Genomic DNA, 124,614 nt, shown 5'->3' with positions numbered 1-124,614 from the left:
TAATTTTCTAATTAAACATTAATTTTTTAATTAAATGTTTTGTCCTTTTTAAGGGTTTAATGATCTGATTAAATGTTTTGCATTTTTTTTAAACCGTTTAACATTCTTCTGGTTTAATTTTATTTTTTAAATGTTTAATGATGGAAAATACTTTATCTGTAATTTCTAATATTTGTATTTTAAAAATTTGGTTTAATTTCATAACAACATGTATTGTAGTTGTTGAATTATCTAATTCAAATATTTTGTCTGTATAATAGAGTTAAACATTAAATACAATTAAATTATATATACATATACCACCTTTAATGTTTATTTTTCTTTTAAATGCTTCATTGTATTTTTTGTTTAATTCCTATTTGAATTTTATTGTCTTTAAGATGTAATTTTCTAATTAAAACATTAATTTTTTAATTAAATGTTTTGTCCTTTAAGGTTTAATGATCTGATTAAATGTTTTGCATTTTTTAAACCGTTTAACATTCTTCTGGTTTAATTGTATTTTTTAAATGTTTAATGATGGAAAATACTTTATCTGTAATTTTCTAATATTTGTATTTTAAAAATTTTGTTTAATTTCATAACAACATGTATTGTATGTTGTTGAATTATCTAATTCAATATTTTGTCTGTATAATAGAGTTAAACATTAAATACAATTAAATTATATATACATATACCACCTTTTAATGTTATTTTTCTTTTTAAATGCTTCATTGTATTTTTTGTTTAATTCCTATTTGAAGTTTTATTGTCTTTAAGATGTAATTTTCTAATTAAACATTTAATTTTTTAATTAAATGTTTTGTCCTTTTAAGGTTTAATGATCTGATTAAATGTTTTGCATTTTTTAAACCGTTTAACATTCTCTGGTTTAATTGTATTTTTTAAATGTTTAATGATGGAAAATACTTTATCTGTAATTTCTAATATTTGTATTTTAAAAATTTGGTTTAATTTCATAACAACATGTATTGTATGTTGTTGAATTATCTAATTCAATATTTTGTCTGTATAATAGAGTTAAACATTAAATACAATTAAATTATATATACATATACCACCTTTTAATGTTTATTTTTCTTTTTAAATGCTTCATTGTATTTTTTGTTTAATTCCTATTTTGAAGTTTTATTGTCTTTAAGATGTAATTTTCTAATTAAACATTTAATTTTTTAATTAAATGTTTTGTCCTTTTAAGGGTTAATGATCTGATTAAATGTTTTGCATTTTTAAACCGTTTAACATTCTTCTGGTTTAATTGTATTTTTTAAATGTTTAATGATGGAAAATACTTTATCTGTAATTTCTAATATTTGTATTTTAAAAATTTTGTTAATTTCATAACAACATGTATTGTATGTTTGAATTTCTAATTCAATATTTTGTCTGTATAAAAAGTTAAACATTAAATACAATTAAATTATATATACATACCACCTTTTTAATGTTATTTTTTCTTTTTAAAATGCTTCATTGTATTTTTTGTTTAATTCCTATTTGAAGTTTTATTGTCTTTAAGATGTAATTTTCTAATTAAACATTTAATTTTTTAATTAAATGTTTTGTCCTTTTAAGGGTTTAATGATCTGATTAAATGTTTTGCATTTTTTAAACCGTTCAACATTCTTCTGGTTTAATTGTATTTTTTTAAATGTTTAATGATGGAAAATACTTTATCTGTAATTTCTAATATTTGTATTTTAAAAATTTTGTTTAATTCATAACGACATGTATTGTACGTTGTTGAATGATCTCATTCAATATTTTGTCTGTTTAATAGAGTTAAACATTAAATTACATTAAATTACATTAAACAGACAAATATTGAATGAGATCATTCAACAACGTACAATACATGTCGTTATGAAATTAAACAAAATTTTTAAAATACAAATATTAGAAATTACAGATAAAGTATTTTCCATCATTAAACATTTAAAAAATACAATTAAACCAGAAGAATGTTGAACGGTTTAAAAATGCAAAACATTTAATCAGATCATTAAACCCTTAAAAAGACAAAACATGGGCGCACATATAGCTCAACGGGTTAAGCGGGTGATCCATGTACAGGGGCTGGTCCTCGACGCAGCGTCCCGGGTTCGAGTCCCGCTAGTAGCCCTTTGCTGCAAGTCTTCTTCCGACTTTTCTCCCCCGTTTTCTGTCTCTCACTACACCTATCCAAAAAAGACAAAACATTTAATTAAAAAATTAAATGTTTTGTTAATAGAAAATTATATCTTAAAGACAATAAAAGTTCAAATAGGAATTACACTGAAAATACAATGAAGGATTTAAAAAGAAAATTAAACATTAAAAGGTGGTAAAACATTTAAAAAGAAAAACCTTAAAGATTAATCGAAACATTAACAGACTGTCTGAAGGTTCAAACTAACAGAGAACAACTCAAGAACATTTAAGATTTCAGTCCTCAGACTGTGGAAGTTCAAACTACTCAGAACTTAGAAGATATCAGTCCTGGACTGTCTGGAAGTTCAACCTAACAGAGAACTACTGTGGGACTTAGAAAATTTCAGCCCTCAGACTGTGTGAAAGCTCAGGTCCTGAGGACTCGGGAGGTGTGGAGGCTTTGGAAAGTCTTGGAACTGAGGGTTCAACCCTCCAGCACAAAGGCTAAAGTCCAGCCTCCTGAGAAAAAACGATCGAGTCGAGACTCAAGTTAAAAAAAACTCGAAAATGGCAAAAAAAATAAATGATAAATGCGCAAAAAAAAAAAAAAGTATCGCGCGCAGCTTAGAGGGAACAGTGGTCCCAAAACTGTTGATAAATTATTTCTCAATAAAACCTCATAACCAGTTACATAAGCAGACCCTCTTTACTGACCTCTTCACCAATAAACCCCAAGACATACTTTGCTAAAATCCATAATAATCCATAAAATCTTTATTTGAACCAGCCCCATGTAAAATGACATCAGTCCTGTATTTGTAGAGCATCTCATGAATGTAGCAGCACCGTTTAAATGTTTCATAACACAGAATATAAGCAAAGAGTATATAGGGATACAGACAACATGGGAAATAGAAACGTGCTCTTCAATAGTTATTGTCATTATTATTACTAGTAATATTATTTTTGTGTCCACTACAACCCATACAATCATCTAGTGTAGTCAAACAGCAATGTGTGCATGGCGAATCAAATCCAAAACAATCTATGAACCAACGACCACGTCTTGATTGCACTTCATATTATTGACCACTAGATGTCCTACTCGAGCACTGTGTGTCATTGAGGCCTCGAGTAATGAACCATGTTTTGAATGAAGTGTCGAAGCTTCAACAAAGCCTCGATCAGCCATCACTACATACAGCCCTTTCCGTGCAGCCTCCGGCTCTGCAGACACATACTATTGGAATATTTTGAGTGAAATCATCCTTTAAAACTGTAAGTTCTGCATTTAAATCGAAAGTTGTGCACTACAGTGACCATCTATTGTAGTAACTTTTAAAAAATGCTTGAAATGTGCGACCGGAATGTGCAGCCCTCTCAGTGCAGCCTCCGGCTCTGCGGACATAACCCTTCTCGTTTATAGAGCATGTTGCCAACTTGGAGACTTTCTCGCTAAATCTGGCGACTTTCCAAAGCGTCCTGGCGACTTTTTTGTCAAAAGCGACTAGAGACTTTTTCTGGCGTTTTTGGAGACACTGACACCCCCCCCCACCCCCCCCCCCCCGTGATCTGATTGGCCACCCCGTGAGCCAAATTTACATTACTGAAAGTCCCATTTCCGACGCTTCTGAACGCAACTTCGTCGTCCGACTGCAACTGAATGCACCGATGACGTTAGCTTGATCTTTTGATTGTATTTCGTTTGGATTTGAAGAAGCTTTGAAGACGTTTCCTGATGCCGAAGGAAAGACGAGCAGCTTTGTACCTTTGCGGTAAGAAGACTATGGCCGTTTCTCAGTACGTAACTGTCCGTACTTGCATTCTGACGTACACGTGAAACGTCATCATCGAGACTGTCGGACCAGACTACTGTGCATAGATATGAATGAGTAGATAGGACACGCCCCATTTGAGCTGCGTGCTACGGCGAGGCTAAGCTAGTGGGGGCAAAGTTTCAGTGCATTCCGTTGATGTAGACGCCGTGAAAACGGAAACAACAAGTATGCCGGCTCACTGTGCTGCATACAATTACACACTGCGTCGTACGATTGAGACAAGGAAACTCGGAATGACTTTTCATAGGTAAGAATAGTTTTTGGCTCTTTTTTCATCATTAAATCTTATTGAGAGCTTCCAGTCTATGAGAGCTAACTAGTTAGCCACTAGCAAAACGCTAAGGCGACCTAGCAGCTTGACAACCAAATACCAGACGATTAATAGTAGCTGTAGTATAGTTGTACAAGCAGTAGTAGTAATACTAAAAGTACAAGCATCAGTAGTAGTATAAACAGCTGTTAGAGTCGTAGAAGTAGTATCAGCATTTGTAATAGTATTCCAAGTTGTAGTAGCAGTGCCAGTATCAGCAGCAGTTAATGTACTACTAGTAGTAGTCACATTGCTATTAGTACCACCAATACTACCAATAGTAGTTATAAAGCCTAACTCATGTATATCCAGATTACCATCTATGTTCTTCCTCCAAACCCATTTTATGATTGGGATTACAGGCAGTTCTTTAGGACTGCTCTCAAATAATTGAAATGTTACTAAACAAGGTTATACCTATCAAATTAAAAAACTTTGGTCTCCAGTATATTGGCTAATTCGGTTCTTTGGACTTAATTTATTAGCATGATTTCTTTTTAAATATGTTGTATACAGACTTATTTACTTGTCTCTCTACTTTTCTTACTCTCACGCCATGTAGGTTTCCACTTTTCATTGTCCACTTTTAAAAGTTCAGCAGACAGGTGCTCTGCTTTGGAGTGTGACAATGTCGTTGGTGATGTGGAGAGTGAAGTTTCCGTTTCACCCACAGTGTGCTTCAGGGCACCCGGGTCGGACTTGACGTTTGAAATACTGACCGACAGCTCAGATTTAACTGTCTGTAGTTCCGTTTTGATGGATGTTAAATTTTCAGTCAAAGCCGCCAGGAGCTGGGTCTTTAAAATAACCGCTGTCTCGTTACAGAGTGAAAGTAGCAGTTCCTCCTGAAGGTCAGAGATTGCAGCATCTGAGGGCCTCTTCAAAAGAAGACGTAGTTGATGAAGGCCTTCTGGAGCAGGACCAGAAAGACCACGACCAAGCAGCCTTGAGATCTTAGACAGCGTCTCCCTCAGGTGGGTGTCAACGGTGTTCACGGTCAGGTCTGTGGTAATCCCATCAAAAAACAAAACTGAAAAAATCTAGATTATAAATCAACATGTAACCAAAGCACTCTGTGTATAACGCCATAGTATAGGATGTAGTTCAGAAAATGTCAAAGTATAGTATGCTTTACTCAAGAATAACATAGTATGGCCTGTAGTTCATAGTATAGCATGTCGGCAAAAAAACCCCACAGATAATTATGTGGTTCAAAAAGCGCAAAATGATAGGATGTTGCCTAAAATTGTCATGTATGATATGTGGTTCAAAAAATGTCATAGTGCAGTATATTGTCAAAATAGTATGTAATTCAAGAAAACATCAGAGTATAATATGTCATCTAAAAAATGCCATAGAATAATAATTTCATTGCACAAGTAAAAGTATAGTAATTTTAAAACTGTTCAATTCTTATATGTTGCTAAAAAAAACAAAAAAAACTAAAACAAAAAAACGTCACAGTAATATGTCAATTAAAAAAGCCTATAGTATAGCGTGTCGCCCAACAAACATCATAGTATAGCATGTCGCTCTAAAAACGTCATAGTATAGCCTTTAGTCCACAGCTGTCAGTAGGGTGAGGAGCAACACCAAAAACAGTCCAAACGCTGGTTTCCAGAGGGTTAGACGAGTATTTATTTGAAAGAGGAAGTTTACAACAACACAACATGTGAGGGGGTAAAAACAATTGGGTGTTTAGTAAAATAAAAATAAATAAACAGAACTAAAAGTGAACTTCATGTTGACATTGATGGGCATTCCAACCAGGAACAAAGTAAAAGATAATCAATACGAAAAAAAACTCTTCCTGTTCACCTCTTAAAACCCAAAAACACACCGCAGTAGCACCCTAAACTAAAACTACCAATGGGTTCCCTGTTTTCCTTTCTGAACAATTCAAAGGTCCCTCTCTATCTCCCCACACATCCACCAACCACTGGAACACATCTCCAAAGTTCTGCCAGGCCAGCTCAGCTTCCCCTCAGAAGAAGTGCTGCCACCTGCCAGATGAAGGAGCCTTTTGAGAGGCAGCTGGCATCGTGATTGGACTGTACTTTGGTCTGTTCCAATCCAGCTTCAGCTCCAGAGACGGCAGGCGGGACGAGTCAACGGAGGCCGGGTGGACGAAGGCATGCAGCTGAGTACAATCCAGAAAACAACAGAGGAGGAGTGCAGCAGCCCAGAGCCAGAACAACCAGAGTAGCATGGTATGTCTCTTAGAAAACATCATAGTAGAGCCTTTGGTATGAAAAAACGCCATCATATACATCGTAGATTGTACAAATAACAAGTCAAAGGAAAGAGACATACATTGTAGAATTGTAGTAATTGTGGGCTGACTGATTTACTGATTATCACTATTTTATTTTTTACTGATTTACGGTAATAAATACATTTAAAAATGGCGCTACTTTGGCTCTGAACTTTTATCTACCTGTGGTCGCTCTGTCTTCTGGAGTGATTTGATTGGTTATACGTCACGAATAAAACTCCTTTAACTTAACATCTGTAAACAAACAAAAACGTATCAACAAAGTTTTCTGTTAGAGTTTGTGTTCTTCTAAGTTTAACTCCAAGATTTTAAATACTTTCATTTACTGCAAATGAATATCTACTCCAAATGTCTCACTAATAATCATTATCAGCCTTAAAAACCCACAAAACACCCCTCTATACTCGACCACACTTAGTACAGTCCGGTTCCCCCTTCTATAAATCTGCTTGGAATCGTCCACTTCCTGTTTGTCAAAGTGGCCTTCTACCTGGACAGGTTTTGTTGGAGCTCATGCAACAAACATTTTGGGTAACTGCACTTTAATATGGATGGATGACACTGAATTAGAGTCTGTTTTAATGAGACTGAGTTAAGATGTGTAGCTCTGTCATTAAATAGGAAATTATTTCTCAGAATTCACAGAGAAAAGTCTGAAATGTTTGCTAGGTTAGCGTCCCCACATGTTCTTTGGCTCAGCTAAAGCCTAACTCTCTCCAACTTCTGGATCTCTTGAGTTGCTTCTTGTTAAAATATCTTGCTATAGGTGCTGAAGCTCAGAAAGTCTGAGATGTTTGTTCAAAATAAGCTCATTCTCAAGTCTTATCTGAACTGTCCTCTTTTGTTTGAACTTTCCCTAAACTTAGAGTTAATGACAGAGCAGCACATTCAGACTCAGTCTCATTTATGTAGAGATTAAACTTCAGTGTCATTCATTGATGTTAAAGTGCAGTTTTTCAAATGTTTGTTGCACATGCTCCTGAACAAACCAGTCCAGGTGGAAGACGATGTGAAGAGAAAACTCCAGAGGATGAATGTCACACATTTACATTGGAAATTAATGTCCTTTAATTAGACATTGTCATGCAAAAGTTGGATTTCCCTTTAATGATGTTCAAATCTTTGTTGAGTGTTTTGTTGATGTTGGTTTCTAAATGTTTTTTGACACTCAGCCCCAAAGATTAAAACCTTCTACGTCTCACAAGCTGCAACAATTCACACATTATCAACTATCTTTCTGACGAAACTAAGATAAAAAGTGAAAAACTGTCTGATTCCTGCATCATGAATGTAAATCCTTTTGGTTTTTATGACAGTAAACTGAATATATTTGGGTTTGACATTTTATAAACCAAAACAAGAAATGAATTACTGGAGGAAATGACAGATTAATGGACAAAGAAAATGTGTTTTCTAACATATATGGCTGAATTACTCCAACATTACAAGATACATACAATTTAAATTCTATTTTATTTATATAACGCCAGTTACAGGTCAAATTGTCTCAAGACTTTATTTTTATATTTTTTTGTCATACTTAAAATATGACAAAGGAAGAAATTTAAAGCTCTTGACTAACCCAATTTATTATTTGGTTTTTAAGAGATTAATTGACAATTAAAATAACTTTCTCCACTAAAACTAATAAACATGAGGTCAAATAGAAGGAAGAGTTTTAAATACTGCAGTCCCACGACGACAAGAATAAAGTTTGTCAACAAAAAGTAAATCTGCTGGTGGATTCCATTAAAGTCCTAATAAAGGATAATAAAGTGTGATACTAAAGGTTTGTGGTGCTAAAAATGTCCAAGTAAAGATATCAAGTTGAACATCTGGATGGAAGTTGACCTCCCTTCATTTCTCTGGAGCGACTCCATGGATTTTATGGATGGTGGTTAAAGACCTGCTCTTCTAGTCGTCTTCCTTCTAGTCGCTGTAAAAAGTCAGTCCATCCTGGCCGACTTCAACACCTCTTCATGACAACTTGTTCTGCCTCCGACCTGGTGGAAACTCCAGAAACTCGGGAAAACCCGTGGAGACTCGAAGAACTCGTGGAGACTCGAAAAACTCGTCGGGCGGGGGAAAGTGTAGGTGGGCGGTGGGGGGGAGGTGGGGGAGTAGAGGGGGGAGGCCGCCACCCACCTCCCCGCCTACTCTCCGCCCTGACTCCACCCAGGCCCCGCCTTGGCTCTGCCCATGTGGTCACTTCAAGAACTACGATGCCAAAGGGACGACGAATTTATTTCTTTTCATCTGATCTGTAGCTCAGTGAGTTAAGGATTTGCCTATGGAGCTGCAGGTCGCTGGTTCAAGACCAGACCCTTCTTAAAGTTTTTGAAAATCCTGACAAAGACAAAGAAAGAAAACTGCCACTGGTGGGTCTTGAACCTGCGACCCTCCGCTCTGTAGTCTCTCCTCTTATCCCCCTGAGCTACTCGCTCAGATAGTAATTCTTCTTTTTTTTGCGCATTTATCATCTATTTTTTGTCATTTTCGAGTTTTTTTTTTAACTCGAGTCTCGACTCGACCGTTTTTCTCAGGAGGTTGGACTTCAGCCTTTGTGCTGGAGGGTGGAACCCTCAGTTCCAAGACTTTCCAAAGCCTCCACACCTCCCGAGTCCTCAGGACCTGAGCTTTCACACAGTCTGAGGGCTGAAATTTTCTAAGTCCCACAGTAGTTCTCTGTTAGTTTGAACCTTCAGACAGTCTGAGAGCTGAAATCTTCCAAGTTACTGAGTAGTTCTCTGTTAGTTTGAACCTTCAGACAGTCCGAGGACTGAAATCCTATAAGTTCCTGAGTAGTTCTCTGTTAGTTTGAACCTTTAGACAGTCCAAGGACTGAAATCTTAAAAGTTTCTCAGTACTTCTCTGTTAGTTTGAACCTTTAGACAGTCTGAGGACTGAAATCTTAAAAGTTTTAGTACTTCTCTGTTAGTTTGAACTTTATGGTTAACAGAAGCCTTAAAACTTGTGACCATGAGTCTTGATTTCACATTTAGACCATCCATCTGAGTTCTTCTCAGACCTTCACCTGTGGGTTTTTTAGAAATCCTGAACAAACTTTGATTCACTTCACTGAACAGTAAAGTTTGTGGAGATCAGAAGGTAACATTAGTTTGATCAATGCCTTCAACTACTAGTAGACTTTATCTGGAAAGCAGTTTTCTTCAATGAGTTCTTAGTAAATCTGTCCACAATCAAACCAAGAACATAGAAAGAGGAAATGTTTGAAGAAACAACTTGTTTTCATTTCAGACTAGAAAACGCTTTAAGACCTTCATCTGTTTTTGCTCTTTTTGATCTGTTTTATTGTCTCCTCTGTTTAATTTGATCTTCTAAAGTCTAACTGGTGCCCTTTCAAAGGTTTTATCTTTAGTTTGATTCTTCTTGAATGTTTAGTTTTGCTCTTTTCTCACCTTTTATTCTGTTCTAATGTCTGATTTGATTTCCAAATGTTTTGTCTTTTTAATGTTTAATTGTTGTTTTTTCAAATGTTTTATCGGCTTGTTTGAAAATTTTCCTTTTCTTTCCCAATGTTTAATTTTTCGATTAAATCTTTAAGATTTTTCTTTTTAAATGTTACCACCTTTTAATGTTTAATTTTCTTTTTAAATGCTTCATTGTATTTCCTGTTTAATTTCTATTTAAAGTTTTATTGTCTTCAAGATTTAATTTTCTAATTAAACATTTAATTTTTAATTTATTGTTTTGTCTTTTTAAAGGTTTAATTATTGAATTAAATGTTTTGTATTTTTTTAATGTTTAATATTCTTCTTGTTTATTGTATTTTTTTTAAATGTTTAATTATCTAAAATATTTCATCTTTAATGTTTAATATTTTTGTTTATAACATTTTGTATAATTTCATAATTGCATGTTTTGCATCTTCTGTTTAATTATCTAATTAAACATTTTGTCTGTTTAATAGAATTTAATTGTATTTAATGTTTAATTTTCTTTTTAAAAGTTTTATTGTATTAAATGTTTTTTCCCTTTGATTTAATTGATTTTTTTAATGTCATTTATTTCTTTAACCTTTTTTTCTGTCAAGAATTTAACCCCAACCTTAAAAATGAAACAAACCTTTAAATCACAATGACAATACTGCTGTTGTCACAATCATAAGTTAGTCAATTGAGTTTATCAATTCAACTTTATTTGACACTTTTCACACAGATGACAAAACTAAACAAGCAAAGACAAAAAACTACGCTAAAACTATGATTAAAACTCAAACACATTAAAAAAAAAAAAAAAAAAAAAGATTTAACATGGTAATAAAATATGTTGTGTCCAGGGGATGGAGGGAGTTTATTGAAGTCTTCTTGGGCTCACATGTGAAATCATTTAAAATATAAACTTGATATTCAGTCTAAGGAAACTGCAGAGCGACAGAAGAACCAACAATATCTCCTGTTTTCTCCTTTAATGAGTCCACTCTTCTTGTGCTTTTAGACCAAAGAACTACAGACTCTTCACAACCTGCTCAAACTCTTGGTACAGGACCTCACCACACGGGTCAAGAAGGTTTCTGTCTCATTTCTACTCTGAAGCTCCCCTTCTCCTGCTCAAACTACTGACAAATGTTTCTGCTGCACTAAAGTCTGGTCTCCAGAACTTCCTAAAAACTCTCCAAGTCGCTTCTGCTGCAGGTTGCTTTGTAGAGCTGTTCCAGAAAACCTCACTAAACCACATGGAGGGGCCTCAAGATAGTCGTCCAAATGAAACCATACAAAAACCAAACTAGCACAACCAAAACGCTAAAGTCTCCTGCAGCCTACCAGAGAACCTCTGAGAACAGAGAATCAGGACAGGAACTCTTACCTTCTGGACAACCAACGCTGGTTCACAAACAAGAATACAGAATGTGTCTGACCAAAAACCTCTGAAGACTCACTACAGCCAAGATAAAGACACAACTCAGCTGTACCAAATCCACTAATCACTGCACACATTAGCACCATGTGCTAACTGTGGCTAAAGAACCACATTTACCAAGACAACTATCCAGTACCAAGCCCTAAAACACACCAAGAAACACATTAAAGACAATTTTACTGCTGGAAGCTGCAAGCCAACGCCTAAAGAACAAACTAAAGCAATGGAGCCAAACCCAGTTCATTGGTGAAGAGAATCAGAGGAAATGTTTGTCTGCAGCTAAATAAAGCAGGAAGACACTGAGCTGCTCAGGTGTTCCTGATAACACCAAGCAGCCACCTGGACAGCCAATAGGAACACAGCTTACTGGAAGTCCAGGGGGCTGGGTTAGTGAAGGAAATTTAGTTTAAAGTTGAAGCAGAAAGTTAACAAAGAAAGTTGAAAACCACCTTCTGATACCTGAAATCTCTGAGTTTTCACACAAAGAACACCTGAACATGTCAAACTGGTTCCACAGTAGAACCCTCATTGTAAAAACGTCATAGTATGGTGTGTTGCTCAAAAAACATTATGACCTGGCTGTCTAGGGTCGCCGAGGAGCAACACAAAAACAGGACAAACACTGGTTTCCAGGGGGTTAGGCGGGTATTTATTTGAAAGAGTAAGTTTACAACAACACATGTGAGCAGAAAAATCACAAAGTCTGTCTTTAGTTCACCTGAAAATATTAGTTTTTGTCTTTTTTTATTGACCAAACTTTTCAGGAAGTAGATGAAGAATAATTAAAGCTCTCATGTAGAAGTCCAACTTATTTTGGATCCTTGTGGAGAGTTTAATCTTAGAGTTTGTAAAGCTGTTGAGTTTTAGAGTCACATGGATTGTTTTGACATTTAATAACCGAGTCCTGAAATAAAATTACAGTTGTGGATTTCTGTCATTTAGTCTGGACTAAACAAATAACAGCAGCGTAAATCTCAAACGTCATCATGAGGAGTCTGGATTGAGGTTTCTCACTTGATAATGATCAAAACATGAAATTTAAGTTGGTTTAAAGGAATTTTCCACCTTAAATCTTTGAATGTTAACCTAAAAGGTTGGTTTCAGGAAGTATTCCACCTACAAGGTCCTCAAACATCCACCTTAGAGGAATATTCCACCAAAAATCCTTGGACATGCCCTTAAAATGTTGGTTTATCAGAGTATTCCATCCAAAATCCTCAAAGAGACCTGAGGGGCTGGTTGAAAGGAATATTCCACCTAAAACCTCAAATATAGACCCGAAAGGGTGGTTTAGAAAAAAATCCTTCAATGTGGACCAAAAAGGTTAGTATGGAGGAATATTCCACCTGAAATGTAGACCTGAGAAGTTGGTTTGGAAGAATATACCATCCTAAACATCCTTAAATGTAGACTAAAAGATGGTTTGGAACAAAATTCCACCTAAAATCCTCCAATGTAGACCTAAAAGGTGAGTTTAATGGTATATTCCACCTAAACTTCACTACTGTAGACCTTGGAGGTTGGTCTGATGGTATATTCCACCCAACATCCTTGAACATAAACTTAAAAAGTTCGTTCAAAGGAATATTCCACCTAAAATCCTTCAATGTAAACCAAAAAATCTTGGTGTAAAGGAGTATTCCACCTTAAATGTAGACCTAAAGGATGGTTTGGAGTAATCTACTCTAAAATCTTCCAATGTAGTGGTGCAACAGAATTATTTTGGAAAAATAAGCTCAAGAAACAGGCCTGGACAAAAATGATGGTACACTTAATATTTTGGTGCACAACCTTTTGAGGCAATCACTGCAATCAAATGATTTCTGTAACTGTCAATGAGACTTCTGCACCTCTCAGCAGGTATTCTGGTCCACTCCTCATCAGCAGACTGCTCCAGTTGTCTCAGGTTTGAAGGGTTCCTTCTCCAGACGACATGTTTCAGCTCCTTCCACAGATGTTCAATAGGATTTAGATCAGGGCTCATAGAAGGCCACTTCAGAATAGTCCAATGTTTTCCTCTTCGCCATTCTTGGCTGTTTTTAGCTGTGTGTTTTGGGTCATTATCCTGTTGCAAGACCCATGACCTGCAACTGAGACCAAGTTTTCTGACACTGGGCAGCACATTTCTCTCTAGAATACCTTGATAGTCATGAGATTTCATTGTAACCTGCACAGATTCCAGACACCCTGTGTCAGATGCAGCAAAGCAGCCCCAGAACATAACACAGCCTCCTCCATGTTTCACAGTAGGGACAGTGTTCTTTTCTTGATATGCTTCATTTTTGCGTCTGTGAACATAGAGCTGATGTGCCTTGCCAACAAGTTCCAGTTTTATCTCATCTGTCCATTGGACATTCTCCCAGAAGCTTTGTGGTTTGTCAACATGCAGTTTGGCAAATTCCAGTCTGGCGTTTTTAGGATTTGTTTTCAACAATGGTGTCCTCCTTGGTCGTCTCCCATGAAGTCCACTTTGGCTCAAAAGATGACGGATGGTGCGATCTGACACTGATGTACCTTGACCTTGGAGTTCACCTTTAATGTCTTTAGAGGTTGTTCTGGGCTCTTACCATTTGTTACCATTCGTATTATCCGTCTCTTCCATTTATCAATTTTATCAATATGTATCAATTTTCCTCCTGTGGCCACGTCCAGGGAGGTTGGCTACAGTCCCATGGATCTTAAATTTCTGAATAATATGTGCAACTGTAGTCACAGGAACATCAAGCTGCTTGGAGATGGTCTTCTAGCCTTTACCTTTAACACGCTTGTCTGTAATTTTCTTTCTACTCTCCTGAGACAACTCTCTCCTTGGCTTCCTCTGGTCCATGTTTAGTGTGGTACACACCATGTCACCAAACAGCACAGTGACTACTGTAACCCTATAAATAGGCCGACTGACTGATTACAAGTTTGTAGACACCTGTGATGCTAATTAGAGGACACACCTTGATTGAACATGTCTCTAAGGTCACATTATTTTCAGTCTTTTCTAAGGGTACCATCATTTTTGTCCAGGCCTGTTTCATGAGTTTATTTTTTTAAATAATTCTGTTCAACTACGGTTCAAAAGCAATGTCTGATTTTCATCGGTTAATTTTCATAGAATTTTTATTTATTATTACTTTTGTCAGATTCAAATTACCTCTGTGACCATTGTGGGTTTTTCTTTCATTAACCGAGGGGTACCAACAATTTTGTCCACGTGCGTATATTCTACCCAACATACTGGAACATTTACCTAAAAGGTTGGTTTAATGGTATATTCCCAGAAGAACCCTTGAACATTGGGCTTAATGATATATTCCACCCAAAATACTTGTACATATACCAAGAAGTCAGTGTAAAGGAAATGTAGACCTAAAAGGATTGTTTGAAGGAATATTTCAACGATTATTTTCATTATTTAATAATCTGTTATCAGTCAGAACCCTGGCAAACTTATTTTCATCAATTTTTTAGTGGAAGTCACAAATAAAGGAGCTCTTGGTTTTTCCTGGCGTTACTGAGTCAAAAGCTGCTGTTTCAACACAAACATGTTCACATGCATCCACAAACCTCTCTGCACTCAAACACCCACAGACAGGAGGCCAGCTGGACCGAGGCTCGGCGGCGTCCTCAGACCCACGAGTCGGGGAGTCGGTGAACTTGTTGGTCCAGTTTGAAGGCCTCCGTGTGGTCCAGTAGAAGTCCACGTAGTCGGTGTTGGCTTTGAACCACAGCGACTGGCCGCCATCAGGTGGACCGGCTCGTCCTCGTAGGACTCCTCCTGTAGCCTTAAGGGGACCACAGGAACATTCAGTAGCTGTTGGAGTTCTTCCTGTCAGGCTCGTGGTAGAACGGCTCTGAAGTATCTTTTACTTGTCTTATCTGGAACAATCTAACAGCCTAAACTGTTAACAACGGTGTAAAGAAGCAAACACACAGGCATAGATGAGGACTCAGACTAGATTTATGTTAGAAAACAAATCAGCTTAGAGGCATTTGTTCACACATGTGGCTGAATAGGAGGCCGTCCAATCAGATTTGAGGTCTTCACTCTGTAGGTTGTTTGTTGGGTGAGACTCTTGGACCTCCATCAGCTGACGTGGATGTTTGATGGTCTTCCTCTCTAGTGCCAGATGATTCATCCATGAATTCAGCAGCTACAGACTGAAATGAAGCTCATGCTGCCGTTATTGAATTCCTGTTCCAGGTCAAATGTTCAGAGTTCACCTTGAATGCAGCCGTCTGCTGTCTCAGGAAAAGAAAAACTTTTAGAAATATTTCATTTGTATAAGTACTTCTACACATATAGATTCCTCTTTCAAAGTTTGATTAAATCACGATAATTCTGTGTCCTGTTGTTCAATGTTTTCCCAACAGATGGCATTACCCTCATGAATGGAGCATCAACAAGTGATGTCTACAACACAACAGAAATGTCTGGAAGCCAGTGGCCACCACTTTGAGCACCTCTTGTAATTGTAGAGGCCAAAGATAACTTTTATTAATCTTGTGATGTCTGAATAAATTTGGTATTGAAATATTTATGCAAGTTTTTCTTTTCCTGATGTGTGTAAACATTATTTTGGCTGACTCTGTATGATGGGTTTCTGACAGGTCACCAGGCAACATCTATTTATAATAAAGACAAACATACCTGCATTCTACAGGAGTGATTTTCCTCATGTGCAGGTAAAGATGTGTGAGGAGCTTAGAGATGACAGGAGCAGGAGTCATCCTCACTAATTCAGCTTCCACCTAGAAACAGAAAGACCACAAACAAACACACTGATATATTCTCAAACATTCAACCTCACAGCCTCAAAATATCTGTTTAGGAAGTGTTGTGTTTCTAAATTCTGCTGAAAGCATTGACAGACATTCTCTTACAAGGTTGTGTAAAAAGCAGCCTGTCCTCTGAGCTACTGAGAAATCTTCCTGAACAAAGTTTCTATGTGTAAATCGGCTCAACAAAAACTAAAGTCTCAGTCAGAGATAACAGGTATCGCAAATTATAAACATCTTTCTTTGTTAACCCGGCGACATTGGGGGGACAGAGCCTTCGCCATTGCCGCGCCCACACTCTGGAACTCACTCCCCCATGCCCTCCGTGACTGCACCAACCTCACCACATTTAAATCCCTTTTAAAGACTCACCTTTTTAGATCTGCTTTCCTTAAGTGATTCTGTATTTTATCTTGAACTTGTTTTACTATTTATTGATTTTAATTAACTGTTTTGTTTTATCTTATTGTATTTTATGTACAGCGTCTTTGAGTTATTGGAGAAGCGCTTTATGAATAAATTTTTTTATTATTATTATTATTATTATTATTATTATTATTATTATTATTATAACTCAGACTTTCTGCTTCAACCTCACATAAAAAGGGGAGTTTAACTCGTCAGGTGACTGAAAATGAACGGCTTGTGCAGTTCTAGATCTAAAAGTAGGATGTTTCAACTCATGTTTTACTACAAATACATGCAGTAATAAATAAATACAATGGCTGATTGTTAGTTTATTCACTATTAATGTCATTTTATATACTGGATTGAACTTGAGCAGTGGAAGAGAGAAGGAATTTAATGAAATTATGGCGATTCAGAGAGGTAATGTGCAATGTTAAGTTAAGCGCAGTTTAATTCAAACCAGCTGAATGTTAAACTTCAGTGCAGCTGAACGGGTTTCAGTTAACCTTAAAGTAAAATAACTTTTTTAAAAGCTAAAATACACAGCAGAGAAATACAGGTTGAGAAGGTCATTCTAATAATGACGGACAGGCAGCAACTAACACAGGTGTTCAGAGGTAAGTTAGCCACCTGTGTTAATTAGCCCGCTAGCTAACTTAGCCGCTTAGCTAGCTAACGCGTCCGGACCAACTGCTCAAACACGACAAAACACAACTCTTCACAAGTCGCTGACTTAACGTACAACAAAACAACGCTACTGGTTAGAAGTATTTATCTTCTTACTGTGTTTTACTCCAAAAACAAGGTCAACAGCAGCCAGAGATGCTACCAGACGTGGCAACCATAAATATATATAGCAGACGAGATATGCTAGTGCGCTGTCTTCTATATTATCTATGGTCTGACCAGTCACTGCTCTCTGGTTCCGCCCTCTGAGAATCTTGTTGTCGTTTGACTCCACACTTGCTGATGACCACTTCCGGTCTCAGAAAATATAAAAACGGACCTTTTTCGTTTCTCTCTTACTGATTTTATTTTTTTTATTATTCTCAATACAAAATGAAAATCAAAGCATTTTTTAAAAAATGGTATATCCCTTTTTGATCATGAAATGGAAAAATGCCTTGTATTTCAATTTTAATTTTTGTATTTTAAAACGAAAATCAAATAACCACTCGTTTTTTGTTTTTCAATACCCGTTTCAGAATGGAAAATCCAATTATCAGATCCGTACACGGACCTGTCAACAGGTTTACTACAATATCTTTATAAATAAATTTCAGTTTCAATTTGACTCAACTGTATATATAATATTTAGAAGAATCTTTCTGTAAAAATGCCATGTGGTGTTTGGTTATAGGCAGCCATGTTGATTTTATGCCTGAAAACAGCAAAAATGTCAACTATGATACCTCTCAACTATGTTACAATATGTCCCGTAATTATATATTGACCCGGCTGCTGCAGGTGGAGCTTGTTTAAACTACTTCATATACAGATTTATATATAAGAACAACAGATAAATCGACTTATTTATTGTAATAATAACACAGAACATTAGCACGACTCCCCCTATGGTGTTTTGTGAAGCATCATAAACTTAGTTGAAGTCATACTTCCTGGAAGTTGCTTCACCTTCTATCAGGTCATCGCTCCTTCACCAGTGCATGTCAAACGCTGGTCAAACAATTCATAAAAATTGTTATTAACCTCAATCGTGAGGCAGCAGGAAGCTCCCATAGCTGCTGCTCTGATTCTGAAAGCCATTCATATGGGGCAAGATGATAGGCAAATAAAAATAAATCATCTATTTTAGTGGGTGGCAGATGTCAGCTTCCACACTGTGTCCTCACGTGTCTCTGTGTCTAAAAGTGGGCCGGAGGCAACTGTACAGACCTGTTTCTTTCACTCAACAGAACTTCTCTCACAGAACTTTGGAAAGTTAGAGATTTCAATTTTAGATTCTTACTAACGTTGAAAAAAAATGTTATGGGCGTTGCGTGTAAATTGGTGAGAAAGAATACCAGTTGTATCTTCTAAAATTCTATAATATTAAGTCTACAATGTAATAAAGTGTGCAAAAAGTGAAGGACTCTGAACTGGGACTGTTACTGCTTGATTATCTTGGCCAAAATGATTCAAGTAACAACATTATTAGGCTTTCTGTACAAACAAAAAACCTATTAGTTAAAATAATTTCTTATCTTTCAACAATCCTGTTCTGTTTTGTATTAATTTTATGTGGTTTTCTTGGTTCTTTCTTGCTTTTAGCACATATTCTTCTTGTTGCTTTTCTTATAATATGTACAGCATTTTGGTCAACTCTGGTTATTTTTAGTACATGCTATGTACAGTACAGCAAATAATTGTTCATATTCATCCCAAATTTTGAGTTATAGTGATTTTTTTCTGACCCATAGATTTTCTCCGTCTGAAAATGACATAAACAAGCATCAAAAAACAATAGCATTATTTTAACTATTTGTACTTTTTTCTAATATACTACAAACTGAAAACAGCTGATGAAGTACTTATACAGTCAATTTACGAGTCATTTTCTAAAACCAGCTTAGAGTTTAGTGAAGTTACTATTTCTTAAGGGTTTCTTAGGGTTCTTAACTAAGACATACTTACTCATTGTGGCTGATTACAAGACAGGGAAAGACTATAAAATCATATCCAAGTGTATCAGAAGTGCCACTGGCCACAGTTCAAAGTATCATTAAATAGTCTCAAGAGGCCAGAAGTGACACCTGCACTGGCAAGAATGATCCAAAGAGTCCAAAGGTCCAAGGTCATCCTGTCGAATCTGACAAATTCTAGCACCAATATGTCAAAGCAGACACACACTGCACAAGTAGGACTCGACTTCTCCATGACACACACACTAAAGCTCACCTGGCCTTTGCTAAACAGTCACCTGGACAAAGACGGAAGCTTATCAGGTCTGTGGATGGACAAGATGAAAATGGAAATGTTTGGACACAGTTCTTTGGATACACAGACGTTGCTTTGGTTTGGTAAAAGACAGGAAAAATATTCAACCTCAAAAGCATCATCCAAATGGTTGAAAATGGTGTTAGAAACGTAATACTTTCAGCGAAAGGATGGACAACCTTGTGAAAATAAACAGCTTCAACAGAGAAGAGGTCAACATTGAGGTCAGAAAGTCTGCAGAAAGACTTCCTTGTTCTTGGACAGCATTCGAACTTCCAACAAGACAATGATCTGAAACTTACAGCCAAAGTATTGAGAAAATGGTTTACTGAAAACAATATCAACCTGGTGGAATCACCCAGTCAGAGTTCAGACCTGAATCTATGGAGAATCTGTAAAGAAACTAAAGACCGGAGTACTGACAAGAAAGAATCCAAGACTTAGAGCTCATTACAAAACAGGAAAGACAGGAGATACACAGAAAAGTCCTGAGCAAAATTATGAACTTTTTTGATTGAGGTGGAGGCAAATAAAGGTTTTGAAGCTGATTACTGTGAGGGGGTTTGAATGATTTTAGGCATATCATTTTTAGTTCAAAAATATAAAGAATAAAACAGACATAGTTAAATGGCATCATTTACATCTCTTCTACATTGTCTTGCCCTTTTTTGTGACTTGTTTATGTCATTTGAACGCAGAAGAAACCCACTGATCATATAAAACTAAACTATAAAAAACAGTCAAAAAATCAAAATCTAAATTTGCCCTGGGTATGAATGATTATGAATAATTTGGGGCTTGACTAACAATAAACGTGGCTGATTGGATAAATAGATAAGTAAGAAATACGACCTCAGTTAATTCAACAATCAGTGCAGTGCTGTGATGTCTGGATTAGACTCTGATCGGAGTGGGCTAATAAAGACCCTCTGGAGGCGTGCTGTCATATATTTAGATGTGGTCCTGTTGCGCTCAGCAGTTCACAGGTGTCACTGAAGCCTCCATGTGACCGCGCTGCTCTCAAACCCCCACCATTGTTCGCCGACTACACAAAGAGCAATTTCCACTTTCCAGCATCATGTTCCGGCTTCACATACCAGCAATACCTCAATGGTGACAGCAGCCAGCAGCGAAACGTGATTTGTTCGTGCGCACTTCCAGCGTTTTCATGGCGCGTTCTGCGCTTCTGCGACAACTTTGTCATTCTTGGGCATCTATAACCGTGGAGCGTTCAGGAACATAACGCATGGGCTCTGTTTGGAAGTGTGGTCGACTGGTGTGATTTACCCACAGGAGGGTCTGGTGTCCCTCAGTGGTCGTCGGGAAGCTTGAGGGGATTTACGCACAAGCTGTTCTCGGATACTTCGGAGACATCAGTCGGGATGGCAGAAGAAATTCTCAACGATTCCCTCCCAGATTTAAAGGAGCTTGAAAATAAGATCGGCAGGAAAACACCGGAGAGTCTTCTGATCTGGATGAAAGATGCTGCGGATTGTGAAGATGAGGTGGCGGACAGAGGAGACCAGAGATCTGCTGACAGCTTTTCAGACAAAATCAACAACTTGAAGCAAGAGATGGTAAAGACTGCTCTTATTTCTCATATAAAACACACATTTGTGCATGTTTCTGAGTAGCCCAGACAGATTCTTTCTTGCTTTGTGGTGCAGCTACATTTTCCACGCTTGTCCAATACCTTAACTTGCACAACTTGTTTTAGCACTTCTGTGCTCCTCTGTTTATTCTGCTCACATGATTCTGCTCTGAGCTGCAGAAATGTCAAAACCTGATTTCCTTCCTGACACACTTCACCTGCTCATTTTTTATTTATAATGACAGACTCTGTCACCTTTCTCCTCACCACACCTGTCCCCTGTCTCCTCTCATTCACCTTTCACATTCTGACTTTTGCTCCTCCCTCATTCCTCTTCATTCCTCTTCATTCATGCATTGTAGTCAAATGAGAACCCAAGCCGGGGCCTCACTCCTCTCTCAGCTCTCCAAACACACATACCTGTTCATATTATTTACACCTGCATGGCATTTACCTGGCTTAACTAAATGCTGTCTCCCCTCAGAGGTGGCTCCGATCTGCCGATGTGAGGATTCTCCGTCAGCTGGTGGCCTTGCATGAAGGGATCGAGGCCATGCGTTGGCTCATGGAGGAGAGAGGAACCTTAGCCAGCCGAGGCAGCAGCTTAACAGGCAGCCTGAGCAGCCTGGCGACCGTGGAGGAGCACTGGCCCTCCATGTCTCCCTGCAGGTAGAGCTGTGAGTCTGTCAGCTGTGCAGGAGCCCACTAGACTGTATAAGTTGGATTCATAATATTTAGAGCTAAATATGAAGTCAGGCGGGGAATCTTCAGTATCTGTAGAGGTATTTGCATTGCAAAACAATAGTAGTATACACCCAATCAGGCATAACATTATGACTGCCTGCCTAATATTGTGTTGGACCCCTTTATGCTGCTAAAACTCCTCTGACCCACACTGTAAAATTGTTTTTTTTTTTTTTATGGCAGCTGTGGTTGCCAGAACACAACCGTAAAATTATGGTGAAACAATTTTCTGCATTTATGGTAAATAAATCTATTGAGACTTTACAGTTAAAAAACGTGCCTCATTCCATATTTTACTGTAAAAAAAAGTTTCAGCCTTTAAAAACTTGAAAATTTACGTGAAAATACCATAAAAAAAATAAAGTTTGTGAAACCTATTATAAACAGTACATAAATATTTCCATTATCAGCACAGCAGTTTGTGTATTTAACATTTAATATGTGTATTTTGAGCAACAATTGCGGTTAAAGCTGTCATAAATATGAAATAATTTGTCTATTATTAAGATAAAAGTACATTAATTTCACCGGTATAAATTGTATTCAATAATATAATATATATACAATATAAAAAAATTACACTTGTGTACTTGTTATGAATATTACAGCATGTTTCCATTACCAGCACAACTGTGAAAAACTATTCTTTTCAAGAAATAAATGCAAACATTACAGTGCTGATGTCATACTTATTATGGCATTTTTCCATTAAATAACTGTACAAGAGTAGGGAGCTGTATTTTTTCAAGAGACAAGAATATTTAAAATGCAACTTATTCACGGTGATTCAGTGTCATACAAACAGCATCAAACTGTTGCAGAGTTTACAGATTTTTACCGTCGTGGTTTTGACAGTTTTACAGTGCAGTGGGGGGCACAGACACAGGACCTCTGGGGATGTTCTGTAGCACCAGTGAATCCTTTGGGTCCTGTGGGTTGCAGGGTGGGACCTACCTAGATCAGGCTTATCCTGGCACATCCCACAGATGCTCAATAAGATTTGGATGTGGGGAGTGTGGAACCCGAGATAATAGCTTAGCTCCAAAATAACTTTTGGGTTGTTAATTTACAGAAAATTCCTTAGTAGTTTTGCAGACTACTCAATGCAATTACAAACAACTACAGTAAATATTTAGTTATTTTCTTTAAAAATTAGGATTTTTTTGACAGTATAGGGGTTTTGCTCCACATGTGGTTGATTATTTCTTCTATCACTCCCACAGAGAAAGCCCCAGTCCGACCTGCCTCCAGGAATTGACTGAAACCAGCAGCATTGAATCAGCAGACCAGCAGCCTCCATCACACACCGACTTTGGTAAGACGAACCGCATGAGTTACTTTGACGTCCTCCACTCAGAGTCCAGTGAAGCAAAACCTCCGAGAAGTTCTGATCAGGCATCATTAAATCCTGTCAACAGTTTGGTTTGTGCCAATGGACCGAAGTCAGAAGCGCTGCACTCGGACGCAGCAGCGCTACAGCACATTAAAGGTGGTGCAAACACCATCAGAAGAGCTCTGCAGAGATCCACCAAAAGAAAACCCAAAGTGGATGCTGCTACCTTTGCCTTCACTCAACGGTCAGAAGAGACAATTCACCAAACTGAGGAGGATTTCTCACAGTCTAACAAGGAGGCAGAGGAAGAGAGTGCAGCCAGTAAAGAGAAAGCTTTGCTGGGTTATGATGCCCAGTGGTGCTGGGTGGAGTCGCAGGACGATGTGACATTTTTATGATCTTCTATAAAACAGTTAAGATTGATGATCTTTGTGTTGAAGCTATTATCTAAAACGGTGAACTGCCAGCGATACAATGGAGTTTAAAATGCACTTTGACTCTCTGTGTGTCAGAATAAGATTGATGCTCACTGACTAATGTGATAAATGTTTGTCACTGTGTCATTCTGACGGCACTTTTGTTTAGGACGTGTTTGATAACTTTTTAATTTGACTGCATATTTTAGGAGTTTTAAAGGAAAATTAGCTAAATCCTTTTATTATGAATGAAAAATGAGACATATGGTTTAGCTCTGAAAACATGCACAGCACTGTATGATGTGATCCATGTTTCACATTTCAGGTTTAAAGATTTTGAACATCAGATTTTCTGGAGGTTTGTGTTCGTATTTTGTATTGTTGTAGTTTTAAATCAGTAGCTCTTTTTTATTTTTTATTTGATTGCAATTAATATCATTTGACTGTCTTTTATAAAGCAACAATACTAGTCAGTGTATTCCTGTGCTTATTTTTACCTCTCATTTAGATCAAATTATGGATACAAACTAACAGAAATTTGTTAGGATTTTAAATATGTTGCCATTTTTTAAATCTTTTTTTATTCAAATACAGATAATAAATATAAAAATCACATTAAAAAGCATTATTTTACATGGTAACTGAAAAAAAGACCAAAGCAAAATAATAGTCACATTAATTTTTATTTTTTTTTTACAAATGGCAACTCATTCTTTTGCAACGTTTGACTGTCGATATTATTGCTATTTTTTACTGTCTTTAAATAAAAATATTGTCAGTTTACAGATATTTGCCATTATTTAAAAGATAAATTGTGTAGTTTAAAGGTTGAATATTGGGAAAGAACCCTTAAACTGTTATTTTACAGATTTGTTTTCTTTTTTGTTAAAGAAAATGTTCTGTAAAATTACAGAAAAAAACATATTAAACTACATGCTGGCCATACCCAGAATTGATTAGTTTGATTGTTAAAAAAAAAAGAAAAGAAAAGAAAATCATATTTTACAAACTTTTGCTGTTATTTTCACAGTTTTCTCGCACCTTTGATGGCAGATTTTTAATCTTGTTTTTCCCAATATTTTTTGTTGTGTTTTTTACAGTGTACGTGAGCTGATGCGCTGAGTTGCAGCGAGTGGTGGATGGGGAGGGAGGCTGGGATGACAAGCAACAGAGTACAGTTGCTTCTAAGATTTTAATTCTAATTTTAAGGCAGAAATCTTAATAAGTAACTGATACACAGAGATGAACTTATTGATCTTAATCAGTGACTGGAGAGGCACTTCAAGTAATATTATGAAGTATTTCATTTTATCTAATCCATAATTGAACATTATTTTTATTTTATTCATAAATAAGTCATTGTTTACGTAGGTTAAATGACATTTACTGTTAAAATGCCCCAGATCTGACTGATAATAATAATGCTGACAGGCCTGAAGGAGGCGCTTCTCAAATGTCGTGACGTCACATGTTTTGACCGAAACCAGGAAGTGAAATGCAGGTTGTAATCTGATTACAAACCAGTCAAACGGTCGTACAACAACATGAAGTGTGATTGAAGTGATTAATTTCTATCCTGTGGAGGGCAGTAATAGTTCTTGTAGCGTCCTCGGCGCCTCAGAGGAGAAGAAGAAGAAGAAGAAGAAGAAGGAAAAAGAAGTCTGTGTGTTCATATGTACGATGGTCCGTTGTGACCGTTAGACAGGTGAGACATTACAGGTGGACTCTGGGCGATGGAGACAGTCTGACAGTCCGACAGGAAACATGGAAGTTAGTTTTTTACGAGGTCTGCTTCTTGTCTTCCTGACGGCTTGGACTTCAGCAGACGGTGAGTGTTTTCCAGCGGAGAGGACGGAGTCAGAGGAGGCTGTTAGCATGTTAGTCTGTTAGCTAAGAGTCGCAGGTTGTTTAAGTTACCTTAACGTCAAAGAGACACACTGGTCAACCTGTACTCTGTAAAATCCAAATCAAATACTTGATGAGAATATTACTTGGGGTGGGGGAGGAGGTCTTGACTAATCAGTAGTTCCAACCAGATGCTCCAACATTAGATGATTGGTATAAAATTGTACATGACATTTACATTATGGAATGACTGACGTTTGCTATGAAGATGCAATCAGAGAAATTTCTGAGGTGGTGAACAAAATCGGTCAAGTAAATAGGTCCACAGAGACCAGACTTACTTTAATAGAGATAGATTGTGTTGTGAGTGTGTCTTTATGAATAGATGAGTGACAATGACAGCTTCCTTGTTCATTTGTTTGAGGAATGCATGCATTTGCTTAAAGTGTAATTGAAAGGACGAGCAGTAGCTGAAACGTGTCTTAGACTATTGCGTGATATTGTGTGAATATAGATATGCGTAATATTTGAATGATTTGAACTTGAAATGAATGTTAGACTATGTATGATCTCCCTGATAAAAATAAAATTAAAATATATATGTATGAAGAGAAGGATACCAAGATACAAAATGCGCATTAATTAACTTGTTTTAAGGTGGACTTTTGTAGTCACTGGTCAAAGTAGTGTTTCTATGCTGATCATTGTTCTTTAATATCACATGAGGAGGGTGTGGATTAAGTTAATCGTCCAAAATGTGTTACTACTTGAACAACACAAAAATTTTTAGCGCACAATTGACTAAATGTAGCTCTTTAATAATTCAGTATGGTAGCGTTATCTCTAAGTCAGAAAAGATGATCTTTTACATGCAAGTGCAGCCTGTTACAGTAACTCCTGTTGATCATTGGTGTTTTTTTTGTACACTCATTGCATTACTTGCACATGACATGTTACACTGCTGTTTAAAGGACTTTGATCCTCTAATTCACTGTATATTTGTATTATTAGCATTTGACACTATATGATGAATTTTCGAAATTAATACTTTTTTTCCACAGTATACGCATCAACTGTATGCGTCGCAGATATGCTTTGCGTGAAAACAAAAAATGCTTATTCCTCCATCTTCTAAAGAATGTGTGGGATGTTACATTTTGCGTTCATATTTTTTGTTCAGTAGATAGAGGTGGTAGACAGTAAACAGCTGTAGCTGAGCAATGTCTTTGGCAACAGTAGGAGAAATGTAAGAAATGCTCTTGCAGAACAACCGTGTGCCCAAACCAGTTAGGATGAGGGTGGGAGCTTTACGAGGCCAATAATTACAGATCAGAAAGCAGCTCCAGAACAAAAGGTACCTATAGAGAGGACAAAACTACAGTAGAGAATTTGTAACATACAATAGGTGTGTATAAATGTATGGAAAGGGAAAGAGAGTAAAGTAAAGGAGAGGTTCTCAGTGTATGATGGGAAGTCAACCAGCAGCCTGGGCTGATTCAGGGTCACTGGACTTTCATACATATATATATATATATATATATATATATATATATATATATATATATATATATATATATATATATATATATATATAAATAAAACAAAGTGTCCTATAGCAGCATAAAATGTAGAAACACCCTAACATCCAATTTCCATAGTTTTCTTTCTCTTTCATGGCATATTACAAATACCAAATGGAAATCAGTAATCAGTGCTGTAACCAATAATTATTTTCAATGCTGATTAATCTGTCAATTACTTTTGTAATTTTACTTTTGTTTGGCCTTTAAAATGGTGAGAAATGCTGATCATTATTTCACACAGCATAAGATGAAGTACTTTAATGTCTTGTTTTGTCCAGAACGCAAAGATATTCAGTTTACCATCAAAAAGAAGGAAAGAAATAGAAAATGTTCATATTTGACAAGCTAGAATCAGAGAATTTGGACTTTTTTTCTTTAAAAAATGACTGAAACTGATTTTTAAAATTGTTAGCAATCAATAGTTGATAGGTAATCAATTCATCATTGCAGCTCTAATGGAAATGACAGTAAATAACGCTTAACAGTTTCTACATCAACATGTGGAACCATAAAAACTACAAATATATGGTATCTGATTTTGTATGATTTCCAGATTAATCCCTAAGATGCATCTTACATGGTGACGGTTCGTTTTCTGTGACCTGTATCTACCGTTTGAGACTAACTTTACAACAGCAGGGAGAAAAACTGTGTTTGTGCATCTTTTTTTGATGAAAGCCTTTCCTCTTCCAGACGGACAGGTGACCTTCGTATCCGAGCTTTCGTCCAAACCTGCTCAGAAGTTATCTAAGTATGGTTGGTACGGCAGCGTGAGGCTGCAGAGGTTCCACATACCGGAGGAGACGGCCATCGCTCGCTGGCTCTTCTCTGTGACGAAGGGCCACAACTTCAACTGTGGTCAGCACAACGTCACCATGTAAGATATTAAGTTGTCCATCATGGAAATGTCTATACATTTTCCTTGCAAGTCAGTTTTGAAAATACACTTCCTTATCTGTCTCGTGACAATTGTTTTGGAACACTGTATGAGCTCTTTTTATGTTCAGCTCATCCAGCTAACGTAACACCTCTCTCTATCTCTTCCAGACATATCCGATGGGGTTCCCCTCCAGTCATAAACCCAGTAGCGTCTGTGTTTCCCAATTCAACCCTTTGGAGCCCCTGCTTGTCTCTGACTCTACCGGTAACGTCACAGAGCTCCATGACTTTTAACATCTCGGATCCTGCTCCAGGCGACTGGTACGTTGCTGCTCACTTGCCTGAAGATGATGGACGCATAGAGCAGAAGGTTCGTATAGAGCTGGATGTGGTACAAGCTTGTTTGTTAGTGTTAGTTAGTCTTTCTGTTCATTTGTGTGATGATTTTTCTGTTCTAATCCAATTGTGCTGCAGCTGTCATGAAGAGCATTTCAATGAATTTAACTGTAGTTGTTTCAGATTGTTGTGGTTTAGATTTGATAAAGTGTGTATAACTATCATTAATGCCTCAAGATAATGTTGAGACGTCCAAGATAAATTGTCAGCTCTAGTTGTACATTTAGCCTTTTGCCCCAACCTGTTCCACAGGAGCAGAGGGGAGGCGGGTTGTTCAATTTGTAATGTAGCTGAACCACATTCCAGTGCTTCCTCATTTTCTTTGGCTTTGTTCGTTGTTGCTGGTAGTGTTGTCCTAGTTAGCAATATCTGTGTTTTGAAAGAGATTTTCTACTCACATTTCATCTCAAATGTCTATATATTTTTGTTTTGTGTATGCATTAATGTATCTTTTTCAATTTACGTTTATTTATATAGCACCAATTCACTAATTGAGCCATCTCAGGGTACTTTACATCGTAAGGTATTATAGAGAGAAATCCAACAATTCTCTTTGAGCAAGCACTTGGTGACAGTTTCTCATTGTTTTACTGTTCAGCTTTTGCATGGATTTCTATTCAAATCAATCTGTATTAGTAGAACTGTGCACCAGAATATCTCTAGAATATTAATCTTTTTCTTCCTCATTTCTCTTAGGGCTTTCCGTCCTGCTCCTATTTCTTCCAGCCTCAGTTATCAGTCATTAGAGCCGTAGATACACCTGTTTTACAGCAGGGCACATTCCTAACACAGACTGCAGCCCCTGACAGACCTGCACGCCTTAAGTAAGAAGTGTTTACGCACACGTGGTCACCTTTCATTTCCTGTTCTTCCATTCCTTGTATTGTTGTAGCTATGTTTCTTTGTATCAGTCAACATTAAGTCCATTGACTGTATCTGTGTGTGTCTTAGGTTGTATGTTCCAGAGTTTGTCTCGTCTCTCTCGGTCTCCGTGGCCGACTGTTCATCAGAGGGAGCAGAGAGTGGAAACTGTTCACTGGTCCTCAGGCTCGGCTCTGCTTCTCTGCAGCAGGGCCCAGTAACAGTGAACTGCTCAGGGATCGGCTGCTCTGCTGCTCTGACTGACCCTCCATGGCACACATGGTTACGCATCGTCGTGGAGAGCAGCCAAGTCAACCGTACTTTGACCTTTAATATTGTCTCAAACTACACAGGTAAACCCTGAAACGCACACACCTTAAATTGAAGTTTCACTCTCTGTGTTTCTACTGCAACCCACAATCCTCAGTCTGTGTGTTTACCTCAGTGGGATGTAAGCCAAAAAGCGTAGGCCTTAAAGCGGATGATGACATCAGCAGGCTCCGTGGCAACAGCAGCGATACCAACTCAACGTCGACGGGCAACAGCTCCGTGGTTACAGATGCAGCCACCTTTAGCAACGAATCTGCATCACTGATAGCACCGTTGTCGATGTGTCTGTGGAGCATCCCAGTGCTGTATGAGGAGGTGGATGTTCTGTCCATCAGGTTCATGCCCGTAAACGGACCAAGCGTCAGCGTTACAAACACACACCCCACACTGCTCACCTACCCCCTGCACACACAAGCCACCGGTGGTACCCTCAACCTGCAGCTCACACTCAACTCTGTAAGTAACACTGAATCACTGCACTCTGATGTAGTTAGATTTGGGACTCTCCGAGTGAAGCTTTCCTGCTGTTATGCTTTGATACATGTGTTGTCTTTTATACATGTGGGCGTGTGATGTATTTGTAGACTAATGCAACCTTGGGGACCAGCAGCAGTGTGGTGGCTTGCCTCTCTCCCTGGGCTCCAGTCACTGAACTGAACCACCCTCAACCCTGTCGCACAGGTGCAGTAGCACTGATTCAGATTCACACATGGGAATTAATACATTAAACACCCCAAAACAACAGCTGGGACTTAATTAATTACTAAACATAACAGATAAATAAGATAAGAAATAACCCAGACAGGTGATATTTGTGTTCACATTATCTTTACAAAATGCAAAAAAAGAAGTTTAGATGCAATTAGATTTTATATTTTTGTGCCCTTTTGTTTCCTCTACCAGAAGCTTGTTTGGATTAGTTAAAAATAGATGTTTTCCCACTTCTTTTAATTGTTAAAAAATTAAGCCAAAATATCTCAGTATATCAATAACTTTGTTAAGTCACTACTGTGCAGAGTCTGGTTGCCAGTGGCATCATTAGTGCATGATAGCAGCACCCACTTCCAAGATATTTTGGCTTTCTTCTTAATTTGGATCCCCATTAGATACTCACAAAACAACAAACGCTTTTGTTTAACTGTTGTGTTGTCCCTCTTTATATACAGGCTATATTTTCAGCTCTGATAGTTCTTTATCATGGGACAAAACTCTAACCATGTATGAGGAAATACAGTGACTTCAGAAAGTGTTCAGACCCAATAATATTAATTCACACTGTCCACTAGTCAGCCAAAACATTAAAACCACTGACAGGTGAAGTGAATAACTAATGACTGAGATTTTTGGTGGAATGTATTGGGCAGCAAGTGAACAGTCAGTTCTTGAAGTTGATGTATTGGAAGCTGAAAAAAGTCATTATAGGTTATTAGGTATATATTGATAAGAGAAATCTAATTTTATCCGTTGAGATAAGAGAAATCCAATTTTATCCGTTGAGAATTAAATCTACAACACAACAAAAGGAAGTAGTCTGAATATTTTCTGAAGTGCCTGGAGGCCTTATGTTAGATGAGAATGTACGTTGTAGACCAAAAAAATAACACAATCTTTGATTCATTGACAGCTTTGTTCGGAGGACACGGTGTTGCTGTAAATGCCAGCGTTAATAAATCTGTGCTCAGGCTGCCTTTCCCTCAGTCAGCAACATGGTACCTCACCTTACAGCTGGTATGCAACAGGTAACACGCACACATACTGCAGTACTGTACATGCAGGATGTTTTTTTTATTTCTGCACATTTTGGATCATTCTGTTTTTACTATGCTTCTACTCTTAGTATATATGTGTGTTAACTGTGTAAATTGCCGCTTTTCTGTGTAGTAAAAGCAACAATCTTGGGTTAGACGTACTTAAACACAGTGACTTTAAGTGCCTCAACTTTATTGTACACAGAACATTAAAATGATCAAATTTGCTGATGCAATTTCTTGTCCATTTTTCTGTGAGAGCCTGAAAGCTTTCCTACATTCGAAGATTGTTAGTCTCCATTCAGACATCTCACAGTTTTGCAACCTGGAGTTTGCTGAGGTGTGGTCATTGCTTTGTGTGTTTATTGCTCAACTGTGTGTGTGCTCTGTGTGTGTTTCTGCGTTTCCTGCAGCAGTAACTGTGGTAATACATCGGTGGTGTCTGTGCTGCCGGAGGTGTTTATCAGTGCCTGTGTGGAAGACTGTGGGACGTATGGTGAATGTAGACTCCTGAGATCCTACAGCTACCTGTATGCTGCCTGCGTCTGCAAGGCTGGTACGACACACCAACAGAAATGCATTCACACTGTCTCTCAACTTAAGCTCACCCCTCGATTAGTAGTGTTAAAATCACCGAAGCCTGCATTTCACGTCAACTAAAGTAAAACATGTCCTCCTTCTGTCGTTTGCTGTTATTGCAGTCATGCATTCATTTAGTGTCACTTTGTGTCTTCATGTCTGTGTGTGCAGGCTGGAGTGGTTGGGGCTGCACCGATGACTCCACAGCTCAGTCGTCCAGCCACCAGTTGACATCAACTTTGCTGCTCACGCTCAGCAACCTGTTTTTCCTGCCTGCCATCGTGGTGGCCGTCAAACGCTGCTACATCACCGAGGCGTCCGTCTACCTCTTCACCATGTTCTTCTCCACGGTAACGCACTCAAACACACATGCACTAGTGCATACATATGGAAACACATTTAGACAGACAGACACTATTAATCCTAGGGTTGGCCCAAATAGCAATTTCTGGGCTCCGGATATTCGGCCCCGATTAATGACGAATATCTGAATATTTGGATCGGAGGAGGAGGGGGAGAGAGAGGGCAGGGGCTATGGGGGGTTCCAAATATTTGGATCTCAGAATAAATATTCGGGTATCACCGTAACAACCGAATATTTGGATATTCGGGTCCAGCCCTAATTAATCCCGAGGGAAATTCACAGTTTTCAGCAGCTTACGTACAACACCATAACAAAGACAGGACAGGCAGGTGAGGTTACAGTAACATTAAAGGTTAGTATATACTCTGACAAAAACTTGCTGTACAATCAAATTAAAAGCACTTCTAATTTTAAAATCTATTGAACAAAACAATATTTACACATTTCAAGGCACAGTGATTTTAAAGTGATTTAAAGTGGCTTTGACAGGTAGCAGGAAAACAGTTGTATCAAACTACTTAAGGTGCATCGATATTCTATAATAATCACGTTGGTCCTAATGTGATTATGACTGCCCCCCCCCGACCACTCAGTGATGAGTTGTACAGTTGTAGTTGTACATTTAATGTTAGAGGTGTGTTTCTGACAAAAGTGATTGATATTTGTAGTGTAAGAGGGACGTTTCAGAAAATGGAAGCACAGGTGTCTCCTAAGTGTACATTCTTTGACCATAAGCTCCAACGAAGCCAGTGTTTGCTTGGGTCATTCTATTTTTAAACTTTAATAACATAGTTGGTGTGGTATAGATGTGTGTGCCATGTAATCATCTCATAATAAGGAACAAAAAGTGCAGTGAAGCAATAAATTACACTGTAGTGCTATTAATAGATTTTATTAGGCCCTTTGTGTTAGATATCCTGTTTGTGTAAGGTGTCTAACAATGCAAGGAAAGCAAGCAGACTGAACATTAATGTCTGGTTGTTCTGACTGAAGAGCAGTTATGAAGCATTCTGTGATCCGTGTTTTTTTTCCTTGTCTGATTTTTACAGTTCTACCATGCATGTGACCAGCCAGGTGTAGCAGTATTGTGTATTATGGACTATGATACCCTACAATACTGTGACTTCCTGGGTTCAATCTGTGCTATCTGGGTCACCATCCTGTGCATGGCTCGCATCAAAGACACATTCAAATATGTAAGACACTGACTACTGTCTCTTCTTCTATTATACTGTTGTCCGACTTTGCTATGAATTGACATATTGCAAGAGATTAACATTAATATTCTTGTCTGTTTAGACTCTGTTCATGCTCGGGGCTCTGCTGATAGCCATGTCGATGCAACTAGACCGCAAAGGCCTGTGGAACCTACTGGGTCCAATCCTCTGTGCCATACTGTTCATGGTCATCGTCTGGGTATGAGTCACACCAGGAACCTAAAGATTTCTGTGTAGTTAAACATTGTGTCTCGGATGTACAGTGGTGCCACGTGTATCACGGGGTTTACGTTACAGACCTCCCCGACCATATTTATTTCATTATTTATATATATTTTAAAACTTTATTAACCCTCTCCACACACCACACATCACCGCAGAGTAACATTATGTGCAACAATCAGACGTCTATGTGAAACGGACAAGATGCTGAATGCTGCTACACACAGGAGACAGAGGAGACTGATGCTACAGTTGGATAGACAGACAGACAGACCGACCGTCCGTCCATCCATCCTTCCTTCCTTCCTTCCTTCCTTCCTTCCTTCCTTCCTTCCTTCCTTCCTTCCTTCCTTCCTTCCTTCCTTCCTTCCTTCCTTCCTTTATTGTCCCCAAGAGGATATTTGTTGTCACAGGCACATAAAAAATGCACATATCATGAACAGTTAGACACAGGACAATAGGACAACACACATGCTGGTGAGGGATGGGTGGGAAACATACTACAGGTGATTAAGAGCAGCAATGGCGGAGAGGACAAAGCTTTTGCTGAAGTGCCATCCATGTCCACGTCCATGGTGGGCAGATTAATAATTTTGGATGCTATATGTGTGATCTTAGTGAGTCTATTTCTGTTGGAGACAGAGAGCATGCTGAAGTAGCAGGGAAAGCAGTATAAAAGGATGGGTTGTATGATGCTGGTGTACAATAGTAACAGGAGGTGTGGGGCGACAGAGAGTCAAGTTGCTGAGTCAATCAGCATTTTATTGCGATTAAATGTGTTTTTTTATATGTTTTAATTATTATTTTTTAAAATTTTTTTATATTGTTTTCAATGTTTTAGTCTAGAAAATGCTTATTTTACAGCAAAAATAATTAATATAGCGATCGCAGAGCTGGTCGCTATGACTGAACTGTTGTGCTGCAATGCACCGTGGGAGTTCGGAGTGTTGGGGTTTAAATGTCATTATTGTGGTTTTTGTTACTGTTCCAGTGTTATTAGTGTTTGTGTTTTATTGGTTTAGTAAGTCTAGTTAGTTTGGTTAAGTGTTGTGTTGTCAGGACCGTGAGTGTGTTTGATAAATTTCTGTCACATTTTCTATAGTACTGATTTCTGTGTGTGTCAAAGGAAAAGCATCTGCTAGTTGCAGTGTATAAAAAGCAGATATTCTGTCTCCAGCGTCGTTCTTAAACGCAGCTCGCCGCAAAAATAAATATATAAAAATAGCTATATACCGCAAAATCCTGCGCTATAACAGTCCGCAATACAGTGAGACCGCGAAAAGTGAACTGCGATATGGTGAGGGATCATTGAAATACTGATATTAAAACTTCTTGCTACTCTTCTGTTTACAGGTGTATCGAGGGGTCCGTCGGCGACATTGTTACCCACCTTCTTGGCAGCGCTGGGTCTTCTACCTGATCCCAGGAGGACTCTGCGCCCTAATCGGGGTGTGTTTGTACATTTTTGCCGAGACGGAGGACAACTACTATTACACACACTCGCTGTGGCACATCTTGGTGGCCAGCTGTGTGGTGTTCCTGCTGCCGCCGAAGGAGAAGCACAAGGAGTCGCTGGGCTGGAGCAGAGGCTGGAGCTGGAACTGGAGCTGGAGCTGGAGACCCCGGGTGTGTGGATATACACTCTGTCAGAGCGACAAGGACGAACTCTACACCGTCACATAGTAGATCAGGAGATTTGTCGAGGTATTGATTGTTAGATGCACTATGAAACATTCACATACCTTTAGAAATACAAGATACAATCAAAAAATACAGTGTGTGCCTACTGAAACCCAAAAAATAGAGCTGATAACTGGCTGCCATTCCTTTCAGTTTAATCACTTGTGTAGCGACACGTTTGAAATGCTCTTCCACCATGTGAAGAAGAGGTAGAAGTTGCAGGGAAGCAAAACTGGCCAGTAGAACAGGTGGAGAGCAATGATTGTGTTGGTGAATCAAAAAACAAAACACAACAAATCGTCTTTGATGGAGCGCCCAAATGGCTTCATCGTGCCACAGGTCACCAAATGTTTTCCCTCAGATGCCTCCAGACGTTACAGTAGAACTCTGCATCAACAGTCTGACCATGAGGCACAACTTACTGGTGCATTACCATTTGAATGTGGAACTAAACAAAGAGCATCCTCACGGTTTGCTCCTGACCTTTTCAGTCTTTGTGCTCTTCATTGCACAGACGACTGTTTGGTCTCTGGATCGCAGCCGCACGCCAACCTCTGTGGCCACACAAACGTTCATCCCGATGTCCTCACTGAAGATTCCCCGTATCGGTTGTATTTACATGACCACTTCGCGCTGCATTCCTGCGCAACAGGAGCAGAATCTAATCTTTTCGCTCGCACCTTGTACACAAGCACAAGGTGCCTGCTGGTGTTGACGAAGTTTTCTTTAAGAATTAGACTCTTCAAAGTTTCCTAACGTCTTTAATAATGGATTTTAAAATCAAAGTCAGCCCTGTATTCTCATAGGTCTGCCGTTTCTATTTATACATTAAGTACGAAGCTGTTAACATATTGGGATACGTTTTCTAAAAGTCTTAAATTGAGATTAAAACTTGCAGACATGCTGAAATGCAAACCCGAACTGAACCCGCTGAAACCTCCACGGTGGTCCACTGTACCAGCTTAGGTGTGAACATCAGAACCTTCAGGAAACAGACCGCCTGACCTTTGACCTCACGACCAGTAGTTTGTGCATATTGTGTATGTACATATTTAACTAGAGTAGGAAATGAATGTTTGAAATATTTATAATGAATAGCACTTTGTGGAACTCTTAAATCTTTATATTCAGTCTATCATTGAGTCTACTGATAAAATATGTCGTATTTACAGCTGATGTAAACACTCCTCCCTCTCGTATTTTCCTTTGTGTTTTTTTTTTCTATCGCAGATTGGGGAAAAATTTGAAAGTGGTTCAAACTTTTTGATTCATTTATAATGTGCTTGATTTTTAACTGCCAGATACTTTGAACATTCTTTAAAGTACTTTGAGTGCTTGCTTTTTCCAGAGTTTTTACACTCTGTATTGTGGTCTTCCCTGCTGAATGCAGAATAGAAATATTTAAAACCCACACACCACTCCTTTGCCAAAGTCACATTGATCATGCCTTCACATAAAGTCATTTACAGCGTCTGCATTTCTAGAACACTGTTGGACTCATGATTGACAGTATTTATATGAAATCCTATTTCTTGGCACCCATATGACCAATGCAACACTGGCAGTTCACTCACAGACTCTGGGTGAGTTTTGCTCGTGAAATCATTATTATTATTATTATCATTATTAGCAGAGACGAGGACCAGGCTTCAGAAGTCTTTACTACTCCACACCGTCAACTGATACTGACTTACTTTAGGCAGTTTATCATATTTTGCTCAGTTCACTTTGGAGCCACGAGAGACTTTCAACTACTTTTAAACTGATTTTTGATGTGTAGAATCAGTGTAATTCCCCTTTAACTTTCTCCTGTGTTTCTGTGCAGCACACTTTATAGCCACTAGCCAGCTGTAATTCAGGGTCTTTAAGTTAATTGTGGATGTAAACAGGTAGAGAAACTAAATTGTGTGGTCATCTATAATGCAAGATGCCTCTTCACAAAAGCTAAAAAAGTCTGTCTTTTATTGTCTTTTCCTGTCTGCTGTTTGAATGTCGTCTTCACTGTTTACTTCCTCAGTCTAAAGCATTACCAGTTTGTCTGTCTTACTCATTCTGAAGCACTTTTATGATTAGAAAGCTGTTTCCACATTGTAATGTACATAGTCTGTGTGTGTATGAATCAGCACTTTATGAATGTATATCCAGACTACTGTTTAGTGCCTCCTGTTTTATCTGTGTCTGTGAGTGCACTCTATATCCTGTATTATTGTGTGTGAATGTGCCTGTTTTGTCACTTTCCATTCTTTATTTTGTGTAAGACGTTCACTGTAGTTCACTATGGTGTGTGATTTTATTTGGTCCATTCTGTGGGGATTTTTTTTTTTTAATTGTTGTGATTTTGCACATGTTGACATTGAATTTTTCTGACTGTCACGCTCGCCCAGCCTTCTTTTCATTGTTGCAATGTGTACCGTTTTGAATCGCTTCATCTTGTTATCACATTTTAGTATGAAAAGTCGTTCTACCGCTGCAGCAGACTGTTGCTCTTATTATCTACAAGGGAGAATGAATGCAATGTTCAATGTATGGGATGGTTACTTTTCAACCTGTTTAAAAAATCAAATCAGCATTTAGTCTACCAAAAAATAAATCCGTTATATGAGGAGGAATGTTTGATTTCATTTGTTTTTTAATGCTTTTTGTGTTGACATAGTTTCAGTCTCCGGCACGCAAACACTCACACTTTCACACCAGGGAGAGATAAAGGAGAACAGAGGGAAGCAGATTATCATAATCCTCGGAAATGTAGAAAGTGCTTGTGTTGAAACGCACATCTCTGTGTATGTGTGAAAGTAGTGTGTTTGCCTGTGTTCCCGTATACAGCTGACCTCCATTAGTAAATTTGATGTTTCTACTAAGCTCACAGATCACACAACATCAGGCTGAGCTGCTTTGGTGGCATGTGAGGAGAAAAAAGTGTTTACTGATCAGCCACAATGTTCAAACCACTGACAGGTGAAGTGAAAAATATTAATCATCTGGTTACAATACAATGTTCTGCTGGGAATTGTGGACTCCATTTGACATGTATCATCCGTTCTATTACACCAGCTTCCAGATGACAGCAGCAGACGATGTGCTCCAGGTGGTTTTAAAGTTGCAGCTGATCCGTTGTATGTCGGCTTGTTTTTCTTCTCCTGTGAGCAGTGTCATAAATTAGGGAACTTGCAAGACAGATTAGAAGGCCAATTATCAAAATCAGGCCTTAGGTTTTAGATTCTGATAGGAGTTAGGCTTCAGAATCCTGTGGGTCAATATATAAGTGCAGGACTTTTGTATCATGGTTGACATTTTTGCTGTTTTCAGGCCTAAAATCAATATGGCCGCCTATAACCAAACACCACATGGCATTTTTACAGAAAGATTCTTCTAAATATTGAGTAAAATTTCAGTTGAAGGTTATTTCTAAAGATATTGTAGTAAACCTGTTAACATGCCATAAATCCACACTTGACTCACACACTACTTTATATTAAATAACTCAGAAAGCCTTGGAGTCTTGCCAGTCTTTTCTTCAGGAGGAAATGACATCATGTGGAGCAGGTCATGTGATCTGGAATTAACACATTTCCTTGAGAGGTGTTTTTGTAACGGGTGACTTAGTTGAAAGTGATTTCTTGGACACAGATACAATTTGTTCTTTTCCACATAAAATTTGATGTATTGCCAAAAAAGAAATATCTGTCATGATTATCTCAACCTAACAAAAAGAACACAATCAAAACAATTATTAAATAAGCTCATTTTATTATTGTTTAGCTAATTAGAAGGTGGTTGTTAATAAATTCGGACACTTATTTAGTTGACATTTTAGTGATATCCAGTCATTTTTATTAATAAATGATTGTTTCCATAATAAATAATGATGGAGTTTGTAAAGACATGATCATAATGAACATAAAAAATTTTTTTACCTTTAATAAAAATGTATGCAAGACATATCCCACAGACTTCAAAAGTCCCTCAATTATATATTGACCCCTGTAATTCCCATAATTTCAAAACCTGATGACATTGTCACTGTCCTTTTGTCAAACTTTAGAAATCTTTGTTCAGATTTAAAGTCTTCACACAGCTGGTTTCACAGGCTGAATTGTGCAAATATAATGTGACTTTTTTGAAGAGTTTACTGTTAGTTTACTGATTTTCCCTGTTTTGGTAAATTACAGATAATAATTACTTTCAAAAATACTGGTAAAAAAGTATTAATTTATATGTGAACTGTGTAAAATGAGGTCGAAACTGTAAACAGTGTCCACATCAAAAATCAGTATTTTTACAAATGGTAATTTGTGACCATAAAATTACACCATTTTTGCTGTATTGAAATCATAATGATAAATATAGAATAAAAATATAGAAATATTTCCCGTTATTTTTTGTTTGTTTGACTCTTATTTTACAGATATTTCCTGTTTCTTTAAATATAAATATCTAGTAAAAAAAAAAAAACAAAAAAACAGACCAAAACTGTAAATAATGTTTTCACATCAAAAGTCCATATTTTTGCAAATGGTAAATTGTTATTTTAAAATATAGGACCATAAAATTACACTGTATTTAAATGTGTTGAAAATCTATTTTACAGATATTTGCCATCATTTTCTCCGTTTTTTTTTTTTAATTGTTTTTTTTTTTTCTTTTTGGTTGTTAACAGATATGTTTTTCTGGCACCCTTCATGTGGAGTATGATCACTACATGTATCCAGCAGAGGGAGCTAGTCCAGCAAAATAAACTGCAACTTCCACATGACCAGCAGGTAAGAACGGTAGAAAAAACTGCAAGGTTATTATTTCACAAAGGAAAAATACAATAACACGAAGTAGAGGAGAAAAAGAGCTGCATGCATAGACAAATGCAGCTGTAAATTACTAATAGGTCATTATTTTTGTTTTGTTTTCTGGACATAACCTCTAGAAGTAGCAATGGTTGAATTACCATAGTATCAATTTGGTATTAAATTGATTTGTTGAAAGCAGTTTATGAGGCACAGAAGCTTAGTGAGTCCTGAAACAGACCATTAGAATGATGTGTGATGTATAGTAAAGCCTAAAAACACGAAAGAAAAAGATACAAAAGTTGAAAAAGTAGATTCAAAGCATTCACAGCATGCAGAGTTGAAGACACAACACAACATTTGTGATATTTTATTGGGATAAACACGTGCTTGAGCAAAATTAACAGCAACAACAATCACAGTGTGAAGCCCCGGCATGGAATGAACCAGACAATAATCACACACATGCTGACTAAATACATCTCTACTGTCCATTCACAACCTAAACCTTCTACCTAAACCTGCTCTTAACAAACAGAGGGAAAGGAGGATTTGTCATAAGGGACGATGTCCAAAAGAATTCCACATCCTTTTTGGACTGAGACAGAATGCAGGGATAGGATGGAGATGCAGCAATAAAAGCTGGAACAGTGGCACTAACAGCTCCGCTCGTGCTTTAGCTGCTGAGGTTTGCAGTAACACCTGTTCTCTGAAATCCTAAACTCTAGTGATGTTGCAGCGGTGAAAGAAAAGCTCCGGTGTTCAAAAGAAACGAGCAGAAGAGACGTCCTCGGGTGGTTGCTGTGACTGAGGCGATGACTGAGTCTGGTGCTTTTTGGTTTTGTTGGGCTTTTCTTTGTGCGTCATCAGACATCAGAGTTGGTACCTGCTGGCCCCGCCCCCTTGCCCCGCCCATCTTCCTCCGTTGCCTGGGCAGCGGCCTGAGCAGGGGAGGGGCTGGAGTGCCGCTGGCGCCTCATGAAGGGAAACACGCTGAGAGGGGAGAGGGATGCGCTGAATAAATACACGTTTTTAATCTGAAAGGAGAAAAAAGTGGTAATGAAAATTAAATGTCACCTTTTCTTGGTCTCCTGGGGGATGATAGCTTTGGCCAGCATGTTTTTGTACAGGTCAGACTTCAGATATCTTGGGTAAGAATCCTGAAAATATACACACAACAAATGTTAGTTCATGGACAAGAAAAGAAGAGTATTGAGTCAGTGATTGTCAGTGCAGTCACCAGCTAACTAAAGCCAACTAATGCAGGACTTCTAGATCTACCGACCCAATGACACCACATTCACACAGGACAAGAGGGAGTTTCACTTGTTTGAAAAATATAACTTAAGCCCTTTTTTGGACATAGGCTTAGACTGACTTTATTAAAGTACAGTTGTTACAGCAGCTGGTTATTCAACACAGGGGTCAACAATAAGACAACACAGAATATTAGGGTAGGGTATAAAGTGAAGGTAAACTAAAATAAGATTGAATGAAGTAAAATAAAATAAAGATATAGAAAATATAAAATAGAAAGAAAACTCAAAATATACATGTGATATAAAACTTCATATTGGTTAAAGTGACATCATTCAGACATAGATTTCTTTTACATTGATACTCCTCAGTGCTAAATTCCGACATAAATACCACAGTGAAGCAGAGAGTCACAGTACGATTTAATTTCAACAGTCTGAAGTGTAAGAAAGTAGACGATGTGACTCACTTTTAGATCCTAACAGATCCTGTCTCCATCTTAGAGATGATTTATTTATTCATTTTAATTCTTTATTTATCAGTTTTAACTATTTTTAGTGATGGGTACAATTCACGTGTGCCAGCATGTGCACAATATTATCATTGTTCTTTTTTTCCAGAAACAATTTCCCATCAAAAAATAAATACATAAAAAATAAAATAAACAGAAACGCGAACATCTATAAGAACATTATGGAGTGACCATTACATTGTCTTTAAATTTTCAGACTCAAAATTAAACTGGGCTTTTTAATTTTTATATCCGTAACCCATTTTTCACAACATGCAACAAACCAGTCTTGTTTTTGATTCATAAATGCTGTTATCTCTTCCAATTAATAAATATCCAGTGTTATATCCAACCATGCTGACATGGTGGGAGGATCCTGCCATAGCCATTTCTTAGTTATAGATTGGCTGCGAACTGTCTTTTGGGCTTTTTTGACAGACCAGTGATGCTGAAATGTGGAAAAAAGCCTTTCTCAACTTGCTTCACACATCGAGTAATTTTTGTCCAATTAAAGATGACAAAAGCATGTTTTCATCCCGAGTGTGAATTTGCCCACTGCTGTTACAAAATAGCGAATCACAAATGAATTCTCCCTAAAGACAAATGCCAGACATGATCGTAAACAAGTCCTAAAAATAATCTAATCAGAATAAGGCTTTGGAGGAGGGCAAAGAAACTGTCTGACTTAAGAAAAAATGTGCAGTACTCCGCTTTCTTGCTGAGTGTAAGAAGAGAAGACTGATTCACTCTCAAATGTCTCCTGCAATCTGAAGTTGGAGCCAGGAGCTATTCAGCTTAGCTTAGCGTAAAGACTGAAAACAGGAGGAAACAGCTAACTTGGCTCTGTCTGAAGATGAAGCAGCATTTCCAAAGCTCACTGACATAAGAGTAGTATCGATCTTCTCATTTAACTCTCTGTAGGGAAGCAAATTTCCCAAAATGTCAAAGCAGTCCTTTAAGGTTGGACTCAGCTTAAAGGACCATAACATGTTTTTACCGTCTTTAATTTACTAAGTAAAAAATGTCACATTTCTGCTAAGTTTGATATTTTCTTATATATACATTTCTGTGACATTTGGTGTGAAAGTCAGTTCGCAGATTCAAGAAACTTCACAAGATAGTTGATGTGAAAAAATGATTGAGAACAAGGGTTGGATGCTATCTTTAGGGTTGTGTGAAAAGACAGAAGGAAGATACGCTTTCAGTATTCTAATTGCATTCAGCAGAACTGACAGGCTGTACACATTGTATGTCTATAATGCAACCTTAATGCCTAAAGCTCGAAGTGCAAAGGATAGAATTAATCACTTCCTGTCTGGAAAGCTTTCTGTTTTTATTTCTACAGCTATACAGTTTAAGTGCAGACTGATTTAAAAAGTCTCCAAGTGTAACTGGTTTGTAGTAAATTGGCTTAAATATGCAAAAAGAAAAGCACGTCTTTGGTCCTTTCATGTGCGTATGAAGTGTGAAACTGCTGTGTGTGACTCAGAGGTCAGACCTTCTTCATCAGGAAGTAGATGTGCATCTGTGCATCATCCATGACGAAGCGATGCGGCCGTTTGATCCCCTCCAAGGTTTTATCCATCGTCTTGCTGTCAATGTTGACCCAGCGGGCGGCGCCGGGAGCCAGGAAATTTCTGGGGTCACACAAAAGAGTGTCAGCCATCTGATGATCCAAAATGAAAGCGTGTTTAAATGCTTTTCCGCTTACTTGTAGACCTCCTCCACTTTCTCTGCGATCTTGGAACTTTCTCCATGTCTAATATCCTCACACGCCTGCCAGAAACACAGATTCTCCCCTGAGGGCGGAGAGATAAACAGTGAAGATATGTGGGCATAAAACAACAATGACGCAAGAAAAAATATGACACACGGTGAGACTTTTTATAGAACGGATGGCCTCTGTTAAAAACCTTGGCCTCTGGCAAACATGGATGAAAAAATCCTTTTTTTTCTTTGACTTCCTCTACTGTATATCTCACTCTTTAATCTGTCTCAGATTCCTTCTCCTGCTCTACTAATCTTCTCATGTCATGAAATTAAACTTCCGTTCCACTACCTTGTCTTTTCCATCTCTCCCTACTGGGATTGGAAAATGTCATCAGGGAAGATAATGAGATTCTGAAAGCTAATAAGAATACAAATCCGTTAAAAGACACTATGAATAGCAATTAAATTGATTTTTCTGTACTGTACTAATCTAGAGCACATGAATCTGATTGAAACTGTGAAATAGAGGTGTATCTATCTCACTAATCAGACATTTCTGTCACTCTTTCTCACCGCTGAACTCTTTTTCCAGGTAGGTCATGAACTCTTTCCTCCCCATAACATCTTTGAGAAGCTCCATGAAGCTGAAGCTCCAGCATTCCACTCGGAGACGTGTCGGCGTGGGCACCCTGAAACAAGGCACCAAACTCAACAAGGTACATCCAGGCACACTGAGGGGCTTAATGCTGTGTTAACTTTGAACTAAAATATGAACCGACACCTTAACCCTCCTGTTGTCTTCCTGTACGGGCACCAAAAAAATATTGTTTCCTTGTCTGAAAAAAATCCCAAAATTCAGTAAAAAAATTCCCCAAATTTCAGAAAATTTGCAAAACCTCGAGGAAGAAAATTCCAATAATTCCTTAAAAGTTTTATTTTTTAAAAATCCCCAAAATTGGCAAGAAGATTAAGAAAATGAGTAAAAATCTTCCAAAAAATCCTAAAAATATCTAAAGTGGTTACATATATATCAGTAAAACTTCTAATACTTTCTTTAAGAACATTCACAAAATTTTGTGACAAAGGTTTTGAGCGTCCGGCGTTCTAACGTGTGTTTATGCTTTTTCCTCACATTTCTGCGTTCATCGTCCAATGTGCAGTGTCATCAGAGATCCAGGGGTTACTGGGAAGGCAGCCTTGCATAATGGGATCGTGGTTCTGGTACTGCTCGCTGTACTTCACAAAACTGCACCCACAGATGTAGCGGCATGCACACACACACACACACAAGAAAGCACACGCAGTATTATTGTATTAGTGCAGCAGATCATAAGAGTTAATGGCCACTAATTCCAACTTGCCTCAGGAAGCATCCATTAGTGGCTCTTATAGTGGGAGCACTAAGCTTTATGTGTGTGTGTGTGGGTCAAGCAATGTCCATTAGAGCTTATGTGTATCTGTACATGTACGTGTGTGTGTCTGTATGTGAGCCCTTCATCACACTGACACGTACCCTTCTAGGCAGATGGATGACTTTACACGGTTTCTTCCTAAGGCTCGTCTGCAGGTCTCAATCTGTAAACAAAGGCAGAGAGCAACACATGTATACACACTCAGTGGACTTAAAGTGATGGCATGTAAATAATATATGATATTTACCTCTCTTTTGTAGTAGTCACTGTTCTAGTTCTGCAAAGAGAAACACAGCATCATCACAGAACTGCGTCATTTGTGACATATTCAGTACACACACTCACAATCTGAATTTTCTTTGTATTTCTAGATAAAGTTAACATGTACTACTACTACTGAATATATAGTAATACTTTTCTCATAGATCTGGGATGGCGTTTCTGCCATTAAGGGTTGTATGCTGGATATATAGTAGAAGCAATAAGAAAATCAAAGATAAGCACAGTTCATGGTATATTTGTGTCGTTATATAGAGCCTGTATTGAACAAACTGTAATGGTCTCTTATGAGACAATTTTGTAAACTGGGAAATGGAGTGAAAACCAGTTTAAATATTTATAAGTATCAGTAGTAGATGAAAATTTAAAGATAAAAAATACACATTATGTTATGAGCAGTGTATAATCTCATACTGTATATTCCTCATATGTCAAACTATATCTAAAAAACTATTAATATACATTATAAAAGTATAAAAATACAGATGTTACATATGTTTTTATAAGAACACATAACTTAAAATGTAGCTACCTCAAATATTAATAATAATTCATGCATATCCTGTCCTGTACCCTCGCTAAAATGTTGCACGTTCATTGTAAGTCAGAAAATGTTGGCATATTTAGACGGTTTAACTGTATTTGCCTTACAGCAGTCTGTCATAAGTGTAAGCCACTCCGTAAAGAGTTGTGGTAAAGGTGCACAAGCAACACAAATGACCGTAGCTTTGAGAGAAATGGCAAGAAATGTTGATGTAAGAACTTGGGAGAGCTTAAAGAGCTACTGCATAATGCCCTTTTCATGTAATAATATATGATGTATATGAAAGTTTACCCTTTTGTATTGAATATGGGAAAAAATAACTGAGATGCACTAGTTTATATTTAATTATCATCACAGATGGATGTTTTTGTGGACTGTTGCTGATTTGAAATGGTTTTAAACAGTTAATATTTAATGTGGGAATAGAGATGTTGCCATATTTGGTGTTAATAATAACTGTAATACTTAATCATATAGAAACCAATACAACACCACCAGTAACAATATATAGCATGATACATTTGATACATTATTTTTATAAATGGCACAGTATTATCTTTATTATGATATTTTTTGGCCACAATATCTTAGACTACATGTACTATCATGTCAGGGCCTGAATTTTTTTTAACCTTGATGTTAAAAATATTATATTATACTATAACTGTCCGTGGTATAGTGGAGCTCACTTGTACACTTACATTGAAACAATCCCAGCAGCAAGAAAAAAGCAAAGCAATAAAACACGGAGAGCAGAATTACAAACTAGACATGTCATTACATTTAATTTGTCAGAGGGGAATTAAAAACAGGAAGTAAATAAAGTCACTGACCAGTGTAACTCGCAAACTGAAGTTATTTGGTCGCTCTAGACCCATGTCCAACACATTACCCACCCCAGGCTGAAAAAAACACACACACAGTCATATCCAAGTATAGCAAGTTTGTCATATGTGTATAAGGTTTGTGTTTGTGTGTGTGTGTGTCTGTGTGTGATGAGACTGTGTGAGCACTTATCCTTCCTTGAGCTTTCCACTCCACTAGCTCTGACTTTTATCCCCAGGTTTCTTTCTTTTTCTCCAAGCCGTCGTCCCTAATTCATAAGGTCAAGACAAGATGGAGTCCCTCCTCCAAACCCTTGTCTTCTGATTCACCCTCTTCTCTCCCCCGCTTCATCACTTTCCTCCCTCCTCACCCATAGTTCTTCCTTCCCCTTTGATATTTCTCTCTGTCTGTCTCTGTCTAAAAATAAAGTCATATTTGAGTAACACATAAAGGACGTAGAATGGGAAGATTTTCGTTCTCTCTCTGTTCCTCCCTATCCTCCCCCCTCTCTCTCCCCCTCTGCCATTCTCTCAGTTTCTCCGTATCCCCCCCCCCTTCTGTTTCTCCAGTTGTCAGCTGAGGCTTTTACCAGATCGGTTGAATATTTCATGCAGGAGGCAGAAGGGACTGTGGGTGAACATTAATGGGACCTCTGGCTTTTTATATATGGCCACACAGTACTTCAATAGTTATATAATGCATTATTTATATACTTAAATTGTTATGCTATCACATTGTATAATGTATAGTATAAAATATAGTGTGGCATTATAAATAGTATATACTATATATTATATTATATTATATTATATTATATTATATTATATTATATTATATTATATTATATTATATTATAGTTTATTATATTATATTATATTATATTATATTATATTATATTATAGTATAGTATAGTATAGTATAGTTGGCAAAGTGTAGTATAGTAGATATTACAGTACTGTGCAATATAATGTAGTATAGTGTAATATAACAGTGTAGTGTAGTGTAGTGTAGTGTAGTGTAGTGTAGTGTAGTGTAGCGTAGTATAGTATAGTATAGTATAGTATATTGCATTATTTATATACTTAAATTGTTATGCTATCACATTGTATAATGTATAGTATAAAATATAGTGTGGCATTATAAATAGTATATACTATATATTATATTATATTATATTATATTATATTATATTATATTATATTATATTATATTATATTATATTATATTATATTATAGTATAGTATAGTATAGTATAGTATAGTTGGCAAAGTGTAGTATAGTAGATATTACAGTACTGTGCAATATAATGTAGTATAGTGTAATATAACAGTGTAGTGTAGTATAGTATAGTATAGTATAGTATAGTATAGTATAGTATAGTATAGTATAGTATAGTATAGTATAGTATAGTATAGTATAGTATAGCAGCTATTACAGTACTGCGCAGTATAATGTAGTATAGTGTAATATAACCGTATAGTATAGTATATTATAGTAGAGTATAATAAATAGTATAGTGCAGCCGCACACAGTATTGTATAATATAGCATAGTGTAGTATATTAAACAGTATAGTGTTGTATAATATACTATAGTATATAGTATACAGTGCAGTGTAGAACAGTAGTATTGAACATACCGGGGGTCTGTTGATGAGCCAGTAAGCCTGCTCCTGACATTCTAGCACAATGCGGTCAGCCTTCCGCCTCTGTTTGGACGCTCTGAACATAAATCACAGTGTAAGTTGGTGTGCACGTGTCACTGTGTGTGGGGGCATGTGTGCACGTGAGTTTACCTGAGTTGCTCTCTGGCTTGCATCACCACAAAGTCCCAGGTGTGGTTGATCCTCTTGTGCAACACACTGTACCTCTCCTAAAAAGGAAAAGGAAAGGAAGGAAGGAGGAGGAACGATGACACAGGCCACTTGCCCCAATTTTCCTATTGCATAATTCATATTATTCACAAACACATTCTCTGTCTCTGAGACACACAGACACACACTTCCCTCACCTTTTCATATTCCATCAGTTCTCCCTGTTTTCTTATGTTCTTTTTAGCCAAATAGATTGCTGATGAGATGTAAGAAGAAAGACAAAAACAGGTTAAGATATTTGTGCTCTGATCTAGATCATCTGTGTCACTTAATGTCTCTTTAAATGCTTATTATGATGCTTGTTAAAAGTTATACATGAAATGGAATCTTTTCTTGCATGGAATTACACACGAGCAATATGGTTGGTTTATATAATACATATAATGAGTGAAAAATGGTTGTTTTCCCACATAGCTCAATGTAAATTATATAAAAAGGTTAGATCCTTTTTTACCCGTTTCTACCCCCATGTTTTCTTACCATAGTCCAGCTCTGAGGCAGGCCACCGGGTACTAGTCCAGAAGTAAGGAGTCTGAGAAAAACAAGCAACATGTTTATTTATTTTTTTGATTGATGTTAAAGCGGGTGATGAAAAAGTGGCAGCAGAGAGTGGCAGATGGATGAAGGATTAGGAGGAGGGCTAATGGAGTGAGAGTGAAAAAGGCAGACAGACACTGACAGAGAGAAGGTGACAGTTTAGTCAAAGGGAGCTGGAGGACGGGCAGGTTTTTAAAAGCAGGTACAATGAACATAGTGTGGGAGGGATGATCGTCTGACCTGGAAGCGGTAGGGCGTCTCGTCAGGGTGTAACACGATGGACCTGGGCTCTTTGAGAGGGTAAATATATCCATATTTCAGCAACATACCGCCAAGGTGCAGAGCCTCTGTTAAATACCACAAAAGAGGTGTCAAACTTCAGGGTAGACACGCTGTAACTTTTTAGCTGAGCTCACACAATTTTGACCTCATGAGGTGTTTTCATAAGATATGTTTTGTGTGAAGGAGGGCCACTAAGACACCTATGACTCCTATAAAGGAGTTAAAAGCCTCAGCAACTGATATGGAGAGACTGTGGATACAACAACTTTACGGTAGAGTGGCAAAAAGACAGCCACTATTGAAAAAGCTCATATTAAATCCAGACTAGTGTTGGCCAGAGAACATGTGGGAGACTTTGAAGTCATCTGAGGGAAGGTTATTTGATCCGATTATACCAAAATTGAGCTTTTTCGCCATTACTAAACATTATGTTTGGCTGATACCAAACACCACATAACACCTCAAACACACCATCCCCAAGGTGAAGCATGGTGGTGGCAGCATCATGATGTGGGGATGCTGCTCGGAAGCAGCCTGCACCCAAAAAAAATCTTTTAAGAAATATCTATGCCATAGGACATGTGATGAGCACTAGAAACACCATGACACCATTGTAAAGTCAGTACCTTTATCATATGGCTTATTCTTACTGAAGCACGGTGGTGGCGGCATCATGATGTCATGGTATCATATATGGTAAATTAATATTCTATGCACTATGTTTTAAAGTTGAACTTATTGCTCAGTTTTGCATTTTTTTTTATAGATGTCTAACTGCATTGTGACGTCTCGGGACTTTTTAGACAAATAAGTTTAATCTAATCTAATCAAACTTGAAACATTTCTGTAGAACCGAAGCTCTCAAACTCAACTTGATGTGGGAAATAAATAATCATTATTGGCAAAATGCTGGTAGCCCGGCTCGTTGTGCTCAGTTTTTTAAAACTTTTTTTCTGTCAAACACATGCATACTGTCAGCAATCTCTCTCAAATCAAGGCTTTGTTCCAGTGATGAAATGCCTCATCAATCTTCAGTCCCTCCTCATTTGTTAAAGAGCCCTACTTTTATGACTGACAGCTACCAAAAAAGCTGTGCGCTGCATTTTAATCAGCTCTTACCACTCTCTCTCTCTCCCCCTCCCTTGCTCACTGACTCGGCTTTCTCCTCCTTTAGTCTGCTCGGAAGCAAAAGGGACCAGAGGGCTACTCTGTTTTTTCCAACCTCTAATTTAGTTCAGGCACAGTGGAACCTCCTGGGGCGAACAGCCTCCACGGGGACACTAATCAAACCAGGATCATCAGGTGAGTTAATCAAACTTGCACCCACTGGGGCTCACCCTATTCTTGTTTACTGGAAACAGCAACCCCCCCCCCTCCACCACCACCACAATAAATCGCCACCACGTCAGCTTGAGAGAAAACACCATATCCTGGCAACACACTAGCAACGACACACAACAAGCCAGCTACACTGAGTCACAACTCATCCTTCACACACAAACACACAATATATGTATAAATGCACGTACCCTCCTCACAGATACTGTACTTCTGGATCAGCCAGGTAATTATATCATGACCTGCAAAACAACACAGAGAGACGGAATGTGTTTTCAGGTTGAACTTCTTCCCTCCGCTCTGCAAAGCACACAGTATTCTCCAAAAATTCCCTGCTGCATTATGCATGACGGCTGGGACAAAGACAAGCTGCAATGTGCCCTGTCCACACATGCACACACATAGACCTAAATGCACACTGACATCAGGGGACACACTTCTACACACACACCTGTCATGGCGTGTGGAATGACAGTGATGAGGAGCCTCTGGTTTCTCATCTTCATGCCCATGTCAGGGTCCTGCATGGCCACGATCACTTTCTCCATCTGTCAGGCACGAGATGCACACACACAAACACACACACAAACACACACACAAACACACACACAAACACACACACACGTGAATATGCAGCAGCACACACCAAGACTTCACACACATAAATAAGTCAGAATTTAGCCAAAATTCTGCTCTTATTGTATGTTCTACTTTGTTTTACACTCCTTTGCTTTTCATTTATGGAGCCAACAGATGAAGTGTGTTGGCTGTTCTCGAATTCATACTTGCATCTACAACATCCCATAATATGTCACCAAAATCATAACAAACCCAAACAACACAGACTCACATGCAATCTTACCTTCTGAAAGCATGTCATTTGCTCCCGGTGCCACCCCCCTTTAGCCAGGGTGTTGATGGTCATCCTGCGGGCTGCCTGGCTTCTCTCGACGGGACGGCAAAGTGGAGGACCGAAGTGCTGCCTGCCCGGGAGCGCGCAGCAGAGAACGTGCACCGCTGTTTCCCCTTTTACCCATCAGGCGGTCCCGTGCGTGCCGGGCGCGCCCCCGTGTAGATTAGAAGGGATTACAGTATGATAAAGTGATTTTCAATATGTTATGTAGTTTCCTGCCAGAAGCGAAAACAACTCTTTAAGTGTTTTTTTTTTTGTTTTTTGTTTTTAAATCTCTGTCAGTGATAGAGTAAACACCCACTGAAAAGGAAACACGAAAAATTTTCAAAATATACAGTGCCTATAAAAAGTAATCACCCCACTGGGAAATGTCCACCTTTTTTCAATTTTGAATCACTGATAATTTAATTAATTAATTAATTAATTAATTAGTTAAATCGCTTTTATTTTTTTCGAAAAAAAGTACAAAATAAAATTTGTTTTTATTATTGTTAATAATAATAAATTCATAGTAGTAGTAACAATAACAAAATAATTTAGATAATAAAAATAACAGCAACAATATTTATAACAATATAAATATAATAAAATATAATAAATATAATAATCCCATATTAGCCATTGTCCTATTATTATATTTATTGGTTACTGCTTATCCCAAATAATTAAAAGAAATCTAAAATGCAAGCCCAACCACAGCTCAGGTCTTAGGAGGCTAAAAATATGTGTATGAAATGTTAAATAAGTGATTGCATATTGATTTAGCCCCACCCCACCACCACGACCAACCTTAAATTTCAGCTTTTTTAGTCATCAAACTAGATGTTAGGTTTGGCGGACACAAAATATTGCACTTCATAGCAAACAAACACACTGTTCCCACTGTTAAGCATGGTGGTGGCAGCATCATGATGTGGGGATGTTTCTTGGCAGCAGGTTATAGAGGGCTTGTAAAGATAAATGGTAAAATACATACAGGAAAGTATAGTGAAATTCAAGAGGGTGAACTAATGAAGTTTACTAGCCCTGTGGTTGGTATTTGTTGTCACTTTAATTTATTTTACCAGGGAGCATTTCCTATAGATATTCTTCAAGGTTACAGAACTGATGTGTGTAGCGATAACATATGCATTTACTTTTAAACAACATTCCCAGCAAACAGCAAAACAAACTCACAGGAACTTTGACAGGACATCCTCTGAAGGTTATTTTTGACACCTTTAGGGAACATTCCTAGATTATTCCCTGAAGGTCACAGAGCAGAAGCACAAAGGGAAAATGAATGCATTTAGCTTTAAACAATATTTCTAGCAAGCACTGAAATCAGGGAACATTCCCTTACAGTTTCCTGAAAGTTGCATAGAAGAAGTGTATAAGAATGATGAATACATTTATATTTAAACAACATTCCCTGCAATCAGCAAAATAACTTTGAGGGACCCTATAGAAAATACTTCCAGAACGTTATTTAAAAATAGATCAATTAGAAAGCCTTTAGGGAACATTCCCTCATATATTTTTTTAAGTCTTCACGAAACATTTCCAGAACATACCCCGAACGTTACAGAGGTGCTTAGAGTAGTATTAATAATAAATATAATGAAATTTCCTTTGAACAAGATTGCCCTGTGAAGTCATGTTTGTGTTGGACTAAAAATAATTAAAGTGTCTAAACTGAAATACTTATGGTCTTTCCTTGATAAAATAACTGACAGTAAACGTACGATACACTGTTTTTGGACAAATTGACATTCGCTCGTCAACAATGAGTCAAACTGTCGCTGACGAGACAAATGTCAATGGCAGCGATTTTGTCCCACTCAGGCTTCCGTAGTTTCAGGAAGCGGTCCGTCGTCGTTGCGAGACCTTTCACTGGTCTCGTCTTTGTGTCATTTATTAAGTGAATTGAGGGCTTTTTGCAGAGGTAAGAACTTAAAACGTGTTTTTAATGCTGTGGGGTTAACGAACATAAGTGAGCTGGGCTACGGAGGAGAACAACAGCCTGTTTAGCTAACATTGCTAACACTAGCTGTAGCAGGATGGTGGACCGACTCAATGCGGAGCTCCTCCACTCGAGAAGTGCTGAATAGCAGCTGCCACCTACAACCAGCCACACTAATAGATGGAGTACAACGTTAAAACTATATTTTATTGTTCGTCTTCTTGTATTCGTGTTGATTGGACAGTCGTTTTCTTGTCTTGTGTGTGTTTGTGTATGAACAATGAAGACATAAAGAGAAACTGTGCATTGTTGTGTTGTAGCTGCATGTATTTTGCTTATTGTTGTTCTTCCACTCTGTAGTATATTTTATTCGAACAGCCAAACCCACAACATCATTCCCACCCTTAATTTGAAAGTTGTAAATCATAGTTATCTGTTCATTCACAGCCATTTAATTGCTTGCTGGGAAGCAATTAAATACAATATCACTCTAAACCTCCCAATAAGACAATTTAAATGCAATGATGGTGCTTTGATATTAAAATATGTTTTAATATATAGCAAAATTTTGTATGGGTTTCTGCAAGGTTGTGATGGGTGACATTCGTCAGTCATTGCTCCCTCGGGATGTTCTCAGTGCAGCCAAGGAGCTGCTGTATCACCTGGACATTTACATCTGTAACCTGGTGCAGTCCGGGAGGCAGCCTCCACAGGTCGACTCTAAAACCCTGGAGCTGGTCGAGGAGTTCATTCTGCATGCACCCAAGGACAGAAACACCTCAGCCAGGGTAAGACATGACCCAGAAATGCACAATATGCAAATAAAAGTGGACAGTGAATAAAGTGTATCTGTGTTTTTCTTTCAGAGGATGAGTGCTCTCCAGGAGCTCCAGCTGTTGGAGATCATGTGCAGCTGTTTCCAGGAGCAGAGCCGCGACACTGTTCGTCAGCTTATGTTCTCTGCTCTCTTCAATCTGCAAGGCAACCAGGCAGATGAGAGTCGCATGGCACTGTTAGGCAAGCTGGTTTCCATGGCAATCGCTGTGGGCAGAGTTCCTATCTTGGAATGTGCTGCTAACTGGTTACAGGTGGGAATTCGCATGTGCACATATACAGGGTGTCCCAAAAAACTTGACATCATTTGAGATGTCCATATCGGAGTGACTGCATGGTCAGGAGAATTGATACTTAATACAATTTATTTTGGACATAAAATGTTTTATTCTACAAATTTTAAATGAAATATTCTGGGGGATGGTAGTTTTATAATGTTCCCCTCTTTAATTTTATAATGTTTACCATCTCTTCTGAAACTGCCGGCCGTCCAGATCCTTTTTTCCGACACAAACAGCCTTGCTCTTGAAACTTCTTATGACACATCCAGATCTGCTTTCCTGTTGGCGCTTGTTTATGAAATTTCCTAACAAATTCACATTGCGCAGTCACATTTGACTGAGTGCGGGCGTACTTCAATACACAGAACACCTTTTCTGTTGCAGTAAATGGCATGTCTATTCCTGAAAGAAGAAAAATAATAATGATTACACTTTTCTGAGCAAAGAGAGCAAAACAATTTTAAACAAATTATTAGGTGATGAAATGATGTCACAGTTTTTTGGGACACCCTGTATTTAAACGCTCGTTGAAGGATGTCCTCTTGTAGTCTGTATATGAGGACAATTGTGCAGTTTTTGTGACCATTTAATTACTCGGTACTGATCATGCGGCTCTGGTTGTGTTTGTGACATGCAGAGAACCCATCGTGTGTACTGCGTACGCCTGGCACAGGTGCTGGTAGATGATTACTGTAGTATGGTACCAGGCTCTGTGCCCACCCTGCAGAATATCCACAGCGCCAGTCCACGCTTCTGCTGCCAGTTTATCACTGCTGTCACCACCCTCTACGACCTCACCTCAGGTATTTCGGATACCACAAAAGTGCAACACACATAAACACTGGGACCTCCATAAAAAAATGGATGTGACCTCTGGAAAAATGGTTGAATTTTGGCTCTAAGCATGCGACAATAACGTGAACATCTTTGTGTGTGTTTCCAGAGGAGCTCACCCCTCCACTAGAGCTGCTCCAGATGATTGTCTCGTGGATCCAAGATGACCCTCGTCTAGTCCTGATCACCTTCCTGAACACCCCCCTCTCTGGCAGCCAGCCAATCAGCTCCCTTGATGTCACACCGTTAGGGGGGTTAGTACGCTGGTGCATCAAAGCACCGCTGGCCTACAGGAAAGACAAGAAGCAGGCACTGACCAACGGAAGCTCTGAGAGTGAGCCAGAAGCAGGACCTCTCTTCTCTGCTCTCCATTTAAGTGTTCTGCAGGTAAGCGTGTGTGTGGTGTGTGTTTCGATACACAGAAATCCTCCAATGTGCAGAGTTAATGTTTAATCGCTTTACATCTTTTGATGCTTCTAGGTTTTCATGCTTTTGCCCAACATACTCAATGAGAAGGGGCTTTACGGTCGCCTGGCGCTGCTTCAGATGGAGTCTTTGGCCGCTCTGACCTCCGATCTTTCCCGATTGTTGGACCAGGCTGACAAACACACACACACATCATCTGCTGATACACATGTATTGCCCCAGCTGGCCCTCGACCGGCTGGCACAGGCTCTGCAGGTGGCCATGGCCAGTGGAGCCCTACTCTGCTCAAGAGGTAAGAGTGTGGAAAGGTACAAGTGGTACAGAAGCCGAGGTAGAAAAAAAAAAAGGCAGAGTAATTAGATTCATATTGTTGGCGAAATTATTGCCCTGTTAGTTTGCCTCAAAGGCCACAGTAGGCGCATTTCTCTGCCAAAGATTGGAAATGACTGGTTAAATAATCAGCATTTCAAATCCAGCTACAAGTATGCTCTTTATCTTCCTCTGTCCTGCCAGAGAAACTATAAACTGTGATGTCGGCTAAAGACAACAAAAGCATGATAGCTTACAAAACTCACTTCCAACAACAGACAGGTTGTCTTTTTTGTTGGAGATCTTTGATGACTGAAATCGACCCTTCTCTTCAACCAATCGATTGCTCACAAGGGAAAGAAAAAAATCGATGGCATCTCTAAATTAGCTAAATCAGCCACAGAGCACTGAGTGCATGCTACCCGCTCTCCTTATTAACCAAAATTAGATATAAATAAATATAAAAGCTAAAATCATAAAAGCTTGCAGCATATTAAATAGTTTTAACCTCATCAAAATGATCATCAAATAGAATTTTATCAACTGGTGATCCTGCATAAGAACTACTGAGGAATATAGACAAGTTAGTCTGTTTTTAGAGGATCTATCATGTTGGTTGTTTAGCAGCAATATGCAAACTGTGGTTTGCAAAGTTTACACGTGACTCTTGGTAATCCAGTGCAGTCACACCAACACATTTTTTGACGTGGTGTCGGTTTGGAGTCATCTCAGAATAAACTATCTGTAAAAGTTACATAAGTTAGACCTACTAGTTCCCAGCAAGTGTTCACATGTAGTCTGTTTTTCCTGCTGTCAAAAATATTGGATTCATCCTGGAAGGCTTTTTATGCGATGCTTTTCTCCTTATGAAATTAACCAAAGTGACTGTCCAAACAATGACACATGAACACCAATCCAAGTAGGTACAAATAAGCTCATGCCCAGACTTTTGTAAATGCCACAGTTACTCTTTATTTCTGTCTTTTATGTTCACAAAGTAAACGTTTCAGTGCAGTAATATTTGAACACAAGCTAGTTTTTAATGTCTGTTTCCAGACTTTTGCATCCAGTTCTATACTTACAGTTACACATTTTACACCAAGTCTGGTTACTCAAGTGCCAGGACAAGTAGCATCACAGTGCCTCAGGTAGTTTTAATAGGGACAGACACTCAAATGAAGACTATGCTTTTAGATAACTTTAAAGAAAGTTACAGATTTCAGTTTTTTTTTGTCACTGAAGTAATTCACTGATTAATTGGTTATACATTGTGTTATTGTGATTTGGCTTATTACATGTGATATTGTCTTTACAGAGGACCTGAGAGCCATCTGTTCCCGCCTCCCCCACAACAAGTGAGTGTTCATTGCCTTTAGCACATTATTTCCATTGGTGACTTTGTTTATATCCAGAATTGTACACTACACTTCAGGGGTTTATTTGAAAAACGCCATAAATTTACCACTTTTTAATCAGTATCCTCACGTGGAGAGCAAACCTGACTGTGGCTTGTTCTACTACAATGTACAATATGTGTAGCTGATTAAAGATGGCAAGTGATATTGAACAGAAATCTAGTGTGATTTCTGATGCAGAGATGAGTTGTCATTACAGGCTCATTTGCCTGTAAAAATGAAGATATTCTCAGTTGGTTTAGTTTTAGAAGGACTGCATTTGGACACATTTAGAACACCATATTCACAGTAAGCACCTAAACATTCCCCACAATTATTAATTCCTCACACACATACTTTCACTTTTTAAGGTACTAGACCTATTGCATATAAACTCACGTTTACTGTTAATTGTGATTTTGATGGTGTCTCCTTGTAGTATACCAACTGTCAGCTTTTTTGTGACAGACATGTACGTAAACATTACTTTTTGTGTGTATTTGTGTTTACAGTTTGCTCCAGTTGGTGTTGTCCGGCCCGGTGATGTACTACAACAACATACACACCCCTCCGCTGGCCTTCAGCCCGCACGCCGCCCACTCGCCCATTGCGTCACACCCCACGCTCCCCACACATCCCACACATCCCACGCTCCCCACACATCCCACACTCCCTACACATCCCACGCTCCCCACACATCCCACGCTCCCCACACACACCCCACACACCCCTCTGGCCGCCCATCCCTCCTCTCACCCTCAGTACTCCACTCAGCCTTTCATGACAGGGATGCCGTTCCCCTTCCGGCCCACCCACTAAAAAAAAAAAAAGAAACGAAAAATCTGCTCCAGTTGTCTGCAGATTTGAAGCTGTGTGTGGATGTTGTGTACTGAGTGCTGTTGTGTGTTTGTTGGTGTGCATGAATTAATATGTGCGACTGATTTATTATGTGTTATGACATTAGCACATTTGCTTCTGAGAAAGTCTGTGTGGCTCATGTTTATCCAATAAATATTTTTTTACTTCATCCTCGGTGCCGTTCATTATATCAACCACTTGTGGTCGCTGTTGTCTTCTGTTCAGCTGCAAGCAAATATAAGGAGAAGCCTGTATTTCTGGGTATTTTAATTAGAATTTTTGCAAAGTACAAGATGGCATGGAGAAAAAACTTGGCTGTAGGCTTAAATATTCTTCATACAAATGTGCAATAGTTTATTTTTTACAGTAAAAAAAGTAGTGGAATGTTCCAGTGTGAGAAATTATTGTTGGTTTAGTTTGATATTGAATTATCGCTAGTGGAATAAGCAAAACTGTTGTCAAAACCAAGCAAGGCTCTTGAATTCAAAAAGCACATGTGCCACCAGAAGCAACTTGACTCATGCTGAGTACAAATGGAGGGGAATCTAAAGGTAGACTGTTCACCTCTGTCCCAAAACTCCTTGATTACATAACTAGTAGATGTCATGGTCTCTGAGCCAAGCCCCGCATGCATAACTTTAGCCCTGTTTTAAGACAGATAACGTATCATTCAACTGCAGCAGCTCACCCATGCATCTGCGCTCATTTAGGATAAGAATTGCATCATCCGCAACGATCTCTGTAGTATGAGTGATGGCTGCCTTTTATTTCCTCATGTTGGCACAATACACACTTTTCAGGATGAACTGAATAATATGAGCGGTTAGGATTCAAATTGGGTTGTACACCCTCCCTTTTTTTTTACATCCTCATAACCTTTTATCATGCATGACAGTGTGCTGAGAAGGAAATACAGATTGTGAAATGCCATTGTGTGCTGCTGCTCGGTATTGTTGCCAATAATAGCCATTGTGTTTTTACTGTCTAGTTTTACTCGCACTGTCTGACAATGGTGTACGTGTGTTTTCTTTAAAACTTCCTGGAGCAAGTTTATCAAGACACCAAGTCTTGGAGCCTCTTCAGGAGAGCAATTACATGCACAGTAGCAGCATTGTGGTTTCTGATCACATTGTCTCCTGCTGAGGGCTGATTGTAATATGTCCACATAATGTAGATTGCACTCTTTTGAGGTTTTCCACCCTTGCATAGCTCATGGGTGGGACAGCGATAAGGATATCTCTTCTGAGAAATTGATGCATTACTGTTGGGCCCGTTGAAGGTGACACATGAAGATACCATTCGAGTGAAAAAGGCGGGATAGTAGAGTGAATGTGCTAAAGAGAGTGTGTGAGTTTTGTTTCTATAAGTCACGTCAGAGCTGTTTGGTGTCACTTTTAGAGAATCAGCTTAAAAGAGCACATTTTAAAATAATTTTTATTTCAACTTAATATTCCTTAAAGTTTTATGATCAGATGTGGTTTTGACTGCATGAAGAAAACTCATAGTGTGTCTTGTGTTTCCACCAAACCTAACAAAAATCTGCTGTCAGCAAACATGCTGGTCCTAGCTGGTTCTGTCTGTGTACTTTTTCATGGAGAATTTTCCATGGGTCTTGGAGGAAATCAGTCTAGTTCGCCCTTGCAGGTGTGCGTTTATGAAGGAGTGTCTGTGTTAACAGCTGCAGAGTCATGGTTTCCTGGAGAGGAAAGAGACCACACAAAAAGACACGCACCAAATCTGACACCAAGCTCCCCATAAACCAGACGGTGGAACTTTAATCCTGCGTCAAACTGAACCCAACCGTGTCAGTCATTAACCAGTAAACATCTGCACTGGTTGGCTGTTTATCCAATGAATGCCATAAAGAGTTTTCAAGCTTCTAGTGTGAAACCCAAAAGCTGATTCTATGCTGATGCTGTGGAGAAATAGAGAAGATCATAGAACAGATTTTAACTTCCATCCTCTCTGTATTTTGTTTTTGCATGAACATAATACAGGTGTTCATTTGTACTTCCTCTGTGGTAAATACAATTCAGTACAACACAACAGCCCGAAAATCACCTGCAGTTTCAGAATCAACTCATTGCCCGGAGAGTTGAAAACAAACTTTCACCTAACTTTTGCAAATCCTGTACTTGACAGTATTGTGAGTGAGTGTATATGTGGCATAAGGTATCATTAACAGGCTTGTTTTTTCATCTTCTAAAACAGAAGGCTTTATGAAAAAAAGTCCAGCTGGAGTTGCCTTGAGACCACCTTCATTTGCTTTTCTCAAAGACGGGATCACCGCTACTGAGTTTACATCCTGCAAAGCTTGATCTCATAATTGACTTTACCTCAGAAATGGGCCCATCTGAGGTTTTATTATTTTGAAGAGGACACACAACAGTTTTTTAGTGGGATTTAGTTGCATTATGGGAAACACAAGACTTTTCTTTCTCATACAGTTCTGAGTTGTCCCCAAGATGAGTGTGGGTTTCATGAAGTGCAGTATAACAATAAATGTTTAGAAGTATACGCTTCGCTCATTTTTGTTTTATTGTGTAAAACATATATATATATATATATATATATATATATATATATATATATATATATATATATATATATATATATATATATATATATATATATATATATATATATATATATATATACACACAAAGGATAACATCTCTTATCTCTAATTCACAGTTCTGTTGTATTACTTGCATTAATTCATGCATCATGATGCATGTTTGAGAGGGGATGTCTACAACCATGCAAGCAACACATTAACAGGTCATATTTACCAGGTTCACCAACAGCATTTGGTCCATTTAGTAAAGTATGGGACTAATTTACTTAATGAGGTAATTGCCAAAGTCATTAGATTTTATTACCTTGAGTATCTGTAGAAAATTACTCGGCAACCCATTCAGTAGTTGCCAAGAAGCATCATAGAATTCATTAAGGTACATCATCCTGAGAACCATGATTATCCTCACAAAAATGGGTTAATCCATATAATACAATTCAAGTTAAGCCAAAAAAATCGTTTGATGACAATAAAGTCGTGATTTGTCCTCTTGGGACCATAAATGCTGTGATAAATATTGCAGACACAGAGTTAGGGGAAGTGATGGTAGTTCAGGCTGTGGGGTAATGATCAGAAGGTCATTGATGCTCAGCTTTTGTATGGGGTTGCATTAGATTGTACAGGTGTATCTGTAAAGAACGGACACTGGGTTTATTTCACTCTGAAACACAGTCATCGATGTTGAGTGGTGAAAGGAAAAGTGAAGTGATAATGAGAAGGCAGTAGGATTTATCATGTTGTGAATGTTGGTGCGAGTTTTTTGGCAATTCACTTGATAGTTGTTGAGATATTTCAGTCTGAATTAATTGGACTATCACTGACTTCCTGAGAGCAACACCTCTAACATGATTACAAATTTATACTGCAGACTTATTTCCATATATTTACAATTTAAGATGGGAAGTTAAGTGTTAATGTTTAAAAAATAAATACATTTCATGTATTCTGCCTTGGACTACAACTGACAGTGAAATGAATATAGACTTACTGATAGGTATTCACAAAAGAGGATGTTTCCATGGGTAGGAAGAGAAGTAAGGTGTTGCATGAGACATTTCTTAATAATTTCAGAAAAGTAGTTTAGTCTTGCAGCCTCTTGAGTGTCTGTGCGGACATTGTACACGTATTTCTTGGTACTTAAAAAAAAGACAGACATTTCTTGGGAAAACATTTCCTCATCTACTTTTGCACAGTTGGAGTATTGTTCCGCCGCCGTGAGTGGCAGCTACAGATACTGTGGAAATATGGTGGCTTGCTGTGCTGTTCACCTAGAACACCTCTGACTGAGTATAACAATACAGTCAAATGTAACGCCACAGGCCAGGGCATTATTACCTGTTACTTGACACTGTCAGACCACATGACAGCGTCAAGTCATGATACAAAAGACATCTAAATCTGCTCAGACTACAGTCACTATGGTGACTTGCATTCTTGGCCTTATAAAGCCTGAAACTACAACAACGACCTGCTTTAAAAAAAATGTTCTTGAACTTTCAGAACTCTAAATCCTTGAGATGTCCAAGAGTGGACAGAATTAATTTACATCAGGTCCACTGTTTTGTTTAGCAGGAGATATACAGCAGTGTGATTGTGGGAACTAACATGCTAAAAACTAATGGATTTTAAGGTGGTTGTTGTTAGGGATACCTGCAAAATACACATCCTCTTTGTCGCATCAGTTCTTATTTGCATCTCTTGAAACTGCCAAACAATTATGACACAAAATGTGGGGATGTTTTGGTGTGGGAACATTATTAAAACCTGAGTTCACATCACCCAATGACTATAGTTTGAGCAAAATACATGGTAGCAGACTGATACCAGACATAAACATGTAATTACTGAAGCCGACCCAAAAGAGCAATTACAGGGATAGTTACACAGTCTCACTAAGACTGGCTCAGTTCAATAATCAATAATTAAAAGTGATGGTAAATAAAAGAGATTGCAAAAGCAGCTATCAAAAAAATAAAAGGAACTACCTGTTTACAAAGATTTACTAATAATTTACCACCAGTGGCGACTGCTTTGCTCCTGCCCACTTCAAATGCCCAATCACAGAGGTTGGTGATTTGTTAGCATTGTCTGTATGAACATAACAGTGAGTAATATAATAACCAAATTATCGATATTGCCTCCTTTTATGGCTGCTGGCATTGAAGTTGTATGTTCTTTCCCGGTCTTTGCACTAAATTATTTACCAGTTTTGGCCTCAATAACATTAACAGAAACCAGATAATTTCCAAACTTTACACTTTAATCTATAACTGCTTAATACTAAACCACATTAATTCTAGATATCAGCAATAACTTTGCTCTTGTGTTGGGCAAGAAAAGGAAAGAAAAAGAAACAGAAATGGTCCTAGACAACTTAACTGGAAAAAAATCTGTGTCTGACTTAGTCAGCACACCGACCAAACTAAATAGGCACGTACTTCCTTTCCTTCACTCCACTCGAGCTGACATTTTCACAGCTGCAGCATAAAGAAAACACTATTTTGTGGACTGTGGACTCTGAAAAGGGAAAGCTCCCAGTCAGGCAGACTGCTGTTCTGTTTATGCTTATTTCAAGGTGAGCAGTACGTGGAAGTCACCAATTTGTCTGCGACCCATTGGAGGTCATTCAGAGTAATCCATGACTTAGATAAACCAGCAGCCTTCTCCCAAACTAAAATGGTTACGATGATGAAGTATTTGTAGGAACTAAACTGTATGTGTCATGATATGCAACATAAATTAGAACCTCTCATGGCACAGCAGTAATCTTCACATATACTTACACGCTATTATTGCTGTGGGCACAAACAATTTAGTGTGTCTGTGATGCTAGGTCACATCAGAATGACTAACAGTGGAAAGAGTATTCACATTCTTCCCTTAAATAAAATAGACAACACCACACTGTAAAAATAGACTACTCTAACAGTCCTTAATTTAAGATTTGACTTCTGTAAAAGTAAGTATTATCAACAAACTGTACTTAAAACATTAAAAGTAAGTAAAAATACTCATTATAGGTAGAATGGCTTCAGTTATTGTTGTGACTTATGTATTATATTACAGGATTATTGTCATTATCATTATATTATTATCTCTTACATTAATATGTAGATGTCTATTTTAACGTTTTTGGTGAGGTAAGTGGAGGAGATTTTAACAACTCCTAATATTGTTACCATACATTTTTAATTATATTAGATATTATTAAATAATCAATTATCTTAATAATCAAATTTGTCAAGGATACTTGCATAATATGTAATACTGTAGAGTCTTCACCTTAATGTTTGAGGTGTATTTATATAATATTTCAGAGTTTTAACCTAAATATTTAATTTAGTTAGGAAATTTTAGATTTTATTTAATAGTATAGAATTTTAATGTTAATATTTAAATTAATCAGGTAACTTTTGTAATAAAAAATACAGTAGAGTTTTAGCCTAAATAATTAATTTGCAAATATATACTTAATACATTATAGTATGGTTTACAGAGATATTAAAATTTTTTAGATATATTTTAAATCTTATGTCTTGATCAACATCTGTTATTTGAAATATGCAATTTAAACGACTGTGACTTGACTTGTTTTAAATATGTTATGCATAACTTCAGGCTATATATATAAAAATCTTAATCTAAAACAACCCCAAGTGATTATAGATTTGTAGATTAGTAGAAATTGGCATGAAATGAAAAATCTCACGTACACACGTATGTATATACGTCACAGTGACAGTGACCTGAGTTCAACTTTGTGGTTTTGTCTCATGTTCAGCAGTGTAGTTGTAATTATGGGTAAATAATAATATTGTATAGTATCGTACGTTAGCTTTTTGAATTTAAAATGGCTTAACAGCGGTTCATTATGCATTCAAATTAGTTTAGGTGTGTAAAATATGTCATTTTTCTGCATTTATATCTCATTCTAAAGTTGTCAGAAAGCACTTGTGGACTGTGGAGAGTTTCACAACCACCAGTGGTCCAGACAAGATATCGCGATAGTACGGTTCATTTGGCGCGAGAATGGTGACGTGGGAGTTACGCAGACTTGCGGTTGCGTCCAATGGGAGAGATAAAACTGGAAGCAGCGTGGTCAAGGGCAACCGGCTGACAGGAATCTGATAGCAAGGAAGCACCGGAGAGAGGAGCCTCGTGTCTCGGGCTGTCACCGAAGAACTCAGTCGGTTTGAGCCGTGTTTGAAGAGAAGGTGAGACTTTTATCCCCTACAAGTAGTTCACACCGAGCTGCGGGAGTGTTGTGGTGCTGAAATAGTTAACCGCGAGTGAAAGAATATAACCTGCTTTTTCTTATTCTCTGCGGAGAGTCCAAATACACTGAACTCACTCCTCTCACTTTAAGCTAACCTCATGAGAAGCTAACTTCGTGTGCTAACATGTTCACAAACGGCACCTGTCACAACATTGTTAGACGCGTTTCTTCCCTGCTTGCCTGAACTCCTAGTATTAGTTGCCACGATGAGCCAAGGACGCCATAGTGAGGGAAGCCGGTAGTCACGTTCAGCCAGTGTCGGTGTTAACCGCCGCTAGTGACCCTGACTGACGGGGGTAACCGTGTCAGTAGGTAGACATTACACACTTTACTGACCTTGACGGAGAGCAGACGGCTGCTGCAGAGATAACATATCTTTACGACCAAATCCAGACGCTTTTTCATATAATCTAACCCGCATGTCAGCACTCAGGTGAGGCTAAACTGCAAACTAATGGTGATTATGGTCCACATGATAACATATGGTGGGACAGGTTTGGTTAAGGATCCCTCATGGAGTATAGGATGGTCATCAGGTCAGCAGCAGGTGACATTGACAGTCCTGTTTGCCTTTGTGTGTCCTAAAAAAACCCTAAATAACTGTCCCTCATTTCATTTATGGCACACGCTGTAAAATGTGTACACTTTTATCTGTCATCTGAGTGCATCTTTTATACACTGCTGCATAAGTTTAATATACTCCTGAAACCTTATAGGGCTTCTGTGTATACATTTAAGACTCATTATTATAAAAGTGGCCACTAGAACCTGTATTCTTGGGGGAAAAAAACTCATTAAAAATCCTTGTCTCCTCTCCACAGAACAGACATAATAGCCTCCCGTGTTGCAGCTGCTGTTTTAATAATACTTGCGCAAGCCACAGATATGTGGATTGCCTGCCTCCCTGTTATACTTTCCCATAAGCGACTTGCAGCTTTTCCTTCAGTGTGACTCTCACATGATTTATCCGGCACAATGACTCCTACTCGCCCCTGACCCCTCTGCCCTTCCCCTCTCCTGCTCCCCCTATCGTTGCTCCCTTTTTCTCACCATCTCTTTTTGCATCCCACACTTTACTTTATTTCCTTCCCCATCTTTTCTTCCCCTCTCCTGCTCTCCCCTTGGTTCTCCTTTTTCTCTTACCATCTCTTTTTGTCTCCTACGCCTCTCATTCTTCCTAATTTATTTTTGTCATTTTGCCAACATAAATAGAGTTACTGTAAAAGAGTTGTGTGGTAAGAAAGCTGTAATGTTAGTTTTTTTTGAAGAAAATAATCCAATCAAGTCTTTTTGGAAAATATTTTATTATTTATACATGTCTATATATTTCTGCTGAGCAATATAATGTTCTTTTTTCAAGGGTTTATTGGTGTGTTATTTATTTAATGTAAATTAGTTGTAATGTCATGTTGCAAATGCACCAGACTGAAGGTTTAGCATTTCAGTTGCAGGTTATGCTGCCTGTGCTGCAGATATTTTATATTCTGTTGAGTAGACACTCCAATAATTAGGAGCAGTTGTAGTATTTTGATGAAGAAAGTATACATGTATAGAGGACGTTGTACTATATATTCAACATTGATTTGTGTTTCTGCACCAATGATTTACTTTAATCTACTCCTTTAGTGTTTTTACACTGTTAAAAAAAAATCACCACAGTCAGTTTCTCATAACCTGTTACTCTGTGTGGGTTTAACTACTCGTTAGGCAGCATTTTCAGTTAATTGTTAATGGGTCGTTTGCCAACAGGAAATGCACACGGGTGTAGTTTGTCCTCAGAACACTTAGTCTAACAGGAAGAAAGCAGTTTTATCATTAAGTAGTTGTTAGCTCCTCTTGGAATGAAGAAGTGATTTCTGCATGTGATACATTTGCATCATTTAAGGAATGTGAATTATTATAGTGCTAAATTACAAAGCATCTTACACCAACAGCTGAAGATTCACACAACCAAGGTATATTCAGAGCTGCAGCATTTGCTGATGGCAGAGCTCATAAAATTCAGAGATCGGGTCTTTACCACTGTAATGACTGTTATTGTGCCTGTGGCAGGTGTATTTAAGGTTGCACTGGCTAGTAATCATGTAATGTCAATCGCTGAGTGCAGTGGCCGTTGGTAACGGAACATGTCAGCAGTTAAAAAATGTAACTACATCTGACTGTTCATTAGCAGTGTGAGTTCACATTTGTCCTGTTGGTTCAGTTAATTTAGTGAATGAGTGTGATTGATTCAGTTATTACAGAAGAGAAGAGTACTTTTTGTCCCACTTAGTGACCACCAACCTCCCAATTCACAATAGCGCAGTTGTAATGTTACAGCAAAAGTACTCTTGCCACAGCTTCAGTAACCCATTTATGAAGCAATGGTTGCTTTATTATCCCAAAAGGATTTGTTCAGTTACTAAGAACACTGAGGAAGCTGCTTTTGCAACATGTAAAACCTGTGAAACCAGAGAGGATTTCACGGACAGTGACATTTAATCTGTCTGGATGCTGTCCTTGAACTGAACTCATGCTTTATTAGAGACTACTTCCAATCTCTTAAATGTTTTTTGAAAACAAAGCTTAAACTTAAAACATTACAATCGCTTTACGTTATTTTGAGGAAAAACATCTTGATAACTTGAGAATAGTTGCCTGTTCCACAACTTTTAATAACCTTGACTACAAGTTCACAGTGTGCAAAGATCGTCTTTGGTGTGCTGGACCACACTGTACTGCTGTGTGCTTGTCAGAAGGGTGTGTCTCCTGTTTGCTTTTACTATCTCGCTTGAACACACGTGTCCAAAAATTCTTGAATGGAGATACAGAGCATATAGTGCCTCTTAGATGTAGCCATACATCAGGCTGCTCTACTGATGTGACTTTTTATCAGTTTAAATAACCGCTATCACATTTTGAGGCTGTGTTTAAAGTTGTTTTTTTGGACATGTTGTGTGTGTATGTATTTGCTTTTTTTTTTTTTTTTTTTTTTTTAATACTAGCATACTGTTGTCTATTGTTAATATCCATAGATTTCTACATCTAAACTGATTAAAGTATTAGCGCTACTAAGGCCCGGTATGTTTGGTATGTAAGCTTAAAGAGATGGCTCTGCCCACCTTAGAGAGCAATTAGCTTTACAACGAAACTAATCCCTACTTTCTAAAGCCCACATCAGTCAGACTTAAAGTTACCAAACAGACTATGAACAAGAAAAATGTGAGGCTGCTCATTTGTTGTTCGTCGTGACCTTCAGGACTAATATACTGCTCTTTTATTGGGGATGTGTCACTCTCCCCAAGGTTATACAAGTCAAACACTCCTGGGGCTGCCTGAGGCCAAGTCATGTTCTAAAGTTAGCTGGAGTTCATAATGCCGAGAATAGCCGGAGTGTTTTATAGGCAATGGCTATTCTGTGGCCTAGTTCCAACATGTACACCCTCGTTTGCTTTATTGAAATATACTTTAATAACAGGGTTCAGCTTTTTATCTATGCCACCTTGGAAGTATGGCGTTGGAGTTTATCGAAGCCAGGCTTTAGTGGCGCAAATTAGGCCAGGCCTGCCTGAGCGTTTGTGCCCCTTTGGCATTTGCCCACACAAGCTCTCCTCACGCAATGTCCAGTTTGGGATCTCCCACCAGTGGTTCCAAATTGGCCCTGGACGTGATTAAAAGTTTGCCTGCTGCTCTTTGGCTGCAGAGCACACAGTATCACCGAAGACAAGCTCAGCATTTTGTTTCTTTTTGTTTATTTTCTGTTTTTGCTTTGCTTCATTTATATTACTTTGTTCACATTGAAGAGGCAGCAACAAAATGGATCAAACAAACGGTGGACAAATATAGTTGTGGGCCAAATATAGAGCATGTGGGTTTTTTGCTCAAGCTTTCTGGCAACAAAGAAATGTGTTCAGTGTTTTTATGCAGTCCTAAGTTCAGTCTTTGTGTTTAAAGCTTAACCCATGTGGTCATATACTTCTCACATTGGTTGACTGTTTAAAAACTGCTGGATTAACCTACTTTATGGCTTGATAAGACAAACGTTGAGTTGTGTGTTCTCTTCTTCTCTGAAGGTCAGACATGTTGCAAGAGGTCATGAGAGTCAGTAGTCAAATCCTCCTGTTTGCTCACTGGTGCTGGGATTATAGTTGGGTAACCTAAAGGTGTTAGCTTTTTAATGGAAACTCTTCTTTTATAATTTGCCTATGGAAGTATTCCTATTGGACTGCACAGGTCTCATTTGGTTTGCATTAATTTGGGTGAGTGGGATTGCTGCAGAAAAGAGATTGGAAATAGAACTTACTGTGCTGCAGGCACCAGTATTCCTCTCTCCAGTTTTGCATAAACTGTATATATGTTTTCATATTTATGTATTAGGCCTACACTATAAAAGGAAAATCTGCAATGTGTGTCAACATTGTTCAGTGTTTCACTGACTATCAATTAAGAAAAAAACAACTAAACATTGCAGTATATTGTCATATAAGGACACTGTTTTCATAGAGCCCACACAGTGAATGTCTTATGCCCAGTAATAGAAAAACAATAAAATTAATGATTTCAAACGTGATTTTATTGAACAAACGGCCCATGAATACACAACCAATTAAACAAAACATTAATTTAAATTAAATAAGATGTAACTATAGGGAAATAATTCCCATGCTCCCTTTGAAATACTTTCCTCTAAACCAAAATCAGTCAATCAATCAGTCAATCAACTGATCAATCATCTCTCTTCATCAGCTATCTTGCTCGCGAACCTCGCAGTCAAATTGACTCCAGTCACTCTGAGGGTAGCTGCTGGATAGCTGGGGCCAGATGAATGCATATGTTTGTGTAAAATAGGTTTTCTAATCCATCCTACATCAGTCGTTTGCATTGTGTTTTTTACATATGTTCATAATGTGATGATAATGAAAAAAAACTATCTGTAGGGCACCACTTGCATGTATACATACACTATTTATCATAATTTTTGTTTTTGTATGTAGAATGAAAGATCGTATTTTTAAATAATAATAACATTAGCGACAGTAATAAAAAACTGTAATTAGTGCATTTTAAAGTGTGAATTTCTTCATGGGAATAATCCTCTTTAGAGAAAAACAAATAGTGTAACCTTGTACAGCTCCTGTTAACAGACCATATTTTAACAAAAAACCACTAACATTTTGAGTAACAGAGTTGTTCATTGGGTGCTTTTCGCATCTCACTGTGATAGAGATGTTACAGCATTATTTTTGCAGCCCTATCACTTCATAAGTTTGAGTTTCTGTGAATGTTTCCAGTGAAAGAGCCTTGCTTTTGAAGTTGAATGTGTGTCCACATTAAATTTTTTTCTGTACAACCGATTTCTTGTAAAGCAGCTGTGAAACCTACTGTGACCAAAGGGTGTGTTTTAGAGTGTGATAAGCCAATCTTGTTCAGACTTCTTGACCACTGCAGAGACATACCACTACTCCACTGCTAAACGCTGGAGTAACACGGTGTCCACAGAACACGTCCCACCTCTTGTCCAAACATCCACGGGGTTTCCTCCGCTGCTAAATAGAAAGGCAGCACTGTTTGCAGGCACAAAAGCCCAGTGTCCTGCACAGGTCAACGCAGTGTCCATGTGAACTTCATCACCAGCAGAATACAATAACAGCTTCAATTCAAATCATATGCCAAACAAAGCAAGGTCTCACTTTAACAAAGGAAACAAGACCTGAAATATAAGTCTTCTGTATATATTCTTAAATATTGTAATCCATGACGCGTGAAATAAGAGCTGCCATGTGATCGTCTCTCAGGAGAGAGGCCTGTTCTGTAAAGTGCTTCAACTATGGAAGATCAGATGAGTCAGAATCTGTACATTTATCCCAGCAGTAAGTGCTAAATAATAATGATGTTTTAATAGCTAATGAGAATAATTTCTCCTTTAGCAGGGCTCCAGACTGTGACCAAAATGGTCGCATTTGGGACATTTTTTTGAGAGTGCACAAGTTAAAATTTCAAGTGGTTGCATTGTGCTTAAACATGATGATCATTAAGCTGTATTTGTGTCACTCTAACTGGCACAGACTCTCTCCAAAATAATTTTTGAAAACCTGTCTAACCACTGCAGCCACCAAGCAGCAACTACCGCAGCCTGCAATGTGTGACAGTTAGAGAACATTGGTAAATTGTAATGTCTATCGATAAGAAAATGTTCAGCAAGTGATGTGTTTTGCCTGAGACAAGGTGGGAGGTGAGGCCAAATGAGAAGTTAGTTGCACTGGTGCTACCAGTGGGGAAAAAGTTAGTTTAGAGCCCTGTTTAGATGCCAGAAGTTATTATTTCTAACAAACATGCATATTAAGGAATAAGAGAGATGATGTTGGAATATAGAATTTCTGACCACTCAGTGAATTTTCAGTTGATTCATTGAAATGTGACACTGCAAAGTCACTTCATGGCGTTCTGCTACTGAGCAAGCAGCAGCAGTTATTTAAACTTCAGATGACTGCACAACGTCATACTGAGATGACAAAAAGAACACAGTTGAAACCGTTAAACATTAAAAAGTTCACATGGTACTCCACCAAAGTCTATTTTTGAGTATGAAGTGTTCCATCCTTTGTCGACTTGAATATGACAGTTTAAAAGTCTTAGCTTTATAGTCACCACATCTGCTGTTTACAAGCTGATCTGACTTTTCTGTTTTTTGCTTCTTTTTCAGAATCCTGAAAAGCAGCCATGGATCAGGCAAGGACAACAATATCCAAAATTGTAAGTACTATAACTGTTTTTACAACCTGAACCCTAAAATAACAAGCTTTACTCCAAGGTTTTATCTCCCTGTTAATAGGATGTTCTTGTTACAGCCTCTGAAATGACTGCCTTTACCATGTTAACATAACTGAATGTTGTTGTTTTTTTAAATCTTGGGAACAAATACAGCAAAACTTAGGAAACGTTTTCATTGCAGATCTAAAAATCCTCTTAAGTACGAATTATTATGCCACAATCGAAGTAACTAATTTTAAAAATGATTAAATACTAATTTGAATAAACCTTTTTAACAATTATTGCTTATACCGATTAGTATTAGTTTTGTTTTTAATGACTTCCGGTATTTATTGATAATCTTTAAGAGGGTTTTTTAAAATTATTATTTAAAAAAATAAATAAATAAATAAATAAATAATTTAAAAAAAAAAAAAAAAAAAAAAAAATATATATATATATATATACATAAAAGCACATATAAAGGTTGTGCATTTCTGGTCTGTTTGCCTTGGCCTAAAAGCCTGACAAGGATTTGTTGGATACCGCAATATTGAGTGCTCTGTTCACACCTGAAAAGTAAACTGAAAGATAAATTAAATGCTTTTTTTTTTTTTTTTTTTTTAAATTAAGATAATGACTGACAAACAAACACAGAGCTAGAATGTGTGTAGTCAGTACAGAAATAAAGCAGAAATTGAACTCTGTTGTTTGAGTATTCTAAGTTTGAAAAATACAAATAAAGTATAATTTAGCTGTGGTTGTACTTTAGGCGCCTTACTGTTTAACTGGTGCTAGCTAGAGCAAAAAGAGGATAAAATGGGATTTTACCCAGTGGGGCAAATCATGTACTGGTTTGATCAAATAAGCATTAACCAATGAGTTATTAACACTATAAAATCCAAACCTTTCATTGAAAGTATGACTAAAGTGATATTTTTTATCTCTTAGCATTTAAGGGTCAACTTTTGTGTCACACGTTCATTGACAGCTCATATTTCAATGTTATCTCAAGTACTGCCACACTGATCATAGATTGCAACTCAGATACTGAAATCATGAGTCCCATGAACAGAAACAAGTATGGTCTGTTTTTTTTTTTTTTTTGGTTTGTTTTAAATGACACCACATTTTCTGCTTGTCTCTGCATTGTTGTGTTTTTAATAGTTCAACGGGGAGCCGCACTCCTACACACGATTCAACTTGACCCAGAATATGGAGGGTGACAACAGCCAGGTGGAAATGAAGCTGTCCTCCGACGTAGATGAGGAGGTTGGGGGAAACGGCGTTGGAGAGCACCTCAATCACAACAACTCCAACCGCAAACCCTACGTGGCTCAAAAGTTAGGACGCACCCCCAAGAACCTCTGCTTCATGGCAGCTGCTACCTTCCTCATCTTTATCATCGGTAAGAACGGTCAAATGAAGAAGCTGTGTTGTTAAATTACGTTTGCATTGATCCTCAGGGATCAATCTTAGGGCCTGTGATCTTCTTTATTTATATAAATCTGTAGTTGTGAAGTCAGGGGGAGGCTCAGTATACCTTTACTCATCGAACAACAGTTTTCCCCATCTGTGTCCTGACAAAACCAGACCAGTGTTTGGGAGTCACAAAATCTTGAGAAACTTAAATATTATTTGTAAGTTCTGAGATTCAGATAGAGAAGCTATGTTCTGCAGGACCTACATTGTCTGTGAAAAAGCAAGTAACTTGGCGCCACCTTAAGGCTCATTTGGGGAATGTCACCAAGTCTGACTTACAGAAAGAAACTTAAAGAAATCATTTAGCTGTGATCATTTCTCTATTTTAGCAACACTGAGACACTAGTGCAAACTTCATTTTCCCTGCATCTAGCAGTCAGGTTGACATATGGTACTTTCAGTACTACAGTTCAGTAAAATGTAGTTTACTAGATACAGAAATTGTTTCTCAGGAAAAAGAAGTTATATACTCAAAATGAGAACCTGACTGATGCAGAATTTTTGGGGCTGATACCAGTTTTGTACATGAGATACATCAGTATATCTGCTGATATTCTTTATGTTTGTATATGTACAGTATAACATTCAGGCAGAAAGATGAGATACTCATGCATTTGCTTACACTCAGTTGACAAGTTATGCAAGTAGCTTATATGATTAGCTAGGTAGCTCATGGAGCATACATGTGTGAGAAGCATGGAGGACATAACGGTTGTCACAGCAAAGTAAAAGATGTTTATTTTCTTGAATTAACACTCAACGGACTCGATCCACAACCACACTGTCATCTGCTGAGTTGCAGAATGAATTGATGGAGATGCTTGTTTTTCAGTCATTTACCATTACTGACTATACTGATTAAAATACAGCTGGCTAGCTATGTCGCTAACATAGGAAACAGACGTGATAAAGATGAGTGACATGGATCTGTTACGTTAGAAAGGAGGAAGAGCGCATAGATCCGTGTCACTCTTCCTCCTTTCTAATGGTTCCTGTTTGTCTCGGATTGTTCCTCATTTGAAACTGCTGCTGCTTTCAGGGTACCTGATCGGCTACCTGGTTCATCGAAATAAGGACGTGGCTCCCATCTGTGCCGCCTCGGTTCTCCCTGCTGAGGAGCCTGTTGCTCGTGAGACAGGCGCTGCCCCCCTCATGGACTGGGATGATGTCAAAAAGCTCCTCGCTAAAAAACTCACTGCATCCAAGTTAGATTCTGTCTTCAGGTGAATAAAACCCCCAAAACACTACTTCTGAAACACCGTAGAATGCAGAATTTTAAAAAGTGAGTAACTGTTGTGTTCTCTTGTCTCCATTTCTGCATTGTTCTATCACAGTGACTTTTCTAGTACAGATCACCAGGCTGGCTCTCCTGGTGATGAAAGTCTGGGAAACAAGGTGCTCAACAAGTTTAAAGAGTATGGCATGCAGAGCTGGACCGATGAGCACTTTGTCAAGGTTCAGAACGCCCCAGCATCTGGCTCCAACAAATTTGTTTTCAAGAACAATCCGGAGGAGCGTCCCAGCGGATTCCTCTCGTACAGTTTTACTGGAAAAGCAACGGTAATCAACGAGTTAGACTGAGAGAAGGAACAATTTTAAAATTAAGTAGAGAAATTGCAATGACAGTTATTCTTTTGGGTCTAGGGTGCGGTGCTTTATGCACATTATGGGCGGGAAAGTGACTTCAGGATGCTGCGGGACAAGAGCATCAACATGAATGGTAGAGTCATGCTGATCAGAGCTGGTAAGATCAGCTTTGCAGAGAAGGTGAGTGGCTTCAGAAAGGATACAAGGATACAGAACTTGAAATATTACTGTAAACTTGCTTAGTTTTTTTTACCTAAGCATTGTGAAACGTGATTTTTTGCAGTTTTTTTTTTTCTGTCTGTAAAATAATAAGCTGCAGTAAAAAGATTTGTATACATTTCCTGTAAGCCCTTTTCATTGCCTTTCTCCTTTTTGCTTACAGGTCGCCAATGCTGCCAAAATGAACGCCTCCGCTGTGCTGATCTACCCAGACCCCATTGATTACACTATTGGAGAGTCCACTCAGATGTTTGGACATGTAAGTAAAGCGGGATAACAAAACCCACTGAAGAAACGCTCATGTTTAGTTCACTGAAGAGCTTCAGCATGCTTAATAAAAATAAGTTTAATGGTTACTAAATATGCTATGGAGCAAATTCTACTGATGGTTTCACTAACATTCATCTATTGTCGCTGGCTGGTATGCACCAAGAAATGTAGAAAAATGCCAGTAAAAGACAGGGAAAATGAACACAGAAAGAAATAGAGAGAATGTAAGTTTTAAGATGAATAAAAAAAAAAGCTTGGCATTTTATAATATGGGCTCAAGGATAAACTCATGCATGCATTTTGTAGTGTCAGTGTGAACCTAACTTTATCCACAAGAGGAAGCAGTTGCACTTCTTGAGTGAACTTCATTCATGTGCTCTACCAGTTAAGTAACCTATATGACAACCAAAATAAGTAGTTCAGTCCATAATTGTAAATTAAGTTATTTTGAGAACAGTACATTTTTTTCTCAAAATTACCTCAGTAAAAATCTGTCCAATAGAGCCTGCCTTTAATGGCATGGTCCTTTCAAATCATTTCCCTTAAGTTCAAGTTTAGAGAGCTCCAGGCTGCTGTGGTGTACCATTTAAAATATAAATCCATCTAAACTTCTTCTTTGTATCTTCCACAGGTACACCTGGGCTCCGGGGATCCCTACACCCCAGGCTTCCCCTCCTTCAACCACACCCAGTTTCCTCCTGTACAGTCCTCAGGCTTGCCAAAAATCTTGGCTCAGACCATCACACAACGCATGGGAACCACCATTCTGAGGTAAGGCTCTTATACAGTGAAACAGTGCTCTTAAAACTAGAAAATATATACATCATCTTTTACTTGTCACACACTGTGACTGCCTGCCAGGGTTCTCTATGTGGTATCTTACATGTGGCTGATGTTGTTTGTTTGTATCCCACAGGCAGCTCAGTGGTCAGAATCTGCCAGAAGGGTGGGAGGGCTTCAACAGACTCGGAGACGAAAGCGACACTATTACTCTGGAGGTCAACAACGTTCTTGCTGAGAAAAAGATACACAACGTCTTCGGGGTGATCAAAGGCTTTGTGGATGCAGGTAAATTAAGATGCTGTTTCGACTGGAGAGAGATGCTGTGTTCAGGAAGTCAGTTTCCTGAAGAGAATGTCCTCTGACCATTTTTAGATCGATATGTGGTCATTGGTGCCCAGAGGGATTCATGGGGTCCAGGTTTTGCTGCATCAACTGTTGGCACCGGCGTCCTTGTTGAGTTGGCCCGTTCCATCTCGGACATGGTGAAGAACGGTGAGTCTCGGGCGGCAGCTGATGTTTAATTTTTAATGTGAAATAATCCTAGAGTTTCACTAAAATAATATTGATGACTCTTGGTCACTTTTTGTGAATGTACTCATGCCATTCGCTTTGGTAGATGGATTCAAACCGAGGAGGAGTATTGTGTTTGCTTCCTGGAGTGCTGGGGAATATGGGAGTGTTGGCGCCACCGAGTGGTTGGAGGTGAGAAATGCATCATACATTTAATATCTAAGGTTTTCCCACATGAATTTTCTCTAACAGCAGTTTACATATAGGAATAATACTGAATGGTGTTTGTATTTTTACTCTTGTACAGTCAATTTAATTTTCTTTTAATTTTTTACATTTAGGGATATCTGTCCTCTCTGAGCATGAAAGCTTTCACCTACATCGACCTGGATGGCATTGTAACAGGTATTTACTGTCATAATCAGACACATCTTGCACCTCCTTTGTGTTCAAGTTTTTTGCTACGCTCCAGATGTGACAACTGTACATTTAAGATCATCCTCTTTATACAATATGTCACTATATGTAGTTTCCACAGTAACTCAATATAAGTCCTCTTTCTCAGGTCAGAATGCATTTAAAGTAGCAGCCAGTCCCTTGATGTACAGCCTCATCGAAAAGACCCTGAAAGAGGTAAATTCACAACAGATCTTTCAGTGCAATTCATTTCTTTATCAAATTCGTTTCTTAGTTTTTCAGAATGTTACGTTAAAACATGCATTTTTTTTTGTCTCTAGGTGAAGTCAAACAAGGATATGTCTCTGTCTTCTCAGTTTGCAAAGGGCAACTGGGAAGCAAATGTGTAAGTGTGTTGGTCCGTTCACATCCACAAAGATTATTTTCCTGTTAAATATCACAAGGTTTTTTCACTAGCATCACATCTGCTGCTCACTTTTGACAAAGGTTCACTTTCTAATCAAGTTTTTCATGTATTCCTTTTTAAGGTTGGAGCCTCTGAAGATGGAAAATGCTGCCTATCCTTTCCTTGCCTTTTCAGGCATTCCTTCAGTCTCATTTAGATTCACTACTGGTGTTTCTGTAAGTTATTCTTCTGCAATACAAATCTTTAGCAGCAATTTTGTAAACAATAACTGATGACAGCTAAAAAGGGTTCAATTCCTCAAGGGATGTATCTTTCCCAACTCAAATGTTTCAACTTTCTCTGCCTCTCAGGACTACCAGTACTTTGGCACACTGCTGGACACCCGGGACAAACTGAACGGTGTCACATCCAGCCAGGTTCCTCAGCTGGCTGAAATGGCAGCGAAGTTTGCTGGTCATATAGCACTGAGACTGGTCCATGACCACCTGCTGCAAATGGACCTGAGGAAGTACGACAGTATTATACGTTTAAATGTGGCTCAGATTAATGGGAAAGTCAATACTGTTCAGAGGGTGAGTGTCCAGTTGTCTTGCAACAAAGATAATATTGAAGAAATAAACTGACTTGACTGCTAGTTTGTTTAATTGTTAACTATGTTTAAGTGTCTGTTGAAATTCGTCTCTGAACAGAAGCCAGTTTACCAATTTTACTTTTTTAAAAATCAGGTTACTGCTTTAAATATGTTACTCTGATATGCCCTGAAGATGCACATCTATTTAGTTTTGTTTATTCAGAAAACTAAATCCCCCATGTGCATTGCTACTTGTGGTTCCAGGTGCAGCCCCAGCTGTTGCCCAAAACCCTGACAGTGCAGTGGTTGAACTCAGCCTCTGGCTCCTACAGTCGTGCGTCTCGCAGCCTGGCAGCAGACATCCTGAACAGCGACCTGGAGGACGTCGAGATGTGTCGCATCATCAACGAGCGCATCATGACGGTAAGAACTCTGCAAACTTCAGATCCGAATAGTGGGATGACTCGAGACATTAATTAGCACGGCTTAATATGGACTCAGAATGTGGACTAACTTAATCACAGTAGCTGCACTGTCTTCAAAGGAAAAGCTAGCCCTCCTGTTGTCCTCATTTATGGGCACCAAAAAATATTGTTTCCTTGTCTGAAAAAAATCCAAAAATTCAGCAAAAAAATTCCCCAAATTTCTGAAAATTTGCAAAACCTTCAGGAATAAAATTCCAATAATTCCTTAAAAATTTTACTTTTAAAAAATCCCCCAAATTTGGCAAGAAAATTCTTGTAAATATTTTCAAAAAAATCCTAAAAATCTTCCAAACAAATCCTAAAAATATCTAAAGTGATTACATATATATCAGTAAAACTTCTATTTTTTTTTAAGAACATTCACATAAAAACCAACCAAAATCCAGCGAAATTTGCTGGATTTTTGGTTGATTTTTTGTGACTGTTCTAAAGAAGCATTTTTAACATTTCTTTTTTTCCACCAAAAAATGTTCAAAGATTCCCCAAAAATGTTGAAAATGTGGACATCAGAAGTTTCACTGTGAAAATATTTTTTTCTCCGCATTTTCAAACTTTAAACCGGGTCAGTTTTGACCCACAAGACAACACGAGGGTTGAAGTTAGTTTTTGTTTCCCCTTGAATATCCACTGTTATGGAAAAATCTTTGAACTAGTTCTTGCCGATTCATGTAGTTATTCCACACAGCCAAATGAAACAGTAGCAAAATCCAGTTAGAATGTAGGGGAAAAAAAGTCCGCTTAACTGCCAGCTCAGGAGAATTCATTAGAAGCTTCACCTTCTGACTTCAGTGGAATTTGTGTGATTTACTGCTAAAGTCACGTATTTAAATGTCTTAAATTCTGTGTTGAACTTATATTTTTCATATACAGGAAAGTGTCATAGATGGAAAGACACCTGCCTCATCATCAAAAACTTTAAAATTCTTTAAGCTCTAGATATGTTTGTTTGGTCTTTTGTCTTTGCATTGCAAGCAGATTATATAATTATCTGTGTTTTAATTAAGATATTATGTAGATTTTATAGCAGTGTTTTTTGGTGTTGTTTATTTTCAGCTTCTCTGCCTCTGTTGAGCAGAAGAGTTCTGCAACTTTTAATGAAAACATCACACATTATCTTCTCACCTTCATTCTCGTATTTTCCTCCCATTTCTGTAGGTGGAGAGGAACTTCCTGTCACCGTACGTTTCTTCCAGAGAGAGTCCTTTCCGCCACATCCTGCTGGGCTCTGGTCCTCACACTCTCAAGGCTCTGTCCACCCACCTCGACGCTCTCGGGACTAACAACCCCGAAGCCGACGCCGACCTGTTCCGCAACCAGTTCGCCCTGGCGACCTGGACCATTCAGGGCTGTGCCAACTCACTAGCAGGAGACATCTGGTCTTTGGATAATCAAATCTAAAATAAGTAGTTTCCCCTCCTCCCTCCCTTGTTCATGGTGTGGCCCACTCCTCGTAACTGAAAACCACTATGCTGTTGTAACCAACAGCTTTTTAAAATGATTCATGAGGTGATAAAAGTGGAGCCACATCTAAAAGGATCGTCCCCTCTATTCCATAATTCTCATTTCATCCAACTGTCTCATCTCCCTCATTTGTGAAATTCCCTAAAAAGCCAAACAGTAATGATAAAATGTGCATAAGCCTTAACTAAAGAGAAGTTTCTCCCACTTTGGAAAGAAAAATTCTTTAGTTTGAACATGTGATGCTTAGTGTCACGATGTTGAATGCTTTGGTGCTAATAACAACTACCTTCACACGCCCATGTTATGTGGCAGCACTACTTACACCGGCATTACCCTCTCAGTGAGTTGGAATGTTATTTCCTCAGCACAGTATCAGGTCACATTCACAGCAAACGCTGTGTTTTCAGCTCAGAGGTCGTTAAAACCCACACGGCCAGTATGATTATAAGCTAACAACCTTCCACATGTTTACCGTAATTATTACAAATCAAAGGCTGGCATTACCATTGCTGCTGAGCCTAATGTTCCAACCTCAGCTGGTTTGTGTTGGTAGCTATAGTGTCATACTGTGCTGGATTCTGCTACAAAACTCATTGTAAGAGATTCAGGAGTAGCTCAAAGGACTGCAGAATAATTTACAATAATAACCTCACCGACCGCACATGGAGTTTCGGGACAATCAGCTGCGCAGCTAAAGACTTATGCTGCTTCAAGTCCAATTTACATGCAAGAGTTATTACAAAAAAGTGTTTAAATGATCGTAATTTTCCACCTCTTGGCATCAGAGCTAAACTGTGTAGGCCTTTCAAAAACACAAAGGAGAAGTTCTCCAACCATGTGGCACTGAAACAGAAACCGTATGTCTATTTATTGTGTTATTTATTTATCAGTGGCAGGGTTCACTATAAATAGTTTTTTTATCGCCTTTTATAAAAAATAATAAAGTATAATTATCGGGAGCAGTGCCTTCCATAATTATGACAGTTATACTGTCGAAATGACAAAAGCAGCATCTGCTAAAAGAAGTGTACATGTTGACCGACGACTGGTACTGAAGACACACACAAAAAAACCCACAATCAGGCACAACTTTAACTGACAGTGGACCAGTTTAGCAGTACCAGCTTGTATGGCTCATATTTACTGAACATCTCTGCCAGTACCGGTTCCTCGGTCCATGGACTCTTCTCATCCTGACAGCATTATCGGGAGCAGTGTCTTCCATAATGTGGAAAAAAGAAGAAGGTAGTTTTTGCCTACCAGTGTGTGTCCGTATCGGAGGCAGTGCCCTCCATATTTCACTGTAGGGGTGGATGTTTTTATTATCGGGGACAGTGTTTCCCATAATGTATGTATATACAGTAAAACGGAACATAGCTTCACAATGCTCGCATCTTTACAAGCCGTCTGTGCTTCCATGTCTTCAGTCTAGTTTCCTCTCAGACAGCCTGAACTTCTGCTCACGGATCCAAATCCGTGTCATTACTGGAGTAAAGGAGGTGATGTGGGTTTCTTTAATCAAACGCCGGTCTTGCGTTGTCTTTTCTTTGCTGCATATGGAACTGACTTTAAAGGTATTTTATGTTGCAGACATGTTTGGGATCACTGTGGTTACAGTGGTGTGCTCCAGTATTTCTGTGAAAACATCACTATGCGTTGAATGAATTTTGTTGTTTAATGATTCAGCCGTTGTTAAAAGTACTTTCTACCTTCTATTTTGATGTGTTCATTCTTGAGATTTCCTTGTGCCTTTTTTTTGTTTGTTTTGTTTCGTGACTGGATTAGAGCTGAGTTTCTACACAAAGTACCTAAAGAGGTTTTTGGAGGATGAATATCTGGATTGTTTTGATGTTTCTCTATTTTTTTTTTTCCTCTGTTGTCTGCTAGAATCAAAAGTTACTCGTGTCAAAGCCTGTTTTGCTATGACGCCATTAGAGAAAGTTACCAGAGGAATGAAAGAATCTGTCGATGGGTTTCATATTCCAGCGAATGTTACAGTTTCTGACACAAGCCTCCTTTCTTTTGTTGATCTAAGTCTGCTCACACTGTCACTCATTGTTCTCTATTCAGAAGCCATCTGACGTAATGCCTCCAGTAGAAAAATGTGGCTTTAATTGTTTGATAAATGTGGAAGTTGGATCTCTAATAAAGCAGCTTGCTGTATATCCGGAAAAAAAATTCACGCATGTTACTTATTTGGAGGGCATTCGGAATTCTAATAACCTGGACAAAGAATGTGTTTAAAAATTGTCAAAACAATGATGTGCTTTATATTTTTTCATTCTCAGACTGTGTGTAAGTTTGTTTAGCTTTGGCATTTTTGTTGCTGCAATAAACAATCACATCACATCTGGTTCAAGTCTCAGCTTTTTAGGTCACATTCATTTATAGTAATTATTTCACCATCAGGTTTACATGACTGTAGGTTAGAAATAAAGCTTTAAGAAATATGACATTTATTTTTGTAGAAGTAAAGCAATTAAGTAACTTTAATGTTCATTTGCACATCTGAATGTCACAGTGCTTTTTATTTATGCCCATATAAAATATTTAAATGCTTAGAAATTTTCCTCTTTTATTCCTTTTCAACCTTGAATCATGGCCAATTTTTTTTTTTTGAAACCAGAATTTACAAAAATTGACTTTCATGTCACAGTAAAAACACTTTTCTACAAAGTTGCATCAATTATCATAATGTGAGGGATAAAATCCTTCAACAGTATTTATTTTTGACAATTTGTTCAATACTTGTGTGCATTTTACACAGAATTTTTTGCACAAAGTTACTTTTTTAATGTTGAATACAATCTTACATTTTCCCCTCTATGGTTATTGCACATAAAATGTACAATAAACGAATGCACTGATATCCACCTGCTTCAACTTATTAATTAGTAGATGCATTTTGGCTGAAATTACAGCACTGAGTCTGTGTGGATTGCTTTCAATCAGCTGTGCACATCTGAACATTACAACTTTACCACATCTCACTTTGCAAAACTACTCAAACTGTCAGGCTGCAGAGTGGTCATGAGTGAACAGCCTTTTTCAAGTCCAGCTACAAATTCTTAATTGTATTAAGGACTGGACTCTGATTTGGCCACTCCAGAACATTCACCTTGTTTTTTTTTTTTTTTTTTTTTAAAAAAACATTTCTGTGTTTAAAATGTAAAATAACTGATTCTCTGTTAAAGCAACGGGATGCCAGCGTCTTGTCTGAAGGCCATAAATCATCTCGCAGACTAAATATGCTAAATGCTGTAACGACAAAGTTATTACTAATATATATATTAATACATATTATAAGATTTATTATCATTGTGTCAATAATCTATTATCAATTTGCTCCGTTCAGTCAGTCTGTAAAATCTGAGAATGAGCTGACAAACACTACCCAGAAGAAAAAGCTGCTGTGACAGTTTTTGACCACATGATGGAGCCAAACTAAAAGATATAGTTCAAATTGTGCAAATGTCATTTCAGTCTTTCAAGAAAGTGTAATCATTCAATAAGTGAATGATTGAATCGAAATCAGTGTTCACCTGCTATTGGAGGCTCCCAAATCTTTTCCTCGCAAAGACTTCCAAAAAAGTCTATTTAGGAAATCAGAAAAAGTGATTATTTACTGTTGAATTTCCTATCTTATCTATCTAAATTGTCATTACTTTTTGCACTGCAGGTGTTCCATAATCTAATTTGCTAATCTTGACTTAAATAATTATTTTCAAATTTTTAATTGCATGACTGTGTAAGATTATCCATATGCTATCCCTCTGGATCCCATTGTGCTTATCAAATACATCCAGCTGTTCTTTGCAAAAATTTAATATGGACTTAATATGTCTGTTACAACCTGTAGCACTAAAGTCACTTTACAGGGCCTGCAGTCAGCAAGTGTGGTCATATCGTAAAAGAAAAAATTGTGGGATGTTCCTTTAAGAGTGGGCTGACAGCCTGAATGTGTACCAGAGATAGGAGTAAAACTAAGAGCGCTCACTTCACTCCTGGGAAAACAGAGTAGTGGTTGAAACAAATCACTGTTTCAGATTAGAGGAACTGTAAATTAAAAAAAAAAAAAAAAAAAAAAAAATATATATATATATATATATATATATATATATATAACCAAAGCAAAATTTTAAGGTCTCACATTGTTAAAGAGCAAAGTTTCTTTCTCTCAGATATTATGCGCCATTTAGCAAAATAGGGAAAATCCATAAAACAAAATAAAAATTTTCATATGAATAATGTCAAATATCTGTAAAAAATGTCGTTGTTAAATAAAGTGAAAAGAGGTGCAATTTTACAGTCAAATGTAAAAGAACAAACAACAAACAATATTATTTAGAGCTGTTTTTTTTTCTTCTATTTTGTCTTTTTTTGTGAAATTAATATTTTTTTCTATGCTTTTGCTGGTTCTCATCTGTTAATGAATCATCTCTGTGATTTTAATATTAAATGTTATATAACATAACAGAGTAAATATAATTTGTAATATAACTGTACATTTTTCAAACTTTTTTGACAGCTGATTTAGATTTTTATGTTGAAAAATCCTCTGCATGCCAAACAAACAATCATATACAATCATAGACTTTAGAGTAATAACAATTATTGTTGATTTACTGTTTCACAGAATCAAAAAATTTGCACAGTTTAACTCTGAAAACAGAACTTTTTGGGAACATCTAACCCATCTATTTAATGCAGAATATTCTGAATGTATTTTGTCTGTATAAACCCTAAAGATATGTTAAGCTGCTTCATTTACAGAACAACCTGGATGACTGGCAGTGTTTTTGTTTTTCCACCGGAATGATGCATCTCCAGCCTCATAGAGGATCTGTGTGTCGTACAAAGACAGCAGGGACGTGACGGCAGCAGCTCCAGGACTCAAACCCCGGCTGTGTTTTCTGCTGGAAAACACTGAACACGGACTCGGAGCGAACTTTCAAACCATCACTGATACCTGGACTGGTTGACGTTTAGCCGGTTTGTGTTGTGCTGTGCGCAGGAAACACAACAGCCGAGCAGGAGGTGACAACCGGAGACTGGAGCTACACTGACAGGTAGGCGCAGTTAACAGGTTTTTAGTCACAACTCGAGTTTTAAAGTTGTAGTTTTGCAGTTTAAAGCTAATACCTGGCATGCTAGCAGGGTTAGCAGCCACCTGTGTGAGTGGAGCTAGCAGGTAGAGGAGGCTGCATGGCGGGAAGCGGGCAGCAGGTGAGAGCTGCTGCTGTCACTGCGTCTATTGTGAAACTTTGTTACACAACAGGATGGAGTCGGTTTAACTTTCCTCAGATGGAGCAGGGGACAGGTGAGACAGAGCAGGTGTCTCAGAGCCAGGTGACCGGAAGCAGCGAACTCACGCAGAGTCCAATTAGCAATTAATCAATTAGCTCATCTTATAGAGTGCACGAGGATGTGTTGCAGTTAGAAATGCAACAATAATTCTGGCTGCTGTCCCTGTGAGGAGTCAGAAAGTCTGCTGATAAAATGAAATTACAAGTTTAATGTGTAACTTTAATGTGCCACAAAATGTGACTTATCTGTAGAGGTACACTGTAAAAAAATATTTATTGTTAAATTATAAATAACCAGTAAAATCATAGGTAAAAAGTATTAAGTTGCATGTTAATGGTAAAAAAAACCATAAAAACAACAACAATAAAACTATAAATAATGACCTCATCATAATCTGTATTTTTTCAAATGATGCTTAGCTTTTTTTCAATGATAAAAAGGACAGGTTTTTTTTTACTGTATTTACATCAGCAAAAATAGCATTTTTTTAAATATATATTTGCCATTATTCAAAAGAAAATGAATTAGTGCTGCTTTATAACCTATTTTATAGATGGCACTCTGTTTAATAAATTAAAAAGATAATATATTTTAAAATCACAGAAAAAAGTATTAATTTTCTTGTTAAACATACAAAACAACAGACCAAAACTGAATATATTGTCAACATGAAATTCTTTTTATTAATAAATGATTTGGTTTTTTAATGTTTTGCTATGAAGCATTATTACACTATTATTTTTATGGTATTTTGTTTGGGACCAATTTTTTTGAAAGAAAAATAGAACAACCAAACAAAAAAAGGTCAAAACTGTAAATAATGGCCCGTTTAATATTTTTCAAATATTTTATGTATGTATTTAAGTCTACAGCTGTTAAATATGTTGCCAGCTACTTTTTGGTTTGAGTATTTTTTTTAAAGAAAAATCCTCAAAATTCTCTGGTTCCAGCTTTTTAAATTTCAAGATTTTGAGGTTTCTTTACACCTTTATGACAGTAAACTGGATATGTTTGGGTTGTGGACGGAATTTATTTATTTATTTATTTATTTTACAATTTCCTGCAAACAACTGAATGATCAGCCAAGAAAACAATCAATAGATTAATCAACAAATGATACAAGGCCTCCAATAAAGCAAAAACATAATGCAGAACTTACAGCCGATAATAAAGCAGAAAGAGAACAAATATGACTGAAATACACGATAGATAATTTACACAATTAGTCCAGAATGATTCTCATCATGAGGAAACTTTGAGGATTTAGTAAATTGAATTAGTCTAATAAGATCAGGAAACATCTTCTGACGCCTGAGTTAAAACCTCTCAGCTTTGTGTTTGATGTTGACGAAACTCTTGTCGAAGTTGCAGAATATAAAAGAGATATGATCAACCAGGATTAATAAAACACCTGCGAGTGAATCAAATATGCAGCTCATCACAACACAAGCTGTTCTTGTTCCCACTTGCTGTATTTTATCTCCTTCTCTTCACTTTTCTCCCACACACCTGACAGACTCTGGTGTCAAATAGGAGGCCTGAGGGCAGCAGAGCAGAGCTTCCACCTCCTACTCTGTAAATTTAACCTCAGCTGGCCCAGAATCTCTCTCACACACACACACACACACACACACACACACACACACACACACACACAGAGAAATATGAGACGCTATCTATCAGTATTGTATCTTGTCACTGCCAACACTCTTTATCCTTCTCTGCTCCTCACACACTCTGGCAGATGGCTGTGATAGCCGTCATTACCTGCAGATATGCGAGTAATGTTTATAGCTTTATGTTCAGTATTATGTAAGCCATTTGAACTGATTTTTTTAGTGCGTCAATTAATTTTACTGCTCGCCAGTGTTTGACAATAAAATCACATTGACCCAGTGTTTTCTGACAGACCAAAGTCCAGGTCTCTATTGTACAGTGAAATGCTGATAATTCATCGCTGAATAAAACACTGTGTGGTTTGTTTAACTATTCATTTTTATGTTTAAGAATCACCTTCTGTCTGAGTCTGAGTTATCAGACTGTGTAGTGTTGTGATTATTTTTGGCTTTCAGTTCATCAGAGTTAATTATTTGGGACAGTTTAGACTGTAAAAATCCGGAAACAGAAATTTAATTCACTGTTGTACCTTTTACAGCTAACTCGCCCATTTAATGCAGGATGTTTTGAATGTATTTTACTACTCTATTGCCTCCGTAATTGTATTTTACCACGACACACTTCTGGGTAGGTCACACAAATTTAACCATCTTCAGCAATAAGAGCCTCTGGCAGAAGCAATTTGAGGTCACTGCAATTTTCCACCTGTTTCTCTGCTTTTGTGAGCAAGAATCTGTTGCACACTTTACAGAATAAACAGATCAGTTGCATGACAGTAGATGATGCTAGAAGATATACTGCATGTTTTTTTTTTTTACTGAGTAAGTAAGTAGTCTAAACTTACTTTTCTCAAATCTATCTGCAATTTTATCTACTTAAGTTTATATAATTTCTCTTTCATTTTCTATTTAAGTCAGTCAGTTTGAATTATTCTTTCAATCTGTGAGCACTTTATTCAACTTATCTGTTCAGTTTTTTCTCCATTTGCCTGTAAAGTACTAAACATAACCTCTGCATATGATAAAATGCTAGATGAACATCTTCTATTGTTGAAGTTGTGTTGTAGCTACAGAGTCACACTTATGTTTTCAGTCAGACGTCAAGCTGTTTTCTGATCAGTTCAGTGGTTTCATGCTAAGGCTGTTGATGTTTCCTCTGTTCAACCACAGGAGCTGCATGGTTTTACAGCGCAGTGTGAGTGAAAAGGCCTGTATGATTTGGTTAGAAGTGAAAGCTGAGCTGTTTTTCAGAGGAAGTTCGCTACTGCTTTGAAGCTGATCTTGTTTTGCAAATCAGTGAAAAGACGAACTTCGCTCAATAGTCGTTCCATTATTACGACATGATTTATGCAACATGATTTTACAGCAACAGTTTGACTGAATACTTGAGTCTTGGCACAAGCTACACTTTATGCAGCTGTAGAAAACATAACTGATTACATAAATGCACATACTGTTGCATGTGTTCGATTACTAAGTGCTTTTAAACTTACAAGAATCATTTTTAGCTTCAAAAAGGTTCAAACACTATGTAAGTCCTGTCTTTCCTCAGCTGTTTTTGGTGATGATGGTATGTTTGCTGGTTGCAGGATGTCTGCTCTCAGTTTCTAATATTGGGGAATGCATCCTGTATTTTGTTTCAGTACTGGAGAGTCTGATTCCCTGTCGCTCTTGCGGGTACCCTGACCTATCTAGAGCTGTGACAGTCATTAAATTTCAATTAATTGTCGTCATTGACAGTCTTTATCTGTTCATTTTATGCCTCTGTTAGTTTGAGATAAGTGATATTAGCAACTTTGACTTTCATTTTCTTGCTGTTGATCTGATAAATCACGTCCTGTCAGTTATTGGGCTTTTCTTTATCACTTATCTTAAAGACACATGTGCCCACGACTGTGCTGTTGCTGCAAATAAATCCACCATGTCATTGTCAATAGATTTAAATACAGTCACATGGATATTAAAAGTTGAGTGCATCTAGATTAATTATTGTTGCCAATTAATCACAGAAATAGAGCAAACTGTGGAGGAGGATGTGGAGACAGTGATTGACAGTTTGTTTCCTCATGCTGTTTTTACACAGGTTTGACACATGATTCTAACAATATGCAGCTCAAATCACTGCGATTATGTTGCAGTTGTTAAAGGCGTGGATCTTCACACCACAGACGTGTATGTGGCCACAACTACTTCCACTTTTAACATGCTTTAGCTAGTAAGTGGCCCAGTAGGATCAAACTGGATTTACAGTAGAAGCCATTATATCCTCAAACTCAAGCTTCACCTGAGTTAAACCTTAGTGATCCATGATATTAGTGGGAGTTTTTACATTAATGTCCAGCTAAACGGTATCAGTGTTGAACTGTAGAGAGCTGAGAGAAATAAAGAAAACAGCTCATATTGAAATCTTGTCCTGATGATAAAGGCTTTGCATTGTGCAGGGCAACACGCTCCTCTGTCTTCTTTAAAAACATTGAACAGCCAACTTTAAATGACCGTGTAAAAGCATATAAACCCTCCGCACAATGATAGCCTACATTTTTTTTGTAATTAGGTTAATTCTCTCTTATCGTATGTTGTTTATCGTATTGCGCTGTAATCTGTGTTTTTCTATTGCTGTAATAAAGTCAGAATCCAGCTCTAATCTTATTATTTCCAGGATGTTCCATTAGTTACTAAACTAGGAGGAGGAGGCTGACAGTCATATGACATAAATGCAATTAACCGCATTTACTGACACAGAGTCGGTCACGCTCTCCTCAATAAGGACTGATGTGGAGAGGATGGGATTGTGTGGATGATACTGATTCTAGAGCTGCAAGGACTCAGCAGTCAGTTTAAACAAAAGTAATCAGCAGCTCATTTTACAATTGAGCTTCTCAGTCATTATTCAGACATAAATGCCAAACGTCTACTGGTTCCAGCCGCTTTAAATGTGAAGATTTTGTGAGTTTTGGTCAAATATGATAGTGAGTGAAAAGCTTTTAAGTTTTTGGACAGTTGGTTTAACTAAAAGGAACATTTAAAACATTATCCGGCAGATATTTAGGAACAATTTAAATATTTTCCAACAGCTTAGAGACGATTAGTTGAGCTGAGAAAATAATTGATTTAATAATAATAATAATAATAATAATAATAATAATAATAATAATAATAATAATAATAATAATAATAATAATAACAATAATAATAACAATAATACAAAGCTTTTAATTAAGTTTTTATTTTTTATTTTTATTTTACCTGCTTGTTTTGTTTTTATCCTTTTATATCTTTAATGTAGCACTTTGAGATTTTACTTAAATGAAAAATGCACAAAAAATAAAATGTATTATTATTATTATTATTATTATTATTATTATTAATAATAATAATAATAATAATAATAATAATAATAATAATAATAATAATAATACGATTTATACATTTTTTTCACACAGGTTTACAGGTTCAGATGAGACAGAGGTTCATATGTATTGAATTAGTTAACATTTTCTCATTTACTATAGATAGTTATCGTTTACTTTTCTCAGGCTTAAACTGTGAGCAGTTTTATTTTATCACTGCTTTTCACTCAAAAAAGTTTTTATTATTATAGAATAAGCTGCATTGTATTTTGTTAATATTTAATCATGCCACAATTGTAGAGATGAGCCGATGCAGCCGCCACTCCCATATTTATGACCTTAAACGCCAAGCAACACCTTCTTAATGACACCAAACAGTGTGATGATTGTAATCCCTAAAGACGAGTCTTTAATAATTTCAGAATCACACTCTTCTTCTCGACTTGTTTAAACACAGACTCGTAATGATGTTCGTGTTAAAACTATTATTACCCCTCTGAGACCGTATCATTACAGGTGAGTAGACATGTAAGATGGACTGAGGAGGAAACCATTTGTCAATTCTGGCTTCAAGCCCAGCAAGCAGTTAGCAGCGCAGGAATAGAGCCAGATTTGTTCGGTGCCAACTCCCCAACAGGATGTCACAGTTAGCAGGGGTGTTGTGCCACCTTCCCGACTGAGTAAAGAAAAAAAAATCTATGAAAACACTTGATGACTCAGAGCAATTCCAGCAGTAGTTTATACTGCAAAGTTTGAGTCGGTAATAAAGAACGTCAGATAGCAGAGACAGGGAGTCGGATGTTTCCTGCTGGGAGTCGTCTCAGGTCAGCTTGATTGTTCAGCAGGTTCACCGACTGACAGCACAGTCAGGTTATGATATGAAGCTGCTTAAGTCATTTTTAAGACCTTATGGACCTTTAGCAGGGATTTTTCCTGCACAGGGGTATTTTTTGCACAACCAAGGGTGTTTTACAAGCACCAAAGCCAAATTAGTGTTGCAAAAGTGATAAGAATTAAAGAATAAAAATAGCAGTTTGATTTTTTGTAACACGTTTTGTCAAGTTTTCCTTATCAGATGTTAAGAAATGATAAGACAATGTAAAATACACACTTCTACTGCACACCAACCAACATGCTTACTGTCACGTATCGTCAGCCAATCCTGTTTGATAGTACTTGCTGCTAATGCACAAATAAGGTAACATTTAACTTTTACTGTTTATTGTGATTAAATGCTGTTAGACATAGAAAACATGTTACCTGTGTAGCAAAAGTCTGTTATACCTTAGTCTTATGCACCAGTAGTAATAAATGTGGCCCACAGTAATGCAACATTGTGTTTGGTAATCACAGGCAAGGTAGTTTATTTAGAATCTGTCTCTCATATGGCATCCTGCTACTGTAAACATTTATTAAAGTACTGTATGTGTATTAATCTGCAGCTGAAAATACTCCTCTACTGATGCACTACTTTCTCCTGGTTGAGTATTGTTTGATTTTTAATCTTTTAAAATGAAAATATACATTTGTAACTCACTGAACTGTGACTATTGGCTTAAACTGAAGTAGACAAGACAGAAACATAAACTACTAGAGTTATTTATTCTCATGAAAATGTAGGACTGGAATATGCCATTTCCCTTAGAAAAAACTGCTGTTTTTAGTTTTACCGTCATTTTACTAAAACTTTTTTTTTTATAAAACTTTAGTAATTGTAATTTTGGTTCTCACTCTTCTTGTCCACAAATGTTCCAGATTTATAAAACTATAAAGACTAATAAAAAGGAGAGTTGAAAGTAAGACAGTCAAACTATCAGATGTCATTACACAATTATTGTGGCCATAGGAATTCAGGACAACAATATTATTACGATGTTTCTGGAAGACTTGTAGAAAGAAATCCTATCAGTCAAATTTATCTTTACCTTTTCTTATTGAAGGTTTTGTCACTTTTTTGGCAAATGGATTACAGGGAGGTGCACAAAGCCTGTAACCAAAGCTGCAGCTGAAAATAGTCCCCTACGTATGCGCCACTTTCTCCTGGTTGAGTAGTGTTTGATGGAAATTATAGCCAAACAAAAACGTACTTTGTTCGCTTTTTAAATAAAATTTCAATATACATTTGTGACCCCTTTTCACAAAATAAAATAATATGCAGAGTCCTTTTTAGGATATGATGTAACTGCTGGCAAAGGCAAGAGCCACTGTGACCATATTATGAAGTAATTAATCAGAATCAGAAATGCTTATTGATCCCCAAGGGGAAATTACTTACAGTTGCTACCGTTCAAAGTATTAGAAATTTAAGCTGTGCAAAAATACATCCATAAATACAAGTAGAAAAATGTGTCCCAAAAATATAAGTAGAAAAACTATTAGCATAAAAAGTAAAATGTGCCTTTTCCTGAGAAAAATAAAGTAGTGATGAAGTTATATTTGTGTTATTGCAGTTATTAATAGATTTAATGACCGACCCTCTAATTTATCAAGCTCACTATCAAACGTAAAGTGTGTAACGTGTTGCTTTTCCTCTAACCGGTGTCATACCATAAAGCTACAAGCTTGAATCCAGCTCAGAAAGATGAGCAACATCTAAAAATATTCAACTGTCAACAGTTGCGAGTCTGCTGATGTTGCATTGTGATTTATTCACCTCTCACTGTGTTCTAAATACCTACCAAAGGTGTGTGTGTGTTTATTTGTGAGACATAGCAGTAGAGAGTGCTGGATTTCCTGTACCGTCTCCTCGAGCAATGAGAGGATAGTATTTCTCTCTTTCACTCTTCAGAGTCTCCTCTTCCTCGCTGGCTGCCAGAGAAAATACTGCTCTCCTGTGTTGTATTGAATGACCCCCGACTGCAGCTTTGCTTTGTTCAGTGAGGAGTTTATAGCTTCGCCTGGCCTCTTTAAACTCATCTCTTCTTACCATAGTAGCCTCAGGGTGAAAGTCTTTTCATCTGACGAGTTGTGGCACTGAACTTACAGTCAAACATATTCCACAAATTAATATTAATTTACGTTTATGTTAACCCTCCTGTTGTCCTCATTTACGGGCACCAAAAAATATTGTTTCCTTGTCTGAAAAAAATCCAAAAATTAAGCAAAAAAAATCCTCAAATTTCAGAAAATTTGCAAAACCTTCAGGAAGAAAATTCCAATCATTTCTTAAAAGTTTCCCTTAAAAGTTTTATTTTTAAAAAATCCCCCAGTTTTGGCAAGAAAATTCTTGTAAATATTTTCAAAAAATTAGTAAAAATCTTCTAAAAAATCCTAAAAATATCTAAAGTGATTACATATATACCAGTAAAACTTCTAATATTTTCTTTTAGAACATTCACATAAAAATCAACCAAAATCCAGTGAAATTCACTGCAGGACGACACGAGGGTTAAGCTTGTGTCACGAGTACGTTGCATGGTGTTCTTGTATGTTACCACATGATTTGTACTGGATAAACATTTAATAGTTTGAGGTGCTGGTAAACCAAATGATGCCACTGAAAACAGTTATTTTGGTGAGTGGTGCCATGTTGACTTCATCAGTGGGGGGAGGCAGCATGAAAGAAAGGCTTTTCTGTTGACGGCACAGTGCATGAATCAGCAGTGACTCTGCAATGGAAAAGACAGGAGAGGCTGCTTTTCTGTTCAGTCTGATGAGTCCTGTTAATTAAAAGCTTATTTACAATGACAAGACACTGAGACACGACGTGGAGCTGTAGACACTAACGATGTTTTAGTAATGCTGTGACATTTACAAATCCTCTGTATGATCACTATTGTGAGCACGTTTCTGCTTTAATTTTATTCCTTTAATGCATAGTCACTCAAAGAACTAAATTAAAGAAGACATTTGTGCTATTAAAATGAGAAGCAACTTGGTTAAGCTTAAATAAACACCTGTCAAAAGCAGGTGAACAAACAGGTCAGACGCCTGCAAAAATGTGGACAAAAGTTCTTGCTGAATCCTTAGGTAGTTGTAGGTGTTTCAGATGTGTGTGATCAAACTGCTATACAGTAGTTACTTACTTCCATGAATGTGCAGGACTTAAATACACCATTTCCTAGTGATTCTACTAGAACATTATTTATAAAATGTTTGGTTTTCACTCCTCTTGTCCACAAGTATACCACATTTCCAGTCAATATGTAAAATTGTTAAAGGCTGATGGGTAAAAGGGTAGTTGAAAATAGGGCTGTCATAATATCAGATTTTCACTACATAATTCTTGATAATAATAATATTGTGATGTCAGTCAGTTTCATCTTTAACTTTTTTATTGTGTGTTTTGCCTTTTTTTGCAAATGAATGACAGCCAAAATACAAATGTACTGAAGTTCATGCAATAACTTCTTCCTATGATGGTGTTTTTCAACTGGTAGTTACTGGATTTTAAAAAAAACATTATCATATATGTGTTTATTTACATGATATCAGTATTTCAGTATTATGTTTTAAATATCATGGTCGTCATCAGTACTGGAAAATTAAAACATCCTTAGTTGGAAGATATATTAACCAATAACAAAATGACAGTTGCTCTTATAAACTTCAATTTTAAACTTTGCAATTTTTGTCTCTTAAAAGTTGCAATATGATTTTTGAAAGCTGCCTTTTTATGATATGGACCTTTAATGTGGGTTAATAAGCTTGTAAACAACATGTAGACACCAGCATCCACACAACACGTGTTCCTGCAGGAAGAGGTTAGATTTTGTGTTTATCTGATATCCAAAATTTATCCTAACAGTACAGCAAAATTTATTTAAAACCAGTTTTGCACCATGTAATGCTTGCAAATAAACTACAAGACTTTTTAAAAATACAACATAAAAGCTAAAGCTACTTCAACCAATGTTCACTCAGATGTTCAATCAACTGTTTAGCAAAAAGCCCAGCACACTTGACTGGTTACACTGTACTTTAAGAGGTTTGCATGCTTACATTTCCTAAAAAAATAATTATCATAGAGATATTGGGAGCTTTTCAGATACTTGGTCATAAACCAAAGTAATGACATTCAATTTTTGGCCTTGAATGCTACAAGTTAAAAAGTCAAGGGCACAAAAACCTGTCCTCCTGATGGGGGAAACTAATATCTCCAACCAAATTCATGACAATCCAGTAGAAGTCAAGTCATGTCACTTAAAGCCACAAATGTTAATCTGCTGGTGTTGCAAGTGGAAAAGTCAGAGGATCATAATAGTCATGAGGATTTATCTTCTGAAGAACATAAACATCTGTTCAAGTTTTAATGCCAGTCTGTCCGTTGTAGCCTCAATTGTTGAGGTGAATCTGATGACAGGAATATCAGTCAGCTTACATTCAGACATGACTCTTTGTTCATCGTTAGTCGGATCACTAAAATCTAATTAAACTGTATTTCTTCAGTAAAGAGGAAACCAGAAGCACCATTTATTTGCTGATACTCTGGTCTATAATGTCACCTCAATGAGAGCTGCTGCTCTTGTACATTAGTAGTGTTTTAAGTGGCCCCTGTGCTCGACTGTGCGTGTGTGTGTGCATGTGTGTGTGTGTGTGTGTGTGTGTGTGCGTGCGTGTGTGTGCAGTTTATTTTTGGCCTTTCTCACACTGTCTAGGGACTGGGTGGTGTTTCTGTGTCTTTACGTGCCACGGTGGGGGCTGCAGCCTTAAACCACCTTCTCCCTGTTGCGTAACAGAAAAACGTAAAATCTGCTGGGATTGTGTCATGTTACTCTTTGACACGTTACAGATTTTTGCACATAAAAAAATATGTCTTACCGTTTCAACCACTAATGGGTGAACAGTGCATGTCGATAAATAATTGACATCCCAGTGGCTATTCGTCACTTAAAAGCTGCCAGGCTGTCGAGTGTGTGTATTTGTTTACAGTTGATGCCTATGAATGTGATTAGTGTGTGTTACTGTCCTGTTGCAGTGTCCACAGTTACATACGTGGTCTGTTTTCTCACAGACAAAGGAGGCATTCTGTGGAGCGTATGCAGGGGGAAAGAATAGCCTGGTGTTTCTCCTTGTTGTGGGCTTCTCCTCTGACACTGAAGGCTCCAGTCAGCTACTTTACTAGGTGGTGGGTGGACTGTGTCCTCGTCTGTCCGTGTGAATCGCATTTTATTCATTCATGCTGCCCTCTCCTGCAAAGGGCCCCTCAGGCATTCCTGCCCCAGCCCCCAGACCTGGCTTGGAATAATGTCAAGTCAATTCACATCCCGCTTTGGAAGTGGTTTCCGGTTGTAGCTCTGCTGTAGGTTATTGATTCAACTACGCAGAAAGTTATGTGCTTGTCATGTGCTTTCTGTTTGATCCTGAGTTGGTGCTTCGGCTTGATTATGTTGTGGATTTATTAAAAAATATGATTGATCCGACCACAGTATTTTCACTTTCACAGTTTTGCAATAGTATTTTTATGAAGGCGTTACTCATCTCTGTGGTTTAGTCAGTTCAGGTGTTGCCAGCGTTCTGTTTGGTCATGCGTGAGTGGGTGGATGGATGTTACTCAGAGCTCATCTCCTGCTTCAACTCAACAGAAAGTTCATTTATCTTGAAATAGGAACTTAGATAAGCAAAGACTCGCTTAACCTGAGCTATGCTATATGATTTACATTAAAATAGTTATGTAAATAATAATGTGCATATCAAGTACAGAAGCAGCTCAAAGAATTAAATCACAGAATATTTTTTTTTCCATTATTTAATTCATGAAGGAAACCTTTCATATATTCCATATTTATTACACATAAAGTGAAATATTTCAAGCCTTTTATTGTTTTAATATTCATGTGTAAGGCTTATAGCTCATGAAAAAGTTCAGAAGTTCAAAAACATTTGCAGCACAGTTTTTCTGTGCTGCAAATGTTTTTGATTGATCCGAGAATTATTCTAATAATTTGAGATAAAAAAATTACATGTTTTCATGAGCTGTAATAATCAAAATGAAAACAAAAAAGGCATGAAATATTTCACTTTACATGTAATTAATATGGAATTTCTGAAAGTTTACATTTTTGAATTAAATTATTGAGGAAAAAAGAACTCCACAGATCTAAAGTAAAGACCCTTTTCTTAAAAGGCCTATTTTTTGCTTTTGAGTTTTTCCCTTTCATTTCGTGTAACATATACCTGTTTTTTGTGCATTTTTAAATCCATACCAAAGAGAAATATTCTCTCCCACAGAAAACAGCTTTTTGCCTGCTTGAAACCCCTTGTTTTAAGTCCAGCTTTTTCTTCCGATACTTATCTGCATCACCATATAACACATTGCTTGCCTAGCTGCTAGTTTGGCATCATTTCCGTTGTAGAACTACTTCTGGTAGACCTACACCTCTGTAAGAGTGGATGTGGTCTTTCCCGAGAGCAGTTTTAAAAAGACAGGAGCTAAAACAGAGTGTTTCAGATGGAGGATATGAAAAAGTGCAGTAGCAATATACAGTATGACAAAAATAATGTTATTTTTGAACGTAAAATCATAGAAGCATATACTACAAGACCCTGAAGATACGATTATGAACCTGTAAATGTGCGTAATATGGGCTCTTTAAATAGCGAATAAACACACTGTCACATATCACACTGTTCAGGTGGTGGTTAACCTGTTTTTCTAACCTTGTTTTCTTCAATTTTTACACCGGTAGGAACTGCTGCCCTGTTTCCAAAGACCAGACTGTGCTTATTATCATGCTGTGTGCTCATCGAGTGCACAGGCTGAGTGTGAGTCTGCAGGGGACCCTTCAGGGCAGTAAAGGCCTTCTCTGTTGAAATCCTGTAAACCCCTCCAGGGTCCTGGCTCTGATTCATTCTTTCATCACTATATTAAGTCTCTCTGAGGTCGCACGTAGATCCATCCACTCAGAACAGGAGAGGCAGGACTAGTAAAAGTGTTTGTCTGCCTCATGTTGCGGAAAATGCAGCAGATGTGCAGTTAGTGTTGACGAGGCAAGCTCTCAGTGTTCAGACTCCCTGTAATGCTTCAAAAAATGACCATATTTTGTTTGTTTTATTGATTTTTTTTCAGGCAGTATCAGCAACAAACTCCTGGGTTTGTGTTCATCAATGGACGGAGATGAAATCATGTGAGCTAACCTCGCAGTGCCATGGACTCGTAGCTCGGCGAAATCTCACCTCAATGGACTGGGGGCCTCGTCTGTGTGTGGTTGACCATCTGTCATCAACCTGAGAGGAGCATCTACGGTGTCGGAGCAGACGCTGGAAAGAAAAGCAGGGTTCTGTGGCTCAAATATTGCAGGTAAGATGCTTTTGTGCTCGTATATTCAGATGTTTTTCTGAGTTCACTGCAACTGGGTGTGAGTTTGTGCTGTTTTTGTCAGTGTGCGCTAGTTGGTTGTATGTCTGAAGGTTTATTTGGCATACTTTCTGTCTGCTATTCTGTGTGTGTGTTAACTATGCAGACATGAGATCATGCCAAGCAGTGACGGTGCTTTGGTCCAACTCACTGTAGGTCTGAAAGGGAACTATTCACCTTTGAAATGCAGCGAAGCAAACTCCGGACATGACGTCAGCTCGCCTCACACTGTTGGTTTTTCTTGTGAGTCAAAGATAGAGAAAGCTCATTTCTGAAAACCTCGTGTGCATTTTATTTACACACGCTCAGTTAAAACCTGAAGATGAATGTGGTCGACCGCTTCCCGTTTTACCAGGCCTGTGTTTGCGTATCCAAAAGGGGATCTGTCGTGTCCCCAGATTTGTTTATCTTCTATTTTTGGGTCACCGAATAACAATTCTTCGCAGATGAGGTAGAGTAGGAGGAAGTGAGAGTCACACTGGTGGTTTTAATAGAAACCCCTCTGTTCCTCAGGCACAAACAGACCCACACACAGGATGCCGGCCAGACACTCCCAAGCAGGTGTCTGAGCCCTCAGTACAAAGAGAAATAATAATCGAGCGCGTTGAAGAGCTGATATAAAGTGCAGGGAAGGAGAAAGGCACCGTAGGAAGTGGGCCAACATGCCTTTGTGTGAGTGGGTGCACTCGCTGACACAAAACCTCACGAATGACCAAAAGCTGCTATCAGGCTGGATGTTTACTTATCAGAGGCAGACCATCAGCGCTGACTTCTGTGAATGGCTCTATAATTGGAGCAGTGTTGACGGCAGCCTTGTTAAAGATGCGTATCTCATTGAACTGTATAAGTCAGGCTTCCTTCTGCTAGAGGGGAGATTCCACTTAACCTGAAAGTCTGATGTCTGTGTGAGATAAAATTTGAAGCCTTACAAGTAAAATGTAACTTCCACTAACCCATAAATATATGAAGTAGTTGCTGTAGCTTGTCCGTGTTCAGTTACAACATCAAAATGCTGACAATCGTAAAATGCAGTGGTGCGATCCAGGAGTCTGTGGGGTAATTCTGTTGGCTAATGAGTACTTTTACTTTTGTTTCCAAATTTTTTTCTTACTTTGTCAGAAGTGATCTTGTCAAAGCAAAACTTTAACTAGTAAAAATATTTTCCCAAAATAGAAACGATGATTAAAAATTCCTGGAGAGCCTGGATGACCATGACTACATCATTTCAGGATATAAGCATTTTTAAACTATAAAGTTATTAACAGAAGCTCACTCATTTTTGAGCTACACAGATAAGTCTGGGGCGTTTCCTCCTTTTTTTCCTCAATACTCTGTGACGCTGTTTGAGTGCTGATTTTTGGTCGTCTACCACTCTCTGGTAGTCCGACTCAAACACAAAATATCTCTATAGGCAGCTTTTGATTTTAAAAATCACTGCAGACCCATTGCTGCACTTACCTCTGTCAATGTTGCCATGAACGTCCATTTCATGATTTCAGTTCAGTTTTGTCAGCCACTTTGCACTGCAGATCTCATGACATCCCTTCAGAAAAGCACTACACTCAGTAGATTCCTGTTTATGAACAGGCAAAAAATAATAAATGCAGGCTCCAAGTGTTGTATGAGAAACGAAATGCATTCATCATGTTTGTTAAATCCATGGAAACGCTTTTGTGAGAAATTCTGACTGCATACATACAGTACATTGCATTTGTTTGTAAGAAACTTCATATGGTCTCTTTAAATGCAAGATTTAAACAAGCATTTGTTGACGAATCTATCACTTACATTTGAATTCATCTCACAATGATTTAGATGCAACAAACTGAGGTGGCTGCAGGGTTTTTTTTTCTGGCTCAGGATGGGATTTTGTGGGGTGACTACACATGACAATAAGCATGATCAGTCTGTGTACAGTAAAGGCAAGATTGAGTCACTTGCACCTTATTTGACAGATATATTCTTGCTATTTTGGATGATTTTGTACTGAAAAATATCTGCTATTATTGAATAAATTAAACCCTAAATACCTGAACTTGTTAAATAATTGAATTGCTTTCTTTATTCGTCAATGTTATCAGTTTTATGCCGGTGGCTGTACTTTGGCACTGGCTAAAACCTCTTTGGAGAAGGAAAGACAGTTTGTTCCATTGAAGAATTATCTAATGCTCCCTAGCAAAATGAGGATTTAGAATGATCAATGAAATAGAAATGACAGACAGTCCAAAAGGTAGACAGAGTAATTGTGAGGATGGACACATCGGGACTAAACGGGAGTTGGAAAGCAAAGAGGAAGCTCCCAGAATAGCAGCAGCGATCAGAGAGGGAACTTTTTGTGGCGAGTGTCTCTGAATGCTTGGAGGGCCTTGGGGGCCCAGACTGACAGAGGAGAACTTGGAGGAAAGGGAGCCTCCAAGAGTCAAAGTGTATGTGTGTGGGTGTGAGAGACAGCATAGTGTTATTTTAACCATGAACTTGTTTCCGGCTGTCACACTCACCTCCCCCTCGCTGTTACAGTCTGATAACTCCCCAGTGGATCTACCTGAAGGCCAGTTGTCACACGCCTCGCTGTCGTTTTCACTCCGTCTCCAGCTTTCCTCTCCTTTCACCTTTAGCTGTTGTTTTCCTTCATAATCCTTTCTCGCCCTCTGATCCTCAACACAGATACTCAGGTCTTCCATTACCAGCCCCCCCGAGGAGCGGCATGCTGTCTGTCGCTTCCGGCTGTATTGTATGTTCGCTGTGTTGTTAATGCATCGGGTTTCCTGATTAAGTGACCCTGTAATAGATCACCTTGTGACACTGTCGACTTGCAGCCGAAGCTTCCCAGAGTTTTGAATTGAAGCCCCGCTTTTACATCCGAAAGATAAATGTCAGGACTGACCAGTATTTGCTTGAGATTAATCTGATAAAGTCTGACGTGTCCACACGTGTCATCTGCAACCCTGCCTTCCATATATTACATTCCTACACAACTAAACTGCATTCTCATTTATGTTTGGAAAAAAAAAACATATTTCCCTCTCCAAAAGGTAAGACTGTGTCATAGTAGGAAACAAACCCAGTTTTAAAGAGTCCTCAAGTCAGTGTAAAAGTCGGATACTCTCTACCAGGTCAACAGGATTTGCACAACATGTGGGATCATTATTCCTGCCTTAAGTTTCATTTTTACTTGCTGTTTTGTTAAATTTATGCGCCAAAACTGTCTAGGTTTCGGAAAACATCACACTTCAGTCGACACTTTCACAAAAGCAGCTACATGTCAGAAGCTTGTTTGAGTTCAGGCCCCACAACCACACGGTTAGGTTCAGATAAATGTCAGTTTAGGTTAAAATACAAACCTTTCGCAACATGTTTGAAGCTTCTGCTCCATTTTTCTGCGTTATCAGTGTGAGTCCTGCTCCATCTAATATACGATTATTTAAGGAACCATAAAAGAAAAAAATGGCAAAGATATTTTGACTTTTTTCTAATATGTCAACAAACATCCAAAAATACGTTGCAGTTGTACTTCAGCTGTATAGGAATGTAATTACTGTGAGAAAGGGCTGCATTTTGAACATGATTAATCACTGTTTTTACACAAGTAGTCTCTTTACAGGGAAATTCTAGGACATTTGGTATATTGACCATGATTTTACGCAGCACCTTTGGGACAAGGATTGCCAGCCTTTAAATAACTTACCAACAAACCTCAGTGTTACAGAGATAATCTCAAAGAATTATACCTCAATTCTAAGTGGACATAGAAAGTAGAGACTTCCAGGAATCCTGCACAGCACCAGAATATGGTCAGATTAAGTTGAACTGATATTGTCCCATATAAATACACAGTCAGGTCAGCAGGGTGCAGCGTATATTGTTGTCTCTCTTATCTGTTTCTCTGCTCAGTCACACACTCTGAGCATAGAGGACCGTAAGAGCAGCTTACATATTGACCATGCACACACACACACACACACACACACACACACACACACACACACACACACACACACACACACACACACACACACACACACACACACACACACACACACACACACACACACACACACACACACACACAGACCTGAACAGCGATGATGCAATTCTTTTGGCAGGTCCTTGACAGAGCCCACATCGCCGCCCACACACACCGTGCCCCTGCTTTACAACAACATACAACCACATTGAACTTTTATTCATTTCCTGTACCTAAAGTAAACAGAAACCTCCTAAAAAGTTGTAACTTCTCCATTATTTTTAAGTCGGTCAAAGTTTGAAAGTCTCGATTTTTTTTTCTTCTTCATGGTTTCAGGTTATTTTTTAGCTGGCAGCCCGGCTACGAGGGCACGGAGAGTGTGTCAGTAATGAAATCATTAAGCTGGCATTTCACTTTTTGTCGTTGCCAAGCTGAAGGATAAGCGTGCCAGGCAAGGGATGTCTGCTTTTTCTAAAAATAGAAGAGATTATGTATCTGGAAGCTGCGCAGACATTACAGAGAATTATTACCGTGTAACCTGGCATCAGTTTGAGCAGCAGTCTATGGCCTTTCTCAGCCTTTTCTATTATCTTTCAGATCTTTATTGTACTTTGAAAACACCTATATATTTAAAATGTGATCTCAGACGCATACTGGACTGGCCAGTGAAGTTTAGTTTGCACTGAAGCAACATGTCAAATAACTCTATGGAGGACCAGATACTAATGAGGCCGTAGTAGAAATAAACATGTTCTTTTCTGTTCATGCTGTCTCTAAAGAAACAAACTCCAGATACATATGAGGGGGGAAGAATCATGTTTGTGCTGTTTACACCTGCCTCAAAAACATGAATAAAAATGCTTTACTCACTGCCTCAGACTGCCCCCATGTGGCCACATGGAGTAATGATAATATCAGGCAATTCAAACAGAGCAAAATGAATATTATTCTGACTAAAATTTCAATTATCTGTGGCCGGTATTGTATGATAAAGGAGCAAATGTCAAGTTGTCAAGGTCAACATGGTGCAGTTTAAAGGACAGCATTACTTTTCCATATGGTTAATTCAGAGTAAATGCACTTGTAAGAGTGTCAAGGATTTGATGACATGGTTGGAAGGAAGGATTTCAAGCAAGGGTTAGTTGAATAATCAATTAGCTGATCTGCAACTAATTTATTATTGTTTGTTATGTTCATTCCAGTCAGCATTTGTTGGTTTCAGCCTCTCATTTTGACATTTTGTTCATATTTCAGAGTAAACACGATAACTTTGGCCTTTGGACTACTGGTTGATATAATGCAATTTGGAAAAACTGCATTACTTTTTGTTTTTAAATATGACAGTAACTTATAAACTGTATTTTTCACATTTTTTTAATATCTTACATAAAATAATCAATTGACTTATCATTCTTAGTCCTTTATATTCATCACAGAACGGCAAATGTATGCATAATCTCATATAATATTACATAAGATAATGAAATAAACTCTGCTCACTGCTGCGCATTACATGAGACAAAACTTATCGCTGAGTAATATTTTAACCGCATTAGTTCATAATTAAAAGCTGCACTTTGCACAGTACTTTGTAAAACAATAACACAGCATATCAGAACATTGATTTAGTGGTTGATAGATGAGAGTATTGACTGATTTTACATCATTGCCCAGCTCTACATGACAGCACGCAGTAACCAAAGAGCCATATGCGGGATGTGCTTCGACTCCAGGACCGCAGGTCGGCATGTGAGCCGAGGGTGTGAATGAATTAGTATGTTCGGTGTCACTTCAATGTGACCACATACACACACATAAAGCCCCTGGCATGATGTATGACCAGGCATCCACATAGCAGAAGAACACCCAGAGGCTTTAGCTGCTGATGATTTGCATACCACATCACCTGTGACCTTGATCCCATTCTCCTCCTCTCCGTCCTAATCCTGTCCTCTGCTCCACCGCTCAGCCTGGTGTTGCCCCCCCAGGCTTTAGATCACCCTCTTAAATCCCACCTGTTTAGCCTGCAGGGACGAGGGAAAGCCAACACCACACACACTCACGTGCCCCTTCAACACTTCCTAGAAAGACAACATGAGAGCGGAGGATTATATAGCATGGAGGTCCATCTATCTCTCAGTCTCTGTCACATTCACACAAACACTGGCACACACATATTCGGTCGTTGTCTCCTCGTCTCCCTGACACACACCTTCTGTCCACAGTGGATTTGTTGAGCTGCCCGTTCCCCTTTGATTCGGGTGAAGTGGAAATCTTTCTACGAAAGGCTCGATGAGAGAGGATTTGTTGAGGATAACGTTTCTCCTGACAACTCGGTATGAAATATTGTGAGTAAATGGAAGTCATTAGGAGGTTTGACTCGGCGCCCAACCCGGATTGATCCCAACCGAGTTACTGGGTTCAGACCAGGGGACAGGCCATCTTTCAAGAACACACTTTTTCATTTAGCTCGCAGTTTTGGAGTCAGTGCCTTGAAGTTGCAAATAATGATAACTTTATTTGTATACCACCTTTGGAAAACCTTTGAAGCTACAAAATGCTTTACAATGAGCTGAATGTCAGTTTAGACAAATAATGAAAATAAACTCAAAATTCAATGTAAAACACTTTCAAGACATTTTTTTCTTTTCTTTCTTTCTTTTAAATATAGCACGTACACTACCAGTCAAAGTTTGGACACACCTTCTCATTCATTGCTTTTTATTTATTTGTATTGTTTTCTAGATTGTAGATTAATACTGAACTTTAACAGTTTTTTGTTTACAACATAATTACATATGTTTTATTTTATAGTTTTAATGTCTTCTATATTAATCTATAATGTAGATAATAATTAAATGAAAACCACTGAATGAGAAGGTGTGTCCAAACTTCTGACTGGTATCGTCATAAACGGTACAATGCAGTCAAATATCATGATAGACTGATTAGTTGACTTACTGTTTCAGACACAAAACTGATCTTTTTAGCTGCAGCACTAGTTTATATTCTGAAATTTAACATGATGATTATTTTGTTGAAAGAAAAACAGCTAAGTTGTGTGTTGAAGCGTGATGGACACTCCCGTGTGTCGCCAGGACAATGGGGATTTTCTACCACGTTTTTGTGAAATGAGGTGGCTGCAACATCATCGCATTTGTTCTTTAAAGTCTTCTTAAGGTTTTTGAGCTGCCGGTTCGAGGTGAGGATGAAGGGAGAGAAAAGAGGTTTAATTTTGATGCGCACGGATCAACCGGCAGCTTTTAGCCCACTGGTGTTGACGGTAAGACTTTAAGCGTGTTGGCATAAGAATGAAGCAGAACAGAAATGTTGAGGGAGCCTCTGTACCGTTTCTCCAGCGTCCACACCCAGACCACAACTACATCAGCTTCCTCAGCGGCCGATGACGTTTCCCTTGTGTCAACACTTTCCCAGGAGCACTGACCTCGGCACAGCAGCACAGTCATTGGTCGATCTCAACGTCGTCTTTTGTAACGGCGGAGTAGTGAATCATCTGGTAGCATGTCTGGTGGTTTACACACTCAGTGAGTTGAAGTCACTGCTTAAGTCAACAAGGTTTGATCTCTGACCAGAAGTTGTGGGTGGGTGCCGCTACCATGACCTATAAGAAGAAATATTTCTTTTTACATGGGTGCTTATTAGTGTCGGGGGCCCAGATTGGTTTGTCAGGAGAATTAATGTGGACTCTGAGCAGAAACAGGTCTGTAATGTGTTTTTTGTTCAGCTGTGGTTCAGGAAACCCACTATGGATGTAGAAAAGTCTTTTTTTTAATTATGAGAATATTACCAGAAAAGAGCATTTTACTTTTACCTGAAAAAACATTATTTGATCAAAATTTTTTAGATGTCCAATTTTGTGGTGGGATGGTGAGAATTTGTCTGAAAGGGTCACAAGTTCTTACAGAGCAGAGAGAAATCTTTCAAATGTGGATCAGTGTGACGGGATCTGGCCCAAGTCGAACTTAATATGTTGTGAATCATCCTCAGAATTAATGGTAAATGTCACTGATTTCACACAGGAATGTCATTTATCAGTTAGAGGGAGTACTGGGAGCTTTTTCAAATATAAGAACATAACCCAGATGACGCCAATATGTCAGCTTCTGTTGGATTGATTTTGATAATTCTTTTCTGAAACATCTGATTATCAATGAGTTTGACAGTTACTTTCTCAGGTAATTAATTAATGTTCTATTTTGTCTGACCAGCCATTTTAAACTAAAGGATATTTGATTTAAAAACAGAAAAGCACACACACACACACGTCACACTGAGAAGAGAAGAATCTCAAGAGAATCTTTGGCAAAGTTGTGCAAAGATTTACTTAAACACTTATCAAATCAATCTATTTATCACTTCACTGGCGAATTGATCATTTGACAATTTTTTTCATTTCTAACCTTCTTTTTTGATCTTCACTTGTTCGCTTGCCAAATTTATGGAGGAACAGTTCTAAATAATTGTGAATAGTGGATGGACAAGTGTGTCTTATTTGATAATTATAGTTTGAATTTTTAAGTGCTTTAGAATTAAGTAAATACTCTTTTAAATATGTCAATATCTGGATAGCAGCTGATTAATATTCTGTCAATGTCAGAAAATTATGTTGTCTACATAATTTAAAAAGATAATGATAGACTTGTTACAATTATTACCTAGTAACCTTAATAATTATAATAATAATAATAATAATAATAATAATAATAAATGTCACTTTTCAATCACTATTTCCACACACTTTGCCCCCTTTTTCTGTTGTGGTTTTATGGGACAAAATCTGGAGGCGCTTAACCTCTAATATTTGACCAACTGCACTTCAGTGATCATCTATTGACATTAGTTTCATGGATTTGGTAGTAAAATCAAACACCACAGTACTGCAGTGAGCATATTTTGGTTTTAAGTCAAAAAAAGGAGAGAGATTTATCAGATTTGCAACAGAAAGGTGGCACTGAGAGGTGCTAATTTCACTAATCTAAAACTTAAAGAAGCATAAAATTAGCCAAAAAAGAGAATTAAATTACAGTTGTTGGTATACTAATTAATCTTCAACTAACATTTCATGATCGTGACAGTCCTAAATGATTATTACAATTCTTTTTGAAAGGATATATAAAATTTTTTTTTTTATTCAGAAAAAATATCAGACTGAAGCCATAAACTGGGGCTTCAGTAAATTAATATATGTCATTCTTTAAAAAAATAATTAATTGGTTAATGTAAAAACAATTCAGCAGATCCGCTGATGATAAAATCAGTTATTGCCCTACAGTCGTAGTCACTTTAAAACTAGAAAATTTATGACAGTTTCTTGCACAGCTGTTCAATGCTGGAAACATATACGATAAAGATCCAAAGAAAATGTAATACTTTCCACAGAATAACACGCTCATATAGATACAGCACACCATAGGTACTGGCGCTGCACTGTCCAGTTACTACCCTGATTGTATTTCCACCCTACGAGCCCCACATCAGTAGTAGACATCAGGGATTTCATCCAACTCCTGCTGAAAAGCTTACTGCGGCCCCCAGAGCCTGTGGTCTACCCACCAACAGTCGTAAAGAGGCAGGAGGGACCCAGGAGTCAGTCCTCTTAGTCTTTCAGGACTCTAAGCCGTCTCTTAAAGGTAGATTTTACACAGCCTGTGATGTTCGGGCTGGGAACACTCTATCATTACACCCACAGCCTGTCTGCTGTGCCTCTCCTTGCTCTCCATCAAGGGGACAAAGAAGGCGTTTACATGTTTTAACAGGCTCCACTTTAACTTCCCCATGACACAAGATGGCTGACAAACGAAGCTACGAGGGTCAAAGGTTGAGGAATTTGGATATTAAAGGGGTTTTCCAGGTTTCTGGAATGGAGTTTGACATGTGGTGCATAATGAAAATAGAGAGATTTTAGATGTTCTGACACGTGCTGATGAAAAAACAACATACTTGCATACTAAGAGGCATCTTATCTGATCAGTAATACGACACATACAGCTCTCTAAATTTACATACTTCCTGTGACTCCATGCTATCCACATATTCGAGAGTTTTTCTCATTCTCTTCTCTATTGTCTCCTTTTAAAACCCTTTAAAAGTTTATATTACACCAAAAAAATGTAGTGAGAAAATAGCTACCTTCATACTGTCCAGGCTTAGTGTTCAGTCTGTAATGGAGTGTGTTAACTTCATCAGGGGGAGTCGGTGGACAGCAGTGACCCCACATAACTCCACAGCTCAGCCCTGCTCCATTTATCATGGCCTCAATCGACCAACGAGTCCCTTCTGCCTTCCTGTATCTTCCCTGCTGCTCATCCTCTCTGCTGTCTTGCCCTCTGTAACTATAACAAACTGTCTTGTACATTTTGTATTTGATAGAGTTGACTGTGTGGACTGTCGATGTTGCACAAAGGTGGTGTCTTTTACAGAGCGATTTTGTATAAAATGCCCCACATGAATTGAGTAAGTGTGACATGGCAGCATCGCAGCAGTGTTTGTGGATTCATATTGATCAAATGCATTTGCAATATGTGACATATGAGCTCCATGCTGGACTGAAACATGTGGCCAAGTCCCTGAAGCAGTAATTAAATAATTTACAATGGACATGTAGCTAAAGCACAAGAATGGGGATATGTCTGAATGACTCCATCCTGTTTGTGACTCACAATGTAATCAAATTAATGAACTGACAGTACAGACATTGGTGTTGGAGCTGATTGTGAGGCTGACAAAAGGCGGTTTGAGATTTGCACCCAGAGACTTAATGCTGGATTTTTAAGTGGCGACACCAATGAGCATCATTGATTTGGTATTCAACTGTAAGAGAGGGAGTGGAACAATGAAACATCACACCCCAGAGATAAGAAAAGAATGCCATATTCAATAACAGAGAGACAGAAGGGGTGTCAACCTGTAAGATTTCACTGGTTTCAGTTTGATTGCAATGTATAACTCCATTGAAACCTGGATAAAATAGGTTCTTATAGTGTTAAACACAGAAATGCTACCCTTTGTGTAGCTGTGTGTTGTGTCTGCGTGCATGTACGTGTGTTTGTTTGAAGTGTGCAGGCATACTTGTGTTGTCTGCAGTGTGATATTACATGTCACTTGCAATTGTGACAGATTCAGTGGAGGAGCAGAGGAGAGGTGGAGGAATGAAAGCAAAAAAAAAATAAAAGAGAATGTTGTTCATTGGGCTGCGAATAACTGGCCTGAGGACATCAACAGGACTGGAATGGACTCAAGCCGGAGAAGAAAGAGGTGGGGAGCAGGAGGCAGAAACGAGACGAGAGGAGGGAAAACAAAAGAGGGCAAACAGTTGGGAGAGGAAAGAGGATGGAATAAAGAGTGACACGGGCTGCGGGGAGGACAAGAAGATGCTCGAGTAAACAAGAACTGTGCACTTGTGTCATTTATATCTGTGAGAGATTTGCTCAGCGGCATCAGTGAACCGCAGTGAGGCGAGTCGCACTACAACTTGGGAAAGACCAGGAGGTTGTGTCACGCGCACACACACACACACACACACACACACACACACACACACACACACACACACACACACACACACACAAGCGTGCATACACATTGTTCTTTTATTCTATTTTCCCTCCATCCAGATGTCCACTCAGCAAGGATCCAGATGGCCTGGATACCCTCCCTATAGTGAAGAGGTGCTTTTGATGCACGCACACACACACAGACACACACACACACACACACACAAAGCAGCATGGCCGTGTTTTTCTCTCTCTCAGAGGGGAGATTAACTCTCCTCATTAGGGCTCCCCCGCCTCCCGCTCTCATCTCTCCCCCCTCCCTCCCCCGCCGGCCTGCCTCGCCGTCATTGGCTGCTTCTATCAGGACCACCGCTGACTGGATCGCGGTGACTACAGGACACGGGAAGCAGAGAGGAGGAGGTGGGATGGGTTGATGTTGCCACGGTAATAGAGGAGGCGACCACTCGCCAAATCATCGAGCTGCTGGGGCTGAACTGGAAAAAAAAACACACACGCACAAGTGGAGGGGGGGTGAGGAAAGCAGGTTAGAGGGACTGAAAGGAGGAGAGGAGGGGGGAGAAAAACAATAACAACAACGGCAAGGGATTAGGCATCGACCGAGCAATCAGGAAGTCCATTTAGGACAAAGCAGTGTCAAAAATCCTCCCAGACCTCAGTCGTCATCATCAGAGCCGAGCTGCCAGTCCGATTGGACAGCTGCTCGAGATCTATGGGTGGGAAAGAAAAATGGAAGCACACAAAGGAGGAATGAAATAAAACAGGTGAGAAGGGAGAAGCGGCTCTGGGACGATGGCTGTGATGTGTCACTCCTGTCGATGAGCGAGACGAGGTGAGGTGGCCGGAGTGATGCCTGGGGCGTAGAAACAGAGAGAGAGGAGCATCGCTGGACATGAAGAGCATGCGTCAGCACTAAGACTGGGTGAACAGGAGAGAGAGAGAGAGAGAGACGGTGACAGCAGAGATGAGAGAGGCAGAGCAGGAGAGAGATTGAGGCTAGAGGTTGATGGGACGATACAAATAAAGCCTGCCGGATTTGTCACCTTCTGTGCCACACCTTGGCTGCATCATCCTTCTTCACTGCAGCAGCTCTGAGGACCAACAGAAGGTATTTCCTCTCTACTGAACAATACAATCAGTGTATTAGTGCGGATTGATCAGATTCACACCCCAGATGCTTCCTGAAGACTAAACCCTTCAACACCCTAAAAGGACAAACTGTACTTCTTTTAACAAGCAGATTTTCTTCTGTATTTCCCCCATAGAGGAACACTTCCTGCCTGCACACAACAATGCAAGAATTGAGACTGTTTTCATTCTGCACTGAGAATTATTGTCTGCACACTGCCAGAGGAATTCATTTCTAAAAAAGAAACTGTTTCCATTAAGATAAGCACCTGTGTTTCTGCAGACTGGGTGAAAATGTGTAACTCTTTGTCTGGCCATTTGCACCGAATGCTGACTCGACCCAAATGACGAAGACAATGAAGGTGGACGCCAAAGAGCAACAGCGTAGTTAGATGAATTCTCAGACATATTGTGCCGAGCTATGTGAGATAATGCAGCACCGTTCTGTGGAGAATACAGCACTCGTCTTCCGAATGGCAGCGTGGACCCTGAAGCGAGCTGACTGACCAACTGACTGACTGACTGACTAAGTGCGTGGGTTGCTTTGGGACTGGAGCGGCGAGGACTCTGAGGACACGTAGCCCCAGGCAGCTACCGGCCGGGTGTTGCAGCCCCGCAATGGGGGAGACGGCGGAATACCAGAGACTGCAGGAGACGTCAGAATGTGACTACCAACGTCTGCCCAGCGATGACGAAGAGGTAGATCTCTACAGTTTCCTTTTAATATACAGTTTTACCGTTTCCACCCACGTAGCTTTAGACAAACATAGATGACATAAACTGTGAGCAACGATTTCAGCAGGTTTTATGAATCCTGTCAGAGGAAATTAAATGGTGCCAGATGATCTATGGCTTTGTTGCTGTGATGTCTGTGGTAGTTCTCACTGTACGCAAATGAATTGTAAATCTGAATCATAATCCTTATAAATATGTATTTATCATGGTAGAATCCTGGGCAGGTGTTGATTTTTGGACTTTAATTGTGAATAGTTTTGTGTCACTGTTGAGAGTATTTAGGTTAATCTGAGCAGCTGTTTTCTCATGATATTACTTTAGCTCCTTAATTGGTGTCAGGGGTCTTTCCCGACATTTTAGTGTGTTGTTTTAGGTCAGTTTCCACAATAATAAGAGTATAACAGATAAGGGATAGACCGATTATCAGCCTGGATGGTTATCGTAGCCGATATGTGGCATTTTTCCGATTGTCAGTATTGGTATTTTTATTTTTCTAATTAAATGCACTACTTCAGGTGTGATACAGCCTTCTCTCTGTCTGCCGTCCCTCTGTCGTGTCAGAAATCTCCCTCAAGCAGAAACTGCAAAAACTGAACAAGAAACACAAGCCATCGCCACGTACCAGGAAATTAGCTTCTCTCACAGTGGCTAAGGCTAGTGGGAAAGTTAGAAGGCAGACACAGATTACCCTGAAACTGTCTGGAAAACAATAACAAATAATATATGAACCTTAGTGGGCAATGAAAGTTCTAAAACAGTGAAAGATTGAGAAAATAGAGAAGAACAGCAGGTAAACCAATCAGCCGACCCCACATAAACAGAGAAGAGCGTCTTAATTTAATCACTCCTATTTCTATTTTACATATTCAGTTACAGTCACCCTTATTAATGAAGAAGCCTAGTTATGAATGACAGGGTGCCTGGTATCACATGCTATTAAAACATTACATTTATTGTATATCAGTTCCAACTATTGGTTATGGGCCTTTCTTGATTGCTAAAAAACAACACATTGCACATTAGAGACTGTGACATGTCGAAGCAGGAAAGGACAGGTGCAAATATTAAAATTAATGATGGCCAAATTTCATTTAGCTGCTTCAGATTGAGCGGTCCTGTGCATGTTGGCTCGCTGTCACGCTGCCATAGCTCACCGGGACACTTGAATATGACACAGCCATTGTTATTAGCACCACCTGTGCTTTTCCTATGACAAGTCAGATGTCTGCTGAGAAAAAAGGCCCGTTGGATCATGTAAACATAATTCCATATCGTAGATCTCCCTAAGTGCTCATTCGTCTGTCACACAGCGCTCGCTCTTTTACACTCGTATGTCACCAGCACCCCGCTCGACCACCGCATGCCCATGAACACCACACACTGCACTTCTCACCCACACACAAGGCCAGTTGCTGTGTGTGTGTGTGTGTGTGTGTGTGTGTGTGTGTGCTCAGTTATTGAATAGAGAACCATGAGGTCATTGATGAAGTGCTGCAGAATGAGCTTGGTGACAGGCAAAGTATGACATTTTATAGCCTCCCACCTCTTCCGCAAAACCCCCACACCATTTCGCAAATGCTGTGATGTAGTGACAGGCCGAGCTGTTCTTTTGATTTGGACAAGGCCGGCCATTTTGCTGCCACTATCTGTGAACTCGAGTTCACCGGTTATACCATCAGGTGCTTTTGAAGCCTGTGCATTGTAATAGTAGAAGACTGTGTTCACAATTGCTGAAAGTAGAGACCCCATTAATGTATATAAAATGATATATACACTCAGCAGCCACTTTATTTGGAACGCCTGTGAAATCTAATGTAATCCAGCACAACAACTCTGCAGTAAATTCTACTTCCTGACATCAGTAACTTGACGATTCTGCTTGTTTAAGTTCACCATTGAAGACATAATAATCCACTAACATAAATAAAGGGGCACCACCACCTTTTTTAAGGTCAATAAAAGATATAAATTACAATCATCACCTTAACAGAAGAATTTATGCCAGACTTTTGTATTGGATTGCATTAGAATTCACAGATGTACCTAATAAAGTGACCAGTGGGCAAATATGATAGTAACTAAGTTGAGATTCAGCATGCGACCGTATTAGTGTGCAGTATGTTGACCAGGAAGGTCGTAAAACTGCAAGTAGCTTTGGCTGCAAACCCAATTTTATATACCTGCAAGTAAAGTAAATGCCAAACTTTTTTTTTACAGAAATAATGTCCTCTTTACATAGTTTTCATCAAGATAGTGTGTTTCTGATATGCTTAAGCAATTAAATATTGGTCAATATATCATTAATAGATTGTTTAATCTCCAGAATGTTGTTCAATATTGGCCTTTAAAACCCAAAATATGATCCTCTGTGAAGTGAAATGTACAATAATGATGTATGATTTTAATGGGTTTTTAATTGTAGCCTGCACATGAACCTCAAAGTGTCTGCTGCACAATCAAAAACTCCTCTGTAGACTGTGATTCTGCAGTGATTCTTAGCTTAAATTCTTCTGTGGTCATATGTTGTTACATTGAGTTGTGTTAACATTTGACACATAGCACTACTGCTTCAAAAAATACCTCGTACCGCTCCTCCAGTGCGCACTGACACCAGCCCTCCATGACCCCATTGAGGATAAGTGAGTATAAGAAAAAGATGGATGGACGATCTGTGCAACAGTTTAAATGTCGTGAATGTTCTCTGTGTGTTGAGGGTCTGTGTGCGAGTTCAGCAGAGTTATGTCTGTGGACACTGCAGCTGTCCTGGTCGCTGGGGGCTGAATCAGATCAGTCTCCGTCTACAGCTGCAGCTTTGTGCTGAATACAGCAGTTTTCAAGTCTTTATGCACACAAAACTACAACATGCTGCATTCAGCCAGATCATCTCCGTGAGACTCAGCAAGAGAGAGAAGATGGCAGCTCAGAGAAGGGAAACAAGAACAGAGGAAATTAGAAAACGATGATGAAATCCTTTACAGTACTTCCATGTTGTTGTTTTTTTTCTTAAAACACATCTATTCCAGATAATATTTCTGCCTTTCCGCTGAAGTTTGGCCATTACTCTTGTCTGAAAAAACTGAATTGCTGTTGTTCAGGAGAACTACTCACTGTCTTTATATATTTGATATTTTTCACTGGTACCCTCTGAACCGGCATTAAGGGATCAAAGAAGGGATTGCTGAGGACGGGTGTATTTCCAGGGCAATGTCAGCGAGTGTTGTTGTTTTGTGGGGGTTGTTTTGGTACTTTGGCATTATGCATACTAGGCCAAGCTACTAAAACAGCTTTTGTTGACAAAAGGCGACACATATGCTCCAGTGTTGGCCTGGAAGCAGCCCGTTTGTATCCAGAGCTATTTGGTTCCCACAGTCAGTTCTTCTCCACGTAGACGCCCACTAACGCCATGTTGCCTCTCTTCTCCCGACTCTGTGAATGATGAGGTGCTGTGGACGGTAAAGGGATTTGAGGCGAACATAAAAGCCAGACTTTGGCAGATGGTTACTATCTGTGAGATCAGGAATGACGCATCTCTGTCTCCGTCAGAGGCATCGTCTGTGTGCAGTTATTTTGTTTGCACAGTTGTAAGATGGCTTATTAATCCTCGCTCTCGTACTCCTTCGCTCCGCTATGTCGGTGTTTGGCAGCCGGCACCAAGCCGCAGGTTGATGTTTTGTCACCAAAAGGTTGCAACTTATTTTAGAAATACACTGGCGGCCTCTAAGCTCGGTTAATTCCCAGCACCGTACGTCAGTGTGAATCCAGCCGATGTAAGTGCATGCCTCTGCATGCCTGTGTGTGTGTACAGTGAGCATCATATTACAGATTCAGGCTTAATGTGTGTGCGCTGGAGCACTCAGACATAATGCAGACCTCACACAGAGCTTTGTTCTTCATAATCTTATTAGCCAGCAAGCCACTAATTTGATGTCAATTCACGATAATACAATCTACACTGCTGGACGTTTAACTTGGGCTTTACAGTATTAGCATCCTTTTGTCAGTTGTGCAGGCAGTGAGTCATAATACTTTGTGTGTGTGCACGAGAGAGAGATGAAAAGAAAGAGCAGGAGATGAAGGCTGGACAGCAGCAGCTGGTGCCGCCTGCAGTGGCTGTGAATGGAATAGTGCAAGTAAATCAGGAATAAGAGAGTTTCAAATAAGTTTCAATGTAAATAAGAAACAAACCTCTTTAAATGGAAAATGACCTCAGGTGCAAGCCAGAAAATGAGCTAAAGGCAGGAACATTGACTACATTTACAAATGTATTCCGAATTAGAGTCTTATCTGTTTTAAACTATATTTTGAATGTGACTTATACAGATGAACACAGTTTGGTTTCTGGCTGTTTGAGCTGCATTTTCGGCTCTCTGATCAATCAACAGTGACAAAAAAATTAAAAATAAAAATCTGACGATGCTACTTGTGATTTGTATCATCAGACTTTTCCCTTTATAGCAGCATGTAATTAAATAATATGCTTTCATGTTGTTTCATCTAATGAATGACTGCTGCTTAACTTTAGTTGATGAAGCAAAATAAAATAAAAACAAGTGGTACTGTGTGGTTCACTCTTTAAATAATGCCATAACTTATTTAATAAAGAGTAAAAAAAAAAGCACAACTCAACCTCTGCAGCTACAGTAGGAGACGTGCTACGAGGCCTTCACAGTGAGAGTAAATTTCTTTTTAAACTTTTAAATAATAAATTGGGTTTCGCTCTTATTAGTAGTACATTTCCTATTGTCTATTACCTAAACATATTACTGCCAAATGCATGGTACGTTGTTGAACTGACTGGTGAAATCCATGAATGATTTTAAAGTGAAAAATTAAAAGTAGAAACTCCCTCAATGAGATTTGGTTCCACCTGCTGGTACTGTAATGGAGCTGCATGTTGACTTGCTGACCATTAATCGTATTGCTGTAATCTCCTTAGTCAGGAGGCAGCTGACAGCACTGTGACACATTCCTTCCACTGATTTAAAACTACCAGGCATTAGCTAAACTCCCATATTTGATGTTCTGCTCTCACTTTACAGTAAAGAAAGCGCCGTCACACAGTTCGCCTCTTACTTCATTGAAGCCACTCACTGCTGTCACCACGGTTCCTCCCTTTATTCCTGTTTTTGTTTGCTGGTCACGTTGTGTTTGAGGAGATTTAAAATTGTGGGCTTGTCCAGCTTCATTACTGACAGCTGCAGATGAGCCTTGACTCAGCAGACGTGCACACGCTCATGTGCACAGCTGAGAGTTTCCCTCCTGGATATTCTTTTTTAGCCATGGTTGGGGTTCTTTCAAAGAATTTACGTATACATTCACGTTTTTAAAATTCAGCTGTGTGTTTAAGAAAATAGTTACAAGCTCCTCGTTTAATGAGGATTTTTTATTATTTTATGTCATCTGTTTTGTAATCATTTCAGTTACATAACTGTCCCTAAGCAAACATTATTTTCCTGTTTGTCATATCAATAACGCTGACTTTACTGTGACTGATTTGGTTTTAAAGTACATTAGCCAACAAGAGTTTTCAGCAGAGATTTCTACGAAATTACAGCATCTCATGAACTTCACCACCCTTTCTTCACGTGGATAACTTGGAAGCTTGGTTCACATAGTCCTGCTAGTATTGTGAAACATAATAGAATTAAAAAGCATGAAATTATTCAAATATATAAAACATTCACCCTCTTTACATCAAAAAAATAGGTGTCAAATTTGGTTTTATTGCCTTCAAACTTTCAAAACTCAGTGTCTTAGTGGACTTGGGGTTTAGGTGATGACTCTGAATTGCAACTTCATGACATTCAGAGGACCTTTTGGTGTCTTTCCACATCACTTTACCACTCATTTCCAGCAGGATGCAGCAGTCCATCCCTTTTCGAAGTGGTGACTTCTGAGGTCACGTTTTCTCATATGGGCAGGGAGCAGTTTAAAGACACTTAATATGGAAGTCAGCAGCATCGTACTATAGCTATTTTCTGCTTTGATTTTCCCCATAGTTTTTCTGGAAATTACTTATCTGTGTTGACTTTTGGGAATCTATATCTGGTTTCACTAACATTATGTGAATTTGTTTGCTTACCAATTATAGTACCTATGTTTTTACTGTTCATTGGAAATCACTTCCAAGCCTCTTTGATGGACATCTAGTGTCTGTGCATTGTTCCAGTAAATGTAATAATGTATTACCATTTTTTATCCTTGGTTGTACTTACACTTATGCATCAGTTGGACAAGTTTCTTGACTTATTTTTGCCTTTCATAGATATACCAGTACGACCGTCTGCTCACCTCCTTCCCTTCCTTCCTCTAGTAAACACCAAACTTCCTAATTAAAAGCAGAGGAGAGCAGCAGAGAATGAGAGTGAGAGAGACGGAGGAGGCAGTGAAAAAAATCTAGTGAAAAAACAACAGTCAAGACAAATTGTGGATAGATTGATGGATTAACTAACAAAGAGCAACAAAATGAAATGGGAGAGCAAAAACCTGTGAAATTGGAAAGGCCAGAAGCCTAATAGTGTCTGCCAACAGAGTGAGAGTGACGGGGGTTTACTGCTACTGCTGGTCTGAAAAGCAGCTGGTAAGAGTTTGTTTATAGTCAGCAGAGTGGAGCAGAGATAACATTTTTGGAGGATTAGAGGCAGGAAATAAAAGGCAGCACCAAATAAAGAAGAAAATGCAAGTTTGGCCAGACTCTCAGGAGAGAAAAGATGGAGGGAAAAGAGTGAAAGAGAAGGGATTAATGAAGGAGTGAAGGATAAGGGAGGAGAGGGGTGACGGCTGGAGTTTTATGTGGTAAAGAATAGACGTCACTGAAAAGAAATCGGGGAGTTCACTGCAGTTTGGGCAGGTCTTAAGATAATCGTTTTATATTTTTAGCTGTGCGTTTCAGCATTAGCCACCCACTGACAGAAGGATACTATCTTTATTTGTCCCAGCTGCAGTTCACATCTAAATGACTGATGCATTATTACATTATACATGAATGTTGTTTCTAATCAATTGGTTAACTAGGTATAGTCCGTGTTCTGTATTCAACTTTTGCTCTTGGGATTGTTTAGCAAATACTCTGTCATAATGCACTGTTTGTCAGTGGTAAGAACATGTCAGTTCCTATTGGTACAGTTGTACCAAATACCACTGTTTTTATTCGCATCAAAAGTTTGAACAGAGTCACTACTTTACGACGACTCCTGCGCCCGTTTTGAACATTATCAGCCCCATAAATGTCCATTAGCTCTGCAGATCATTCTCATACATATAGGCCCAACGGGACCTCCTCCACCTTCAGTGGGCCATTATCACTCTATTTCATGGTGATGGATCCACAATTTTGCACTCATAAATTCAGCAAACTTTCACCCAGTTTGCTCAAAATTCATGGTTTCTCACCTTCAAAAACATTACTACAGTTTTATTTTTTTGACTTAAGTCTCATTGTGACTTTTGCTTTCACTCTTTTCACTCTGCGTTTGCTTGCATTTTCAGTCGGTGATCGATCTAGGCACCAAAACGACTTCGAAAGGGATCATGGTTTTGGTTAAAACACATCTCATTGCTGTGTTTTCCTAATGTACATGGCTACATTTTGTACGTTTTCAAGATGATGCCACCACCAGAGATTTTATTGCAAGAGGTCACATACTTTATCTGAATTACTTTCTGTTTATCACTGATCAGGAAGCATAGTCATACATCTTCTGGGCTATTATAGGATGGAGCAGGTCCCGACAGGCCCGTTTGTATGGGAATGATATTTGTTCATAACGGAATTTAAATCTGAACCGATAACATCTGAACTTAGTGACTTGTGGGTGGCACTAAGCTAAAGAATAAGGTAGAAGCAAATGAAAGCTGATTAACCTACGATGAAGAAGACGAAACTCACAGGGGTGAAAATGGCAGATGACACTGACAGCAAGGGAAACCAAAACAAGGAGCTAAATAATTGAACTGACACATCATTGAAATTGAATAAAAATTATAATACGCACACACTGACACCACATTATGTCCTGCGTTTTGCCTTTTTAGGGGCATTTTTTTCTTCTTCTTTAGTTGTGCAATCGTAAATGATTGCCTCGAAATCGAGATATCGAGTATGACAGAATTGCTGTATTGTGACATGATTCCCACCTCTAGCTGTCAGTGGGTTTAGCTCACAACAAACCAAAGCTGTACGTATTTTTTTTCACTGTTTTGCTTGAAACTTAAGAAAATCTCCATACCTTATTTTGATGGTCAGTTTATTTTCTGACTATAAGCAGCTTCATTTCAAACAAAACAACCCACAAGAGAATTCTCTCCACCATGGTGAATGTTACGATAAACAGGTTGGGAAATTAGGTTTATGTGTGTGTGTGTGTGCGTGTGTGTGTGTATGTGTTTGGGGGGTTGCATCACAGGAAACAAGCTCCCCATCCTGCAGTTGAATGTGACCCCTTGGCCCTGGATCAAATGCTCCTCCGGGGCTGAATACCATGAAGCCTCTGTCCTCTGCACCACGCACTGCTCTGCACTGCACGGACCAGCTTACTGCAGGAGGGGAAACAAGGGGGAGGCAGACAGACAGATAGGGTGAGAAGAGCTGCACGAGGAGGTAGGAAAAGGAGGTACATGGAGAAGAAATGCTGGAGAAGAATAGAGGAAATGCAAAGAGGAAACGGTAAGGATCAAGTCGGAGGAATCGGGGGACATGAGGCAACATGTGGTACCTGTAAACAAACATGTTATTGTTCTGAAACTAAACTACCCAAACACATGTTGTTGCACCCTAAAAATGTAAAACCAGAGACGCTCACTCTGGCTCTAATGGTGCCCGACTGCCAAGCGATTGAATCGGAGAGAAGTCGCTCCTATTTTTAGTCCCATGCTCGATAGAGGGATGGAAAAGCAAACAGACAGTAACTGCATGCGCAAAGCTGAGACAGAGAACGAAAGAGAGAGAGAGGAAGTCTATGTGTGAGAGAGGGGCAGTGAAAGGAAGGGAGGAAGGAGGAGTGACTTATTTGTGAAGTTCTGCAAGTTTGGATCGCTGGCTCATAGCTGTTTGAGGAGGACACATGGCTGGACTGGGCAGAGGGTAGAGTCAGGAGCTTTTCTCTGCTACAAACAGCAGCTAATAATCACTCTACAGTCTTTTTTTCCTCATATTGCAAAACAGTTTGAGTTCTCTTTTGCACACTTACACTCCAGATGAATGCCTCTTTGACTTTTTGAGGGGGTTGAAGCTATACAAGGGGCTTACAGGAGGATTGCCCCGCCATGGAATGTAGTAGATTTGCGTGCAGGGTTGCAGGAAGTTTTTCTTCCCTGTCTCGGGTTCGGAGCTGTGGGTCTGGATCCAGAAAGTGTGTGCGCTTCTTAGAATTCCCTCAGAGACTTGGAACGTCAAACTGGGAGTACTGCTGTAATGGTTTAAAGGACACGCAGCCGCCGCCACCACCATCACCAGCCATTTAAAGGCACTTTATTTGCACCTACACTCATCCAGAAGAAGGTATTCAGGATGCGGCGCTTTGACAAGCTGAAAAAGACATTCCCCTTCCTGGCGCACTTTCACGTATATCGAGTAAGTCTGGTCTGCTGAATTGTCTAGTCTCCATAGTCATCTGAGGGATTTAATTCTTTGGTAATATGACACGAAACGTTGCAGCTACAGTCAAAATCATGTGGTTTAATCAGATGTTTGAACACATGAATCATGAATATGGTATGGTGGAGGTCAGTGGACTCTCCAGCTGGACTGAGGCTCTCCTCTGGGAGGGTTGTTGTTATTGCAGCAGGATGTTAAAGCAGAACAGATCTGATACAGGACACGGTTTGGCCAGGACATGTGTGTGTTTGTGTGTGAGAGAGTGTGTGCGTGCGAGTCCCCACCACCATGAGGAATGAGTTCAGGCCTGAAGTATTTCTCAGCAGGGACATCGTGTTGTTTCTCTGCATCTGAATTCCTGCATCCCTCCTTCTCCTCTGTGCGTCACCCTTGTTCTTGTTGCTGCTTTTTAGTACTTTGTTTACCATATTTTCAAGCAGTAAAGCTAGAAAGCTTTGGAAAGTATGCTTCTTAGTTTCTTTTTTATATTGCTAATGTGGAGAGATGAAGAATAAACATTATTTAGAAGTTTTGAACTTCTGGCCCTAGCTGGATTCCTCAGAGTGCTGTCACAAGTAACGCCTAATAGCTGGAACATAACATACCTCTTGTCAATCTCACATCTCCACAGTGTGCATCTCCCCCTTCGTGCCGTTCTAGTGAGCCCAGTCCTAAATACCTAGATGTATTCGAAAAGTTATATATATGACAAACTTCTACTAAAGAAAAGCGGACTTTCTCCATCCAAAGCATGGTTTGACTGTGACATTTGGTGACAATATATGATCTGTATTTCCTTTTAACCACCTCTACTAGTGAATGTATGATAGATATTTGCTATGCAGCACCTGTCTTTGAAACTGAAACATTACCCATATATATATATATGTATATGTATACTTGCTCAACTGATTTGTGAAATGGTTAGCAAGTTTACAGATAAATATAATTGCCTCAGCACCTTGATTTTGACCCTTCATGCCTCAGATATGACACTGTCATGGAAAGAGGCCCAGGAGGAAGCTGAATTGCGTCTTTGGCACCATCCAGAGAAATAACACTTACATGTTGACTGCCAGGGAAGACCAGACTTGGAGTTGCGTTGTTGAGAATAAGGAGATTAATAGTTGGCGTGTGTGTTCCTTATAGGGAGGAAAGCTTTCTTTCATAGATGCAGATGAAAAATTGTTTCTGTAGATGTTGTTCGGGAGATAGTTTTGCTTTATAATCTTAGTAGTGTGAACTGCAGCTCAACCTAAGCATGCCCCATTAAACAGTAGAAGAGCCTTTGGCACATTTCGCCAGTAGTGGAGCAGCCAAACAGACCTGTGGATCATCTTTCTCCAGGTAAGAGTCAGGCATGATGCAGCAAAATGCAAAATATGGAGATGGATTCAAATGACTGCAGCTGTAGTTAATCCTAAAGCCACAGGCACTATTGGCCCTCGGTTTTTCCTGGATCTCTGTACGATTCATCCCAACTCAGAAATTGTATTACCTTTGGTTTTTTATTGGCTATTACCACTTTGTACCTTCCATTCCAACAAATAAGCCTACATCAAAGAATGTTCTCAGTGTGAATTTGAGCAAAAACAAGTGGACAAAAGCGGATTCGGACTCAGAGAGCCAAAGCTGCTCATTTGAACATAACAAAGAGATGTCAGCTGACCCACTTTTATGGTTATTGGATTGAATCTGTATCAGGATACCAACATCTGGCATAACCGTTGAGGATAGAGGCCTCCCAGCAGACTGACCTCAGTCAGACCTCACATCTAAAATTCATGGAAAATACAGGACCAATCAAACTGAAAAGACATGGTTAGAGATTCATCGTTTAGGGATTGAATCCATACAAACTTCATTTCTATATCTCAACATTAGGTGTGTATTTGTGAGAGTGAGAGAATGATCTTGTGATCCTCAGGCCACATTCATCAAGCGATAGGAAGTGGCCTTTAACCAAACCCATTAGGAAACTTAAATGGCGAAGAGGAAGCTGTGACCCCTGTGACATTTTTCCCTGAACCTTGTATCCTTGCCACAGCCAACACAGGAAGTTCCTCATTCACAGAGACTAATTACCACTCATTGGAGTGACCTCTGCAGCCCAGAGCTCCGACCCTGAAGTCTGCCTGTCAATCTCTGCAAATTAGGAATATTTGTCATTTTTTCACCCAATTAGGTTGTTTTACAGGTTCACTTCCTGTAAGATGTGAAATAGTGGTGCTTGCAGGTGTGGTTCTTTAAATTGCTTTACTCTGAATTTAATTCATCAGTTTGACTAATGGCCCAATGAAGAAGCCCATCAGCTACATGTTGTTTCTTAGCTTCAGCTGGTTGCATTAAGTGGACAGTGATGAATGGTGTTTTAAGCTGGAGTTTGCGTTTTGATTTTGAAGATTGATGGTCTGACGCAGTATTGTATAGAAGGGTGTAGAAAATATAGATATCTATATTGTGGTCAGGCTGTTTTGGAGCGTCCTCTTTGTCTTCACTGACACTTATGAACATCGGATGTGCATAATTACTCTGCCAAGGAACGGCGGAGTTATGTGACGATCGGCGTACGTTTGTCTGTGAATCTGTCAATTCGTCTGTCTGTCAGTGTGGAACATTACTCAAAAAACGGACAAACGGATTTGGATGAAATTTTCAGGGCAAGTCAAAAATGACACAAGGCCCACCTCATTAAATTTTCACAGTGAGGCGGCTTATAGTCTGGATCCATGGCTTTATGAAGGATTTCCTATTGCAAGATATAGCTTCCAGCACGGCACCGCTGTAACTATGACAAGTGAACACTGTGTCAGTTACCTGCTGTCGATCACATGGTTGCGATCC

At 38.5% G+C, this 124,614-nt stretch overlaps 6 protein-coding genes and 2 long non-coding RNA genes across 18 annotated transcripts in view; 6 read left to right on the top strand and 2 right to left on the bottom strand.

The window, feature by feature from the left end:
• The first annotated feature begins 4,991 nt into the window (after window positions 1–4,991).
• LOC129349797 (uncharacterized) lies at window positions 4,992–6,690 on the top strand. Its single transcript, XR_008602924.1, has 2 exons — window positions 4,992–5,255; window positions 6,187–6,690. It is a non-coding gene; the product is annotated as an uncharacterized LOC129349797 (long non-coding RNA).
• An 8,577-nt stretch (window positions 6,691–15,267) lies between these two features.
• LOC129349798 (uncharacterized) lies at window positions 15,268–21,837 on the bottom strand. Of its 2 annotated transcripts, none has more exons than XR_008602926.1 (3): window positions 21,595–21,837; window positions 16,077–16,177; window positions 15,268–15,586 (listed from the first exon to the last, which is right to left on the bottom strand). It is a non-coding gene; the product is annotated as an uncharacterized LOC129349798 (long non-coding RNA). The 2 variants fall into 2 exon arrangements; XR_008602925.1 differs by lacking the exon at window positions 21,595–21,837 and adding an exon at window positions 20,647–20,784 and having other exon boundaries at window positions 15,270–15,586.
• On the top strand, window positions 20,932–24,111 carry LOC111587573 (leucine rich adaptor protein 1-like). Of its 2 annotated transcripts, XM_023297596.3 has the most exons (4): window positions 20,932–21,126; window positions 21,625–21,809; window positions 23,108–23,199; window positions 23,303–24,111. In XM_023297596.3, the coding sequence occupies exons 1-4, from the start codon at window positions 20,932–20,934 to the stop codon at window positions 23,602–23,604; spliced, it is 774 nt and encodes a 257-aa protein (XP_023153364.2). In that variant the 3' UTR covers window positions 23,605–24,111. The 2 variants fall into 2 exon arrangements, with proteins under 2 accessions (XP_023153364.2, XP_023153356.2); XM_023297588.3 differs by having other exon boundaries at window positions 23,108–24,111.
• Window positions 24,112–25,145: 1,034 nt separating this feature from the next.
• On the top strand, window positions 25,146–37,942 carry pgap6 (post-glycosylphosphatidylinositol attachment to proteins 6). 2 transcript variants are annotated; one of them, XM_035942719.2, is made up of 13 exons: window positions 25,146–25,461; window positions 27,755–27,938; window positions 28,109–28,310; window positions 29,033–29,160; window positions 29,288–29,550; window positions 29,643–29,983; window positions 30,112–30,208; window positions 31,152–31,266; window positions 31,692–31,831; window positions 32,026–32,204; window positions 33,268–33,414; window positions 33,518–33,634; window positions 35,011–37,942. In XM_035942719.2, exons 1-13 carry the CDS (start codon window positions 25,398–25,400, stop codon window positions 35,338–35,340), a joined length of 2,307 nt encoding a protein of 768 aa, XP_035798612.2. In that variant the 5' UTR covers window positions 25,146–25,397; the 3' UTR covers window positions 35,341–37,942. The 2 variants fall into 2 exon arrangements, with proteins under 2 accessions (XP_035798612.2, XP_023153535.2); XM_023297767.3 differs by having other exon boundaries at window positions 25,147–25,461; window positions 31,689–31,831.
• Window positions 37,943–40,455: 2,513 nt separating this feature from the next.
• Window positions 40,456–51,702, bottom strand: rgs11 (regulator of G protein signaling 11). Its single transcript, XM_023297375.3, has 17 exons — window positions 51,545–51,702; window positions 51,134–51,230; window positions 50,874–50,924; window positions 49,303–49,409; window positions 49,006–49,057; window positions 48,663–48,721; window positions 48,448–48,524; window positions 48,292–48,373; window positions 46,662–46,730; window positions 45,253–45,276; window positions 45,107–45,168; window positions 44,726–44,839; window positions 44,167–44,282; window positions 43,595–43,682; window positions 43,382–43,520; window positions 41,193–41,275; window positions 40,456–41,108 (listed from the first exon to the last, which is right to left on the bottom strand). The coding sequence occupies exons 1-17, from the start codon at window positions 51,605–51,607 to the stop codon at window positions 40,982–40,984; spliced, it is 1,410 nt and encodes a 469-aa protein (XP_023153143.2). The 5' UTR covers window positions 51,608–51,702; the 3' UTR covers window positions 40,456–40,981.
• Window positions 51,703–53,372: 1,670 nt separating this feature from the next.
• On the top strand, window positions 53,373–58,642 carry ints15 (integrator complex subunit 15). Its single transcript, XM_023297538.3, has 8 exons — window positions 53,373–53,519; window positions 54,125–54,325; window positions 54,404–54,625; window positions 55,290–55,455; window positions 55,596–55,873; window positions 55,967–56,204; window positions 57,537–57,576; window positions 58,128–58,642. The coding sequence occupies exons 2-8, from the start codon at window positions 54,131–54,133 to the stop codon at window positions 58,432–58,434; spliced, it is 1,446 nt and encodes a 481-aa protein (XP_023153306.1). The 5' UTR covers window positions 53,373–53,519; window positions 54,125–54,130; the 3' UTR covers window positions 58,435–58,642.
• A 6,468-nt stretch (window positions 58,643–65,110) lies between these two features.
• Window positions 65,111–82,596, top strand: tfr1a (transferrin receptor 1a). Its single transcript, XM_023297203.3, has 18 exons — window positions 65,111–65,265; window positions 72,010–72,059; window positions 73,224–73,464; window positions 74,578–74,761; window positions 74,873–75,098; window positions 75,183–75,305; window positions 75,508–75,603; window positions 76,246–76,385; window positions 76,531–76,682; window positions 76,770–76,889; window positions 77,014–77,099; window positions 77,249–77,312; window positions 77,473–77,540; window positions 77,645–77,709; window positions 77,852–77,945; window positions 78,081–78,302; window positions 78,566–78,724; window positions 79,942–82,596. The coding sequence occupies exons 2-18, from the start codon at window positions 72,027–72,029 to the stop codon at window positions 80,182–80,184; spliced, it is 2,316 nt and encodes a 771-aa protein (XP_023152971.2). The 5' UTR covers window positions 65,111–65,265; window positions 72,010–72,026; the 3' UTR covers window positions 80,185–82,596.
• A 2,501-nt stretch (window positions 82,597–85,097) lies between these two features.
• Window positions 85,098–124,614, top strand: part of tnk2b (tyrosine kinase, non-receptor, 2b) — a 72,652-nt gene continuing 33,135 nt past the window's right edge. Inside the window, exons 1-2 of one of the 8 annotated variants that reach the window (XM_055014056.1) lie at window positions 85,098–85,316; window positions 98,529–98,759. Coding sequence is in view for 7 of the 8 variants with exons in the window: in XM_055014053.1 (XP_054870028.1) it covers window positions 112,059–112,139 (81 nt within the window). In the remaining variant the exon portion in view is untranslated. Of the gene's footprint in view, window positions 85,317–98,528; window positions 98,760–110,752; window positions 112,140–121,189; window positions 121,747–124,614 lie in introns of those variants that run through there. The other 7 variants (XM_055014053.1, XM_055014052.1, XM_055014055.1 and 4 more) reach the window with 7 other exon arrangements.

This window comes from Amphiprion ocellaris, chromosome 10 (assembly GCF_022539595.1).
Source record: "Amphiprion ocellaris isolate individual 3 ecotype Okinawa chromosome 10, ASM2253959v1, whole genome shotgun sequence".
NCBI lineage: Eukaryota > Metazoa > Chordata > Actinopteri > Pomacentridae > Amphiprion > Amphiprion ocellaris.
The sequence above is the reverse complement of the archived record's forward strand: the minus strand, read 5'-3'. Positions and strand labels throughout refer to the sequence as shown.

Excerpts from the sequence above, each read along its gene's own strand:
- LOC111587573 (XM_023297588.3), top strand. The coding sequence starts at position 20,932 with ATGGCAGAAGAAATTCTCAACGATTCCCTCCCAGATTTAAAGGAGCTT. Across the intron at positions 21,127-21,624 it reads ACAACTTGAAGCAAGAGATG|AGGTGGCTCCGATCTGCCGA; the intron begins GTAAAGACTGCT and ends GTCTCCCCTCAG. Across the intron at positions 21,810-23,107 it reads CCCTCCATGTCTCCCTGCAG|AGAAAGCCCCAGTCCGACCT; the intron begins GTAGAGCTGTGA and ends TCACTCCCACAG.
- pgap6 (XM_023297767.3), top strand. The coding sequence starts at position 25,398 with ATGGAAGTTAGTTTTTTACGAGGTCTGCTTCTTGTCTTCCTGACGGCT. Across the intron at positions 27,939-28,108 it reads GGTCAGCACAACGTCACCAT|ACATATCCGATGGGGTTCCC; the intron begins GTAAGATATTAA and ends TATCTCTTCCAG. Across the intron at positions 31,832-32,025 it reads TGCCTGCGTCTGCAAGGCTG|GCTGGAGTGGTTGGGGCTGC; the intron begins GTACGACACACC and ends CTGTGTGTGCAG.
- rgs11 (XM_023297375.3), bottom strand. The coding sequence starts at position 51,607 with ATGACCATCAACACCCTGGCTAAAGGGGGGTGGCACCGGGAGCAAATG. Across the intron at positions 46,731-48,291 it reads GGCTCATCAACAGACCCCCG|CCTGGGGTGGGTAATGTGTT; the intron begins GTATGTTCAATA and ends TGTTTTTTTCAG. Across the intron at positions 45,277-46,661 it reads TCAGTTTGCGAGTTACACTG|AACAGTGACTACTACAAAAG; the intron begins GTCAGTGACTTT and ends TTGCAGAACTAG.
- ints15 (XM_023297538.3), top strand. The coding sequence starts at position 54,131 with ATGGGTGACATTCGTCAGTCATTGCTCCCTCGGGATGTTCTCAGTGCA. Across the intron at positions 54,626-55,289 it reads GTGCTGCTAACTGGTTACAG|AGAACCCATCGTGTGTACTG; the intron begins GTGGGAATTCGC and ends TGTGACATGCAG. Across the intron at positions 57,577-58,127 it reads TCCCGCCTCCCCCACAACAA|TTTGCTCCAGTTGGTGTTGT; the intron begins GTGAGTGTTCAT and ends TTGTGTTTACAG.
- tfr1a (XM_023297203.3), top strand. The coding sequence starts at position 72,027 with ATGGATCAGGCAAGGACAACAATATCCAAAATT. Across the intron at positions 77,541-77,644 it reads TCGAAAAGACCCTGAAAGAG|GTGAAGTCAAACAAGGATAT; the intron begins GTAAATTCACAA and ends TTTTGTCTCTAG. Across the intron at positions 78,303-78,565 it reads AAGTCAATACTGTTCAGAGG|GTGCAGCCCCAGCTGTTGCC; the intron begins GTGAGTGTCCAG and ends TTGTGGTTCCAG.